Here is a 126,573-nt window from a genome sequence, read left to right as displayed (position 1 = left end):
AAACTGACTTAGGGTTTCAGGATGACAAGATCTCAAAAGAGCCCTCAGACAATGTGGGTCAGCCATGGCAGCCTGAGCTCTTGATGAACGGCTACTTGGGGGAAGGGGGAAGGGGGAAGGGGGAAGGCGAGTCTTCTTTTCTGTCTGTAACTTGCCAGGTGCCACATTTAGTGCTTTACCTACAGGGTGTCATTTGATCCGCCCCGTGGCCCTAAGAGGTATTCATTTAATCTCTGCAGCCGCATGAAGAAGCCCGACCCACAGCTACACAGAGGACTTCCTCAGCTGGTGGTGTTTACTCCCGGAGAGCCCCCACGGGCCACGCAGCCAGGAAGCTGGTGTAGACCTGGAGCTGATCAGCCTGACAGAGTGGACTCGGGCTAGGCAGGCTCCCAGAGGCTATGGGAGGCACCTGAATGCTATCTTTTCACCTGTAGGCAGTGTTGGGTTCAAACGTCGGCGTGGCCAGGCTGCCTAGCTGTTGTCTAAAGGCAGCTGAGGAATGACACCCTACTCAGAGCTGGGGTGACTGGAAGGCCAGGACGGGTAGGACAGGATGGATGGAGGGCGTAGGAGAAACCGCAGGCAAAGGATGAGGACAGAAATAGTCCTAGCTTATTGACTGATGACTGGGAACATCCCCGAGCCCATGATATTTTTATCTTTAGTTGAGGGGGGAGCCTGGAAACCACTGGCTGACTTATTTTAGATCCTGGGATAAGGCTATTTGGAACATGCGGCTTCCTTGGCAGAGGCTTGACATAGCCCTGGGGCCCCCAGGCACGGGGGCCTGCCCCTTTGTTCTGTCTCTATCCTGAACTGCAGGAGTACATGCCCCTAAGGCGGGAGACAGATCTTGTGACAATCTTGTCACCTGGAACAAAGCAGCCCACGGATGGGAGTGGAGATGTCAGGCTTTGCCCTTGAACTGGCCCAGCCCCGGCCCTGCACATTTCCCCAGACCGACTTAGCTTTCTGGAGCATGGGGACCATCAAGCTCAAGCTCTTTGTTTCAGAGCAGAGAGGGTAACTGACTTGTTTAGGGTCCCACAGCCCTTCAGTGAGAGGGGCAGGCTTAAGACAAGGATGCCTGACTGCAGGTCCAGACTCTTTAAATCATAGTGAGCCTTCTCTTAGGCAGTTGGGTCAGATTGCTGGGGGATCTGATGGAAATCTACTTAATGCTGGTTGGGAAGAAGATACAGAGATCTTGGGGCCTGAGACAAACACTGTGGCAAAGGAGGCATGTGCCTTACTGTTGCTTAAAGTCCTAGGGCGGGATCCTAAAACGGGCTTCTTTCTTAAGCCCCACCGACGGGAACAAAACAGTTAGTGGAAAATATCCCTTCGTTCCAGAGTGAGATGCAAAGACGTCTATGCAAGACCTGCAGGGGCGGAAACTGATTGTGCCCCCTGTAGCTCATCCCCTACCTCAAGGAAATAAAGGGTTCAAGTGGAGTTTGAGAGATTGGAGAGAGGATTTCTCTGAAGATAGCAAGCTGTACATCCTCTCTGCCAAAGAGGAGAGAGAGAGAATGAGAATGTATTCTAGGGGGGAAGGTCTCCCCGACCAGGCCGTTGGAGGGACCACTCAAAGACCCGAACCATGACAGTTGCTTGAGAAGCTGCAGTTGAATCAGCTGGAGGCAACAGGACAGAGACGGGGAGGGAGCTTGAGCGAGCTGCACATCCTCCAGTGTGGCCCCACTGGGTGTCACCCAGGAGGACTGCCTGGAGACAGTGGGACAGTCTTTTTTTTTTTTTAATTTTATTATGTTATGTTAGTCACCATACAATACATCATTGGTTTTTGATGTGGTGATCCATGATCCATTGTTTTCATATAGCACCCAGTGCTCCATGCAGTACGTGCCCTCCTTAATACCCATCACCGGGCTAACCAATCCCCCCTCCCCTCTAAAACCCTGTTTGTTTCTCAGGTCCATAGTCTCTCATGGTTCATCTCTCCCTCCAATTCCCCCCCCCCATTTTTCCCTTCCTTCTCCTAATGTCCTCCATGCTATTCCTTATGTTCCACAAATAAGTGAAACCATATGGTAATTGACTTTCTCTGCTTGACTTATTTCACTTAGCATAATCTCCTCCAGTCCCATCCATGTTGATGTCAAAGTTGGGTATTCATCCTTTCTGATGGCTGAGTAATATTCCATTGTATGTACGGACCACATCTTCTTTATCCATTCATCTGTTGAAGGGCATCTCGGCTCTTTCCAGTTTGGCTATAGCGGACATGGCTGCTATGAACATTGGGGTGCATATGGGCCGTCTTTTCACTACATCTGTGTCTTTGGGGTAAATACGACGCTGGGACAGTCTTATGCCCAGGACTCAAAATGGCCTCAGGTGAGCTTTCTCCAGTGTGGCCCATGGGAAATACTCACACCTCATGGCCTGCGTCCTCTGACCCAGCCGGACATCCACCCAGCCGCTCTCTAACACCCCTCGCCCCACCCAGCCCCACCACACACAGACCTTTTGCAGGGAGGAAGGTAGCAGAGCTCTTGCCTGTGCCTCAATGACAGCCTAACACTGAGACCAAGAGTCCCTTTCCTGAACTTGACCCCTGGATGTTGAGAGTAGGGAGCATAAGGAGGCTGGGCCTGGGCCACTCCCATTGTCCTGATGGGCTCCTGGCTCAGATCAGGGAGCAGAGAGCACATTTTTGAGAGTCTGAGCAGCATATATCTCCCTCCCCTGCTTTCCCATCTCCCACACATCCTACCTGGGGTGGAGACCAGGGCCCTTTCCCTGTGCAGCCAATTGTCCCAACCTTTGAACTTTTGACAAATACTGAACTGGCGCATGCATTTCCCTGTGTTCTTCCTCCATGAGGTGGTCCAGGGGTCCTCCTTGCTGCATGACAGCCTTGTGGGGCACTGCCGTTCCTTGCTTCCCGCCTAGGCTGGACTGAGTGCCTACCCTGGGGCGGTGGCAGGCTCCCTGCCTGGGCCCACGCTGGGTTATGTAGGAGCTGAGTATAACACACGGGGGCCAAGACCCTCTGCTTCTCCTCTTCCCTCTTCTCTCTTGGGCAACTCGCTTAGCTGCTCGGAACCTCAGTCTTCCCATCTGTGAAATGGGGATGGATAATCACCTCCTCTGCTGCCAGATGGCTGTGGTCTTAAACCAAGTAAGACCGTTTCATGTCATTATGTTTTGGCACAAATGACAAAGATGATTGATTAGCATGTCTCAGCTTTTCACACCGACGCGACTTTCCCAGCACACTGGCCTGGGGAGGAGAGCTGGCTCTCAGCTCCCCACGGCTAACTAAGAGGTACCCATGAGAGTGGGGGCAGAGCACATCTGGCGTCTCCCCAGGCCTTTACCAAAAGGCTGGAAGGAGACAGTCCTTCACTTCTGTCACCTCAGCCATTTAATCTTGTCTGATAATGACAACTGACATTCTTAAAGAAATTTGCAAGGCACTTGACCTTTTACTGTTTAATGGAACTCTTGCAGTAAACCTATGCAGTGTGTTACAATCATACCCATTTTACCGATGAGGGAGCAGAGGCTCAGGGCAAGAAGGTGGTGGTGCAGTCAAGAGCACTAGCTGTGACCTCCACAGATACGGTCCCATCTTGGGTCTCTCACTTAGTTGCTGTGTGATCTTGAGCAAATTGTTCAAATCTTTGTACTGTACTTTCCCCTCTAATCTGGCAAGTTTAGAGTTGAGAGTAGGGAGCATAAGGAGGCTGGGCCTGGGCCACTCCCATTGTCCTGATGTTTTGCTTTCGGTGTATACCACTGGAGCAATGCCTGTCATTGTCTCAGAGCCCAGGCACATGGGAACATAGAAGGAACCAACAATGGCAAGGCACATAGCCCTGGTCGCTTTTGTGTGGGGCTCATCTGCTATCTGAGGAAAAGAGGAGGATTCAGTGGAACAGTAGAGGAAACTGATGATGCTTTGACCAGAGGACATTTTTGTGAGAATGGGGCAAGCAGTTGGGTTGGGTATTCAACCAGTGCTCACTCCCACCCTGTGCTCACTCCCACCCTGCCCCTGGGGCCCGGGATTGCCACCTCTCTGGGTGATGGGGCTGTGGTCCAGCCGGTGGTGATGTGCGGACCTCAGCTGATGAGGACACTGGCTTGAGAGGAGCTCAGCCCTCATTTGCCGAAATCCCACATGGTCTTCTCATTGCTCAGGGCATGCTCCCTGTGCTGCTTAATGGCCAGGCGCTGGGCTGAGCCCAGGGTTGGAGTGGAAGGAGCATGGGCTGCCCATGAAGCCTCTTCTCTGCTCCGGCAGCATCTGAGCTCTCTTCCCTTGGGTCCGTGACTCACCCTCTGAGCCTCAGTCTCCTCGCTGAGAAAAGCAAAGTGGCAAGACCTGCTGTCCGTATTTTGACACTCAGTGAGGTCAACTGTGAAAGCGCCCAGCACCGCACTTGGCCCCACTTGGCCGCTCCATAAAGTCAACCCGTTGCTGTTGCAAGACGTGCCCAGCCTCTGGACAAAATGTTGTAAGTTTGGTGGCAAACATGTTTATACTGTGTACTTGCAGGAGACACTGTTGGAAATCCTCCTACTGGGCTGCGAGTTACCAGTTTCTCTAAGTGCTGGCTGCTGATGTCTCGTATCTGCTGCCTGTTATCTGGAGAATTGCCTGCAGCTAGAACAGAAGCTCTAGGGAGGTTAGAAGGTTAGAAGCCCTCTGCACCCCTCACCCCTGAGTGCAGCTCATAGACAACGACTGACTGTCAGCAGGTGCAGAAGAATGGGCCCTTGCCTCAAGATTTGTCCACCTGTCCTGGTGGTACGATTTCCGCTGCTGACTGTCTAGGGGACAAGGCTGAAACTAGACTCCCGCTGAGCCCCCAGCGTTGCTTTGCACCTTCCCCTGCCCTGCTCATTCTCTCTGTCCTGAGAGCAGCTCCCCCTCCCCTCCCCAAATCACTGCAGTCAATCTCTTCTAAATCCTGGCTTCTTGGGAACCCACCGTAGGATAGGTCGTAGGCTGTTTTCTACTCGCATCATTTAAAACCACATTACATTCTTGTATCCCTGCCCTCTGGGTACTGTATGGCTAGAAGTCCTCACTGTCTTGTAAGGTAATGTGTGGCTGGGGATTCCCATCTTACTGGGAGTTCAAAGTCAGTCTAATGAGATCAGGTGTGTGTGCTTGGTTGCTCTTGACAGTACCTTGAGTCTCTCCCGAGTCTCCTTCATTACTCGGGGCTGCTTGCCCCATTCTCACAAAAATGTCCTCTGGTCAAAGCATCATCAGTTTCCTCTACTGTTCCACTGAATCCTCCTCTTTTCCTCAGATAGCAGATGAGCCCCACACAAAAGCGACCAGGGCTATGTGCCTTGCCATTGTTGGTTCCTTCTATGTTCCCATGTGCCTGGGCTCTGAGACAATGACAGGCATTGCTCCAGTGGTATACACCGAAAGCAAAACATTTTAGAGCTAGAACAGCTTGGTGGTCCTCAGGTGGGGCCAATTTGTCCCTCAGGGGACATTTGGCAATGTCTGGAGACCTCTTTGGTTGCCACCACTAGGGAGGGGGTGGTGACTCCTGGCATCTGGTGGGTAGAGTCCAAGGATGCCACTAACATCCTGCAATGCCCAGGGCAGCCCCCTGAAGCAGAGAATTACTTGGCCCCAAATGTCAACATTGCTGAAGTTGAGAAACCCTAGTCCATCCGACCACCTTGATATCAGGGAGGTGACTGAGGGCTCCAGAGATGGCAGTGGCAGAATTCGAGCCTGACTTGTTCTTTCTACTGACCTGTTGTCTCTATATGTTATAGCTTCAGTTCTGTGTAGCAAGCGTGTGACAACAATCTCTTGTAGAGATTCCAAACTTGTAGAATGGAAACCTCCTAGTGCAAGAGCACACCCAGAAGTTCTTATTTCTAAATGGACACTCAAGTGGTATCCACTCAGCATGAGGAATTACCCTCCCTGCAAAATATAGATCTATACATAGATTTATATATCATATCTGTCTATCAACTATCTATCTATCATCTATCTATAGATATCTCTATCTCTATCTGATATACATATGTATCTCATATATATCTATTCATATATATATGTGTATATATATATCTATTCATATATATATGTGTGTATATATATATATATATTCCCCAGAAGGGGAATGGGGGAATGTCTGGTCTATTAGTCAAGTTTCAAGTGTTGAATTTTATAACCAGATATACTGTGAATTTGTTTGCTTCTTTATGGTCTATTTTTTTCCTTTAAGAACTTTTTACTTTAATTATAGTATATATCAAACATAAGTAATACAGAGAAAAATCACAGACAAATATATACTTCCCATCTAGTTCCAAAAATGTTTGTCCATATTTGTTTCCTATGTTTAAAAATTAATGTTATAAGAACAGTTGAAACTTTCCAATGTATCTCCCACCCTCAGGTTTTCCTCTCCTGCCTTGAGGTAATCAGTATCCTAAGATGGGTGTCTATCAATTCATGTTTTTATATTTTTACTGTATATAGACATATATCCATGGGCAAGTTACAGTGCTTGTGTGTGAGTGTGTTTTAAAATTCATACCCATTAACCACCAGAATAGCTCACATTTGAAAGACTAAAAACTCAAGTGTAAATAAGATGCAGAGTTACTGGAACTCTCCTATAATGTTAGGGAAGTAAATTGGTAAAACCACTTTGGAGAACTGGGAGTCTGCGGAAGCAGAAAGCACGCATACCCACTGACCCAGCAATTGCTGAGCTATACCAAGGGAAATGCGTGCACATGTGCACCAAAGGAGAAGTCCAAGATTGATCACAGCAGCTCTGCTTGTACAGTCCCAAACTGAAAAACCCCAAGGGTAGATCACTAATGGAGTCCATAAATTAACTGTGGCATATTCATGCAGGGGAACCCGAGCTCACGCAAGAGTGAATAAGGTGTAGCTTCATGCTTCAGCAACGATGCAGCTCACACACATAATATGGAATGAAAGAGGTGAGACAGAAGGTGAGCACAAACTTTTTGTGTGTATGATCCCATGTATATACATTCAAAACCAGGCAAAACTAACCTACGGGGTTACGACAGTAGTTACCTTCGGAGGGGGATAGTACCTGGAGGAAAGTGAAGGGATCTTTCTGGGATGCTTGGGAATGTGCTAGTTCTTAATCTGGGTGCTGGGTACAAGGGCCTGTCACTTTGTGAAAACTCATCGAACTGTCCATTATGATTTGTACACTTTCATATATGTATATTTTTCTTTGATATAAAGTTTCCTTTGAAAAAATCTACGTCCATGATATCATATGGGGATAACTTTCTCCAACTGGAGTTTCTATTCAACATTACCTCATCCCCCTTTTTTAAATTTTTTTTATTTTTTATTTTTTTTAAAGATTTTATTTATTTATTTGAGAGAGAATGAGAGAGAGCGAGTACATGAGAGGGGGGAGGGTCAGAGGGAGAAGCAGACTCCCTGCTGAGCAGGGAGCCCGATGCGGGACTCGATCCAGGGACTCCAGGATCATGACCTGAGCCGAAGGCAGTCGCCCAACCAACTGAGCCACCCAGGTGCCCCCCCCCTTTTTTTTTAAAAGAAAGAGTGTATGTGTGCTTGAGCTTGTGTGGGGGGAGGGGTAAGGGGAGAGGGAGAGAGAGAATCTCAAGAAGAGTCCACGCCCAGCACCGAGCCCCATGCGGGGCTCGATCTCACAACCCTGAGATCATGACCTGAGCTGAAATCAAGAGTCAGCTGGCTTAACCCACTGAGCCACCTAGGCACCCCTCAACATTACTCTTTTGATATGTAGCCATCTTGGCCCATTTGATCTGGTTCAGTCATTTATCGGTTACATTTTGTTTTCTTAAATGTATTTGTCAAAATGTATTTTTTCATCCCTCTGCTAAGGGATGTTCATGCTATTTCCAATCTTTCATGATTACAAATGACACCATTTGATGTTTCTCTACTGACTATGTTCTCTTTTTCTCATGGTCTTCCATTGGCGTCAAGCTTTCTCTTCCCTTCCCTCCCTGTTCTCTCTGCTAGTTTGGCAGTTCTGCATTTTCTTTCTACTCTTTTAAAGATCTTTGGTACATTTTTCACCTGCCCACTGTATTTAGCAAGGCCAGCGCTTATTTAAGATTTACATGCTGTCACCACACGGTGGAAGAGCCTTCGAATGTATTCACTCTGATCTCTCCCTTCCACCGTGCCTCCATCCCTGGGTGCCATGGTCTCACCTGGTTTGGACACTCCCATTAGTCGTCGGTGGTGTGATGCTTGCGCAGTCCTGTGTTTAGTTATACTCATATGTTTACCTTTGTTTTTCTCATCTCTGCTTTTATAACCCACTCCTTCCTTCTGGGTTCAATTTCCTTCTTTCAGAAACACACCTGTTAGCAGTTTTCCAGTCAGAGTTTGTGAATGGTCAGCTCCGTCTTTTGTCAAAACATCTTTATTTTCCCCTCCTCCCCAAATGACGGCTTCTCTGGGCACCGAATGGTAGGTCTCAGCTCTTTCTCCCAGTCCTTGGACCATAGTTTTCTGATGTCAGTCCAACAGCCATTCCTTTGCAGGCAAGATATCTTCTGGCTCACTGCCTGCTTTTCTTCTGTGAAGGTAGTTTATTTTAAGGTATTCTGCTACCTAGGTATGGAGAAACTTTTATTATGCTTGGGGTTCACTCGCTTCTTCATTCCTATGTCGGCATCAGAGGATGCTGGTGGGGGTCCATTCTACACAGTCACTCAGAGACCAAGGATAAGAGGCTCCCTCGTGTAGGAGGAGTCTCACCAATGGGGATAGGAGCTCTTTTGGAGCTTGCGCTCTGGACATTCTTCTTTTCTGGAACATTCTTCTTTTCTGGAACTTGGGAGGTTTCCCTTTCCTTCTTTTGAGTTCAGCTGGGTGTTACATCATTTTGCATGTTCGACAATATTTATACCCATTTGAAGCAGAAGAAGAACATTCATTTAATTAAAACTTCATGGTGCCAGAAGTTGAAATGTTTTAAGAGGTTATATTCTAAAACATTTTCGATCCCAACTTTCAATCCTGTTTATTTTGTGTATGAATTTACATCTCAGAGCCAACTGCCAGGGCGCTCAGATTCCAAGCATCCGAAAATTAGCATATCCTACTTCTGCACATTCTGGTTTTTCTTATGCTGTCAGTTTCCATCATCAGTCAGCTACTCCTTTGTATATTTGCAAATATTTCTAGGGTCCATTGCCACAGCAATTCATTTTATTAAACAGTAACCACCCATATAGGTCATGAGACATCCTTCCAATGAAAATTTAACACTGACTACATATGAGGTGTGTGCTCTGCCCTGGAAGGAAAATGAAGATGAGGAAGCCTCAGTTACTGCCCCGATTAGCACAGTCTGGTGGGAGAAATATACCCCGATACAGGTGGACCATGGTAATGGTTGAATGCTTTGAGAATTCAGAGGGGACCTCACCCATACATGGAGAAATCAGAGAAGGCTTCGTGGAAGTGGCATTTGTACTGGTGCTGAAGGATGGTGTGTTCATTCTCCATTGTTGCTGTAACAAATTACCGCAAGTTTAGTGCATTAGAACAACACCTTGTAAGGTACAGCCTGGGACTATAGGTAGTAATACGGTATTGCCTGTTTGAAAGCTGTTGAGAGTTAGTGTCCCACAGTTCTGTGGGTCTGACGTGTGAGTACAGTGTGGCTCTACTAGGTCCTTTGCTTTGTTTCACAAGGTCAAAATCAGGGTGCTGGCAGGGCTGCATTCCTTTCCAGAGGCTCTGGGGATGAATCTGCCTCCAAGCTCGTTCAAGTTGTTTAGTTCCTTATGGTGGCAGGACTGAGGTCCCGCCTCCCTGCTGGCTGTCAGCTGGGGGCCTGTCTGCTCCCTGAGGCCACCCCACTCCCCTTTATGCTTTACATGCGGTCACCTCCAGCAGTGGGAGGCGAGTCCCTCTCATGCTGTGGATTTTTCTGACTTCCTTTGCCACATCTCTTCTGACCCCAGCTGGAGCACCTTCTCTGCTTTTAAGGGCTCCTGTGATTATATTGGGCCCACCTGGAGAAGCCAGGCTAGTCTCCCTATTTCCGAGTCTGTAACCTGCCCTGCATCTGCAGACTCCCTTTCGCCATGCAAGGTGACATAGTTACAGGATCCAGGGATTAGGGCGTGGACATCTTGGGAGAGCCATTACCCGCCCAGCACCGATGGGTAGAAGGTACCTATGTTAGGCCATGCCAGAGGGCTCTCAGGCTGAGGAGGCAGGAGACCACGTGCATGGAGCCCTGCGAATAGCTGGCTTTGCTTGGGCGTAAGCGGGCCAGTTTCTTGCAAATGATGAGATACGTGTGCAAGCTCTTGGGCAGAGTAAGACCTTCTGAATGAGAGCCGCAGACTCCTGCCCGGGAGCGTGGGGAGTGCAGGGCCTTCCCCTCAGCCCTGGGGGTGAAATTGCTCTTGTAGCATTTCTACGCTTCCTGTGTATGCTTCGTTCCTCGTGATTTAAGAGCGTAAAAGCTGGGCACCTGCAGTAAGTAACTTTTATGTATTATTACATATCCGTTGTACAGAGTACTGGCAAATCAGAAGAAGAATGTGACAAGCACCCGTCACCTGAGCACTCAGACGGAACTGTACATGCTATGTTTTTTGTGAGATGCCTTTAAAAGTTAGCGATAGATGCGCCTGGCTTTCCAGGTCTATTAATAGTCTCCCTCGATGTTATTTTTACTGGCTAGGTGGTTTTCTATTGTATGGGTGGCACCATGGTTTATTTAACGAGTTGCCCGATGTTGACATTTGGCTCGGTGCCGAGGTGTTTCACTATCATAAACAACTCTGAGATGACCACAACAAGGATTGTTTGTACAGGCATGTTGAACAGGATGTCATGAGACCCTCAGCAGGAATGCAGGGGCGGGGGGGGGGGGCCTGGGCGCAGTCCCAGCGGCTAGGGTGCATGGCCCCTTGCCCAGTTTCTTCATCTGGGCCTCTTGGCTGTCCCCAGGTGTGTTGTTTGTTGTTAACTTGATCCGGCTGCACCTGAGGGCTCTGCTGGGGATGCTGGAGCTGTGGCATGAAGAGGGGCCTCAGAGCAGCAGCTGAGGGCTGTGGAGGACTGTGGGAGCTCAGCTGGGTGTGAGCCCCCAGGGTGGGGGGGGCTGAGCAGGCCCTGAGTCCTGGTGAGCGGAACCCCCAGGGAGACGCACCCGAGCTTCCCAGGATGCCTCTTGGAAGTTGTTTCCTTTGGAAGGAAAGGGAAGAACACAGCAAAGACATGTTGCTTTAATAGGCTGAAGGAGGATGGACAAAGAGTTGCTGTGGGCTGTAACTAGGACAGTGACAATATTTGTACTTCCTTGCCTGTATCCAACTCCTGCTACTCTGTTTTCTCCTCCCTTGCTCCCAGCTGCCTGAACAGAATGGAAGATCTGAGAACTAAATGTGTTCCTCTGGCTGGGGGGCGGGGTGGGGGGGTTGGGGGGAATTGACTGGGAAAGAGCACAGGGATCCTTCTGGGGCGAGGAAACATTCTGTATGTTAACTGGGGTGTGGGTTACACATGTATTAAAACCCAGGGACTGTTGCAATTAAGAGCTATGCATTTCACTGTATATAAATGATCCTCAATATTTAACAAAAAAATTTAAGTGTTTTACATTTGCAAACCAACAGGATCTTGCTATTTTTGTGCAAGTTAATATAAATGGGATAAGGTGGAGGAGAAACAGGAAGGAAGGCACAGGAGGGGCTGTCCCGGGGCTGACCTCCTCGGCTCCCCGGGGAGAAGCTCAGCATAGCGGGCTCTGACCCTCAGTCCTCATGTGGGTGAAGGAGACACAGCCCTGCCTTGCAGGCTGGTGCTGTGGTAAGGGGTAAGGGTTTCAGATCCTGTGTATAACAGCCCAGCGTGGTGTCTGCTGAAGGACAGGGCGTCAAGATGTGGGAGTCATCCTGAAACTTTTCCAGGGATATCAGGCAGATGCTGTGCTCTGTAATTTCCTAGGCAGGGTGGGGAAGAGTCACAAGGGGACCCCCAGGAAGAGGAGAACGAAGATAGGGCCTGGGGATGCTTCTAACTGTTACTTCTGAGAAACCCCCACCTAGGACTGCCGCTCAGTGCCTTTCTGGGATAGGTACCAGGGAAAGTGGTCAGTGGAGACAGACTCTGCAGGGGGGTGAGGCAGGGGCTCAGGGGACCTGGCAGTTCCGACCGGAGGAGGCGGCCTGGGGTGCAAAGCAGATAAAAAGGAGCCACATAGCTGCGTGTAACAGAGTGCTGGTCATGTGACTCTGCCTGCAGCCAGCCCACCCCACCCTTTATGCTGCCACATGGAACATGAACTTGGTTACAATAATGAAATACTAAAGTAAATTTTGGAGAGATTACATAAATACACATCGGCTTTAGTTTTAACATTATTCTGATTATTCCTATTTGAACAGCAAGCTGTACGCCTTAAAGTCTAGTTCCTGAGAATGTATGTCTAGGCCACGCTTGCATCATTATCAACCTGCACCCCTACAAACTACAGGGCTCACCATGCAGCCCATAATAAATTAATCAGCAAAGATGAACCAACCAGAAATTATCCTCAAAGACCAAGAAGAGCAGCAATTTAAAGTCATGACCCTCAAGACAACAGTGATCGTCCTCTTATTGCAGCAAATCCTTCTAAACTCACTGGGGACTTGCAGTGACTTTTTTGGACCCATGCCTCATGCAGTCCAGAGGAAGGCCTCGTACAGTGTGGCTGCCTCCTTCCCTGGGAGAGCAGTGAGGTGGGGCTCACTGTAAATCTCAGTAAATTTTTAACATGAGTTTACAAGTCCCAAATACTAGTAATTCACTTAATAACTTACTAGGTAGGTATTTGCTAAGTCATCTTTCGATGTAAAATGAAATTTTATACAAGTTAAAGGGAGGATCGGTGAGTGACTTATCAGATGAATCCTCCCAGCGCTCCATGGGATTAAATATTATACACTGCCAAGACTTGGCCTGCAGCAATAGAGTTGCCTGAGGTGGTTATTGAAAAATGCAGCTTCCAGGGCTCCCCTTGTAGAGATTAGATGAGTCAGGATTGGGACTCAGGAATCTGCATTTTAAACAAGCACTGGAAGGGAAGCTGATGTAGGTGGTTCACAAATAGGAATTAATTGGTATCTAGGCCAGGTGCTGTGTGCACCTGCTATTCTGAGAGCATCTCCAGGATGGATGTGTGCTTTTATGAGTTCTGGGTGGGTGGGGGTCAGGCTGGTTCATATAGCCAAAGGCAGGGAAGGCAGTGAAGAAGGGCCCAAACAAGGTGGGCTCTCTCTGTGGGAGGAATGTTGTGGTTGATCAATGAGTGGTGGCAGCTTGGAAAGAAATAAAGGCCTCCTAGTGAGGGTGGGACTGAGGGATGAGAGACTTAGAGGTCAAGGCCAGAGAGGCCGTGTGAGAGGGAGAGGACCATGGAGAAGACTGGAAGGACATAGGGGAAGTAGTAAAGGAAAAGAAATACACACGGCACTGATTACCCACCTCATTCACTGCTCACCACTGTGCTCTGAGCTGGGCATTAGCATACCTTCATACCAGTGGGGAGACGGTGCTTGGAATGATTAACCAATTGGCCAAAATAAGTATGGAAGTCAGGACTTCATCCCAGGTTCATAGAGTTCCTGAGCTCTTGTTCTTTATCTAGTGCTTTGTCAGGCAAGTAAATGATATGCAACCACTCCATCCAACATTTATTCATTATTTCATTCATTCACTCAGCATGAATGAGCTTCTACTAAGTGTGAAGAGCTGAGATAAGGGTAGGGGATTGATTGGTAAACAAAAACGACACTTTCTGAGACTTTGATAGAAAACACATACATTAGACAACCATGTGTGTACCTATCACTTTGCAAACAGTTGTAAGAACGGAAAAGGAAAACTGCAGGCTTTATAAGAAAGACGGCAGGGGCTCTTCATTTAGACTGAGGGACCAGAAAAGGCCTCTGTGAGAATGTGATATTGAGCTGAGACTTGGAAAATGGGTAGGAATTAGCCTAGCTCGAGTGTGGGGAAGAATGTTCTAGAACTGCACTGTCCAAAGGAACTTTCTGTGAGGATGGAAATATTCCATGTCTGTGCAATCCAACATGGTAGCTACAAGCCACTTGTGACGATGGAGTGCTTGAAATATGTCTAGTGTGGCCAAGGACCCGAATTTCTAATTTTATTTAGTTTTACTTCATTTAAATATAGATATGTAAAGAGCCTCATGTGTCTTGTGGCCATTGTATTGGGCAGCACAATGGGAAAGTTTATGCAAAGCCTCTGAGCTCAGAAAGGGTTTGGTGGCTTCCAGGAGCCTAAGGTGTAGGGTACAATGGGGAGGCGGGAGCCAGATGAGGCCTGTAGGAAATAGCCTTCAGAGTACAGACACCTGCGGGCCTCATGTGGATTTTCAGGTTTACTGCGATGGGGATGTTGAAGGGTTTTGGAGAAGAGGCGTATCTTGGTCAATTTTATGTCTTGAGAATATTGCTCCGGGCTGGGGCAAAATCATCATAGGGGGTGAAAATGGGAGAAGAGAAACGAAGGAGGACAAGATGCTGGTGGTTCAGCTGAAGGTGGAAAATGGGAATGAAGAGAAGTGGGTGGATTTGTGATATAATTTTCAGGTATAATTGACAGAATCCACGGTTTTAAAGACAGAATCAGGCTTCCTAGATCTGTGTTGTCTAATACGGTAGCCACCGCGGCTGCTTAAATTTAAATTAATTAAAATAATTAATTTTACCAATAGTTTTAATAATTTTTAATAATAAATTTTAATAAAATAAATGAAATAATGCTGCTTGCCCGCCTTAGGCACATTTCACGTGCTCAGTGGCCATTTATCGGACAGTGAAGCTTTAGTGAACTTTTCCACCATTGCAGAAACTTCTACTGGACAGTGCTGGGGTCACCTGGAAAAGTATTTAAAATAGGTTCTAGAGGAGATCGAAGAGGTCATCAAGTCCAACACCCTCCTGTTGGAGGCGACGTGCCCGAGGATGCTCTGTAGATGTCACTAGAGTGGTGCCTACGCCAGGCTCTCAGCCGGCAGCCTCCTCCACGTGCCTGCTTTGTAAGCATTGTTGGCAGAAGCGCCAGCTCTCCAAAAGGCTTCGCTTCAAGAACAAGCGCTTCTCACTGTTCCCCAAGGTTTGTCAGTGAGGAGGGGGGCGGGGGCAGGGGAGAAGGGTGTGCGGATGGCCTGATGACCCCGTTGGACAGAAGGCGAAGTAAGGAGCTTCAGGCAGGGGCTGAGTAAGCAAAGCTTCCCGGAAGGCTCAGGCCTGATTCTGACTCAAACCATTTAATAATTCCATGGTAGCCTAGAGAAGGAAGAGTGAGATATAAACAGCAAAGCACAACCAGTTCCAGCTAGCATGGCCCAGCGCCCGAGGCCCAGGGAATGGGGCTCCAGTCCCTTCTGTAGAAAAAAATGCATGGCCTTCTGAAACCACACACCACACAGTGGGGCTCATTTTGTTATTCAGCCCCATGGCCTCACTCCGTGTCTCCAAAGACATCCCAAAGAAGTGCGTTCCAAAGAACTACCACCAGCTCATACTCTGTATATGAGTCTAGACCCCAAGTAGGCCTTGTCTCCAGAGAAGCAAAAAGAAAAACAACAAGAAAAAATCCTGAGCTAGCAAAGCTTCCTGGTGACTTGGTAATTCTGGGAACAATGAAGTGAGTACACAGGAAGTAGGTGAAAAGATAAAACAAAACAAAACAAAAAAAACCCCTTGTTTTTGTCACCTCTGAGCTTCTGGTTATGGTCAGGGCTCAGCTTCAGATGAGTCAAGTGGAGGAAGGGGAGAGCGGGCTTGGGAGGTTGAGGAGGACTCAGTAGAGGACAGCAGATGTCTGAGGGTCCGTGATCCCCGGGGGCTCTGACTTGCTGAACCTGAGAAAGGCAGCTTCCCTGTGACCAGTGATGTGGGTTTATCTCCACCTCCCCTCCCAGCTCAGGCTGCTCAGGCCTGCAGCACTTGGGGTCACAGCCCATAAGAGGCCACCATATTCCCCCTTGATGGAGGGAGTAGTACTCTGCTGGCTTGTCACCGTTCCCTGTTGCCCTGTGCCTTCTTGGACTGTGGACAGATGACCCATGACTATGACACCCTAACGTCCTCTCCTCTGGTCTGCGCTTGGATGCGCATCTCTCATGTTCGTGTTCCCATCAGCGCTTGAGCAGGACAACCTTTAGCTGAGCACTGCCTACGTGCTGGGCACTGTGCTAAATGCTTCTCGCGCATTAGCTCAAAGAAACCTCACAATACCCTGAAGGACTATGTTCTCTCCACTTCACTAGTGAAGAAAATGAGGCTCAGGAAAGTGAGAGCAACCATATGATCCAGCAATGGTGCTCTTCAGTGTTTACTCAAATGAGTGGAAAACTTGTGTCTACACAAAAACTTGCACATGGATGTTTATAGCAGCTTTATTCATAATTGCTCAAACTTGGAAGCAACCAAGATGTCCTTCAGTAGGTGGAAGGATAAATAAACTGTGGTCTCTCTAAACAGTGGATTATTATTCAGTGCTAACAAGAAATGAGTTATCAAGTCATGAAAAGACATGGTGGAATCTTAAATACACATGACTAAGTGAAAAAAGCCAATCTGGTCAGGCTACGTAGGGTATGATTCCAACCATACAACATTGTCGAAAAGGCGAAACAATGGGGAGAATAGAAGACCAGTGGCTGCCAGGGATTCAGGGGAGGGAGGGATGAATAGGTGGAGCTCAGAGGATTTTTAGGGCAGTGTAACCATTCTGTGTGGTACTGTAATGGAGGATACATATCATTATTCATTTGTCAAAACCCATAGAATGTACACCAGAAGTGAACCCTGATGTAAACTCTGGGCTCTGGGTGATGATGTGTCAGTGTAGGTTCACTGATGGTAACAAATGTGCCACTCTGACGGGGTAGGCTGTTCCGGGGGGTAGGGTTGTGGTATATGGAATGCTGTAATTTCCAGTCAACTTTACTGTGACCCTAAGACTGCTCTAAGAAATAGAGTCCGTGTTAAGAGAAAAAAAAAATGTCAGTACCTGTTTAAGGTCCCAGTCTAGTGCACAATGGAACTGGGACCCCAATGAAGGGCTCTTTAATTCCAAATACCCTGTTCTTCACTTTCATGCTGACCTACCCCACTGTAGGCTTTCATACCTTAACTGACAGTGATTCCATCAAGTGGCCATTAATTCTGTTTTCCAGATAAGGAAGTAGGCTCAGAGAGGTTAGTTAACTCACTCGAGTCACCAGCTGGGTGGGTGAGTAGCTGAGTGGGAACTTGAATCTAGGTCAGCTGACTCAAAACTCTGTGTTCTTATCAGGTAATACATTGACCCTCTGATCTAGAAACTCCTTTGGCCTAGAAGCATACAGAGTGGTGTCTCGGCTGGTTGCCTCCACCTACCAGGTACTATATGACTTTCGTTCTGTGTTGAGTTATTCCAGCAGCTGCTGAGTGTGGAGGGAGTCCCGTGAACCCCAGGACTTGGGTCATGTCTTCACCAAGGCAAGACGCACAAAAAACAGCTTTGTCATTGATCCACACCCTGAAGAAAGGGGTGTGTAATAGATGGAGAGAAGAGGCAAGGGAAGTCACTGGGCTTCCCTCACTTCTCACCAGAGAAGGCTCAGCTATTCTTCCCTTGAGGGTATTGGGATTCTGGGCTGGCCGGATCTCCTGGTTGTGGGGGGAAGCTGGCAATAGGGATGGAGAGGCTGTTTAGAAACCCTGGGAAAATTCAAGACTCCTTTCTCTCTCTCTGTCTCCTCTTTTGAGGGAAGTTTGACAATGCCTTCTCCTCCTCTGTGGGCTGGGAATGTACCTGATGTAAATCCTGACCACAGTGGTCTTCCTCTCCTTCTAGTCTTTCTTCCCTTTGCTTGTAGGCCACACCTCCTTCCCTGTTCTCTCAGGAAAGGTGGAGGGTGTTGCCCATGTCTAGCTGGCTGGCAGGCTGGCACCTCTCTTTCCTGGCCAAAATCTACCCTTTAGCCCACTGATCTCACTGCTCTCTGTCAGGGGACAACCTGAATGACAGTAAAATGTTGAGTGCACAGCCACTCTGCTGTAGAAAAGGAGCTCAGAACTTAAGGTGATAACTATCAAGGCTGCCAATGTGGAGTTGGACAGGTTGTGCACTGTCCAAGGGTGGCTGGTGGAGGGGATGAGTGATGAGTGGGGTCTGAGTTGGAGACCTTGCTGTCCTGACCAAGCCAGGTCCCCTCAGCCCAGAGGGGCGTCTCTAATGAACACGGAAGTGCCAGGTGGCCTGAGGTGTTTTCAAAAGCAATGGTGATCACTGTTTATAACCTGCATTACTGTTATTTTTATTCCTAAATACTGCTTGGCATGGCATGGAAAGAGGCTGAGCTTGGGAGTCATGGCCCCCAGGTTCAATCCAACTTAACTTCTCCACCCGTAAGAGGTAAGAACTTTGCAAGTCTCTTGGCCTCAATGGACCCACCTCAAAATGCTTCCAAATACATATTTTCATTGACCCTCATACACACAGAGAAGGAAAAAAGCTCTGTAAGGAGCACAAAGCATGGGTCCCCATTCCTGTTTAACAGAGGAAAAGTTAAGTGATTTTCCCAAAGGGCACTGAGTGGTAAGTGGTAGAGAAAGGACGGAAGTTGGTCTTCTCTCCTGGTTCTGGTGCAGCTCACACTACCCCGACGCGCACACGCGGTGCTTCACACCTGCGGCCGCCAGCCCAGTGTTCAAAGCACTTACGTTCATTATCATCTGTGAGTCTCAAGGTGAACTAGATGAGGAGGATGGTGGGTGCATTTAGGGTGGTCATACAGATGTCTGCTGTTTTTTTTGTGGGGGGGGAAGGTTATTGCATTGAAAGATTTTATTTACTGATTTTGAGAGCGGGAGCGAGAGCAAGAGCAAGCATGAGCAAGCACGTGCACAAGCAGGGGGAGAAGCAGAGGGAGAGAGAGAGAGAGAATCTCAAGCAGACTCCCCGCTGAGTGTGGAGCCTGAGGCAGGGCTTGATCTCACAATGCTGAGATCATGACCTGAGCCGGAGTCCAGAGTCTGAGGCTTAACCGACTGAGCCACCTGGTGCCCCCAGATGTCCATTTGCTCCCACACGGGGGCCTGTGTGTCCAGCAGGCACCCTGAGTCCAGTTAGGGAGCACAGTGCCTCAGCCATTTGCTGAATGATATTCTAGAATTTCTGCATAGCCCTTTGCAGTTTCAAATGCACTTCCAACTATAATATTGCAGAGCTCCCTCGATCTCCAGGACTCAGGGAGGAGGCACAGTTCCCACAGTGGCTGTCTTCCAGGCAGAATGGGCTGGCTGGCCCCCGCTCGCTCTGCCCGAGGGCCAGGAGTGTGGCGTGAGTGGGGCGTTCCCGCACTGCGCCCCCACCTCCCCGGGACACCCTTCTGCGGAGTCCGTGGCTGCCTTCCCGGGTGTCTGTGTACCCCCCACCCTGTCTAGTGGGCTGGGAATGTACCTGATCTCTCTCTCCCTCGATCCCCCTTCATACACACACACACTTCCTCACACATTCTTATGCATTCACACACACACACACACGTCGGCAGTGGGGTGCAGACTCGGACCTGCCCTCAAATACACATCCTAGTGGTGGGGTGTAGACTTCAACCCCCCATACACACACAAACACACACACATCCACACATACACCAGCTGTGGGGTGTAGCCTTGGACCACAGCCTGCTTCCCAGGGTAGAAACTTCCCTTGGCCTCAGCCCCTCTCCAGGGCTGGCTCTCCCCTACACACACAGACCTAGGCCTATCCTCACACTGAAAAGGCAAGGAAGCTCCTGGAAGGTAGAATCGTGGGGAAGAAAATGTACCGACTCCCCCACTTAGTGGTAACACAGGCTTTTCTGTTTCTTACTTCCCTGAACTTTTCAGCTCTGAGGGAAATACACAGACCTTAGTTGGGTTTCTTGCTAAGTAGGAATCAACAGACCTCCTGTATCATTTCTTCTAGGGCCTTGCAGACCCCAGAGACACTTCTGTTTGTGGCCCCTCAGAGCAGAGGCACGCAGGCCCCCCCCCCGGAGATGCCCAGAGGCAGCCTCACTTCCTCTTCTAGGGGCTGCCCTTGGCCTCAGGGTCCTGGCCCCACCGCCGGGCTCTGGTGAGGAAGGTGCCCCTTTAAGGGCTCTGGGTATTTTCAGTCATCGAGTATTTATGTGACCTGGAATGGGGCAGGGCTCAGTGGGGCTGTGTGGGTAATTTTCCTCTTATTCTTGGACAATCAGCGGAGAAGGAATTCCAGGCTGTGTGTATTTAGAGAAGGCCACAGGGATCCTCAGGGAGGAAAGTGACACGCTGACCTCTATTCTGATGAGCCCCTGGGAGCCTAGAGGCTTCTCCTTTCCACTCCTGGTGCTCCGAACCCAGGACCCTGTCCAGGGAGGGAGGAGAACCTGGCAGCAGAGTCTCTCATGGGCCTGCCTTGGGCTCTGGGCTGTCACCCACCTCTGCCCCTGCCCTGTCTGCAAGGTATTTCCAGAATGTCTCCTGTGGGCCTGCTGGGCTCTCCTCTGTCCGGGGAAATCGCTCAACTCTGGGCCACTTAAGGAGGGACCTGAGAGACGGAGATGTCAGCATGGCCTCTGGTGCCTAGGAGCACCCAGTAAATACTCAGGAAGTGGGCGATTATTCCTGGCTGACGCCAGTAGTCTATTGCTGCCTCTGTATGTGAGCCTCTTTCATCCCAGCCCCAGCCACGGCTCCCCCAGGCCACGTGGCAGCCCCCAGGGGAATGTCAGCCCGTTGCTGTTGGTCTTAGAGGCTGGCCTGCACAGGCTGACCACCACCTCCCTCCCCACCAGCCTCAGGCCTTGGCTATTTTCCTAGGGTGCTTACCAGTCTGGGCCGGGCCAAGATCTTCTTTTACCCAGCAACCCAGCTGTGGGCAGACAGGTGTGAGAAGAACAGAAAGCAGACATCACAGTCAGCTGATTTAATTACCACTCTACAGAGCAGCCGCGGTCGGGTCTGGAAAGCTCCTAAAGGCAGGTCTGTGTGCAACAAGAGCAGACACGGTGAGCTTTCAAGAAGCGGTTGACGGGCCACTGCTGACCGTCATATCGGACCAGCCAGTCCGGGCAGACTCCTCAGGCCTCGGCTCCCTTCCTTCCTTGCCTCAGGCGTCAGGCGTGGTGCTTCGCTGAGCTCCCGGGCCTGCCAGGAGGGGCAGAGTGAGGTGGGCCCGCCCCTCAAGGGAAGCTGAGCCTCCATTGCAACGTCCAACCTGTGCTCGTCCTTTTCATCTAGTCAGTCAACAAACATTGATCAATTACCTATCGTTTGTCAATCGCTGTCCTTTCCTGGGGGCCTGAGAGTGAACGGTGAATCTCCGCGGTGAAGGGCCAAATGCCCTGTCTTTATGAAACTTTTTGTTCTCCAGGGCCCTTCAGCTGGTGCTGGGGTCTGGCGGGGAGTTTATGGAGCGAAGGAAGGCTCTATGGCCTCCGTCGTCTAGAGCGTGATGTAGAATGTAGCCTAGGTCTGAGGTGGCTCCGGTGTTGGCCCTGGAAAACCCCAGGGAAGGAGCAGGGTCCTGTTTGCAGCCCTGCAGGCAAATCGTGGCTGCCCAGATGGCCTCCGGGGCCAGTCACAGGGCGACGGCTCATGCTGTCCCAGATGGCCATGACGTGTGTGCGTGCACACGTGTGTATGTGCAGAAGGATAATTGCGCTTGTGTTCAAGCTAGAGGTCAGAGCCTCATTTACTCCACTTGTGGTTTTCTTTTTCCTAAGTTGGGATTATTTTCTTTTTCTTTTTCACACTGGACACCCGAACAGGATCAGACCAGTGATTCCCTCCCAATGTGGTTTTCTCAGTGTACTCTCCCATTTTCTTCTCTCACATGCTTTTATTTGAAGCTACTATTGAGGGCCCACTCCATGTTGGGAGCTGCATTTATATGCATCATTTCATGGAATCTTCAAGACAGTCTTGTGAAGAAGCATCACGAAACCTTAGTATACGGAAGAGGGAACTGAAGTTGTCCAAGGAAGCAAGTGTGCCCAGTACCCCCCAACTTCTTACAGGGTTTGACCCCCATGGTCTGACCTCAGATCTCCTGCCCTAATCACTGCACTATGCAGACCCTTCAGGACAGGTGATGCCCCTGTCATGTGTGTCTCATTCATGGTCAAGGCTAAGGTTTGTCCATGAACCTGTCATTCAAGTACTTCAAGAAGGTGGCTGGTATTTTCTTGTCTCTTGCTTACAAGACCTGAGGCTCCACCTCTCCGAGCTCTTGGGTGAAACCTGCCCAGGCCTATGGCCCACAGATCCCAAGAGAGTCACTTACCTTTTCTAGGTCCCCCATCGTAAATGTCCCCAGAGGGGGGGACCACCCATAGGAGGGGGATGATGCCAAAACTACGCATGAAGTCCTGCTCCAATGCCCATTCTCTGCATGATCTTTAGGCAAGTTCTTAAAGCTTCAGTTTCCTCATCTGTGAAATGGAAGTAAAATGAGAATCTGCCTCATGGTGCTCTTGGTGGGTTATATGAGGTATCTTGCAGAGCTGCATTTAGCAGAGCTGACATAGAATAAGCGTGCAATAGTTACTATCTATTACAGGTCCACGGTCTGCTATCTACAATTCTGAAGTCAGAAAAGCTCTGAAAATTGTATGGTTGGTGTCAAAACTCATTTGGAAGCAAAGCCTATCGTGAAGTGGCACAGAGCTATATTTAGAAACGCTAATGAGGCAGGGCTCTGGAGCCTGCTGGGGCTGTTAACATGATGCATCACACACACGCCATATTACCCGTCTAAAGTCTGAAGCATTCTGAATTCTGCAATGCACCTGGTTCCCAGGGTTTGGGACAAGGGATTGTGAACCTGGGTTACTTCTAAGCGCAGCGTGTCCTCTGACCGACTTTCAATAGCAGTGACTGTCAGGTCTGGAACTCTCAAGAGCCAAAACCCTGGAAGGAATGGAATTAACTCTTTTCTCCTCAAAGAAATTGCAGATTGATATGTAAGGGCGGAAAGCATGAGAAGTAACGAAGACAGCTGAAACAATATATCTCTTGCTGCTTTGCTCTTGTGATCATTGGAGAGTTTCTGTAGGGATCTGGTCCTAGATGAGACTAGCTTTTAAGACGATTTCAGTTCCCAGATCCCAGGGTGTCGTGGTCACTTCCTGCTTGTTCAGCATCTTGCTAGGCAGGACTGGGGAAAGGAGAGCAGACCAGTCATCTCCTCAAGGAATCTATGATTTTTTTTAAAAGAGTTTATTTGTCAGAGAGAGAGAGAGAGAGTGTGTGAGCACAAGCGGGGGGAGCTGCAGGCAGAGGGAGAAGCAGGCTCCCCGTGGAGCAGGGAGCCCGATACGGGACTCGATCCCAGGACCCTGGGATCATGACCTGAGCCGAAGGCAGAAGCTTAACTGACTGAGCCACCTAGGCATTCCAGAATCTATGCTTTTACTGAGGATAAAAGATACACACTCTTGAAACAGGGAGTAGTGCGTTAAAAGATTAGGGTAGATCACAATATATTAGAAGATTAAGAAATCAATGTTCAAGTGAATAACAGAGCTAGTATGTACCATAGGAGTCCAGGAAAGGGACCCCCACCCCCCCTCCAAGGTGGGAGAGCTGATCGAGGGCAAGTTAATTCTCCGAGAGAAAAGTCCAAGGAATGGGTAGGAAAGGAGAAGAGAAGCAGCACTGATGTTGGAAGAGAAAGCAGGGACTTTGGAACTCAGTCTACACTCCGTGGGTACCGGTATGTGGCTCTGGCAATTTGGCCAAAGCTTTCTGAGCGTTGGTTTCCTCACCTCTAATGTGAAGGTAGTTCTATCTCTCTCGAGCTACAATTATTATAAATATTAGGTAAAATCCTATATGTAAAGTGTTGCCAGAACATCTCTTCTTTTGGTGGCCCTGTCCCTGCAATTTGGCTCTCAGAATCTTAGCTCTCTTTGGCTCCATGATGCCTATGTTTGACAAAGACATGTAAGTCAGGAGGAACCAAGCAACCAACCAGCCATTCAGTCAAAACCTCAAACAAATATCCCCCTACCCCCATGGCAGCATTTGACAACTCTCTCCCAGTCAGCCCCTCCTATCACTGTAGTTAAGCCACATTCTCAGTCCGGCAGTGGACAGGGAAGGCCAGCCGGCCCATGGAACTTTGCCCTCTAGGCAGAGATGTTTGTTCTCAGGAGATCTCACTTTATCTTCTTCTTAGGACCTCTTGGCCTGTGAACACACAGCACCACCCCATGAGAAAGTTCCCGATAGATGATGATTGTCCTGAGATCTTGGCTCCAATGTCCTTGTCCTGTTTCAGTAGGTCATAAAAATACCATATACATCATACATATCAACTAGGGGAGAAGTCAAGGGGAAATGTAAAACAAAGAAGAGTAGAGGTTCATGGTCAAAATGCAGGGCGAGAGAAGCCTGCACCAGATCTAATGCAGAAGGAAAAGGGGAAGAAATAGTTGCCAGAGCGGAGTTAACACCAGAGCTTGCCACACAAGCAGGGAGCTCAGGAAGACGGTCTCAGTTCTGAGGGGATGCGTCTGCACCCCAATATCAACACCTAGGAGAGCTGGGACCGAGAAGGCTGTGGACGACCGGAGGTGCTTAGTGGTACAGCCCCAGTAATTGGGTACTGCTGTCATCATTCCATCTTTATGGAGGATGAAAGTCCATGAGGATCTTTTCTCCTGCGGGGGCTGGTTAGGAAGAGCACATGGGCCTCAGGGACCAGTGACAGCGGGGAGAGCAGCCTGGCTAAAGCAGACGGGAATGCTGGGAGGTTTAGATGCAGAGATTGGAGGATTTTGAACACCAGACTGAGCCTTCATCTGTAGTCCCTGGGTGCCATTGGGCGTTGTTGAGAGAGCCAACATGGTGATTAAAAATGGGGTGAAGGGAGGCCTGTGATGACAGGTGAGTGAATGTTTCAACAAGGATGGGAACGAAGGGAAAGGGAGATGAATAGGAATAAAAAGGAAGGGATGGGTCTTGACGATATTTTTTTGTTTTGTTCAAATGAGTTTTATTATTTTATCGACTTAAGTTTTTTAATATGATTTATTGTCATGAAATTCACATAAGATGAATATCTTAGAGTTCCATCTTAGAGTGAACAATTCAGGGGTTTCAGATACTCATAATGTTGTGGAACCACCAACTTTATCAAGGTCCAAACTTTTCCATTACTCCCAAGTAAGATCCTGTATCCATTAAGCAATTTCTCCCCATTTCCTCCTCCTTCCAGTCCCTGCTAACCAGCTGTCTTCTGTCTTTATGGATTTATCTCTCTGGGATATTGCAGAGAAATGGAATCCTACAATATGTGACCTTTGATATCCAGCATCTTTCAATCAGCGTGTTTTTTAGTTTCATCTATACTGGAACATGCATCAGTCCCTCATTCCTTTTAATGGCTGAATAATATTCCATTGTGTGCATAGACCGAATTTGTTTATACATTCATCATTAATGGACATTTGGGCCGTTCCACAATTTGGCGAATAGTCAGTAGGAACATAGCGTACCGTCCTGATGACATTTTGAAGATGACTTTGATGCTGTGTCTTTATGCGTACTTTGCTTGGATGCAGTGACAAGTCAGCCTGTGACATGTATTTCAGAGGTTAGGCGCGCAGTTTCAATCACTGATGAGCCAGGACACAGGCGTCGGTAGGCAGAGGAAGCTAAATGGTGGGTGTCCCCCATCCTGGGGACACAGCTCCAAGTCAGCTCAAGAGGCCTGGGAGAGACTGTGTGGTCCGGGGGAGATCACTCTAGGCTGGGGTCAGAAGGCAGGGTGGTGTTTAAGTGATGGCCCTGCTGTTCCCAAGCTGGGTAGGAAGTAGCTGGGTAGGTCTCTGAAGCTCAACCACCTCCTTTCTCAGGATGTGCTGTGGCCCCTGCAGACCGTCCCACCGTGCCGTGGAAGGCTGCAGGACCTGTATTCCCTGGGAGCGTCTCAAGCAGTGATGGATCACACATTTGTGCTGTAACTGTCATTTCCCTGTTAGAAGACACGCAAGCTGACACTCCTGAGCCACTCTCCGTACACTTGTGTGTTAGTCACAGGGCGTTATTGGCAAGTATTAGAAAATGAAAATCTTCAGAAGGCTCCTGGGGAGCTCACAGAAATTGGAGAAATGAATAATTGGCCTCAAAAGGGCTGGGGGTGCCAGGGATCGGGCCTGACTGCTGGGGCAAAGAAACGACGGTCATTCTTCTTCCTTGCCTGGCTCCACTCAAGGTTCCTGGTCCCAGGAGAGGGGCCGGATGATGGGCCACCAGACTAGGGGAGGGCAAGATGCCCCGAATGGCAGCTCCATCAGGCCTGCACCCTGGGGGGGAGGAGGTGGCTCTCCAATGCCAACAAGGGAGCTGTTAACAGAAGGAAGAGGAAGTGGGTGCTGGGAGGCCCCCGAACCTCAAATGTCTACCAGAGATCAACTCTTTGCACGGGCTGTGCAGAAGGGAGCACAGCAGGAGCTCTGGCATCACAGGCTCTGGGTCTGTCCTAGGAGCAGAGCAGAAGTCTGGGTGACCAGGGATTTGGGGAGAAGGTTAGGGCCTGGCACCTGCCTAGCTCCAGGGAGGTGCCTCCCTTCTGTGCCATGTTCCTTGTGTGAGGTCTGACAGCTCCGCCTGAGAGGTCTGGACCAACTAAAAATACCCTGGCTCCAGGCAATCAGCAGAAAGAGGTCTTCCAAAGCCAGCCAAGGTCCTCAATGTATGTAGGAAACTATTAATCACACCCTGCAATTCTTCTTGGTATGAGTTGTCTTTACACTTTAAAAATAAATAAATGTGAACTGAGGCCCTTTAATCATCCATGTCGGAAGTGGTTGGTAAGATCTGCGGTCCATGCCCCCCAGGATAGGGTGCCCCGCTTCCTGGGAAAACAGGAATTTCTCATCAGATCAACAGGAAATTCTATCCTTATTGATGTTAGAATTAAAAATACCACAGGGAGAGAGGGACACTCTCCTATCCACGCGGGGCACTAGATATACCCCCTCCCCCCCCCAACCAAGGCGCTCCCCTCCAAAACTGTTGCTCCTGGCACTCAGTCCTGGGTTTGCACCCTCCGAGACTGGCCCCAACAGCCTGGTGAGACAAGGAGCTGTGATCTCCCCACTGGGTTTTCTCTCTGATCCCAGGCAGCGGTGTTGTGGCCGTGAGGTCACCCATGACCATGCAGGTCATGGTCAGGCTCGGGGAGCTCCCGCAGAGACACTCAGCTCCAGCTGGCTGCACTCCAAAGCCGCCTCAGAGGTCCTGGCCAAGAGTGGCCCTTCAGTCAGAGGACCCGTTTCCCCCCAGCAGTTAGGAGAATGGCATTGATGGGCTGTGAGAAACCAGCCTTGAGAAGATCAGGGAAGGAAAGCCAACATTTCTTGAGGCCTGACTGTATGCCAGGGACGTACTGGTGGGTGCTAGCGGGGCCGGGCCTTTCGATCTGTCCAGCAGCCATCCAGAGAAAGTAGTGTCAGCATCTTCCCCACTTTACAGAGGAAAGAGCAGACACTCACAGAGGTTCTTGGGGATTGGAACCTGGCTCGACGTGATTCCAGAAGATTCCCTTTTCTCCTTACCCCCAGTACTTTGTTCAACATCTTGCTGCAGGTCTGAAGCAAAGTCCGTGGACCCAGTGGCCACTCGTGTGGGCGCTGCCTGCTGGCTGGCTCGCAGCCCTGCAGGACTCCTTTCTCCTGGAAGGAGCATCGGTCTGTTTTGCAGGGTGGATGCCTTTGCTGGGCTTTCGCTGTAGGACAAGTGACTACCTCATGCAGGGGGGCGGTGAGAAACTCCCTCAATGGCTGCTTGCTCCAACTTGAAAGTCATGGGACTCCTTCTTGTAACCCTGCTAATGTACCCTTAGCCTTTGGTCTGGGATTTGTAGAAGCCAACATCTTATTTGCTTGCTGCGTGGCATTTTTGGTTTGTTCTAGTTTGGTTTATTTTTTAGAGGTGCGGCGGAAAGAACGCTGCGCAACACCTAGGCTTTAGCTCTGCCCCTGAAGCTGGGATCTTGATGGAATTCACTTCTCATCTTGGGGCCTGAGTCTCCTCATCTGTGGTAATAAGAGGCTTGACTAGGACCCGTGTTCTCAATCCAGAGGCCATGAGTCACACGGGAGCACCCTAAACGTGACTCGTCTAAACTGCAACGTGCTGCAAACACAAAATACACCCTGGATTTCGAAGATAACCCTTGGAAAAAATGTCAGCTTTTTATGAATCATAATTATATCGATTACATGTTGAAATGATAGTCGTTCAGGTATAATGGGTTAAACAAAATAGATTGTTAAAATTAATTTCACTGCCTGTTTCTTTGTACTAATATGGCTATCAGAACATTAGAAATATACATGTGATTGGGACTATGTTTCTCACGGACAGGTTGAACTAGACCTTCTGGGTTCCTTTCCAGTTGCGGTCTGGTCAGGTAACTTGTCCAGGGCTAGGTGACTGGGGAGCTTAACAGAGGCTGTTGAGGCTGCAGGAACCCCTTCCTCTGCTGCTCCTCTGTCATCGCTCCGATGTCCTCCATGGCGCTGGCCCACGGAGGTGTCCTTGCGAACTGGTGTCTGTGGCAAAGTGTTTGCCCCGACAGGCCCTGCACCAGCTCATGGCCTGTGCTGTCTGCCCCCCGGTAAGAAGAAGAGGTCACGCGTGCTCTGAGATCCTTCCTGCTCTGGGTTAACCACCCCCTTAGCCAGGCGGGTGGCTAATGGCTGAGGAGCAGCCTCAATTTTTGCTACGATGTCCAGGAGTAGGAGATAGTCTGCCACATTTTGGAACCTTGACAGCTGTCTTAACTTCTCAAGAGTTGGTTCTTGGGGCACCTGGCTCAGTCGGTTAGGTGTCTGCCTTCAGCTCAGGTCATGATCCCAAGGTCCTGGGATGGAGCCCAACATCTGCTCAGTGGGGAGCCTCCCCCCCCCGGCCTCTGACCCTGCTCCCCCCAACTCATCCTCTCTCTCTGTCAAATAAATAAATACAGTCTTAAAAAAATAAAAATAATTGGTTCTTTTCATGCAGAGGCAGCCTAAAGAAAGATCAAAAGACAAAGAAAAAGGAATTAAGAGCTGGTCCTAGACAGAAACCCAATGACCAGGTGAAAAGGCTGAAAGCTCTTAGGATACTCAAGAATAGGGGTGTGAGGAGAAAACAAAAGCAGCGCACCCGGGACAAAGCAAGCCCCCGCCTCTCATTGTAGGCTGCACCTGTCACCAAGGGCCCATACTTCTGTGGCATCAGCTAAGGTCTGTGAGTGTTAATTCAATGAGGGGGCAGCTAAAGGCAGGGTCTGGTAGATGAGACTCAAGCATACCCTCCTCCCTGCAGGCAACCGTATGAGGACCCAGGAGATGGGAAGGGAGATGCGAGAGTGGGTCAGCGCACCTGCCCAGCCTTTGCCCCAGCTGAAGAACACAGTGTTGGTCGTTCCCTCGGGAAAGCTAGGATATGCCTGAGACCACTAGGGATCATCAGCACATCATAAGTGCCTCCTCTGTAGGAGGCATCATAACGAACCCTGTGGGGCAGGTCATGCACACAGAGAGGCACGGAGCAAGACCGCCTTAGCGGGACTTTTGTCCCATATTATCATTCTAGAAGAGGAGAAACGGAGGCCTTTGGCCAGGAGTGACTTAACCTAGGATCGCATAGCTAAGTCAGGGGGGTGGGGTGGAGGCAGGGGCTAGGATCCCAGACCGCTGTTTTAGGTTCTTGTCTCAAGGAGCCTACAGGATGGTGTCCTGAGAGAAGTATTGGACCAGATGTGAAGGGGACTTGGTGCTAGCTCTGAGCCACTACTAATGATGTGACCTTGGGCAGGTCATTTTACTTCCTTCAACCCTTCGTTTCCTTACCTGTGAAGCAGAGGATGGAACCAGATGGCCTGTTAGGTCTCATGTTATAACGATCAGGACAAACTAGATTGTGCTGGGATAATGAACAACCTCCAAATGTCAGTGGCTTAAGAAGAAGGTTTATTTCTCGCTCACATTATATGATCGTGGCAGGTCAGCAGGGACACAGACCGATGGAGGCTACACCTTGACACATGTTTTGTGGGGAAGAAAACGTGGCAAGTACCCCCTGGCTTTTAAAGCTTCTCGCCAAAATTGACACATCACTTTCACTTATATTTTGTCTGCCGGAGCAAGTCGCAGGGTCATCCACCATATGCCAGGAGAGGAGACTAGAAATATTGAAAAGCAGTCCTGCCACCCTTAAGGGTCCTTACTTTGTGACAAAACAATAGAGCTGTGTGGGACAGGTGGGATGGGAGCACCCCCCTGTGGACTTGATGGGAAGGCTTCCTGGAAGAGGCTGTACTCTGAGAGGCAGAGTGTGGAGATCTTTCCAATCTAGAGGGTGTGGCAAAGGGCACAAAGAATGCTAACTTAATGGGGATCTGCCTGGTTTGGCTGAAGGGTGGGTACACCAGGCTGGAATAACCAGAGAGAAATTCGAGACCAGATCACTCAGGGCTTGGAGTGCCAGGAGGAGGGGTGTGTGCCTTATCTGCTAGGCTCTGAAAGTTCTGAGCAGGTCTGTGAACTTATGAAGCAGTGTGGGGATGGTAGTAGCAGCCCCAGGCAGCGGGGGTAAGGATGGCATCGTGGTGGGGGACACCAGGTAGGAGGCCATTGGTATTCTTGGGGCTGGAGGTGATAAGGGGGTGACAGTTGATGGTGTAAAGGGAGGAATAAAAATACGCAGGAGGTTTTGAATTCATACGACTGGAAGGAAGGTGGCATCTGCAGAAAGAAGGAAGTCAGGATGGGGAGCTGGTCTGGAGTGAGGGAGGTGGGGAGCTGTGCTCAGTTCTAGAGATAAACCAGGGGGTCTCTCTTCTCTTCTCCAGGGAAGGCAGAAGGCAAGGGAGCATGCGGAGAGCCCTAGATGGTTGTCAGGTGTGTCAGTGGGCTGGAGCCATCCTCCTGGGTGTGAAATTTCATGTCAGTATTCCCAGGACCCCCAGGGAGGATCCTCTAGCCCTACAGCCTGTGTCGTCTCATCATGTGCAGATGCCCCAAAGGGCACCCGGGGCTTTCCTGAGAGGGGACAGGGGTAACCTGAGGGCTTTCAGGGGTCCCTCCTGAACTCTAAAGTGAGAATCAGGCCAAGGGCACGGACGGTACTCCTGCTTGGTCTGGAGTCCTGGTCAAAGGCCTGGGCGAAGTCCAGGGCTCAGCCCAGGGGAGGTCCGTGTATCAGAGGTCCAGCTCATTCCTGACTTGTCATTTTGTGCATTTTGTCCAGATCTCAACTTGCTGCTTCTAAAGCAATTGTCCTGAGTTAATCTAGAAAAGATATTGACACACCCTCTCAACCCCTGCTGCTCATGATCATCCAAGACTCTGAGTATGATTATTTAAAATAATAATGAAAAGGAAAACAGGAAATTCTTATCCGTTTTGGCAGGAAATTCTTTAGCTGCGTGGAAGGTGCTGTGCTGGGGGTTTGTGCCCTCCAGGAACTGTTTGGAAATGATTTATGGTTCAAGATGGCGCCAGTCCTTCCTCAACCCACTGCGGTAGACAAGGGAGGGATAAGCTGGACCCTGGGAAGCAGGGCCTGCATTATCTCAGAATGTGCATTTCTGTTGATAACATGTTCATTGTCTCCACTAATAAGTTATGGTCCTGTTTTCATCTTGCCCCCGGAATGGGAAGTGCCAAATTTAGGCAAAATAAAGATGTTCCTTTTCAAATTTGAAAAGTTTAATTCCTTAGTATGTATTATTTTATGAGGAATCTGAGATAATATGACTTAGGGGGGAAGGTTTACATTTATTGGGGACATATGAGTTCCAGATATTGTGACAGACCCTTTGTCATGTTATCTTCTCTAACTATGGGGATTATTTTCCCCATCTCACGGATGTGAAAACTGAGGTTCACCGAGGTTAAGTAATCTGGTCTAAGTCACTTAAGTAGGAAAGGTTGGAATGAGAAGAATAATGTTTCCAGTAGACTCTGAATTACCTGAAGGCCCGGGCCAGGTCGGCTTTGCTCACCACTGTGTCCGCAGCACCTGGCACAGTGCCTGGAATATAGTAGCTTCCAGCCCCCAAAATAGTTCTTGAATGGAAGAATTAAGGTGTGAGGGGAATGGCGAGGCTGATTATCTTAGTTTTGCTGTGACATCCTATGCCTAGGCTCCCTCATTCTGTTCCCATAAAGTCTTTTGATTATGTCTAAAGCACCAAAGAAAACACATCTCATTAAAATTTTGAAGGATCATAGCTAGTGTTATGGCCTGACCTGAGTCCCTTCCAAAATTCATATGTTGAAGTACCTCAGAATATGACTGTATTTGGAGATACAGTTTCAAGGAGGTAATTAAGGTTAGATGAGATCATTAGTGTGAGTCCTAATTCAGTGTGACTGGTGTCCTTATAAAAAGAAGCAGTCAGGATGCAGAGACATACAGAGGAAAGATCATATGGAGATGTATGGAGAAGATAAGCCAAGGAGAAAGGTCTCATAAGAAACTATGCCCCCTTGATCTTGGGCTTTTAGCCTCCAGGACTCTGAGGATAGAAATTTCTGTTGTTTAGGCCACCCAGTCTGTGAGCAGTCCATTATGGAAGCCCCAGCAACTGAATCCAGCTGGTCTCTCTCAGTGTCTCATTATGTCCACCTGTCTTGCTCACAGACCCTTCGCTCTCCCCCCCCGTTGTCTGGACAATGCGTTGCTTAAGGTCAGAAGATCTACTTTCCAGTAGCTGGCAGGTTCCACTCTCTCAGCCGATTTCTTCATCCATATTTGTTTGGCTGGCAAAGGTTTTGTTTTTAACTGATTTTTAAATGTCTCCCTTTTAAAGGACACACATTCTCCAGCTCTCCACTAGCCGGTATACCTATGGTCTTATTCCTGTCTGCTTTACCCATCTACACTCAAGTCTGAACCACTTCTGGTTCTACCAGCCTCTGTTATGGGATTCTAGGATGCTTTAGCACACAGCTTACCCTGTGCTTGGCCTCATGCCCAGGAGGCTTGTCACGGCCAGGGCAGGGCCCAGCCCCGCGAGGCCTCCTCTGCGGCCAGGGCTTGGCACCTGTCATCCTGCCACTTTGTCAGTTTTCACACCTCTGACTTAATTTAAATTTCCACCTTCATGAACTTGGGACTACTCACCCTTGTTTTTATACCTACCTCAGCACTGACTGGTATCTAGGTCCTCTGCAGGTCTGACTGACCTCAGCAATTCCAAATTGATCCATGCCTTTAGTCATCCATTCAGTGAATGTTTATTGCTGGTTTTTCAGTATGTCTATTTAACTTGAGTATTACCTTCTGTGCTGTTAGCTTATTTATGGCACGTCTAAGAATTTACGATTCTTTATAGTGTGTATAAGAATTTTATCCCTCTAATTCAATTAGGCTGACCCTGGGAGGTAGGCATTATATACCCATTTTACAGATGTGGGAATGGAGGCTTAGAGATTTTGAATTACTTAACCAGAGTCTGATGTGGCTAATACCCAGAGCCACAGCTATTCCCTGATCTTCTGGCCCATCTTTTCAGGACTCCTGTTTGCTTCTAACTCCTGCCAGATACAAGGGGGAGAGCTTTTTCGGCTTTGGAGAAGTTCCTAAATTCTAAGAGAATATGCCCTAGAGAGGAATTGTGTGTTTAAAGTCTGCTCCCGTGAAGCCACGATTGAAACAAGTGGGCCCAGGATGGGGGAGGCTGGATATGAGACAGTGTCAAAGGGGGATTTGAGAATGTGGGCCAGGTGGGAGGGGAAGAAAGGGGACATTCTAGCAAGCCCACACACCTGCTGCAGGCCTGAGTGCCTCTCACCCATGCAGCATTTGGGAGAGGCCGGGCCTGGGGCCTCAGCTCTCGGGAGCTGTATTTGTCAGGAGCTGAGGACCTAACAGCGAAAGCTTGACTTGGAGATGGAGAGCAGAGAGCTGGAAGGTCAGTGACCAGAAGGCTCTAGATAGCAGAGGGAGCTAAGCCAGAGCATGAAATGAGGACTAGAATGGAGACTGAGACTTTAGCTCTGCACCAAACTCACTGAGCAGCTGAGAATGTGTTTCTATAATCTGCAAACCCAGGTGTTCTTTGTGCACCAAGATACTTCTTGGTAGCATAAAAATTGGTAATATAGAGAGAATTCATTCTCCTTTTCCAGTTAGCCTTTCTGCCTCTTCCAGGCTCTCTCTCCATCCCCCTGATTTTCTCCATCCCCCTGTCTATTTGCATGTTGTAGGATGGCCGACTTGTTCGGGTTTGCCTGGGATCTTACCGGTTTTAGCACTGAAAGTTCCACATCCCAAGAAACCCCTCAGTTCTGGGCAAACCAGGATGGTAGGTCACCCTAAAGATCTTTCCCTCCACTGACTCCTTCCTAATCTGTGGACAGGCCCATGACTCCTCTTCATTAAACAATTCTGCTTCCCCTTAAGCTCCTAGTCCACTCTCTTTCATCTATGGATTGCTAGACTTCTTCTACTTGGAGTCCATCTCAATATGTCTCCTCACCTTCCAGACAACTCCTGAACCTTCCCTATCAAACTTTACCAGCCCTCATTCTTGATAACCACTGGGTTCTGGGATCCCATGTTCTCCCTCTAGCTGTGAAGCAGGTGCCTCTCTGTCCCAGGTCTAGGGCATGAGTGCTACCTCTGTTCTATCTCTCTGCCCATTTGCAACAGACCTCAAGGCTCAGGTCTTGGACTGTGTCCTTACTGATCTGCACAGATGCCTACAAGAGTCAGGCAGGAAAGGCAGTCCATTGGACAGACTGAGTAAGGATGGGAAGAACCAGAAACTATGGGCTCCATTTAGAGAGGTTTTTATTTTGCAGGTTTTCATGACAGTTGGCTACCCTTGGTTTCAGTGCACCACTTTTGAATTTCAGCTGCTACATGAAGTAAGGAGGAGGAGGCTTTATCATCCAACCTGGGACTGGAATATTTCCACCCAAAGGCATAGGAGGAGATCTGGATATATCTTTGGCAAGAATTCTGAGAGTGTTTGGAAATACCCCGTCCTTGACTTGGGAGAAGAATTCTCCTCCTTACAGTGGCATAAGTCTCTCTCTTCACCTGCCTTTGTACCTCCCCCCAACCCTAATCACAAGGCTCTCACAGTGCAGTCAGGACCCTGATAGGGACAGGAGAGAACCAGCTAGTCAAATCCTGGGAGCTCTGTTCAATTCTCCTAGCTGATGAAGGCCTTTTCACTCATCATGGGCTCATTCATTTTTCCACTGGACTTCAGGGGCAGAGCGTGGCCTTCTAGTGAGCAACGATGGTCAGAAACTAATGAGCAGGTAGATCACAAGAAATCACAGATGAGAACCAGGTCAACAACTTGAATGATTAAGCTATTTTTAGTACCAGTGTTACAAGTCTAGGAAGGACTTTGAGGAATAATTTGCCTATTCTTCTTGTCTCTAGTGGAGCTGTATGTAAATAATCTCCGATTTTCTATATTCTAATTCTTATTTCTATGAAGAGTTTGTGCCCTTTGCTTCTTTAAAAAACAACCCCCCCCCCCAACTCCTTCATACTAGGAATTTTTTGTGTGTTTTAAAAAACTATACAGTTGGGGCACCTGGGTGGCTCAGTCAGTTAAGCGACTGCCTTCGGCTCAGGTCATGATCCTGGAGTCCCGGGATCGAGTCCCGCATCGGGCTCCCTGCTCAGCGGGGAGTCTGCTTCTCCCTCTGACCCTCCTCTCTCTCGTGCTCTCTGTCTCTCATTCTCTCTCTCGCAAATAAATAAATAAAATCTTTAAAAAAAAATAAAATAAATAAAAAACTATACAGTTGGATATAAAAGAGGTGGAAGGTATATTTTTTATCCTTGAGAAGTCTCCAATTACAGACGGGAAGACAAGGTATACATAAGATTAACAACCCTTGAAAAGACTTCTTGCTGCTTCTCTTGGCCCTGCCACGTCATGGATGTCAAACTTGGGCAAGTAACTCTGATGTCTCATCTGAGACTTACTCTTTAAGTATCTCGCCCGTCATAACAGAGATTACATTACAGGCTTGTTCTGGGGTCCAGATGAAATGCATGTAAGCAGCCCAGCCCATATACAGTATGGATTAACAAATGTTAGTGATCATTAATAACTTGAATTCTTACAGAAGTTTTGGTGATAGAAGCATTATTACCTTTATTTTATAGGTGAAGAACACTGATATTTAGTTGCTCATGGAAACTAGTTGCTCATGGTGGATTTGGGCTTCCAGCTTGGGCTTCTGACTTCCTAGAATCAGTATTTACACACTATTAAGGTGCAGAGTAATAGTGCCCCCCCCCCCCCATAACACCAAGAGCTTCTAGAAAGTAAAATAGAAGGCTTTGGTGCTCAAGGAGGTGAATTTCACAACTGGTCTGAAAGTGAGTGATGGTTATAGAAGAGGTTCCGTAGGTCTCGGGGTGTCTGGTGGATGTAGGGGAGTCTCCATGAAGAAAGGGAGCTGCCAACATCAGGCATATGCCTGCCTTCCAAGATTTGTCCTTGTCACCATTTGCCTGCCTCAATTGCAGAGGACAGAAGAGTCATGAGCTTTGAGTATGGGAGGGCTGGAGATCTCTCCTCCAGTGGCCCAAACCTCAGGCTCCCAGGGCTGTCGTGTGAGCCCTCCAGGGACTGCATTCACTGGGCCTGGGCCAGTTCGTCTGGCACCGAACACCAGTGGATTGCCCTGCTTAGTCTAGGTGGTTTGGGAGGAAGAACAGGAATAGGAAACCCAAGCCTATCTTCCTGTACCTTGTAGTCTGCTTGGCAGACAAAACAAAGACACTTGAGACCCTTAAGAAGCCGCTCAGTCTTTTGTGATGAGATGCTGACTTCGTGGGTGCTCTCGGAGAGTTACTGTGGACTTGTGACCAGGCTGGAAAGTGGGAAAAGTGGAGACAGCCAGAGTGGGCTCATCCCCTGGCCACTTTCTGTGGAAGCACGTTGGCAGCCAGTGCAAGGAGGACAGGGTCTAGCGACACACGGAGGAGAGCAGGAGAGGGCGATTGGGTCCATTGCTGACAGGGTCCCGTTTTATTCTCATGCCAACCCTGTGACAGTGGGTTTAATTATCTGTGTTTTACAGATGTGGTTCAAAGATGGGTTCAATTATCTGTCCAGATGATATGCTACAGAGGCACTGCTGATGGGCTTCGTGGCCTTGAGAGGTGACTGTTTCATCACATGTAAACCTTGTCCTGGATCTGCAGATTGCTCAGCTGGAGGCACTTTTCAATGTTGTCTTTCCAAAGCCAGAATTACTTAATAGAAACAGGGCAAGAAGGTTCTGGTATGGCGTTTTGCAAAGTTGTTCCCAAGGACTCTCCAAAATTGTTGTATCACTAGAGAAGCAGGATGAGAGGAATGAACAACACACACACACACACACATACACACACAAACACAAATTCACACACAAGGCAGACACACAGACACACAGACTCTCACGCACCCACAAATACACACACACACACACACACACGGATGCTGAAGCCCTGTAGACGCTGCAGTGCTCCCAATACATACTTAGCCAAAAATGTTGGATTAGGGCCAGAAACTACAATAACTGAAATAACTTTGGAAGAAACCCTTGGGGGCAGTGGGAAGAGCCAGGGGAAGGGCATGAGAAGGATTATCTGACTCTTCATGCTTGTTTAATGCTCACAGAGAAAGGGAGCAGACTGAAATTAATCACCCCCCTCCCATCCCAAATCTGCTCTTTTTATTGAAAAAAAACCGACTGTGGTTTGAGACACATGAATGATACATTTGGTTTTCAAAGGAAATTTTATTTTTGTATTGGAAGAAATGTAGTTTTGGTTTTTTTTTTTAAACTTATCTAGAGAGTTGCATTTCCTGAGCTGTAAAGAAAAAAAAATTCTTTCCCTTCTTGAAACTTATCTTCTTTTCTTTCAACAGTAAGTCAACTTGGGTTATTTTTTTTTCCATGCCTAGATCAAATGAGACCAACAACGAAGGGAAGTGACAAGTTGATCTCAAAGCTTAGCCATGGTGGAAGGCAGGCCCTCTAAGAACTGAAGTGGGGTGCCGAGAAGGGGATCTGGGCACAAGGGGATCCCTGTGTGCCCCAGATTAGCTGCCCTTGTAAAGATGAGGACATTGCACATAATTAATTCGACAAGTATCTATTTACATCTTCTTTCTTTTCTAGACCCAAATTCCGCCAACTCAAAACTCAATCCCTCACAATACTTACCAGGCTCCCTGCTCGGCGAGAGCCTGCTTCTCCCTCTCCCTCTCCCCCTGCTTGTGTTCTCTCTCTCTCTCTGTCAAATAAAAAAATAAATAAAATCTTAAAAAAAAAAAAAGAAAGTGCAGAGAGTCCCATCTGCCCTGTCCCCACACAGGCATCCCACACAGTAGGGGTCCACTGTTAGGCTGGAGGAGCCTAGAGAACACATCATTATCATGTGAAGCCCACAGTTTACATTAGGGGCCCCTCTCAGTGTGACATACTCTATGGGTTTTGACAAATGTGTGTTGACCCTACTTTCTTTTCTGATGCGGTTCTGTGTGCATATTTATAAAGCAAAGTATAATAACTAGAGAGTGATTCTGAGAAGATACTGGATTCCGAAGAAATGGGTCCTGACATGTGGGTGGCCAGGGACAGTTGTAAGGAGATAGAACTTGGTGGGTGTCTGGGGCTGGGGGGACATGATGGTTTCTGAGGGCCCATTCAGCTCCAAGACCCGCGCTTCTATAACCTGGCCGTCCACTATGAGGAACACACCCGTGAAGCCGTATCCTGTGGGGGTGCTGCTTCTCCATTCTGCCCACTCCTGCCGATGGGGCTTTAACATAAGGATCAGTCAGGATTCATGGTGTCTGGGCTTCTATTTGTTTGGTAATGTCTCAAGAGGATTGTTTGTCTCCATACTTTTCAAAGATGATAAAATGATTGAGGACATGGAATAAGATCTGTATGGCTTATTAAACTTAATTAACTATGCATATACAATTACATATATATAATATAATTATGTATATAATAAACCAGAGATAATGTACAGTATGGCTCTGGGATTAAATTCGATTCCTCTTCACTGAGGACCTGGGGGCACGTTAGCCTAGGACGAATGTGCCACAGTTCCTCACGTCAGTGGCAGTGAAGACATTGCTGAGCGATCGGGCAGCCACACTGCGACTCAGGTCCTTCCATCGGCGTCCCCACAGCTGCTACCAATCCGTGGCCACTGGACGTGGAAAGCAGCTGAGGGGTTCTGATCCCCATCAGATCTTTTGTTGTACCAGTTCTTTGTCATCCACTGATCTTTCATAGCTTATGAGTCTGGAATTAAAAACAAAAAAACCCAGCTTATCACCAGGGCTTTTATACCAAATGTAGAAACATTTCAGTCTCTGTATGCAGTTGTCTGGGTTGCTGCTTAAGGACAGTGTCTTCCTCACCTTCATTCCTCAGGAAGCCTCCTTCCCTTTAATGCTTACTTCTTCTTCTTCTTCCTTTTTTTAGAGAGGGAGTGGGGAAGGGTAGAAGGAGGGGGAGAGAGAGGATCCCATGCAGACTACAGGCCCAGCACAGGGCCCGACACGAGGCTCGATCTCATGACCCTGAGATCATGACCTGCGCAGAAATCAAGAGTCGGACGCTAAACCGACTGCGCCACCCAGGTGCCCCTCCAATGCTTACTTCCTGAGAAGCCCAGGCTGGAGCCACAGTCCAGGAAAGAATGCTCTCTCCCTCAGCTATCGCTCTCTGTCTCTCTCCACTGTGGCATGTCCCAGAATGCCAGGGACTTTCTGTCGGTAAGAATAGCAGAAATGACAGATTGAGAGTGATTAGCACAATGGTCTCATTCTGCACAGAATAAGGGTTTTGTGGTCCTTCTTATCCTTCACTATGAAACAGCCTTCTGGCCAGAGCTGCCTGAGGTGTGACTCTGGGACCATTTTTGCCTTTTCCCCTGTGTTCCGCGGCTCCAGCTTCTCCCAGTAATTCACAGTGGCCTGCCACGTAGGCCACGGCTCCTGCTTGCGTGGTCAACGGCCTAGTCCCCATGAGGCCATCCTCTGATCGGATTTATCACGGAGGCGTTGGCTGTTCGATGGGATGCCAGCCGGGATTTACTGAGCGGCTCCTACTTGCCAGGACCCCTGTTGGAGGTGGGCTGCCCGGGAAGCTGGCTCTGAGCTGGAGGTTGGCACGCGGGAAGCGTGTTAGTGCTCTTGGGCTCAGCACTGGGGAAGGGGAAGGGAGGGAGGCAGAGTGGGCAGAGGGAGTGGTCAGGCTGCCGTGTGGTCACGGGGGCTCAGCTCCCCCGCCGTGGGGCGGCCCATCAGAACTGTTCCAGCTTGGGACGAGGGGAGCTGGCCTTCTGTTTCCTCACGGACCGCTCAAGGCAGCTGCCTCAGGAAGAGGGTGCGGCGCTGGCGGAAGCAGATTTCTGCAGCCGAGGGCAATTTCTAGAGTCAGCTTGAGGCTGAGGGCTGGCAGCTGTGGGCCAGTAACCACTCAAGGACAATTTTGGTGGCACAGCAAGGCGCCCACGGGACTGTGCTAAGCCCGCTCTATGCCCTTAAGGAGCATAATGTCTGGATGGTGGAATTAAATAAGAATGCGAGTGAACAGAGCTCTAAGGTGGCAGTAGGCAGATGGAGATCCCAGAGCCCTAGGGAGCTGTGGATGGAGGGGTCGATGGGGGACGTAGAAGTGTCGCATTTGCTTGGGGACAGTATTTGAATTGAGTGTTGGAGAATACTTCCTTGAGCAGTTTTGTCACTCTGCAGTCCAGGTAGTCCGGTTGAAATATGCGGTGCACCAAGGGGCGCTTCCCTGACACAGCCCCCCGGGCCTCAGTCAGTCCCTGGGGCTGACGAGGGCCATCTGGTCAAGTGCCGCAGCTCAGAGGCAGTTTGCTTATTCTTGCTTTATCTCAAGAAGTTCCAGGAAATGTAGCTGAAGAGTTCAGGGCTCCAGTTATCTCCAGCCTCACTTCCTGCTGCCACTGGCCACGCCAGGGTAAGAGGACAAGCTGCATCTGGTCTGGGGCCTGGGCAGCTATTCTGCTCGGAGCAGGAGGCACCCGCTGACTTCCCTGCAGCGAATTCTAGCACTTCATTCCCTGCCACGTTCCTGCGGAGTAGGATTTTCTGGAATGAGGGGAGTTACTTCATCCTGCCGAGAAAGCTGTGCAGGCATTTAGGAAGCAGATAAGATCCAGAGGGCCAGGCTGCCTGCATGTGAGCAGGTGCCTGCCTGGTGGCCTGGCCCGACACCTGCCTGACCATGAACCACTCCCCTTCTTCTCTGGCGGGCTACCAGGACCCTCTTCCACAGGGCTTCTGTTTCATTCCTTGCTGTGACTTACCTGTGACCAGAGTCGTGGCAACAGCATCGGATCCCATGGTCACACAAGCAGACTCTTGGTTCCTCAGATCAGCATAGTGAGACCCATCTCCGTGGGATGGGGAGACATGTGTGACGGGAATGGTGTGTGTGTGGGGGTGTGTGTGTGTGTGTTCTTGTATGCTTGTGTGCATGTGTGCATGCGTGCGTGCATCGCTGGTCAGTGGAGTCAGGGGAAGGGAGATCCTCTGGCCTCTGGCCTCCTGGGATGGGGGTGGGAAGGAGAGCAGGAGGAATGGGGATGAAAGAGACAGTGGCCTTGGAGAAAGGAGGCCTGATTTCACCAGGGTCATCACTGTGCCAGCATGTCTGTGATTCTCTCAAAGGTGAACCAAATCCCAGTCCTAAGCCAAGATGGGATCGGGGTGCGGTGAGGCTCATCTCTCTACACTGAGCTGGCTTTTGCTACTCAGACAGGGATTGAGAGATGCTATGACAGACAAGACCCTGGCTGGGAGAAAAGGAGCCTTCACCTTACACAACAGTATGAGTCTGAGACTTTATGGATGAAGATAAACATTTGCCATTTGGGTCATGCTTTCATGACATCGGAGGATCTGCTATTGCCTATGAAAGTCTCAGGTGGTCTGCATTGGACCCAGGCTGTTGTGTAGCCACCCTCCCCCCAAACCCACCCCAATGGGTGCTTCTTGTGGGTTCCAAGTCCGCTGTCAGCACGAGCTCATGGTGGCTGGGAGGCCAGGCAGGGACTCCGGGCTGTGTAGGGGCCACAGTGGGCCAGGGCCTGCAGGTGCCCACAGAGAATACCCCCTGGGCGGGGGTATTCAGGCACGCTTGCTCTTCCTGGATCTTCCACACTCTTTCTTCTGTGCCTTTCCAGGGCTTTCTTTCCTGTAGATTGGATTCTCACCTCTTCCCAGAGCTGAGCCTCTTCTAGCTACCCCAACAGAATTCACATGTGTGGTGTTTATGTTCTTGGTGAACTTTCCCCTCTGTCAGCATCCTCACAAAACTCCAAAAGATGGAGATGACCCCCACTTAGAGGGAAAATAAATGGAGGCCCTGAGGCCACACACCTTGTCCTGAGCTAGAATTCAAGCAGCCAGCATCCCCAGTCAGCTCCAGGCTGACCTGGCCTCAGGCCACAGTTCTACCCCAGGGGACGGGGCAGGGGTGTGGACCTGCCCCTCGTGAAATTCTGAGTGAGGAGACACAACTGCTATTTTTGATGTTTCCTTATTCTATAGTCTCAAGTGTTGTAAGTGCAGACACTCATAGCCTCTGGATGCTTAGAAATGGGATTATTACTTTGAAAGTTCCCCAGCCATCAGTCCTTCTGGGGAGCCCTGCCATACCCTCTCTTCCTCAGTTACCTGGTAAGACCCACTTCAGCACATCCTCGCAACACACACACACACACACACACACACACCCCTCCAGGGAGCCTCCCCTGCTGCAGCCCGGGCCCCCTCTGCACATCACAGTGGTGCTCAGGCAGCATGCTTATGTGGGCAGACACAAGGTGGCACGTGGCCATTTCCCATGCTGCTTCCTGGTGCAGCCCACTGCTCCATCTGACCTCACAAACAAGGCTTCCAGCTTCTTGAGCACAGAAAGTAAGCTGCGAAGCCGGGGAAGCTGTTGTATTAGCTACCGGGTCTGCCTCTGGCATGGTCCGCTTCAGCAAACTCTCCCATGAGTATGTCTGGTTGGCAGGACCTAAAATCACACCCTGAACCTGGTTGCAAGGGGGTCTGGGAATTGCAGTGTTTCTTTGTCCAAGCTGTACCCCATCTGTTCAGCTCTAGGCAGACACATGCTCAGTCAATCCCCGGTATCTGTATCATCACAGGAGAAAAGTAAGTCCCATCCGTATTTGACTCCATTCATGCCAAGTTCCCCAGCCTAAAAAGCCACATGGAAGGGCCATCAGTGATGTTCTGAGATGCTGCAGAACATGGCTCAGACAATGAAGGTCCTTGTGCAAATCTCACATGCCTTCAGCTTCAGGCAACCTTGGTCATTAAGAAGGCAGGAATTCAGTCTCCCAGGCTTTCTTTCCTTTACACCCACTCAGGGGACTCAACTATTGGAAGAACTTTAGTCGTGATAGTATTTTGGTCACGATAGTCTAGGTTATGCTGCAGGATCGATAGCCCACAACTATCAGGGGTTTAGCATTAACACCACCAGGGCTGACACCTGGTTCCTGACACCTGTCCAATGTGGCCTGGATTTCAGAGTGCCCCAGGGCCTTGGGCTGACCACAGCTCTACCTTCACACCTGCTCCCAAATGCATTCTTGGTGAGGCAGGAAAAACAGAGTGTGGCAAACCACACACTCGTTTCTGGCAAGGAAAGGACGAAAGGATTTGCTGACACTCATGTTTCACTAACCAAAGCAAGTCCCCCAGCTCGCCTAGAGTCAAGGGGGCAGAACTGTAGTCATCCCTGTGCTGAAGGGACCAGAGAACCAAAGTGCGGTGAACAGCACTGATTACCTCTGCTGGAAGGTGGAAGGGAGAGCCATGCCCCCTGCACCATACCCCTTACACTGTCCTGGTTCCCTGTCACTCCAGCTGGGGCCACTCAACATTCCCCCATTACCATTTCCCTTCAGGCCCTGACAAGTACAGCTTCAAAGATATGGATACCATTTTTACTTGAAAATGTCCTGTGTCTCCCATCCAAGTACTATCCAGGCCCGGCCCTGCTTAGCTTCCGAGATCAGACGAGATCGGGCGCGTTCAGGGTGGTATGGCCATAGAGATGAACCATGAGAGACTATGGACTCTGAGAAACAAACAGGGTTTTAGAGGGGAGGGGGAGGGGGGATGGGTTAGCCTGGTGATGGGTATTAAAGAAGGCACGTACTGCATGGAGCACTGGGTGTTACACGAAAACAATGGATCGTGGATCACTACATCAAAAACCAATGATGTATTATATGGTGACTAACATAATAAAATTAAAAAAAAAAAAAAAAAAAGAAAATGGCCTGTGAAAAACCAGGCACGGTCCCCAGAGGCAAAATTCTCCTCATGCTTTTCCTCAAATACATCTATGGTTCTCAGTCTGTCATGACTCTGTGGGCTGGGAATGCTGCGTGTTTACTTTTGTATAGAAGCCCTGCTTATCTTTCTTGAATTAGGGAGAGAAGGTGATTGGCACAGGAGGCGTAACCCAGGTGGTTTCTCGGATTCAGCCCGAGTGCCTCACCCAGGCTTGCGCTGACCACCTCCTCCCCAGCTGGAAGCCATCTGCTCTCCTGAGTCCCTACTTTGCCTGTGCCTCCCACACCCCCCATCCTGGCCCGGTCCCTCATTGCATGATCAACCTTTGTATAAATGCCTCACTTCCCCCATTAGCTCTCTGAGAGCCAGAACTTGATTTGATCCATCTCGAATTGTCCCTGCTACACAGATGGCATTTACTAAGTATTTTTGAGTAGGTCAAAGAATGAATCTCTGTCTTTACTTTAGGGCCTTTCCTGAAGGAGTATCTCAGTGTCTTCTGAGTAAAAGAAAGGATGGATGGATGGATGGATGGATGGATGGATGGATGGATGGATGGACGGACAAATGAAAGAATAAAGGATTGAATATGTATAGAGTCAGTTAACCTCTCCTAGGGAAAAGAAGCAAGCCTCGTCTCCCCAGATAGCTCTGCTGATTCTGACCACCCAATGCAGAAATACAGGCTCTTGGAACAGAGGGGACAGATGGAAGTGGGGTGATGCAAGGCAACTTCTCACCACTCTGCCAACTGAGGCCCAGGCCCTGCCGTGGCCAGCTGTGTCCCACCATGTCCCCTGCACCTGTATACAACTAGACTTTGGTCATGGTTTAACTCGAAGGCAGCAGGGCCAAAATTCGCTGGGGTAGGGGTGAAGGGTGTTGCTCTTCTTATCTGATGGTTTCTGTGGCCCAAACTGAGTAGTGTGGGGGAAGGAGCCATAGGACAGTGGAGTCTCTAGGGATTCTTGCCTGTGAAACCGCCCTGCTGGGTCCCTGCTTTCTACACTAGATGTTTTCCAGGCAGGGGCATGATCGACTCCCAGGTCCCCAAAGCCTGTAAGAGGTCAGGAGGCTGAGGTAGCAAGAGCCGGAGGGACAGCCCCAGAGGAAGTGTCCCTCCATGGTTCCCTCACCTGTTGAGAGGAGCCTCAAGCACCACTTCCTCTTCCTCAGGAGATGGGAAAATTGCCAACATACATTCCCATGCCTTGCAGATCTCTCCGGGCTGGAGTCTTGAAGGGGGAGGGAAGAGAGGCAGGGGCATGTGGGGCAGGAAGTGGCACGTGGCACATGTCCAGGCGGTGGTGGCACGAGGGCACCCAACGGACACCCCCTTCTTCTACACTAAAAAGACAGCAACTTCATCCCTCTGCTGTCTCCTTCATCTCAAAGAATGGCATAGAGCTGAGAAACGGTCCCTCTGCTGGACTTAGCACTCAGCTTAGGGGACGTGAGACCTTTTTGCCTTGGTCTTCCCTTGCCCCTTCATTTCATGAGAAAGAGAACTCTGTGGGTGCAGAAGCAAGCCCAGAGGTTTGGGGATCCTCTCCACTCCAGAGTGGTAGGAAGTGGTGGTTCCATGAGGTCAGCCTGGAGAGCTCCTTGGCCTGGAGGCATCAGGCCAATGGGATGCTGTGTATGGACGCTGGTTGTAGGCAGCCCGATCCTCCAAAGATGTCACCAAGAGCCCCAAGTAAGAACCCAGCCTCCTTCCCTCGGCCCCCCTCAGCCTCCTTCGGAATGATGCTCTGTGGCCAAGCAGGTACCAAAGGATAAATGTGCTGTATTAACATGAATCCTAATGACAAATGCACTGCAGTAGTAAGCACATCATAGATACATAGAATATTCTCTATATAGTCTGAACATAGATATAAAATAAGTTATACTTGTTTCTATTTTCCATCACAGTAGGAGTACAGCATACAAAGTGATTGGTTCAGTGGCCACAAAGCAAGCCAAGGGAGAGACCATGAAGGAGGGCGTAGGGCACTGAGAATGGCTGGGGTATGCCAAGGACGCTGCCGAGTCGCCGGGGCTCCTGCCAGGGACCAGACCTCAGACCCCTCACGCTAGCCTTCTGAGAACTGGCACGAGGTCCCACGCGATGAGAGCCAGTGGCTGCATTTGAGCTGGGATGATTCAGGCGCCAAGAGCCTCTGGCAGGCCAGCGCGCTCTCCTGGTGGCGCTGTCGGACTTCTGTGATTTTAGGAACGTGGGCTGCATAGCCAGATGGCACGGTTTGCTTCTGTGATGGGACAGATGGCCAGACTGATGGCGCACCAAGTGCCGGCTGGCCCTCCTCCCTCAGCAGCCTGCCCTGGGAGGCTGAGGTGTGCCCCGCATGCTCAGCTTGTTCCCTGTGGTGCGGCGGTGGCTAGCAATGCTGGGACCCTGCACGCGTGGCCACAGCAGAAGGAAGGGTCTGAGGCTCTGGCTCTGAATCCTCTGTCTACTGCATGTGACCTCTGTGACTTTGGGAAGGTCACCTCAACTCCTCTGAGTCTCAAGCTCATCTGCAAAGTGGGCGGGACTGAGGCTTACCTCCTAGGGGGTTGGTGAGGGCCAAATGGGATAATGTATGTGAAGCGCCCCCCACAGCTCCCGGCACATGGGAGGGGCTGGATCATGGCAGAAGGGTCTGAGCATCAGGGCTGGGTGAGAAAAACATGAACCTCACAAAATCTGTGGAACAAAGCCACTTGGACTGGCTTTGAGTTGAGGATTTCGGGCAATTTCTTTGCCTTCTTCCCTGCTAATTTGTTCTCTTTTCTCTCCGGGTCTGGGATTCTTTGACATGAAGTAGGGGTAGGGTTCAAGGACTGGTCTGTGCTGGCAGACGGAGTCTGAGCCTGGGGAAGCACAGAGCTCAGGGCCATGTCTCTTCAAGTCCGGGACCCGACCAAGGATGCTTCCTTCTACAGCCCCCCACCCCTCCCCCCTGCAGCAGCCCCTTCCCTTGCATCTCTCAGCCCTGGAGCACTGCTTCCCATGGGGAAGCCAGAGGGGGAGACAGCACTGAAAACAATGCAGTGCCGATTAAGCGAGAAGCCTTTTCCCTCTGCTCTGAGCCTAGGAATGTGGAGGCGGGTGGGCCACCCATGGGCGAGCGAACTGCCTCTGTGGGAGAAGGCAGGTCTCCGGGTGGTGGGAGATGGGAAGGAAAGAAGCGTGGAGATCTGGGCTTGAAGCTGGGGCCCTGGAGCGCTCCTCTGCTTCTACCAATACCGAGAACTTGGAGATGTGTCCAAAGACCAGACCGGAAGCCTGGGGGACCCTGCGCCTCTCAGCTGCAGTGCAGTTCTCAAGATCTGCGTGTGCGAGTGTGTGCATGTGTGTGTGTGTGTGTATGTGCGTCTCCTCCTCTCCCATCTCCTTGAACCCCTGCCTGCCCTGAACCTCCTCCGTCTATCACTCAGCCACTTTCCTTTTCGATGGGGGGAGCAGGTGGGCGGGCAGCTCATTCGGCAGCTCGTGCCCCTCCAGCTTGACCTTGATGAGGTGGTTGGCCAGTGCGAACTCCTCGTCATCCAGCATGCCGTCCTTGTCAATGTCAGCCAGCTTCCAGATCTTGCCCAGCACGCTGTTGGGCAGCTTGGAACGCACCATCTCCTTCTTGGCATTGGCACCTGTGATCTTGCCGTCCACTGGCGACAGGGTGTAGAAGATCTCGTCGTACATGGGCTTGTCCCTGGCCACCACCCACTCGGCGTCATCAATGCCCTCCCCGGCACCCTCCCCGTAGCCGTGCCCGAAGGGGCCGTGCAGGGTGCCCTCGAATGCTCCGCCCTTCACCATCTGGATGGGCCGCTGCGTCTCCTCCTGCCGCACCAGCACCATGAGCTGGGCAATGTCGTGGGCCAGCATGTCATCCACCACCTCCAGCAGCTTGCTTTTCAGGGGCTGGAATTTGCTAAAGTCCTGGGCCTGCAGCTGGTCCTGGGGAGAGGGAGAGAAAAGAAAGTGGGGGTAGAAGACCAGGGAAGGAGAGCCTTCCCCTTGCTGGGGACGCTGCCTTCTGTGAATGCTGGAATGTTCCCAGCTCTGGAGGCTAAAAAGCTGATCACAAAATAATGAAATACTGGAAGATGTGAGAGAGGAGGAGAAAAAAAGGCACACTGGCTCTGGGTGGAATTTTGCAGGAGAGAACAGGTGCAGGGGCTGGGGAAGAAAAGGAAATTGAACAAATACTGGTTTGCTCCATTTATCTGGATTCCCTTTAATGTTCTAGAAAATAATTAAATGTCTCTTTAGCTAGTTTTGGCTACTGAAGGGTGGTTCCTGAATGCTTTGTTCTCTGAGACCAGGACTTGTGCGTTTCTCTGCTTTATCCAGGGTGGTTCCTGGGCACAGGAGAAGCCTCAGGGACAAGCACATCGAGTTCACTGCAGAAAAATTCAGAAAACACCCACAGCTGAATTTCAAGAGCGAGTGTTAGCTTCTGCATTTCTCACCTCCCTTCCAAGGCAGGGCCGATCCTGGGAGGGGAATGGGGGCTGGAGGGTGGGGGTGTGCAGGGCAGGAGCAGAAAAGCCCTTCCTCCTGCCCTCTGGGCATAACCTCCCAAGGTCCCAGCCCGTCCACAGCTAGATGTGTTTGGTGGGCTCCCAAACAGGCATCCTAATGTCTTCCAGGGGGCGCAGTGAGTAACCCCATCACCCCACACATGCCCCGCCAGGACGGCCATTTACGTGACTGGTTCAGCGTCCCTAACAACAGATCCTAACGTGGGACTGGCAAACAGATGAGAAGGTGAAATCATTTATGATGCGAAAGGATTCCTTCCTCACATTAGAAATGGGGTCGGATGGGCCCTTTCTTTTTTTTTTTTTACTTTTATTATTTTGGGGTTTTTTTAATGTTTTTATTTATTTATTCATGAGAGTCAGAGAGAGAGAGAGAGACAGAGGCAGAGGGAGAAGCAGACTCCCCGCCTAGCAGGGAGCCTGATGCGGGACTCGATCCCAGGACCCTGGGATCATGACCTGAGCCGAAGGCAGACGCTTAACCATCTGAGCCACCCAGGTGCCCTGGATGGGCCCTTTCAAATGTTATCTTCTCAAATGCTGGCTTGCAGATCATGACACTCTTAACAGGAAGAGAGGCTAAAAGTGGGAAATACTGTAAACCACAGCTGAGGGGCAAACCTGAATTATGTTCAAGTGATTCTGAAATCAGTAACTGGCTCCTGGTAAGTGGTTACGGGAATCAATGGATACATGGACAAATGTGTACTTTGAACGCCTATTTGTTTTCTCTTTCTTTTAGCACATAGGAAACTAAAAAGGGCTATTTGCAAGTACACTGACGTTCTGAACCCCCAGTCTTACACTGAGAAACAAGTTCCCAAGCCCAAGATCAAAATCAGCAGCAGGAGCACAAACAATATTACTACTACATCTGTTGCTATTCTTAAAAAATTCCCTACTTCTTAGAAACTTTTTCTTTTTAAATAATTATAGAACCATGAGATATTGCAAAGATTGTGCACACAGGTAGGTCCCTGGTGTTCATCAGTCAGCTTCCCCCAGGGGTGACGTCTTACCTAACTGGACGCTGCATTTTAAGAGCATAGTCCGTGCCAGGCTCTGTGCTAAGCACCTTGCAAACATTATCGCATGGATGCTCATAACATCTATAAAGCTGGGTGCTTCTGGAGCCTCAGACTACAGAAGAAGAGACAGAGGTTCAGAGAGGATCTAGTTAGTATGGTGTGGTGGTTTTCTGCTTGGACTGTGGGGACAGCCGGGAGGCTCTTCTACTAGCAGCCTGTGTGAACACCACTCTCAGAAAACTGCCAGCAATTAATTACAAAGGTTAATTACCTTTGTAAACCTCAGTTTGCTCATCTGTAAAAGGAGGATGAAAAGGTCTCCCTCAGAGGACTGCTTTGGGGAATAACATGAGAAACCAGGCGTTACAGCCCCTGGCCCAAGACAGAGGCCCATGGTGTATCCCTAAGATGACAAGCTCCTGTGCAGACTTCTGCTTCTCTGTGGCTTGTGTCCCAGATTGCTCCCAAGTGGGAGCTCAGGAGTAGACGTAAGCACTTGAGGGTCTGGAGACCGTCCCATTTCACATGGCCTCCTGGGGACTCCAAGCCTGTGGTGGCCATGATGGGGGAGAGGTCCTACACTGGAGGTATCAGGCCCCAAACATCATGGATGCCCCTCTCTCACTGGGAGCACTGGGGCTTTGTGTTCTCCCCGGGCCCAGATATGACACCTGCTGGGATACTGGCCGTCCAGCAGGGAGGGCAGACCTGGGGCCATCTCCTTGCCTTCGAATTCTGGGTCAGCTTCTATCTGGGGCAGCCAAGACTGGCCTTCTCCATTGTCAGGCCGCTCGGCCAGCTCGCATGACATTGTCCCTTGCCCTGGAGCCCCAGAGCCCCAGTTACCTGCATCCTCTTCAGGTTGGGAAAGTCCCCAGGGGAGATCTGGTGCTCCCGCTCGATGCGGCCATAAATCTCAGCCAGGTTGTTCACCAGCTCCTTCTTCTTATTCTCTTTTCCGAACACCGATGGCATCTCCTTCTTCAGGGAGCTGATGATGTACGCGTGAACCTGACACACAGGGGCAGAGAGAAAACTTCGGATCCATTCCTTCCCTCCAGGGTGTGGCTCTCACCCATCTCTTCCCACGAATCCCTCCTGCTGTTACTTCTGCAGTCATTCCTATTTCACCCCCTCACCCTCGCTTGTCGCTTCCAGCGGGGAGTTGTTTTCCTAGATCACAAGGGAAGAGCGAGATTACGGGGAGGTTAAGGTAAAAGGCAGTACTAGGAATGGTAATACTGCTGATGGGGTTGGTGAGGAGGAAGATGACGACGACAGCTAACATTTCCAGAGCACTCTGAGGATGCCAGGCACTGTGATGGAGGCTGCTCCTTTCCTTATTTTACTCTGTCCTCCCACCCTTTCATTGTAGAGCCATGGAGACAGGCACAGAGAGACCTCCCAGGGCCGGGATCCACAGTTCGAGAACGGTGGAAGAGGGCTCCAACCTGGCCACCTGACACCAGGGCCTGTGACCATAACCACCAGGCTATCCTGCCCCCAGCTGCCCAAGTGGGCACAGCTCGTGCCCACGAAGCAGGGGCTTGAGGACGTTGTCAGGCAGGCAGGCGATGGCTCAGGGTTGCGGGTGGCGGCCCCCCACTCTCGCAGCTGACCCTCCCACCCCCAACCTGCACATCTCCCGGGGGGACAGCCTCACCTTGGCCAGCCTGGCTCTCTTGATGAGGTCGTTGAGCTTGCGCAGGGCAGCATTTCGGGGCAGACTCTGAATATCTCTGAACAGGTCCTGCTCCTCCGCCTCGAAGAGCTTCCGGTTGTCGGGGATGAGAAGGGGGTGGGACCAGAAGGAGCCGATGTAGACCCGGATCACCTCCGGGGTGTTCACAATCTTGCCCAGGGACCACATGAGGGCGCCATACACCCGCATCAGCTGCTGCGTCTCGATCTGGTCCGCCTTGTTCAGCACCACCCGCATCTTGTCCTCGTGGTTCTTGAGGGCCTTGATGACCTCAGAGAACTCGTCAGAGATGTCCAGCTTGTGGGCGTCGAAGAGCAGGATGATGCGGTCCACCCGCTCGGCGAACCACTCCAGGACAGCCGCGAAGTCGTACCCTGTGGCAGAGGGACGGTCAGGAGGGGGCGGAGGGGCTCGGGGCACAGGGAGGGGTTCGGGCAGAGGCAGCCAGGCGCGGTGCACAGAACACGGTCTTGGGAGTCAGAGCTGGGTTCCAGTCCCCGCGCCTCCACATGCTTGCTATTTGACCTTGAACATGTTACTCAGTGTCTCTGAGCCAGTGGTCCCTCACCTATGGATGGGCACACTAACAGCGCCTAATTCATGGAATTCTAAGGACCAGATACACTCGGAGCCCAGCACGTAGTTGCTCTTCACATCATTGTTCCCGTGCAGTCTTCTTCTTCAGGCGGAGGGGCCCTCACCATTCAGGGACGGGGCTCAGCAAAGTGCTTCAGGGCCAGGCTGTGCCCAGCAACGAGGTAGGGGCTGGGTCAGTGCCACCGAGAGACTGTGGCACCGTGACTCAGCCAAGACCACCCTGCTTATAGGAGGCAGCCGCTGGAGCACGGTACCCAGCTCTCCAACCCCAAGTTCAGTGCTTGCTCCGGCTGGCAAGACGTTCACCCCCACAGCCCCCTGTGAGATAGGCAGGGTGAGGAGTGCCACTCCCACTTTCCGGAGGAGGAAACAGCTTCAGAGATGAGGTGACAGTCAAATAGCCACTGAGGGGCAGGGGCCAGGACTGGACGGGGCCACCTGGGCCCTGGGCTCCCTGCAGGCCGGAGGGCAGCTGTCTTGCACCTGGCCACCTCCCTGCCTCCCTGCCCTGCCCTGCCCTGCCCTCCCCTCGGCCCAGGCCCAGCTAGCCTCTCCCAGAGTCCAGGAGGCCTGTGCCTTCCTGCTTCAGGTGAGCCTGCTGCCTGCACCCCCTTCCCTGCTCCCCTCTGCCCCTCCCTCCCAGGCCTGGCTATTTTACTCTTCCCTTCAGCCCAGCCAGGTGGAGGGCTGCTCTCACCTCCCCAAGGCAGTCCCTCAGAGCTGTGGGCAGGAGTGGGGCCAGAGGGCTCAGAGGCCCAGGTCAACCCGATCCCCTTGCCCCAAGCCCCACCCTGGGAAGCAGGCCACAGCTTCGCTACTCTGGAGCCCAGACCCAGCAGGCCTGCCCTCCTCGGTAGCTGGGGAGGGCAGCAGGGCTCATTCCCCAGTCTGGCGTGCCAGGACTGTGGCTGTGGTGTGCAGGCCGCCGGTGGGGCGGCCCCGAGAGCATGCTGCTGCCCCTGTAAGCAGCCCAGAGCAGCCCGTCCTAACCGGCTGGGCGGCTGGAGCCTGGCACTTTACCAACAAGGAAGGGGAGGCTCAGAGAGTGCACATGGCTGTGTGGCGGGAGGGGGCAGAACCAGGATCACAGCTCATGTCCCCCCCATCCCGAGTCAGGCCCTCTTACCACCCCTCCACGGGCTCAGGAAAGCAAAGAGGCCAGAGAAGCTGTGGAGAAAAGAGGCTCCCCCCAACCCCAACTCTCTCCACTCCCTGATGGCACCAGCCATGCAAGAAGGGGCTCAGCCGCCAAGGCTTGAGGGGGAGTGGGGGCAATTCGGGGTGGGAGGGGCAAAAGCAGCACCGCCCCCTGCCCTTTCCTGTCCCCTTGCCTGGGGGAGGTGCTCCTCGGTGTACTCAGGATGTGCTCTGAAGTGGTCACCTGAGGAGCACTGGCCTGGGAAGCCCACTTTGGGTTTCTGGTCGGCCATTAACTAGCTGTGTGTTATTGGGCAAATAGCCTTCTGTCTCTGGTCCTTGGTCTCTTTGCCTGTCAAAGCAGGGGGGTTGGACTGGAAGATCTCTGAGCTTCTCTTCTCCCTGCTTCTAAGACTAGAGGTGGAGGGCGGAAAGCACAGCAGGATGGAAGTTGGGGACACACAAGGAAGCCATTGCAGGACAGGGAGAAAGGAGGCTGGGGGTGGGCCTCTGTCTTCACCTTGGGGTGCCTGTGTGAAGTCTGCTCTGGGGACTGAGGACAGGCGGACAATTCTGGGAAGATTTTCGGGGATTTTATAAGCCCAGAGGCCTCCCATTCACCTTCCCGCTTTTGTGAATTTTGCGTGCTCTGACAGGTGCTATCCAATCACGAAGTTAGCAGCGCCAGGCGCCTTCTCCCCAGGTTTGGCTGTGAGGACCCTGAGGACCGAGCAGTGGGGGCGTGGCCTTTCTGTGGAGCTCAGCCTCCTGCGCCCAGCTGTTCAGAACCTAGCATCCTCCAGGACAGGTCACTGTCTCGGGACTGGGCTTATGCACAACCAGGAATGGGAGCATCTGAAAGGCCCGGGCTGGAAAAGGGCATGGGACTAGGTCTCTCATTTACTCTCTGTGTGGCCTTAGCAAATCTGAACCTTGGTTTTCTCAGCTGTAAAATGGGGAGAATAACACCTGACCAACAAGGGGTCAGTGGTAGAGCCCATGGCAATAGGATCTAAGAGTAGAGGGAGGGCTTGGATCAGTCTGGAGGCTCTGCCCTAACTTCCAGGGTGCCAGGCCCCCTTCCCTGACATGGTCTCCGGAATGGCTCTGAGACCCCCCAGCAGGAGCTCCTGAGCACCTGCAGCAGCACAAGGGCCCATGACATATGAACTCGTAGCTGGAGGGAGACAGACTCAAGCCCTAAGAGAATGAGCGGCGAAGCTGGCCGTCCCGGAATCCCTGGGTCCCTGGGCTGATGGGTAGCCAGTCTGCTAGCGCCCAGAGATCTGATCTGCAGGCATCAGGCCCAGAGACCAGGCAGACTGCGGGATCTGAGGCTCTCCCCACTAACCCCCAGGGTCCAGAGGACGGGAAAGAAAGCATTTCTAAGTCATGCCAGGCAGGAGGAAATCAATGAGACAAGCACAATAAGCAAGGCAACTCCTCAATCAGCCACGGGCTTCCTGCAGTCTGCAGTGAAATACAAGAGAGCTGACAGCATATTTCTTTGTATGTTCAGCCACACCATCCATTTGAGCCTCCTAAGTGTCCGCCTGCCAGGAGGTACACGGGGCACACACATCTTACAGGGCAGGGAGGAGACAGAGAGCTTCGGGGCTGGCCAAGCTCACACGGGCGGGACTGGAACCCAGGCCCTTGCCTCCTGTCCACACTCCCTTCTTAGACAGAGCCACGTGTGAGGCTGGAGCTCAGAGGACTGAGCGCATGAAAGGTCCCATCTCGTCCCCAAAGATCTCTTTTGAGATTTAAAGACACCTTAGCAAAAGAGAAATAGGAGTGCTCCAATTTTCAAAACGTGGGAAGGATTCAGATGACAAGGAGGAATAGATGTCACACTGTGTGCCTCCTAGAGGTAACCTTGAAAGCGGCCGGGCAGACTCCGCACAGGCCTCCGAGGACCACGAGGCTGCCGGCGAGCCCTTGTGACGGGTGTCAGGACTCGGCTGCTCGGCCCCCCACGATGCCCCCCACAGAGCCACATGTGGGCAGTGTAACTCTGGGGCCCAGACGTCCCTAAGTGCGGGCCCTGCTCTGGTCAGAGTCCAAGGACAGACCAGGGACATGAGGCTGTAAGGACCAGCCCAGACCCTCCGAGGTCCCCCCAGGGGAACTGCAGATGAGAGTCTGCCCCCTTTCCACTCCCTGCGCTCTTCCTGGGCAGGAGATGATAATATGCTCAAAAGCCGCTACACTGGGAATCAGGAGACCTGAGTTCCCATTCCAGCTTTTTGGCCTGGGCGTGGGTTTTACCTGCTGTGGCCCCGCTGAGCTCACCTGTACAGGAAGGGGTCCCCTTGGAGGGATGTGAGCTCCATGCCCAAGGGGTGGCTTTTCTAGGTGAGGCCCTTGGGGATTTCCAGCTGAGAAGGAGCCAGGAAATGTGGTTCCCAAGTGTGAGGACACTCAGGCTTCCGGAGCCCTCCCACTTCGGCTGCATCCTTGCTTCTTCCCAGTAATGAGGCCGGGGCTGGGCACATCCTGTCACTTCCAGGAACTGGCTCCCTGCCCCTCTGCTGCCCGTCCCAGTGCATCTTTATCCAGAGACATGTGCTGGCCTGGGACCTCCTGGACTCAGGTTCCCGGATGTCCCCTGCTTCCTCTCTCCCCCTAACCCCCCCTCCCCCCAGGCCTGGGCAGAGAGGCCACACCCTGAGAAAGGACCACACTTTTTCCAGCTCTAGCCCAGGGCTGGAGGGCTCCTTCCCATGAAGCCTGAGGCCTGGGGAGCCCTTGGGAACAGCTCACTTTCCAGCATGTGGCACCCTGGGCCCACCAGGCCAGAGAAGGCTCTGTGCAGATTTGATAATGCGGCCCCTTTTCGCTGGTGACACAGCACTATACCTGGTGTGAAGCTCAGTGGATGGAGCGTGGGCTGGATTTCAGGCTCTCCGCGCCTCTCCGCCTGGTGATCTTGTGCAGTGCCCAGTCTGCCGGACTCCCCACGGGGCCCTGTCCTGTCCTGAGCTGGCTGGGGGGGGGGGGGGGGGGGGGGGGGGGGGGGAGAAGAAGCACCATATCTGTGGTGCAGCCAAACCCAGAGCTTGGAGGGCCCCAGGCAAGAAGCCATACGGAGAGCGTTTGCTTCCGTGCACTCGCTTGTGTGTGTGTGGTGGGGTCGGAGGGGGTGTGGGTGTGTGTAGATGAGAAGGTATACATGTGTGTAGGCAGAAACTGGAACTACTAGGTCCTATGGCTGATTGTGAGCAAGGATGGGAGAGGCTCTGCACACTGGAAACTTTCCTGATATCTGAGGGTGTCCGATGCCCTCCCATTCCTAGGCTCCTTGGAGTGCGGAGGGCAGCACTGCCCCAGGCTGGCGATACGGTGCCAGTGCCCAGCTCCCCGCTCTGGTTTTCATCACAGGCGGCTTTTGTCAGCAGCTGCATTTATAGCACAAACTCAGGAAGGCAGAGAACAAACTGGCTTATGTAACCATTCATGGGGCCATCACTTCTAGAGGTCAGTGTGGGGTAGGAAGGGATAGGAAGGACAGGCAAGAAAACCAAGCAACCAACTTTGCCAAGGGCAGCCCCCGAGGTCCAAAGCAGGAGAGAACATACAAGAATAGGAAAAGAATGGAACGGCACAGGAGCTGAGGAGGGCAGATGTCCCTGGAAGCAGGGCTGCCACATACAGCTGCACAGGTCGTGCACTGTACAACCGCAAGGGAGGCCATTCACATAGATCACCCCGGCAGTGTTTAACAGGCAGCCCTGGCTGGCAGATAATGGGAAAAGAAGGGAGCTCACTGTGATCCAGGCCCAGAGCTGATGTCTGTGTTTTCATTACCATCTGTAAACCTCATGAGGTCATGTGATGGGTATCATTAACCCTTGTCACACAAGGGGACACAGGCTCAGGAAGAAAATGTGACCTGTTAGGACCCATCCTAGTTCTAAAATACCCTAGAGGCCGGAGTCCTCTCTGGACACACTTGTAAGGCTGCATGGCCTTGCATGATGTGACCCCCACCCCTGGCTCCTTCCTGACCCCCAGGCGGTTCAGACTGAGAAGCTGTGGCTCTCCTGAGCCTTCCTTGAGGAGACCCAGGCCACCAGTGTGAAACACTGAAGCTCCTTCAGGCCTAAACTCAGGGGAACCCCCGATGAAACTGGGGTGGTGGCGGGGAGGGGCTGGTAAGGAGGGAGGGAGTGTTTAGGGAAACACATAGAAGCCAGACAGAGAGCCGCCCAAGCCTCCTCTCCACAGGGCTCGGACCGAGCACCGCGGGGCTCACAAAGGCCCGGAGGAGAGGGCAGGCAAGCCTCTCTTCCCAGGGCCGTGGGTTCTAGGTCTTCAGACAAGCTCCTCCTCAGCCCCTGCACTGCCAGACAGCCCAGAGGTAGGGAGCCTGAGCCCAGGCTCCCCAGACTCCCTCCATCGATATCTGCTGATTACATGGTGTGGTAATACGGGCCCCTCCTGCCTGGCTGCCTTTGTTCCCCACCTTGTCCCAAGTGTCACCTCCTCAGTGAAATGGGGGGCGCGGGGGAGGCAGGGCTTTCCTACTGGGGCCTCGGCCCGGCCCTCGGCCCTCCTGCTGCTGAATGAGGTCCTGAGGCACCAGCTCTGTCTTTGCTGCAGGACAGACCAGGGTCTTCAGGCCCTGGAGCGGGCTGCAGACCTGAGGGCCTCTCCCGCTGTCTTCCCCATCTACCCGCTGCCAGACCTGGCTGCGCCCACTCACACGGCCATGGTGGCCCCCACAGAGCTGAGCTCGGTACACAAGGAGGCACATGGGCTTTCCTCCCTGGGGCCCAGGAGCCTGGGATTCAGCAGGTGCCGGCCCATGCGGGTCATGCCCTTGGAGGAGGGGGCTTCCGGGCCCCATCACGCTGGCCCAGACATGCCGCAGGACAGATCTGGGCTGGCTGCAGAGCGCAGCGGGCCAAGGCCCATGCGGGAGGGCAGTAGACAGTCGTCACCTAAGGCCACTGCCTAGAGAAGCCTGCCAGTCCCAAGCCCTTCATTCCCGGAGGCTGCCTTCTGCATGCAGACTTGGCTCCAGCCCAGCTCTTAGCTCCAGGACTGGGGCGGGAGCGGCTTCCCTGCTTTGCTTGCCGGAGACACAGAAAGGGCAGGGGGCTACCCAGGGCACACGGCAGGTGTGGCAGGAGAGGCTGGGGTGGGCGGCCAGGAGCCGACGTGAGTTATGGACAGCATCATTGAGCATTCTAGAGCTAGGAAAGACCAGTGACGATGATCTGTTTACTCAGGTTTACTGAGCACTCGCTCTGTGCCCAGCAGAGCTTGCCGTGTACCTGTATTTAATCCTCAAACAACCCTAGAAGGTAGATAGAATCAATTCCCCCTATTTTACGGGTGCATAACTGAAGTAAAGAACCCTGCCCGAGCTCGCTCAGCTAGGACGTGGCAGAGGCAGGCTTAGCTCGCTGGCCATCTGGCACGCGTGTTCTGTCTCCTCGCTGCCGTGCCCAGCGACCTCCCGGTGAGCAGTCGCCCCATATCTGTCCGGGGTGAACAGTTTTCAAAGTGCTGTTACATACCCAGCTCCCTACTCTCCCACCCCAGAGCGTGCTCCCATCCTCAGGTTCCCGGGCTGAAGCTCTCTGCAGGCATTCACCCTCCCTGCAGACGGCAAGCTCCCCAGGCCAGGGACTATGGGAACTTCAGAAGCAAACCAGGGTCTGGCCCACAGTCGTGCCTCTTGCAGAATGAATAAACCCAATGAAGTAAGCCAGATGTTGATGTCTCCTTTTACAGATGAGAAGACTGAGGCCAGCTATCTCCTAAGCGAGGCCCGAACTGTCCTCTGCCCCCTGCCTAGGATTGTTCCACATAGCACACGAAGCAGTGCCAGCTCATCAAGGTACAGCAAGGACTGGGGGTCTATCTCATAGGCTGGAAGCAAGGGAACATACCAGAAAGAACATAGCACAGGGCCAGAGCCAATCCTAGCCGGTGCCTCGCTTACCTCGGCTGATCCTCTGCTTCTCCCCAGAGAGGATGCCCGGAGTGTCGATGACGCTGATGCTCTCCAGCACGGGATTGGGCAGCTGGGCACACACGAACCTGCATGGGGCGACAGCAAGCCTGCGCTGTCCTCTCATTGGCTCTCACGCACCCTCTCACGTCCCAGCCCTGGGGCGGAGGTGCAGAAGCCTGGCTGCCTTCTCATGCAGACTCCCAGGCTCCGGGCCAGACTCAGCCCCAGCACTAGGCCCAGGAGCTGTATTTTGAGGAAGCTCCCTGGGTGATCCCGAGGCAGCTGCAGTCCTCCACTTGTGAACCCCTGCTGTCAGGGACCCTAACATGTCCAAACCTCAATCTCCACCCCCAAGGAGCACAGCCTCATGGGGAGAGGAGGTGTGGCCCGGGCAACCACAGTATGGGGTGAAATGGGGCCAGTGGTCTGAGGGAGGTCAGGGGAAGGGCTCGGGAAATCCAAGGTGGAGAGATGGCTTCCAGGCATGGCTTCCTGGAGGAGGCACGGGAGCTGGCCTTCACGAATGGCTCGTGCCACCTAGGAACATTTATTTGGGCTTCCAGATGCCCTGCTATCAAGATAGCGGTCAAGCCTTGTTAAAGGAAATATTTCTAGGATTGCATCCTGAAGTCTCAAAATACAAATTGGTAAACCTAACTTAGGTCCTTCTTACTTCAAGCCTTCTCTCTTAGATGCTAGTTTTGGTGGAAACTCATAAGGTGTCTTATTCTCTCCGGTACACTGGGCCCCGCTGCCCAGTGAGGTGGCAGCAGAGATGCAGGGGAGGGGAGCAGGCCAGAGATGCAAGGAAGAGGGAATCAGGGGAGGCTGCCCACAGGAGGCTGGAGTGGCCAGGGTAGGGCTGGGTAGGGAGGCGGAGGCCCCTCCAGCCTCCTCATGAGGGCCTTGAGAGATTCGGATTTTATACTGAGGGCAACAGAAACCCATTTATGCTGAGGAACATTTTAAGCAAAAGAGTGACTCAGTCAGATAGGATGGTTGTCAGCAAGCCCGGTTCGGTTCATCAAGTATGTGTGGAGGGCTTGCCCCGTGCCTGGCGCTGGACTAGGTTATGGGGTGGGAAAGTCCATGACAAAGCCCCTGTCCTATTGAGGCCCATGGCTTCCATTATTCCCAAGGCCCAGCCTCATTCTGATCCTTAGGCTCTATGGCCCATTCAAATAGTCTACGAAAAATTCCTCATTTTGCTGAAGCTGGCGTGACCTGGGTTTTGGACACTTGGTGACCAGGTGGTCAGGTGCACGGGGCTGGTGTCTGGGGCAGGGGCTGTGGCGGAGGCTTCCCCCAGGCTGAGCTCCTGGAGTAACAGGGGCAGGGGGCTGAGGGTGGGCCCCACTGAGGGGGACACCAGGGCACGGGAGCCAGAGAGAAAGGGGACAGAGCAGACTGGAGAGGGCCTGGCCAGGGAGGCAGGAGGAGGGCCAGGGAGCTGAGAGGGAACAGGGGTCAAGAGGGACTGATAGCCAAGAGAGGCGGGGTAAGGAAAGGGAGGGAAGTGTCCACAGCCCCTGATCACTGAGAGGTCAGGGTGACCTTCCCATGGGTGCTGTGATGGGGAAACAGGGAGAAGTGAGGAGGTGAAGTCTGGAAACTTGGCTGTGAAGGGAAGTGAGAACGGGGAAGAGCTGGTAGGGTCCGCTCAGCTCCTGTGCCTCTGGAGAAAAGCTCAAGCCTCATAGCGCCCTGTCTTCTGGTCCCAGGGCTCCTGCAGCAAGCCGTATTCTTTCCTTCCTCTCTGCTTGTTGGGTTTTTGTCCCCCCCACTTTTCTCTACATAAAATGTCCTTTTCCCCTACCCTTTCAGCATCATTTCACTCATCATTGAACACCCACGTCCAATGCCAACTTTTCCACAGAGGCTTCATCAGTCCTCTTGCCTTGGAGAAGGATATTTCTCTTACCCTATTTCACAGATGGGAGAAGTGAGGCACAGAGACATTAGATAATCTAAGATCCATGGTGCTCTTTGGTAGGACTTTGACCCAGGACCGTCTGAGGCAGAGCCCATCGCCCTTGCTTTCACTCTAAATACCTCCTATTAGAGACAGTAGGTCACACTGTTTAGGTGCAATGCGCACGCAAACTTGTGGCGTGCATCTGTAGCAGTAGGTGATCAGGGTCAGCATGCATCCTGGTGAGGCAGAATAATGACGGGAAGGCAGGATCAGCTTGCCACGCACCCCCTACAGCTTTCATTCCTCAAACGGACCCAACGACCCTGGTGTCTGCAGGCTTACACTTGTCCCAGGGGAGGAGAGGTGACCTGACCAAGTCACACAGTGAGTTTAGTAGGAGAGGCAATACTCACACTCAGCGCTCCCACCTTCACCCCCGGGTTCCTTCCATCCAGTAAAGACAATGTCCAGGAACAGAGAGGAACCTTCCTCTACCTCCTTCCAATTAGATGCAAATCCCCTCTGTAGTACAGTTGACCCCCGAACAATAAGGGGTGAGGGGTGTCCATCCCCCCAACCTACACCGCACAGTGGAAAATTCGCATGTAAATGGACCCACGCGGTTCACATCCGTGTTGTTCAACGGTCAACTGGATACAAGAGAGCTGGGACCGACACAGTACAGCCCTCTCTGCTTTTATTGGAGGGAGGTGCAGATTAGGGGGATCTGATTTAACTGGTGTATCCTTCCCAGCTCACGATCAGGAGGAATTAGCCCAGATTCCTACATCCCTAATCAGTGGTGACTGACTCAGTTACATTCCCAGCAAGAAAGGGACAATCAAGAGACAGTGGTTATGGAGAAGGCACTGAGGCTCCCAAGACGCCGTCCCTTCCTTCTCAAACTGCAAGAAGAAGAGAAGAGAACGCTTAGGATGAGTGTTTTCGGAGCACGCACCTGTTCAAGAAGGCATTGCCAAAGGCGTTCAGCTTCCTGAAAGGCTTCTTAGGATCCACCACCAGCGCGTTCCCAGGGATGATCCCCTCCACCTGTCCGTGCATCACAGCGATGAAGGAGTCAGTGGTCGGCTCGGGCCCAATCCTCATGCCGGGGAAGTCCTGTTCCAGGAGGTACCTGGCGGAAGGGACACAGCCATCAGGCAGGGGTTCCGTTCGCAGAGCAAAGCCGGACCTCTGCCACGGGCAGGTGGTGATGTGAGTCACGGCAGAGGGCAGGTGAACAGCAATGACATTTCATGGCAGGGACAGATTTCCACGGATGGGGAATCCAAAGACCTCTGTGGAGGAAGTGGGATATTAGCTGAATTTAAAATATCTAATCTGTGCTTCTTGGTTTTTATCTTTTTCCCTCCCCGAAATCAGTAATTGGGGCGGGGCAGGAAGAACCAGGATTTGGATTCAGCAACAAGCACGGGTTGAGACTGAATCCTGCAGAGTACAGTGGACTTTGCAATGAAGGTCCCTTGCTCAAGTACCTACACAAAGTCAAGGTCAGAATGAGACCATCCATAGACTCTGATGGCTTTCCATAGGTCCGTATTTCTTTATCTGGTTAGTCAGTCATTTGATATAAAATATAAAAACACCTCCCACATCATACAGTGTGAAGGGCCCACTGTGAAAAGTCGGTCTCCATCCCATCTAAGACTGTTGGTCTCGCCCTCTAGCGTCAGGACTAGGCTGTGGCTGGAGGTGGCAGGTGTCTCTTTCTGCTCTTCTCCAGGTCTGGGAAGGGAGAGCCCAAGGCCCCTGCTCCTCTCCACAGCCCCTTTTAGAAGTCAAGAGCAAACATGGTGAGCCCAAGAATGAAGAGAAAGAAGGTGGACGCCTCCTGGACCAGTGGTCCTCAGCCCTGGTGGTGCATTTGAGCTACCGTCCAGCTCCAGCTAATGGTGCCCAGGCCCCACCCCCAAGGTCCTGCTCTGCTGCCTGGGGGGAGAGGGGGGACGCCTGGCCACTGGTCCTTTCTAGGAACTCCCTTGTTGATTCTAAGATGCAGCCTGGGTTGACAACCTGCTCTAGACCAACCTTCCCATTTCACTGATACAACCACTGACACTCAGTAGCATTTCCACCTGCCAGACATCACACTGGTCACTAGGAGAACATTCTCTTCTTCGGGTTTCACATCGGCCCTACAGGCAGGTACTGAGGGAACTGAGACTTAGCAGGGTTATGTGGCGGTCTCCAAGTTAAACAGCCAGTACCCAGGAGGTCACCCCTGGCCGCACTGGAGGGTCTTCAGTTGCCCTGGGAAGCCCCTCATCTTCCTCCAAGACAGCCCAAGAATCCAGGTGTGAGGGCAGGATCTTCTCCTATCAGAGGACCATTTTGAGAGTTGGCCCTTGGGTTGTGATGAAAATAAATGACAACAGGTGCACATTTGGACAGCATGTCTGGCTTCCTCAAACACACCTTCTTCAGGGCCTCAGTGGCGAGGCAGGGAATCTCAGCAGCCCGGGGCCAGCGAGCTGTTTCTCTAACCATGAGGGATATGCCCTTCAGAAGGGAAACTCACCCCCTTCCTCCATGACATGGGAGATTACAGTTCCGATTTATTAAGCACCTGCGATGTGCCAGACGCCGTTCTAGACTTTCCAGGGATTATCTCATTTCATCTTCGTATCTCGGATGTGAGCACTATGATTCTTCTCATCAAATGGGTCTAATAAGAAAACCCACCTCATGGGGTGTTCCGAGGGTCATGTCAGCTACAGAACTTAAGCACTTAAACTACCGGCACCGAGATTCCCAGTCATTGTGAAAAGGAGGAGACAGAGGGCAAACAATGTGCCCCAGGATATGTAGTCAGTGAAGAGCAGAGCTAGGATTTGAACCTCAGCACTCGGACTTGAGAATTCATGCTCCTAACCACTACATGCACAGTCTCCTTTCCTGCCTTAGGTCCCTGGACCAGGAAACGGGAAAGGGCTGAGCCCCACAGGGGACCAGAAGGAGGAGTGGGACAGGAAGGCCTCAGAGGAGGAGTATGGTTTGGCAGGAGGCTGGCCAGGGGCCAGGCCTTGGGGGAAAGTTAGGCTTCGGTGCCCACAAACGCAGGAATGTATTCATCTCCATAAACACCCACCGCTGGGGTTCACAGCTCAGTCTCCACGAGTGGGATGCGGCACCCAGAAGTGGTTGCTGTGGGTGACCAGAGCAGGTCCAGGCCCACTGGCTCTCCAAGGCCCTTCTTGGAACCTGAAGCTGCCTTATGAGAGTCACAGCTCTGCCCGGGAAGCCCCATGCATTCTTGCCTGTGATGGTGGGGGAGGGGAGGCACCTGTCCCGCGTGTGCTTGGGTGAGAAGCCTTAGCAGGGCCCTCCCAGCAGAGCGTGTGGCGGTTGTGAGTCTGAGCCTGGAGCAGGGTGCTGGATGTCATCAAAAGCCCCGGGGACAGCTGACACACAGACGGGTGGAAAGAAACAGGCTCGAGACACACAGGAATGCCCAGCCTGCAGAGGGCCAAATGCTGTGATGAAGTATCTTCCAGACATGGGCGCCTCAGATTCCAGCCCCAGGAGAGATGCGGTGTACCAGCCGACGAAAAAAGGGTGACACTTCCCAGCACAACAGGGGCCACTTCCCAGGATGTTCCAGAGCCACAGCCTCAGGCGGCCAAGCAAGGGCCTGGTGGCTGGGCCTGCTGTCCTGCTCTCTCAGCTAAACCCACGTGACCCCCAATTTGCTGACCACACATGGGCCTGGAGAAACACAGAATCCAGTGAAGCCACCAGCAGGTCCGGGGACACAGTCGGGCTGGGCAGAGAACCCAGGGCTGGGTAAATTCTCAGGGACATTTGGGTAGGGCTTGCAGCACCGAGTGCCCCCTTAACAAAGCCACCACTGTGTCCAGAAAGGAAAAAGCTATTGAGGGATCTCATGGCTGCTTCTCTCTGTTCCAGGCGAAAGCATTCCCACAGCAGTGTAAAAAAAGAAAAGTTAATTCAAGCCTGGGTGGGAGTGGCTGAGATGGGGCCACACAAGAATACAGAGGGACGGGCAGGCCGAGCACCAGTGGTGTGGCAGGTGTCCTTCAGGGACCTTCCCCCGAATGCCCTCACTTCATCGGCCCCGGAAGTGCCGTGGGATGGCGGCCTTACTCCGTGCTGCAGGTGAGCGAACTGAGAGAGAGGCGGCCCCCCTCTGGGGCCAAAGAACAATATTCAGAGGGGCTAGGAGTGGAAAAGATTTTGGTACAGCTCCCCCGCCGCCCCCTGGCCATTCAATGCAAAATTAATAAATACTACACTGTAAGAGAGGTGCCAGGAAGTCCCAAGCAATTCTGATTTTTCCCATGAGGACAATTTTTCTTCACATCTTTTAAAGCAAATTATTTTCTAGCATTTCCCTCATTTTTTGTGTGTGTCCTGCTTGGCTGGCAATCTAAGCATGTGGCCTGCTTTACTGGTGACCTAAGCATCCAGGGTAAAGGCAGGGAGCCAAGAATCTTAACCCAGTCTGCCTCCAAAGTATCCATGTCCACAACAGCTGGGCCAGACCTCGGGCTGTGGCTCTTACTTTGCGTATCTTTAGACTCTAAATGCACAGGTCACTTTCTGCTCTGTGTTACAGGTATTTGTGTTGTATACCTGTATCTTTGGTCTCTCCAAGCCTTGGGTTCTTAGCTTTGAAACAGGGTCAAAACAGTAATACTGGGGCGTCTGGGTGGCTCAGTCGGTTGAGTGTCTGACTCTTGATTTCGGCTCAGGTCATGATCTCAGGGTCTTGGGATTGAGCCCATGTTGAGCTCCCTGCTCAGTGGGGAATCTGCTTGAGATTCCTTCACCGTCTCCCTCGGCCCCTCCCCCTGCTCCTGCACATGCGTGCTCTCTCTCTCTCTCTCAAATCAAATCTTAAAAACAAAAACAGTAATACTCTGTTGGGTAATACTTGTTTCAGGAGGTTTTAGGGACACCGGAAAGCACCTCATAATCACAAAGTGACATAGGAGATGGGAGACTCTTGATGGCCATGCTGTGGGCTGAATCAGCTCTGCCATGGGACAAAGGGACCTCAGCACAGAGGAGCCCCGTGGCCCACTAGGCTCCCTTTCTTGTGCCCACCCTGTGACAGGCCGCCCGCCCAGTCCACAACCGACCCAGCACCGCCCACAGTCCCCTTCCCCACTCCTCTTCAGCCCTTGGAGGTAGAGGCAAGATCCTCCACTCCCTCACTTCCCTCCCCTTTCCCTCCCCCAACTGTGGGTGGAGCTGGGCAAGAGCTCCCCCCACCCTCCTGAGGGCCAGCCTCTAAGCCTCTGCTTAGAGAATCAGCTAGAAAGAGGAGAGGGAAGGATAAAGCCCCAAGCGCAGTGTCAGCATTATAATTGGGGCTACATTGGTTCTTTCCCTTCCTAATCGGGAGAGAGACCCTACAAGGTGGTTGCTGCTAGTCTCACGTCAGAGATGAGGAGGCTGGCGTGTGGACAGTTTAGGCCTTCCTGACGAGGTCTCTTGGCCAGTACTGGAGGGCCTGGATTCAGCTAAGCCAGGCTGTGTCCTTTCCATGGCCTTACCCCACTGTCAATGGGAATGGGATGGAGGCCTTTCTCCAGAGGTCCCCTCCTGCCAGTAAATGCTTCTCCTGATGACCTCCAGACACCGGAGGTTCAAGGCAGATCTGAAGCCAGACCTGAGGCAGGTGGACTCATTCCTCTGGCCTAGGGCTGTCTGCTCCCTTGAGTAACACTCAGGTCTTGTAAGAGGTGGGCAGAGTCCCACCCACCCCCACTTAGGGACCAGTAGAACACAGCCCCGACAGAAGGGCGTCCACTGACCACAGTGGGAGGACAGGAGTGAGATGTTACAGGGACTGTGGCTGGCAGGACAGACCCGGCAGAGGTCAGGGGGTCTACCTGGAACGGTGGCCCCTTTCCCTAGTCCTTTGGCTTTCTGGAGGATCATCTTTCACATGGTGAGATGCTGTAAAGCCAGGGATGAGGCCTGGGCAGTGGGGACGTCGGGGTTGTGAGGAAAGATGGCATAACCCAGCTAAATGCTGAGTCACCTTCGTGGGAGGACGCAGAGAGCTCCCTGAGGAGTGTGGGAGGTCCAAGGGCCCACTGAGGAGCCCCCCCACCTCAGCCCGTGCTCATACTTGAGAGTCCGAGTCCCATTGTAGAAGGGCCTCAGGTCCTCACGACCAGCCCAGACCTCCCTGTAGAGGCCCAGGCAGCTTCGCTCTGGTAGCCTCAGGCCGCACACTCCATCCCCTGGTCCTCTACTTGAGCTCTGCCACGGCCGGGCCTCCCTCCCAGCCCACCAGAGCGCTTGGGCCAGTCCCGGGCTCTGGGACCGCCCGCCATGCACCTTGGTGACCAGGGGGCCGCGTGTGCAAGGGAGCGGGGAGGGGGTGGTGGGAGGCTGTGGGCCAGGGAGAGGAAGAATGAAGGGGGCACCCAGCAGAGGCTGAGGAGGGCTGCCAGGGCTAGAGGGACACAGAGCTATTGTACACGAAGAGGCAGTCTGTGTGGAGGCAGCAGCCAGCAGGCCAATTTAGTGTTTAGTGTTATTACTCCGGGTTGCCGGGCCTCAGGCCAGGGAAGTTATTTCAGGCAGAGATCAGAGCACATTAATTAGTTATTAGAAGAATGTCCCTTTCTGCATGTTCTTCCTGAGACGAGAAATAGACGCTGTGGTAAGTACCTATAACTGAAAGTGGATGGGCAGTCGGGAGGCAAAGGGCCAAGGGCCAGGAAATGAAGAGGCAGGTCTTTGTTTCCGAGGGAAACGTCCCTCACAGGTTTAGTCCAGGGACAGGAGTTGCTGCGAATCACTGTGCTCAAAGCAAGCAGCAGGGGCGGGAGAGGGCGGGGGGCACTCTGGGCTACCCCAAGGGGGGGCCTTCTTCGCTCTGGGGAAGGGGTGTTGCATCAGCTCACTCTCTTGGAAAGCAACTCAGAAATAGGATTCTTAACATCCAAATGAAAAAGCAGAAGAATTTAAAAACACAATGAAACAGTACAACCTTTGGCCCAGTGATTTCACTTCTGGGAATCTCTGAGAAAACAGTCCAATGTGTGGAAAAATATGCATAGAGGTATTCAGAGTGATTCTGCAATAGCAAAAAATTAGAGATGACCTAAAGCATCCAAAACAAGTGGGCTGGTTAATGAATAATTGCATACACATACAGCGAAATATCATGCGGCTCTTAAAAATAATGCTTACCAAGATTTTTAAAGTTACAGGAAAAAATGCTCCTTTTCTAAGTGAAATAAATTAGCACACAGAATTACATTACGGCATGCTCTCAATTGTGTTATAAGATAGCTAAAAACACTGGAAAGATAGATATATAAATATCTATATCTATCTATATACATGATATTTAAAATGGTTTCCCCTGAGTCATGGGCTTTTGGGTGATTTTTTTTTTTTTCTTCCTCCTCAAATTTATTCTTGTCTACATTTTCCAGTGGGAGGAAAAATAGCTGTTTAGCGGGTTTAATGAAAAGGAGGAATATATGTAATTTGGTTTTGGAGGACTTCCCCATGCTCCAACCCCTCCTACCCTGCTGGTGGACTCTCCCTCGAGGGGGGGATGGCTTTTGATGCTGGAGCTAAATTCAGTTACTACATGAGTGGGGAGGGAGAACCCTTGTACTTGGAGGATAAGAAAGCGAGGGATCTGCCTCTCCCGGCCTTCCTGTCTCCCTCAGATAAGGAAAAATCTATGGCAACTCGACTCTGCCACTCCCTTCAACCCAGTTAACAGCCAGCATGACTCAGGCAAAGCCAGGAGAGTGTCTCAGGCAAGAGGTACTTAAGTCTGCCTCTCCAGGATCCTGCCTCCCGGAGACACTCGCCTTTCCCCATCTTCCCTCCCATTCTGTAAACATTTCCTGGGAGCCTCCAGGAGCTTCCACCCCAGGCGAGGCCCCAGGGAGCTAAGGCACAGTTGTAAGATCTGGTGCTACCGAAGGAGAAGCTCTACGTCATGTCCTGGGAGTTATAACCCAGGTGTGTCCAGAGGGCTAGGGAGGGCTCCTGCAAGGGCAATGAGCCATCCGTGAAGGGCCTGCGCTTCCCGTGGGGCACAAACCAGGCCAGCTGGAGGACAGGGATCACAAAGGAAACCTGGTACAGAACCTAGGGAGCTCCGGAAGTGCCTCTGGCAGCAGAGGCTGCTTCATGAACCAAGGGAAATGGATTCGATCAGGAGTTCTCGCTCTGAGATTCTATGTCAATTTGTGCATTTTTGTGTACATGGATGTGCATTTTCCTAAAGACAGGGCCACAGCTTTCGACAGATTTTCAAAGGATATATTAACCTTTTAAAAAGTTAAGAAAGCAATGGATCAGATCCATTGCTAAGAGCCCTTGTCTTTCTAACAACATAAGATATCCAAAGCCGGTAGCTTCCCACCCCCCACCCCCGGAACCTAACTTCTTTAGAAATCACTCAGCCCCTCAAAGCCGCTGAGCCCAAGGCTGTCCACCCCACAAAGGCAACGCCGATCTGGTGTTCTGTTCAGACATGACGTGTTAGCATGGTGCAAGCCCTGCTCCCAGAATGCTTGGGTACAAGCTTGGTGTCAGAGAAAATTAGTATCTAGAAAATTAGTAACCAGACTGTTAACTTTTCTGCTCTCCTTGCCGAACAAAGCACAGTGCTTTGCATGTTGCAGGTGCTCAGCTAACTGGAATGGAAACAAGATTTGATCTGAATGGAAACAAGAGCACCCTGCTTTGAAACCTCCTGCAGGAGATGAGCACCACTGATTTTGGGGGCCGCTGCCCCCATGGCCACACTACAGGAGTCTGACTCAACAGAGGGCCACAAAGCACCTGCAACAGCTTGGCAATGACTGTAAATGAGGCCAAAGGAAACCGCCTGGCCTTGGGGGTTGTGTGGACTGAGGACTGGAGAGAAGCCTGTCCTGGAAAGATAGGAAAGATGGTCGTCACTCTGGTGGACAATGTACAGACCTCTCTGAGTGCAGGGTGGACAAGCTGACTCCTTGAGTTTCCCTCTGGCCCTAGGATTCTGTAATTCAAGGGAATAGATGACTCACTCTCAGCGCCACGGGCATTTAGCCAAGCATCTCCTCCCATGCATCTCAGCATCCCAGGTGGGCCTCCTACTCAGTTACACGGCTTTGGACGGTCACTTAACCCCTCTACACCTGCCAAGTCAAGGGGCTGGATGAGACCCACCCGCCCACGTCCCTTGCACCTCTAAAAGACGTTAATGTTATTACTGAGTCATTAAGATCAAACAAGGGAAAAGAAAAAAACATGCTTCTGACACTGCTTCTGTCCAGTCTCCAAGAGATCTATGTGGGAACTCTGCTCGGAGAAGGAAACTGATAAAAAGAAGGACCAGTGGCACCGCCCCAGCAGGGGCCACAGAGTCCCAGGCCACCTCCTCAGCTGCAAAACCCCCACGTGAGTGGCTGAGCCCTTAAGAAGGCAAGGGAGGTGGTCCTGGCCATGAAGGGCTTGCCCCTAAAAAGTGAGGGTGTGAGGCACCCCCAACCAGCATAAGGTGCTCTTGTGACCAGGAGTTTTCTCACTGGGCCTCCTGGGCCTCAGTTTCATCATCCACAAAATGGGGAGAATACGGATGGCCCTGAACTTCTTCAAGCCGACCTCTGGAGCCAAGGGCTAAGTCCAGCAGCGAGGCACTAGGTAGGAAGGGGTGCGGGACCAGCAGTGAAATGAGGGGTGGGGGGAGGTAAGCTTTGGACACACACACAGCAGAATGTCTTCAGCGCCCTCCACGGAAGGCTTCCCGCTTGTCCCCAGGCAGGAGGGGCCCCCGGGAGTGAACGGAGGCCGCAGGCGCTGGGCGGCGGGGTGGGCTGCCAGGGCCCCGGGGCCGGCTCACCTGATGAAGGTGGTCTTCCCAGTGGAGTACTGGCCCACCAGCAGGACCATGGGCTTGTTGTCGAAATCGGCATCCTCCAGGGCAGGCGAGTGAAACTCGTGGAAGCGGTAATGCTCTTCCAGGGGCAGCAGCTTGGTCTTGTAGAGTTTCTTGAGCCCCTCGCTCACCGTCTGGAAGACCTCGGGGTCCTTCCGCCGGCGGTCATCGGAGCCCAGCCAGCTGAACATCGCGGCCGCCGCTCGCCCCCCGCGCGCAGCCCCGCGGCCGGCGCCCTTGGCTCCCGGGGCTTAGAGGCCGCTCCGAGCCGCGCCGCCGCCTCACGCGAGCGCCGGGCTCGGCCGCACCATGGCCGGACGCGCGGCGCGGGGAGGGGGGGCGGTCCCTGGGGCGGCGGGAACGCACCCGGCCCGAGCTCCTGGGGCCCAGCCCAGCGCCAGCCGCCAGCCGCCAGCCGCGGCCAAGGCGGGGTGGGGAGGAGAAATAATCAGAGCGGGGCAGAAAGGCTGCGATCTCGGAAATTAAAGTCAAACCTGCAAAGAAACTGCCAGATGCCGGGGTGCGATGCCGGGTCCCCGGCCTTCCCCCCCTCTCCCCCGACCTCTCCAGCCCTGGCCCCGGTGCGGCGAGCGGATGCTGCGGCTCGGCTCCTGCGCGCCCGGCCGGCTCAGGAGGGGCGGCGGCGTGGCCCAGCCCGCGGACAGCTCAGCAGCCGCAGCCGCAGCCCGCGGCCCCGGGCGCCGGTTTAAATGCCAGCCGTGCAGGAAGCGGGCTCGCGGAGGAAGTCCCCGAGTACTGGCAAGGCCAGCCGGGCCCGGCGCCGAGAAGCTGAGCAGGGCGCCGCCATGTGTGTGGGCAGGCGCTCCGCGCGGGGGACCGGCGACCGCAGCCTGGGGAGGGAGGGATGCTGAGTCCTGTGGGAACGCTCCGGTATTTCGGTCCGGGCCTCTGGAGGTTTGATTTGGGAACAGCGCCCTCTCAGGGACAGCTGTGAAGACAGAGCTGACCCGCTCCACCCTCTCCTTGCTTTTGAATAGCCTAGCCTTTCCTTTAGTTACCGAGGCCAATGCCTTAGGAAGACAGGTACTCTAGCACCTGGGAACATTTTCCTTGGGGCGTGGAAAGAAGAATCCGATATCAGGTTACACAAAATGACCACAACTGTCAATACCCCAACTTTTTGCTAGATCTAGGGTGAAGTCAAAACCATTCCCATTCATTCATTCATTCATTCATTTGTCCATTCCTTCCAGTAAAACAAAACCAAACAAGCAAAACTCCCACAGGTGGTGAGTGGGTCTTATGGGGCAGACACAATTATGGTGACTGTGGATACACAGTTAATCACAAAGATGAGCACACACAGACTCTCCCTCGCAGGAGCTCCTTTCGGGGTGAGCTGTAAGGAGGAGCCATGAGCAGAGGGCCATGGGTGCGCAGGGGGAGGAGGCATTCTTTTTGTCTGTGTGATCTGAGGAAGGCTTCCCAGAAAGCATGACCATGTCCTGGATCCTAAATGATGACTCCTCAGAGAAGCAGAGAAGACATCCCAGACCGTGTACAGGGCTTTGCAAAGGCTTGGGAAGATGGAAGAAGTCAGAGTAAACAGTTTCTATATCTAGAGCATAGGAGGGTGGAAGGGAGTGAGCGAGGCCAGTGCAAAAGGCTTTGCTTGCCAGAGCAGGAATCATATAGGAAATAGGGACCCAATAGTACTGCTTAACTGTTAACATTAACTAAGCGCTCAGAATGTGAAAGGGGCTGGGCTAAGCTCTCATCGAGCATGTTCCATTCACCCTTCACGGCAGCTCTGGGCAGAACATATTCTTTCCAGGGCTGCACCAAGGACAACAGGGTGGTACATGTTGGCCACGTTAGGCAAAAGGGGTGGCATTGTCTGTAGGGAATTTAAACACAATAAAACAACCAACTCAAAGTCAATCTGCTTTATATTAGCACCATTCTAAACCATGCCAGTGATAAACTCCTCCCCACCAAGGTGGATGGTGCCTTCCACAGATGAAGACACAGTATGCAAATGGTCCAGGCGGGACTGCTGATGCTGGGAGCAGTCAGGGAGGGGCTGGAGAGGCAAAAGAGCCTGGCGGCCAAAAGAGGCAATAGTTTCCGATGAGGAAACACTATTCAAAAATTTACAAGACAGTGGCAATTAGGATGGGGAAAAGGTGGTATTCAAGAGACTTTTTATGGCATAGAATTGACAGATCCTGGTAAGCAATAAAAAAGAAGAAATGAAGGTAAGGCAGAGTCTGGGATGATTCTGAATTTTCTACTGTAGGAGACAAGATGGTTGGAGACACTGGTCTACCAGTCAGAGGAGTCAGGAAGAGGGCAGATTTAGCATTTAAAGATGAGGTGTTCAGTTACTGGATCATAGGGTATTTCTATTTTTAATTTTTTGAGGACCCACCATACTGTTTTCCACAGTGGCTGCTCCAGTTTGCATTCCCACCGACGGTGCTCGAGGGTTCCCTTTTCTCCACATCCTCTCCAACACTTGTTATTTCTTGTCTTTTTGATTCTTGCCATTCTGACAGGTGTAAGGTGGTAGCTCATTGTGGTTTTGATTTGCATTTCTCCGTGACTAGTGATGTTGAGCATCTTTTCATGTGACTATACTTCTCATGGTGAGCACTGGGTAATCTGTAGAATTGTTGAATCATTATATTGTATACCTGAAACTACTATAACTCTGTATGTTAATTATACTTCCACAACAAAAGAATAACAATGAAAATAAATGTAGATGATGTGTTCAGTCTGAAACATGTGGTGGTGGAGAGAGGTGTGGGAGCTCCACGTGGAAGAGTATGGTGAAGCTGCAGGGATTTGGGTAGGGATTATCAGAGGTGGGTGCTGGCTAGAATCTCCTCACTTACAGCTCAAATCTCCTGATTCCCTCCTTGAACCCCAGAGCTGATTGCTTCTTTCTGAGCTCTTTGTACCCCTGTTGGAGTAACCACTTGGATTAATATTCACCCTTGGTATTGGGGCACCTGGGTGACTCATTTAAGTGCCCAACTCTTGGTTTCAGCTCAGGTCATGATCTCAGGGTCCTGAGATCGAGCCCCGTGTCGGGCTCTGCACTGGGCATGGAGCCTGCTTGAGATTCTCTCTCTCCCTCTCCCTCTGTCCCCCTCCCCCACCGTGCGGAAAAAAATATGTATATATATATATATATTTCACCCTTGGTGTTTATGTGCTGGGTGTAGAGATACAAAAGGGAGTGAAAAGATATTACAGTACATAAAACCAATAAAACAGCCTCCAAAATACATAATTAATGCCTGTACATCTATAAGAAAAAGGAAAACATTCCAATAGAAAAACCGATAGAAAAAAATGTCAGAAGACACAAAAATTCCTCTTACAAAAGTGTTGACATGAATGTCCTATAGACATAAGAAAAGATGTTAGACCTCAGTAGTAGTATCTGGAACTTGGGGAGGTCTGGGTCTGTCCAGGGGGAGAGGCCAGCAGCCAGAGTGTCAAGGAAGAAGTCAGGGGATTCCATTGTGGAAATATTTCAATATTTTAGTAACTAGTACAACCATGGTGTTATGTACCACTGAATGTCAGCCCTGAGTGTCTAATTTGTGGAGTACCTGTTGACACATCTAACTCTAGTTCTCAGTCCTGAAGAGTTCTTTGGAAAGGAACCGAATAATAGTTCAGCATTCCTACATACTAGCAATAGTTATAAAAAAGAATTTTTTTTAAAGATATGGTTTATGAAAAAAAAAAAAAAAAAAACCCTAGGGAGAAATCTAACAAAAGATGCTCAAGAAAATGATAAAACTTAATGGAAAGACATTAAAGAAGTGCTAAATAAATGGGAGAGTCACACCATGTTTAATTCTAGAAAGATTCCAGGTCTCAAAGATGAGAATTTTTTACAACATTATTGCTAGATTCAATAATTGATAGGATTTAAATTAAAATCCGAATAGGGTTTTCCCTGGAAGTCAACAAGGTGATTCTAACAATACTCCAAGAATAACTAAGATATTGAAGAAGAAGGAAGAGGAGAAGGAGGAACTGGGGGAGAAGGAGGAAAAGGAGGAGGGAGAAGGAGAAGACAGTAACACCAATAGAAATAACTAGGTGAAGGGAACTTGCCCTAGGGGACGTCATTACCAAGTTGCAATGGTTAAGATGGCATGGTTTTGGTGCAGAGATAGAAAAATAGGACAATGACACAGTAAAAGAGCCAGTCAATGTGGAAACCTGATATACAGAAAAATTGCAATAGATATCACATATATACTGCTACAAGGTCAGGAAGAACGTTTTCAACAAAACACCGAAAGCATAAGCTGCAAATGAAAAGATTAATAAATTTGGCATTGGTAAACGTAAGCAGTGGTGCTCAACTGAATAGACAAAGAGAGTGAAAAGATATTTACAATATATACAACCTTATTAGTAGTTAGAGAAGCACCACACCACCATGAGATAACACTTCACACCCACCAACGTGGCCAAAAATAAAAAACGGTGGACAATACCGAGTGGTAGCAAGGATGTGGCACAGTGGGTACTTCCACATACTGTGTGATGTGTAGATTGGCACAAACACTTTGGGAAGCCATTTGGCATTATCTGGCAAAGCCAAAAACATGCACGACCTCCACTCTGCAACTCCGATGCTAGGTGTGATCTAGAGAAGCTCCGTACACGCGCCCGGAGAGATCAGGGTCGGAATGTTCGTGGTAGCTCTGTGTGAGGCAGCCAAATATTATAAACAGCTACATTTCCCTGACCAAGAAGGTGGATAAATACATTTTGCCGTGTTCATGTCATAAAATAAATTTCTTACAAAATAATCTTCATATAATAAAATAAATACGATGCAAAAGAGAAAATGAGGGGACTAGAGCAACTGAGGACAAAACAGCGCTGAATAAATAAAGCCAGTGGGGAGCTGTGATGTGTAGCCTAGCGCCACTTCTCTCCATGTTGAGATCTTGCAAAAACCACAGTGCATTGTTGGTGGATGCGTAGGAGCTTCTGAAAAGAGAAGTGAGGGAATACAAAACAATCAGGAAAGCGGTGTCCTCTGGGGATGAGGAAGGGAAATGAAACTGGAGATAGGTCACACCGGGGGCTCCAACTGTATTTATGATTTCTTTTTCTTAAGTTTGAAAACGGATACTTGGCTGTTCATTTATAATTCCCCCTATCCTTTGAAAAAAAAAAATCTGGTCCTTCGATGTTCAAAATTAGATTTTTTTCATAATCCATGGTTCAAGATGAACTTTTTGTATCTGGATTTTTTTTTTTTTTTAAAGTAGGCTCTGTGCCCAGTGTGGACCCTGAGATCGAGACCTGAGCTGAGACCAAGAGTCAGATGCCTCATCGACTGAGCCATCCTGGTGCCCCTGTGTCTGGCTTTTTCATTGCATTTTTTCTTTCTTTTTCTTAACGCATTTTAAAATGATATAATGGAGCACCTGGTGAACCCATCAATCCAAGGACTAGAAAAATAAGCAATAATTTACATCTACCTATGTGTTCCTCCCCTATCCTGCTCCTACCCCACCTGGAATTTAGTGTGCTCTATTCCCTTGCTTTTTAAATTAATGTTAGCACATATGTATGGAAGCCTGAACAACATATTGTGGATGCCCAGGGCTTCGGGACTTGATAAACAGCATACCGGCAGCACGCATCTCCTCGAAGTCTGTTTTTTCCTACTCGACATGGTGTCAGCAGCATTGCTTTTCAGCCCTCTCCAGCTCCTGAGCGCCTCTCTCCTGCCAAGTGCCTCTCCCGAACTCAGCATCTGGCTCCTATATTCTGTCACCCTGCTGGCTCACGGAGAGTCCCAGTCAGACAGCCTGCAACACAGAGTCCTGGTCCCCCAACATCCTGGCTGTGTGTTCTTGGGGAGGTGGCTTCACTCTCCAAGCCCCAGCTCCCTGGTCTCTGGAATGGAGAGAGTAACAGGATCGCTCGGGATTAAAAGAGAAAGTGTGCTGTGCTTAGGGCAGTGCCTGGTCTATTGAGAGTGCTCAATATACACTGTTAACTCTGCATATGATGATCACCATGACTTTCAGTCACTGCATGTGCGCTGCCCCATGATCTGGATCTATTTAGTAAGCTAGTGCGTAAGTCAGGGAGTAGCTCTTTCGGTTCTTTTGTATCTTAACTGAAGAGGGCTCCCTGACTCGAAAGAATATAATTGCTAATAGAATTTGTGGCATTTGCTATAGGCTCTTGGGGGTGACACTATGAAATAGGGGACTTTCCCTTCTCTTCCCCTTTCTCTGTCCTTTCCCACCAAGATCACCAAGGTCTGGCCAGAAGTAGAGGGAGAGAGATGGACACTGCAGAGGCAACTTGGAATAAAAGCTTGAGCCCTGGTTCAGGGAGGCTGGAGGAGTCAGGAGAGTTCAGTGGGGACCCTGTGTGTGCAACCCCAGAACCCAGGCCCCTCTCAGCCTGGCCCCTGTGTAAACCATGGTTTACTCATTTTGTTGGCCTCCATTGGAGAGGTAAGTGCATCAAGTCAGCCAATATCTATCATTGAGAAATAGGCTAAACTATTTAACCACCTTTTGACAACATCCTCATCCGTGACACCAGACCTAAGAATGACACTTACAATGCTATTGTGGGAATAGAATAAAACAGCGTTGGTCGGGGACCTAATACAGTGTTATGTATTTACATCTTTCTAGCTAGCTAGCTAGTGATATAATTATAGACTAGATCTATAGCACTCTGTAAATAATAGTTCACTTCCCCTTGAATGAATGACAACTGAATGCACATAAGGACAGGGAAGTCTGGAATAAAAATAAGGAGATGAGCAAATTGTGCTCCAGAAGTGCACAAAGAGGAAAGGGGATGAAGAAACAGGGTCAGGCTAGGTTCAGTTGTCCAGTTGTCTAGGAACTGCTTTCCCCAGTCATGCCGTTACTACCACATCTACGTAATTGCTGGGACATGTGTCTGTTGTGCATGCCAGCTCACATGGGCAGGAACCTAGTTTCATCCCGTGGTGTACCAGGAGCAGAGCTAACCTGGCAAGTCCACCATCACAAAGAAGAAAGCCCACACCATGAAGGCAGTGGTATGTGTCTGGTTTTATTAACATGCCTGTTTGATGAGCCTCCATGGCTCAGTTTTCTAAGACCCTCATCTCCCAAAGGCAAGACATATATAACTTGCAAGATGTGAGCTGTAGTTAGAAAACCTCCCCACCAGTACCTTCAACCTCAGACTCTGATTCTGGGGGAGGAGGAGTGGGGGAGGGAGCGGGGCAGGAGGGGGCATTACTCTTGCAGCATCCGTCCTTACAGCAATCTTGGAAGTGAAGATAGGGATGCTTCCCGGGGAGGAACAGAGAGGCTGAAAGCTTTGCCCACCGAGGCATCTTCTATGGAGCTAGCTATCACCCTACTTTCCTACTTTCCCCTCAGTCCATAAAAGCTGTGAGGCAGCTTACCCAAATCTCCAGAATTCTAAAAAATAGTTTAACCCTTGAGGCAGTAGATAGGAGGGGAATGGGCAGGTAGGTGGGTGGTGCAGTGAGAAGGTCAGAGCAGATGAGTTCACCTGGGACTCCTTGGAGGCGAGCAACACAGGTAGCTCTAAGCTTCTTGATCAAAGCAAAACAGAAACAAGTTCTTGGTCCCTACCCAGATAGATCGATCTTTCCCTGCCAGAAGTATTGGATCACACCATTCTGCTAGACAACCTCCCTTGGGTGAGAAATGTGACAAAACAGTGAAACTCTAAAAGCACAAGAATCCAGAGCTGGAAGGAGTCTGGTACTTAGCAGTGAGTCCAAGCATCTTTCCCAGGTAGTAAGTTTTGTCGGTCTGCCCACCCGGGGGAGCTACAGGAAGCTCCTGGAGGAGGAAGGCTGGGCTTTCATCTCTCCTAAAACCTAGCTCAGGGGCACTTGGCTGGTTCAGTCCTTAAAGCATGCAACTTTGATCTCAGGGTTGTGAGTTCAAGACCCATGTTGGGCATAGAGACTAATTAAAAGGGAAAAAAAATTCCTAGCTCAGGGCTAGTGCCGGCCCCCAAACTTCACTTATGGCTGAAGTGATTCTTGATGAGCAGAGACTGGAAATGTGAATTTCCTACAGCTGGCCAATGGTTATAAGACAAGAAGGCCATGACTATCCCAAAAGGTGCATGGACAGAGGGAACCTGATAAGGCAGAGGATTTTTTTTTTAAACACAGAAGCAGACAACAGTGGAAGTTACAGACTGCTCACGTCTTTTAAAAGTCAGCTACTCAGCAGCTACCTCTTGCTTTGTCTCCATTTTGAAATTGTATCTCTTTTAATTTTACTTATTTTGCATTTTGCTTTCTAATTCTGATTATAGATTTTTTTTTACTTACTGAAGTTTAACACTTTTATAGTAAAAGCTATTGATTTTATTCTTTTTTTTTTTTAAGATTTTATTTATTTATTTGAAGAGAGAGACATAGCGAGAGAGGGAACACAAGCAGGGGGAGTGGGAGAGGGAGGAGCAGGCCTCCTGCTGAGCAGGGAGCCTGATGCAGGGGCCCGATCCCAGGACCCTCGGATCATGACCTGAGCCGAAGGCAGATGCTTAACGACTGAGCCACCCAGGCGCCCCCCATTGATTTTATTCTTTGTGATTCCTTCTCTTACTACACTAAACTTAGAATTCCTCTGCTCAGATACTTGAGAATTTTTTTCTCGAAATTGTCCTGTTGTTTGACATTTTTATATATAACTTTTTAATTCATCATTATCTTTGTTGTTATTGTTGTTGTAAAAGTTATGGGGTGGTTCCAGGTGCTTGAGCAGTTCTCTGTTAAATAATCTTACGTTCTCTTTTCCATGGCAGGTCTTCTTAAAGATAAATTAGTACAAATGATTGAAGAACATAAAGCCTATTTCAGAATTATCTGTTCTGTTGCAGTGATTTGTCTATTTTTAGTAACATGCCATTAAAATCACTGTGATCTTATGATACATTTTAATATCTGGTATGAATATCCCCCCTTACTTATGTGATTTTAAAATTTCTTAGATATTCTCTTTCCTCTTGTCCTCATTGTCTTCTTTCTCTCACTCTCTCTTTTGTTTCTTCTAACTGAAAAGTCATTGTGCAAAGTAACTATGCCATTGGCCCCAGGCCACAAAATACCATGAGTATTTCACATATCCTAGAAAGCTAGCCAAATGATTGAATTGGAATGAATGCTAATATTCAACTACATGGAAATTTCATTAATTGAATTAGCCATAGTCAATGGTGGACATAGAAGTTGTTTTGCAGAATTATTGTCAATAATAATAAAAGCTCTATTTCAAAGTTATCTGTTCTGTTTTAGTGATCATCGATGAAAGATGAGTATTTTTGTATATATGTCTTCATCCATGGCTTTATTTATGTAATATATTTTATATAAATGGAATTTTGGGGAACATTATTAATGCTTTTGGTACTTATCACCAAATTGCTTTCCAAAAGAGGTACATCAATTTATCCCTATCACAATGATACCAGAGTTCCAAGGTTTTTTTTTTTCCCCTTTAGCACTGTATGTTATTAATTAAAAATATTCACCAATGTGGGAAGTTGGCAATGATATCTCTTTTTTAAAATTAGTAAATGTGTCATTACAAAAATGTTTGAAATTTTTCTTGTGTTTATTCACCATGTAAATTTCTTCCATGATTGTCTGTTTTTGTTTATCCTTCATTTTTCTAAAAACGTTTAATGTTTTTCTCATTGTTTTGAAAAGAACTCCTTATTTACAATAAGGACATTAATCTCTTGTGTGTTTATTCATCCAGATTAATTTTAAAGAAATTTTGTCAATTACCTCTCTGTCTCTTCACTCCTCTGAAAAATGGAATCATTGGGATTTTTTTTGTCAGAATCTCATTAAAGCTATAAATTAACTTTAAGAGGATGAACGTAGTCTTAATATTTATTCCTTCCATCCAAGATGTCATGACTTCCCATTTATTCATATATCTTCTACATCTTTATAAACTGTAGTTCCCATCAAACAGGTCAAAACATTTCCTTTAAGATTATTCTGTTATTTTATATTTTTATTGTTACTCTGGATGAGATATTTCTATTATGATAACTTCTAACTGCTTATTGTTATATACAGGAATGCCATTACTTTAAAAAAATTTGTCTTAAGTTTGTTTTACTCAATATTCATTAATATAATTTCTAGTTTATTCTTAGGTTTTCTAGTTATATAAGGACCATCAGCTAGAGTTTTTCCTCTTCATTAATACTATTTTGATTTATAATTATATTTCATATTTTGGATTTTCAGAACAATGTTGAAATTTTTAAAAAAGGAGCATTCTTGTTTTGTTCCCAGTTCCTAGATACCTATCTAGATTCTTCTTTCTTTGCTCCCTTGGCTTGGGAGTTGTGACCTCTATCAACCCTTTTCTCTTTTTTGTCAGATAAAAAATATTCTACTAAAACAGAACATCTAGTATACAGCATCTTCTCAAATTTAACATACATATATTTGTGTGTATGTAGAATCCTACATACCTAATTACATATATGTTATATACTCGAGTCTTCTTTTTTATTTTATTTTATTTTTTAAAGATTTTATTTATTTATTTGACAGAGAGAGACACAGTGAGAGAGGGGACACAAGCAGAGGGAGTGGGAGAGGGAGAAGCAGGCCTCCCGCTGAGCAGGGAGCCCAATGCGGGGCTCGATCCCAGGACCCTGGGATCATGACCTGAGCCAAAGGCAGATGCCCAACCGACTGAGCCACCCAGGCACCCTGAGTCTTCTTTTTTAGAAGTCTGGGTAGCTGGTGGTGCATTAGTAGAAATGAGACCACAGGAGGCACTTGGGGAGATATCTAGTGATAGTCACCAGAATACTGAAGCACTTCTCAGTATCTTCTCAAAGGGTTGTCCTTTACAGGATGGGACAGAATTCACATGTTAAAGAGACACGAGATCTAATTTATGGAAAACTCAATGTGAGTCAACACTTAGATGTAGTTGCCAAAAATAACTATAAACTTCTAGCTCCCTGAAGACAAACATAGGAAATGATGATGATCGGCGTTGGCCAAGAGCCTGATACATAGCAGGCATGATGCTAGGTGTTCTCACACAGATTACTCACGTCTATTTTCACGAGGACAGTTGAAAGTGTCAAGAGAGAAACTGAAGCTAAGTCCCTAAAATGAAGCAGAGCAGGGGATATGCTATAGTTTTTATGAAGTGTAGGGTCTTGAATTGAAACAGTATACCCCAGATCTGGCCTGATGTGTCACGTTTAACAGTGACAGAGCCAGTCCCTACATTGTATTGTAAAGAATTTAAGGAACTAAAAATTTTAAAGTTATACTTGAGGGGCTATCACATGGGAGGGCAAACACTATGGATATAGGGTGAGCCCAAAACAATCAATCTACTACTGTGACATCGCCTGCTTGCAGATTTCAATTACTAACTACCTGCATGCCAATAATCGTGAACGTTCCTATCTCCAGCCCAGGCATTCCCTGGGTGTCCCATAGGCAGCACACACTCAGTCCTGGGGGTTAAGGGGTCCTCAAAGACCTCTCTGTGAGCACTGAATCCAATCATAAGGAATAATCATAATCATTATTTTAACAAAATGTTTTGAGTGCTGATTATGTACTGGCCCCTGAACTAAATATATTGTATTTGTTGAACACAATATTAGTTGAATTCTCCCACTAATCTTCCCAGTATGTATGATTACTATGTTGTAGATGATTAGAGTGAGACTCTCAGAGGTTAGTTATCCACCTGAAACCAGTATCCAAAGGGTTTATGGGACTAATAAGCACAGCCGCAACTTTTTACCCAGGCCTTCTCATTTGCTTTTAAAGTTGCCTGACTCTCCTTGGGGAGGCAGATTTGGGACGTTGTCCTTCTGTCTCCGAGTTTGGCTGCCTCTCGAATAATCTCTTTCCTTTCTGCGTGATCCAGGTCCCAGTGATTGTTTCTACTCTGTATCCGGCAGATGAACTTGGGTTCGGTTACACAACCCGTTAAGTGGTGGAGTCTGGTTCAAGCTTCCAGGTTCGTCTGACTCTCAAGGTAAGCTCTTTCTAGGACACAAATGCCACATTTCCAGAGCAGGCAGATCAAGGTGGAAGGCACCATGCATTGGGGAGGCCCAGACATGAGGGCCCTCCCGGTGACTGATGTTTTCATGGCTACCGCCTCATTCCAGAAGCCTATCAGAATTATGCTTTTCAGTTAAAGACATGTTCGGGTTTTTGTTTGTTTGTTTGTTTGTTTGTTTTTATGTTTTGAAAGGCACACACAAACCCTTCCATGGAACTGTGGGAGGACAACATGTTTCAACAGAAATCCCTGCCATGTTTCCATTGAAGACTTTTGCCCACACAACTCTATAAAAGCCTGGTGTTTCCTGGATGTAGAGAAATCCCTTATTTTCAGAGAATGCAAGGTTGAGGATGGCTAACAGACATACTTGTTAAGGTTAGGAATTCCTTCGATTGCAGAGCAGGCAGCCTGCATGCTAGAGACACCACTTTAGATGGTTCTGGAGGACAAAACTCTCAGGAATGGGAGCTGCCATATTGGCAACTCTGCAGGCATCATCACCTAACTGGGATGCTGTTGACTTCAGGATGCTCTTCCCCTCCTTTCTTGGATCTCCTGGGCATTGGGCACCTGTCTTACTCATTTCTGTACCCCTGGGATTAGTCATGGTTTATTTACCATTGGGACTTCTTTCCTAACAGAAACTTTGCCACCACCTCTTGGAAGGAAATATGGAAATTGTGCTGTTTTCCCCAGCAGTCAATTTTCCCTGTTATGATCATCATAATGGCAAACAAACTTTCTGCCAAGAAAGATAGGCTAGGTCACAAGTCAAAAGGAAAATAAACCAACCAAAACAAATATATAAGTAGAGGTAAAATTGTAAGACACTCAGGGGAAAAGGATGTCAGGAACAAAGTAAGGGTCAGAAAGAAGAATGGTTAGAAATACATTCCATAGTTGTGTATTGATTTGGACAAGTTTAATAATGCCAAGAACACAATTAAGAATAGAGGCAGAAAACAAGGTGTACACAATGAGACATTGAAAGAAAAAGTCTAGGCAACATTTTTATCTGTTAGGGAACCAGACTAAGAGCTAAAAAAGAAATGAAAACAAATCATGCTGTAGACCTTTTTAAATTTCTGTCTTGGGGGTGCATGGATGGCTCAGTCAGTTAAGGGTCTGCCTTCAGCTCAGGTCATGATCTCAGGGTCCAGGAATCAAGTGCTGCATCGGGCTCCCTGCTCAGCGGGGAGTCTGCTTCTCCCTCTCCCTCTGCATGCCTCTCCCCCTGCTTGTGCTCTCTCTCTCTCTCTGTGTGTCAAATAAATAAATAAATAAATAAATAAATAAATAAATAAATAAAATTTTCTGTCTTTGGATAGTCTTTCTTTGAAGGAATAGTTAATAGTTTCATAATTGTGTGATTTCTGGGTATGCTAGGAAGGCCCATCATGAGAAAAGGATCTGTCCCAATGGCTTATTGTTCATAGATGAAGGTCTATGCTTCAAGGTCTATATTTTGTGTTTATTTTTATTTATTTGTTTATTTATTTTAAAGATTTTATTTATTTATTTGACAGAGAGAGGTACAGCGAGAGAGGGAACACAAGCAGGGGGAGTGGGAGAAGGAGAAGCAGGCTTCCCGCTCAGCAGGGAACCTGATGAGGGGCTTGATCCCAGGACCTTGAGGATCATGACCTGAGATGAAGGCAGAGGCTTAATGACTGAGCCACCCAGGCCCTCTTGTGTTTATTTTTTTTTAATTAATTTATTTATTTGAGAGAGAGAAAGCATGTGAGTATTGAAGGGGGAGGGGAAGAGGAACAGGGAGAGAAAAAGTCTTAAGCAGACTCTGCTCTGAGTGCAGAGCCCAACACAGGGCTCGATCTCACGACCCTGAGATTACCTCCTGAGCCGAAACCAAGAGTCAGATGCTTAACCGACTGTGCCACCCAGGCACCCCAATCAAGGTCTATATTTTATAATTGAAACATTGGCACTTGACAATTCAACTACTATTAGCCATGAGCATCTTTTCATGAATTAGGTTATCAGATTCTTTCCAGTGGTCGTGGGAGAAAACATGTAAAAAAAAAAAAAAAAGGGGGCGCCTGGGTGGCTCAGTTGGTTAAGCAACTGCCTTCGGCTCAGGTCATGATCCTGGAGTCCCGGGATCGAGTCCCGCATCGGGCTCCCTGCTCGGCGGGGGGTCTGCTTCTCCCTCTGCCCTCTTCCCTCTCGTGCTCTCTGTCTCTCATTCTCTCTCAAATAAATAAATAAAATCTTTAAAAAAAAGAAAAAAAAGAAAAAAGAAAGAGGCAGGAGTGCTGGATGAATGGACGTTTCACGAATTTGCTACAGAAATGCCAACATGTACTACCCATCTGAGTGAAAAGTTAGGTCATATATGGGTCTCAAGTATTGCCCCAGTATGACTTCAAGTGCTGTACAAACCTGCTCCCCTGGACCCATGCTAAATTAGAGAAGCGGGGGGTAGAGAAGACATAACCAGAATGGAGGCTGATGGAGGAGGGCTCTTGCTTCTGCTTCCAGTTAGCTGCTTTCCACCCAAGATTTACTGACCAATTCTGCCCCAAGACTGGGGAAATAGCTAGGTCCCAACTCAGATTTTGTGGGGTCTTGAAGTCAACAATGTCTCTGGTTTGCCTTTCTAGGATCAAGCAATTTCCTTGCATCCTAATACCATGAAGGTGCTCGCTGCCCAGGACCTGCTTTCCAATTAGATATCAGACGTGTTTCTGCCCCCCTTTCTAGGAATCCAGTTGTGCTCTGTGGCCAGGTCACCATTGCTATTTTGGACCATCTCTGATGCTGCCTGCCTGCCTGGTGTGTAATCTAGTGTATTTCTACATTTCTTCACCCTCTCCGATCCCAGACCATCATGCCCTGCCTCCCTGATCTGCATGGCTCCCAGTGCACCCCCAAGCCCTTCCCAGGTACAGCAAATCTTGTCAATTCAAGTTTGCTTGGGTTATGAGTTAGAAATAAGTGTCCTTAAAATTCTGGTGAGCTCTCTGATAATTTAGGAAAACACTCTCTTATTGAAAACAAACAAACTTGTTTGTTTTTATTTCCAAACTTTGTAGTGAATTTCTTAAAAGATACTTTCCTATGACATTCTGAAAATATTTTGAGGATAAAGAAATTAATAATTTTGGTCTTAGAATTTATGCTGGAATCTTGGGATGAGTTAGCCCACAAGGTCTCTTTTTATAATCGTGGTTTTTGGATAAATTTCTAATGCTTAAGAGTTATATATGGAATCACCAATTTTTCCTTTCATTCTTCTGAACTTGATGTGGTCCTTTCTCCCACTCACAAATCAAATCCCTTCTCTTTACCTTATTTGATCCTAATTTTGAAAACCTGTAACCAGTTGAAAAAAATCAAGCAAGAAAAACATCAGAGAATAGTACAGCCTGTCAATTGATTTCATGAAGCTTTGGTGCGGCCATAACTACCAAGACTTTGAATTCTTATCTAGAGGGCTGCTAGTAGTAACCTTTGCCAGAGCCGTGATGCCTCATGATTTTCTTGTTTTACTCTTGTATCTGCACAGAGGGAATCAATGCAAGAAATAGTTAGAGCTTGTCCGTAAGTATTTTAGTAGTTTTCCCCATTTATAGTTGTGTTGGACACATTATAGTTTTAACTTGTTTTTTAGTGTGAGTTGAATTAAGCAACAGAAGTGACCCATGTGAGCCTGCATGAACACTTGTGAGCAGTTATATTTACTGTACTTAGTGCCTTAACTTCATCCTCAACCAGACTTCTGCACGTAATATATCACTACCTGAAATTCCAGCAATCAGGAATTTGTCTGGATAAGGAACTCCCTATTTTTAAAAAAAATGCAAATCCTTATAGCAAGGTTAAGGGGGTATGAGCTCTTCACACATTTATGAGGACTAGTTCCATCAGATTGTTCTCTGGTGCCCTGAAGGAACGAGAATTTTGCTTGGAGGAAAAGGAAGGAACCACTTTGGAGAGAGTACTTAGTTAGGTTTGTGTAGGGCACTTGGAGAGTCTGTGGAGTGGGGTAAGAGGATGCCAGAGACAAACTTGTTTTCCTTTGAATGTTTGCTCAAGGCAGGTCCCAAGCAGAGTCATAGAATGTTATAACAAAAAGCTGAGAGTTGATAGAGTACCACTTCCTTGTTTTATGTAACTTAAGTCCCAGAGAGAGGAGGTGACCTGCCCAGCTTCAGAGTCAGTGGTAGAACTTGGACCTGAATCCACTCTCATGTCAGTGCTCCTTCTCTAATATTCTGCCACCTAGCACAGGTAAGGAGGCATTCCTTTCCCCCTTGGATTTTCTGCTAGGACCCAGAACTCGGCAAGCACTCAGGTCCTGCTGCTCTGGAGCTTACGGAGGCCACCAGAGCCCTCCTGTGGACTTTACCACTCCTCAAGCCTTGTTTCTACTGGAAAATGAACTCCTGGTCATAAATCACAAATTTGCTAACCTGCTTTTGGTCCACAGCCCACTCCTGGGTCAAGGAGAGCCCAGGCCGTGCAAAGATAGGACTCATCCCCAGATGAGGAGGGGACATCTGACTTCTGAATGACTGTAAGTCACAGGGCTCATGTGAGAGGCCAGTGAGCCTCCTTGGACTTGTTTCTTTTACCCCAAACAATAATTCACAGGAGGATCAAAGGAGGAAATGGCCACTGGGCCTTGCCCTCTTCCACACAGTTTATGACAAGCCCAATGACGACCTGACAAAAACAGCTCTGACAGAGAGTGAGTCCCAGCCCTGCTCTAGGTGTGGAGCGGGGACCTAGGGTTGAGAAGCAGCCCCAGCCAGAAGTTCCTGAAACAATGGCCAATATGAGAGGGAAGATCAGTGCCAGGGTGAGGGGATAAAAATGAAGAAGTTCTGTCTGAGACACAACTTGGAGATCAGTTGTAACAGCAGTCCTCTCTATACGCATAGATCCCTGTGGTGTTTAGAAAACATTTTCACATTTGTGACTTGATGTATTATTAATAGAGATGAATTATGCTGATTTCTCAGAAGAGAATATTGAAGTTTTCTTAACCAAACAGGATCTTCTCCCCTGTCTTTTGATTCCTAAATCCACTACTCCTGCTATCCACCCAACACCCTCAGACCAAATAGGGTAAGGAAGGCTGGCCATTTAAACACGAGGTGGGGCAAGGATTCAAAGAGCTTTGAACTCAGGAGGAAAGCTTTGGATTTGACTTACCAGTGACAGAAAGACATGGTTTCTTGATTGATATGATGAAAAGCTAGTGGAATATGATGCATCTGGGACTGAGTTCCATCTCTGCTGCTTACTAGCTGTGGGTGCTTCAGTGGGGTTACTGCTCTGTGCCTCAGCTTCATTTTTGTGAAATGCGGAAAATAGTACCACCTCACTGAGTTGAGAAGATTCAGTGAGATTCTGCATGCAGTGTATTGAGCATTGTACCTGGCATGTCACAAGGGCCCAATAAATGTTGGAATCTTGGCTATTGTCTTAGTCTGCTCAGAATGCCTTAAGAAAGGCATTCAGTTCATCACAGCTATTACTACTGGTATTATTTTCCTTATCAGTGCTAATGAAATGAGTGAGGTGATAGATAGTTGCACAAAAAGATCAAGATGTGAGAGGTCAGAGTCAGAGCAAAGGCCCCTGCAGAGAAGCCCGTAGGAAGGAAGAGGAGGATGAAGTTCTAGAAGTAAGGAACTTGTTCATTCCACTGACAGTATTAGGCAATTAAGGCATTGCTCCATGTCCTGGGGACCCAAGGATTGCAAGCATGGAGTCAGGCAAGTGAGGGCTGACTTAGTCGCTGTGCTGAGCTCTGCACAAGCCGTACCGGGCGCCTAGCACAAAGGTCCTGGGAGAGCCAAGAACACCTACCAAAGAGCCACCATGTGAGTGCCAGGAAAGGCTTTAAGGGAAGAAGAGCCAGTGTGGAACACAAGGAAACAATCAATAGAGGTTGTTTCTAGCCATGAGTGGCCAAAGACAAGAAGACAAATGAACCAAAATGGGGGATTTCAGGAAGTAGGGTTGGGAAAGAAAAGGGAGATCTCTCAACGGCACCCGGGAATCGCTGGGTTCCTTCTCAGCAGAGAACATCCCTGAGGGCTTCATCAAACTCCAGAGACCACAAAAGAACATAAACATTGCATTAGTTCCTGTAATGAAACAATGTTCTAAGTCATATCTCCAAATACCCTCCCTTATCTGGAAGTGAGAAGATGACTAACTCTTGTCAAGGCATTACTGAAACAAATTCTGTCTGCCTGGTTTTCTAAGAAAATAATTGTATTCGTGCAATACCATCAGAAAGCCCTGGGTGCTCCCCTCCCTTCCAGAGAACATACAGTGAGGCGGAGCCAAGGCTCTGGGAGCCAGGAACCCAGACTCCCAGCCAAGCACATGTGCTGAGAAAGGCTCATATATAAGGTTGGTCTCAGGCAGCAGGTTTCTGATTGCACTGGGACTAGAGCCTGTAAAGAAACAAGATCTTCAGTGCAGGTAAATTTCTTTAGCTCCAAGGGTGGGATCAGTTTAGCCCAGAGCCCCCAGGGGCCTCTGGGGTCTCTGGGTTCAGACGATGAGAAAGAGGTAGTTGCTTCTCCTGGTTTGAACTTTGCAGGTCAGAGTGTATATGGGAAAGAGCCCTGGAGTCTGGAGACCTGAATTTTGTTCTCAACTTTGTTGTCCCTAATCTGCGTAACCTTAAAGAACAGACTTCAGCCCTTTGGCCTCAGTCTCATCATTAAAATCAAGGGTCTTTGGGCGCAGGGGATCTCTGAGGTTCCTCCAGCTTTGACTGTTATCAGTGGTTATTTTGTGGAGTAACTGAGGTCACTAGGTGCTGTCATTTCCCAGGGCTCAGACCATTCCAGCGGTTTTCTGAGCCTCCTTGATTTTGGAAGGGGTCTGGAGGTGGCTGGTTCTTGTCTGGAGCCTTTTGTGGGGTCCTGATGTTCTGGGAGGCAGGCTGTTCTCTGGGCGCTGATAGACAGTGAGGCTGGTTTGACTTCTGTGAAATCAGATGTGAAGAAGACGCCAGTGATGATGCTCACATTCTGTAAGACAGAAATAGTTCCTGAAGAAAACCAGAATACGTCACGCCAAAATATGCCTCTTTGATATAAAAATAATTTTGAACTGTAGGCACTTGAGAAGTGGTAAACACAGAAAAAAGTTCCCTCTTTTCTGCCTAAAGGCAGGAAATAAATTCTCCTTTTATTGGAGACATACTCTTAATAGGCTCTGCAAACAAACCTGCATAGAGGAATCTGCAAACAAACCTAGTAAAAATAACCCTTATCTTCCTTGTTCTTGTCCTAGTTAAGGAAATTCTTTTCTTAGTTAAGGAAGATAAAGACTGCTTAGTTCTAGTTGGGCCTAGCCCAAATTCCTTTGTCATGTCAATTATTCACAGATTTATTTGTTTCTTTGTCTAAAAGGTATGGGAGCATCCTGCTCTGGCCACTTTGGGTCTTCATCCTCTTATAAAGGCTCCCGTGTTTATGTAAAAATTCAATAAAATTTGTGTGCTTTTCTCTTGTTAATCTGTCTTGGTCAGTTTAATTTTCTGACCCAGCCAGGACCCTAAAAGGATTGAGGAGAAATTTTCCTCCCCTCCATCTCTCATATAGTAGTTATCAGTATGACACTAGGGCTCATTTAGACTAGAAATCTGGAAATCACCATGGTTGGAGCCATTTGCTGGCCTCTGGACATGAGAAGTCACTAACTGGGGCTCTGGATGATTCTGGAAGAAGGCAGGCAGCTCTCAGCTCAGCTCATAATCCTTTTTGTGATTTGGGTGGGAGGTAGCCTGGATATGGGTTAAACATTGTTGTTCCAGAAATGCCAGGTATCGTCTATGGGCGCTCAGGGCTGGAATAGTGATCCTAACCTTGAACTGGTGAAGTAGACCTAGGTTTTTAGATCTGGGGACTCTCCCTGACCAGACAGGGCGAGAAGGTGTCTTTGACTTTTAGAATGAGGATTCTTAGACTGGTGGGTGCCGACCATTACACGGAGTGAGCACCTTGCAGCGAAGAGAAGAAGGCCCTCTCTAGAGTGGGAGCCTGGCTACTGGTCCGTGATTTCCTTGTGGGCAGAAACTAATTCATCCTGTACTCCTATCATCAAGGGTGATGCCTGGCCCATGGGGAGGCACTCAATAAAGCCTTGTTTATGTAGTTGAATTTACCACTTTCCAATCTCCCTATAAATCTCTCTCCTGACCATCAAAACAATCAATAGAAAGGAGTAGAATAGACTCATATATTAGTGGTTTAATTGGCTTTGTGATAAATGTGTCCACTCCAAGGGTAACCAATAAACCGATTTCTAACACATAGATTGGTTTTGCCCTTTTTTTTTGAAAGTTACATACGTTGTCAGAGGTTCTCTGTGCCTGGATATTTTTCACTCAGTACTGGTGTTTGTGAATTCCATCCGTATTGTAGCAAGTGGTTCTTGTTTGTTCAGTCTCAGTGCTGTGTAGTATTCTGTTGTGTGAATATAGCCCAATACTATTTATCCATGTTCATGCGCATGTGGGTCGTTCTCAGTCCAGGCCTAGTTTGAATAACGCTGTCATGAATACTGTTGTATATGTCTTTTGGAGGACAAATTTAAGCATTTTTGTTGGGTAATGCCCAGGGATTGTTGTATCGTAGGGTGTATATATGTTTAGCCTTAGTATTCGCGACCAAGTCGTTTTCCTAAAAGATGTTTTTGATTAACTTACTTTCCCCAAAGTTTTGCCTTAATTTCTAACTGCACAGCTTGGCATTTAAGTAGTGTAAATCATAACCTAAGATGCAAAGCCATCATTCCTCAAGTCCAGGACTGAGCCTTGCGGCGGGCAGGGGATGCTCTTACCCAGCAACCTCCTACCCAGTGTGCACGCTTGAACAATGGGCAAGCAAGCATTAAGTCGTAACAGATTCACGGTTGTTCTTTCTGGGCAGCTCCTATTACAGTGGTCTCTGCCTGTCACACAAGATCGGAGACCCTTAGAATACCTTTCCTAAGGTGAAAACATCGATACATCAGTGAGGCAACTCAGCTGTGAGGAGAAGATCAGATGTGCTGGGGGTGCAGAGAGGACTCTGGGGAGGAAGGGAAATCTGAGCTGAACTTTGAAGGATGGATGCATTTGAAACAAAGAGAGCAAGAAACACCTTTTAGTTGTGTGCCCATAAAAAGAAAAGTTGGATAGAGAAGAGGAGTGTGCTGTAGATTATTTACACAGAAAGGGGCCAAAACACCAAGAGCCTGACTATTTGGTTTGAGGCCATGGGCTGTGTGGATCCGAGGGGAGTGGTGTGAAATGGCCGCTCGGAAGGTAAATGCAGGGTCAGTCGGAAGAAAATGTAGGCAATGTAGCACTAAGTCTGTGACTCTTTAAGATGTAAATACTCCTAAAAAAAAATAAGAGTAACTAACTTAAATCTGTTTTAAAACTCATTCCTATTCAAATGTGTTTTTGAAATGTTCAGAAGAGAGAAAAATTGAAAGGATTTGTCCATTAGAAGTGTGGAAGGTGGTGGAGAAATAGGAGCAGGGACTGACCTGAGGCTAGTGGATGAGAGCTATAAGACCAGAAGTGGGCTTGAGGGAACAGAATGACCCCAGTGGGATTCTGGATGAGGGGCTCAGCCCCACGAGGTTGAGCAGGCTGAGAGCCCATTGGTCCTCCTCAGAAGTCTCACCTGCACACAGGGGTGCTGAATGGGGTGACCACCAAATTCCTTCTAGCCTGATATTTGGTTCATATATAGTGAGTGACATCTTCCACACAGGCTAAGTGAATATTCCTAAGCCCAAGGAAAGTTATCTCTATGGGGGTGTCTGCACTTCTACAAAGCCACAGATCCGTGGCTGTTCAGTGTCCCATGGAGTCAGATGAAAGATGGGGCAGTTGCGAGTGGGTAGAGAGTGCCACAAAATTTTAACATCTCCAAATAAACATACAGTGAGCCCATAGGAACCCCTAGCATCACCAGCTAAGGCAGGGCGCTTCCTGCCCCTCCGCCCCCCAATCTACTCCCAAGGTATATGTTCCCTTTGGAGACTCTTTCCTCCTTGAAGGTTGACCTTGATTTTACTTTGTTGCCCAGGGTGCTTTGCCCTGGAAACTGCATAATTCCCCAGGAAGTAACCCCAAAGCCAGCAAGGATTGGAAGGGAAGGCTGTTAATGAGGCTCCTGAAAGCAAACCTCAACTTAAAACAGTTCTCGGGGATGTGAACAGAAAAACAGAAGAGCAGCCGAATGATTGACAGCTCACAAAAAATATTTCATATCCTGTATCTCATTTCATCTTCATATCAGGAGGGGTGGAGAGGGCAGGCTTTATCATTCTTTACATTTTGCAAATGAAGAACCATCTATTTGTTCATTTAGTCAGCCTGTCAGCGAGCATTTATCAAGCATCTGTTTATTCATGATGTATTGCCTGGCTCTGTGAATCCAGAAAAAAATATATGCCATTCTTATCTTCTATAGCTCATGGCTGGGCCGCATTCTTCATTGTCTCCTCAAAGACAAATGTCTGCCCTAATAAGTAAAGGAGTGCTTGGGGTCTTCTGTTACAAACTATATCTAAATTAGACAAACCTAAATAGTAAAAACTTTCATGATCCTTTCAAACCATTAATTTTGTTGTCGGGAAGAAAAATTTTACTTTACCCTTCCAGCTTCTTTTGGCTGGTCTAAGAATTAAATTGACATGAAGCAGATTAACGGGGGAAAATCAAATTTAATTATGTAAGCAAGAGAGCTCCATAAGAAAATGAGGCCCACAGGCAGTGGGGCAGGCAATTGAGGCCTATATGCCATCCAGAACTAATGAAAAGGATGCAGGGGTCTAGGTCTTGAAAGGAAAGGAAAACAATCCACCCGAAGATGAAAAAGAGTAAAAGAGTAAACAAATGTTTGCTGGGTCCATAGCAACAATGGGAGATAGAGAGGAATTTTAACCAACAGACTTTTCTAGGTCCCACCCTGTCTATCACACCTAGTTCATATTGTACTGTAGTTATCTATGGTAATAGTTCCTTTTCTGAAATAAGTCCTCTATCTAAACTTTCTTAGGTAGTTAGGAGGGAGGCAAAAAAGAAAAACTTCTTGAGTCTTCTGTTTTTTAAAAACAAACAGCCTAAAATAATCCACATGCCAAAGAGACACACTTTGGGGTGGCAAATTTTGCTCCCCTACATTGCGAAATAACTTCCTCTTTTACAAACAGGTCATGATCTATACATAGAGATGTGGGTTTTCCTATTCATAATCAGTAACCACAAAGCCACCTGAAAACTTCTCAGGAATGTCTGATGTCATCACATCTAAAAAATGAATTAGAGACAAGACTTTAGCAGAGAGAAATGGCAGGCCACATCTTCAAGTCTTTTTGAGACATAAATGTAACTGTAAATGTTGAGTCTATAAAAAATTAATGAATCAATTAGAGATAAAATTCTGTTGCATTAACATAAGTTCTTTTTTTTTTTTAAAGATTTTATTTATTTATTTGAGAGAGAGACACAGCGAGAGAGGGAACACAAGCAGGGGGAGTGGGAGAGGGAGAAGCAGGCTTCCCGCTGAGCAGGGAGCCCGATGCGGGGCTCGATCCCAGGACCCTGGGATCATGACCTGAGCCGAAGGCAGATGCTTAACGACTGAGCCACCCAGGCGCCCCGCATTAACATAAGTTCTTAATGATGGACCCAGTTAATCACATTTTATTCTCTGAATTCCTATTTGGAGACTACCATTGTGTCTAGCATTGTGCCATAACAATTTATGTCAGTTAGACCATGATTTAAGCCAGTTTGTCCGTAAAGGGCCAGCCAATAAATATTTCAGGCTTGTTGGCCATATGATGTCTGTTGCAACTACCCAACTCTGCTGTTGTAATGTATGTTGTAGATACAGCCATAGACAATACATAAACAGGTAGTGTAGCTGGGTTTCAGTGAACTCTATTTACAAAAACCAGCAATGGGCCAGATTTGGCCCATGGGCCATGGTTTGCTAACTCCTGACTTAGACTCAAGTTTTTTCAAACTCCTTTATATCATTAGCTCTTTTGAGGCCTGAGAGTGTATACAATATGTGTCATCTCCATTTTACAGGTAAGGAAACCAGCTCAGAGAGGGTAAGGGATCTGCCCATGGTCACACAGTAGGAGGGGACAAACCCAGCCACCTCCTGGGTTTCCTAATTCCAAATCTAGTGCTCCACGACCACTGCACACTGTCTATGACACCAAAGAAGTACAGTCCCTGCCCAAGATAAATCAGGCAGTGCCGACAGTTAGTCTTGTTCTTTTGTTCCAGCTGTCGAGAGCCTGGAATTGATCATGTTTCCAATCCAATGCTCTTTATCATGCAGACAGACCATTGTGCAAGAAGTCTAGGTTTCTCTTCTAATTTTACCTCTGACAGCTTGGTGGGTTATGGCAGGATGCCAGAGTTCTCTGGAAATCAATCATTCCCTGGGAGGATTCTACAGGTCCGTAGCACCTGTGGATGAGAATATGGTTCTTATTTCTTTTGTTTCCTTTCTGGCGCCCCAACTCTACCCTTATGTGTGTATGTTTAGCATGGGTACAGTGTCTGGAGCATAGTAGGTGCTCAGGACACATGTGAATTAGCCGAATATCAGGGCAGGGACTCCAGGCATGGAACACTCACGTGTCCCACCTGGTAATGTCCCTCAGTGGTCACCAGCCAGTTAGCACCAAAAGGCTTCATGTGGATTCGGAGCACCAGGGACACCCCTCACCATCACAGAGCTCCACCTTGCACCTAACGTCTATAGAGAAGGCGAGTAGAGCCAAGTAGAAAAGTGAAATGGAGGCTCTGACTACTTATTTGCCGAGTACAAATGAATCCTGACATGAAGAACGTGACAGAGGAGTCTAACAATCTCTGGGGAGCCAAGGAAAGGACGCTCAGGCAGAGGCAGTGTGCCTTTAGGTTGCATACTCAAATATCATGTGCCTCAGTCAGCTTTTCCCTATTCATTTGCATAGTCGTATGTTATGGGCCTGCTCTGACACTGCTTACTTACAATAGTTAATAGGAGTTTCCAAATACAACCAAGATACACCTGGCCCTTTGCAGAGCGCTGTGGCAATCTGAGAAAGAGCCAATTTCAGCCACAGGTTATAACATACAGAAGACATGTAAGACCTGCGAACTGCCCACATCTGGGTCTAGACTCTCCTTAAGGTGCCTTAGGAGTACTTATTTAAAGACAAGATATTTATGCGTTTGGCCTCATTCTGAAATTTGGAGGGTGAAAGCATCTTGTGATGGGCATTTTGTCCTCTCAGCCCGACAAGGCACCAAGGCTTGTCATGAGATGCAATGTTTTCAGGCACGGAGAGGAATCTGAATGGCCTTGTGTTTGTTTACAGATGTAAATGTGGTTGGAAGAAGGAGTCAGGGTGGAGGAAGCTTTGCCTGATAGCCCATATCAGGAAGAAACTCAGGGGAAAACACAAGGCCCCAATAATAGCGTTTGGATCCCTGTAACCCAGGTTAGGAGTCGTCCCCCAGGAAGTATGAATGCACTTGTGACAAATGAGAACGGCCGGGAATCAGATTGTCCTCACCTCAGAGAGAGGTTAAGGGTGTGAGACAAACAGCATTCCATCGGTGTTAATCCTGTGGGGGGAAAAACCGGTATTAGGCAGAGGAGGTTTCCGTGTGTGTGAATCACTCAGAGCAGAGCCCACAATGGGATCCAAGAACAAGATCGTTTCATGAACTGATCACTAGCGGTGCATGAGAGGCTGAACTAAAGGTAAGTGTTTAGAAACTTACTTTATAGTAATTGATCAAATAATTTTACTTATGTTGAATCTGAAAAAAAATTTTTAAAGGAGGGCTTGTATTTTCTATATCTTATTTAAATTTCATTTTTCTATTAATTTATTTTCATTGATTTCTGTGACAAGCTGAAAATAAAAAAATACAGCTGCTTCACTGGTGATAATTTGAGAAGCACCAGTTAGAAGGTGGTAGGGTGTCCTAGGTGGTAGACAGTGGGTCAGTAGACCTTCAGAATGAGGGGAACTCAGTGAAGACCAGACACACAAGGAAGGTTTCCTGGTGGAGAGGATAAAGTTGGACTTTGGAGGATAGGCAGGATCTTGACGGATGAAGAGGCCCCTCAGATCGCTCCTACAGCTGGGAGGGAGTACTCATGCTTGGCATAGGCTTGTTTGCAGGCTGCTTCAGTGCATATACATTCTGTCCCAGGCACTGTACTGGCACAAATGGGAGCTGTTGCCATGGAGGGCTGAGCATGGTTATGGGAGCCAGGGCCCTGGGTTCTGGATAGGGCTCTGATGAATTTTCCCTGGGCAGCCCTGGGAAGATCACTTGACCCCTACTAGGCTGGAAAAGCCATGAGGGCAGGGACTATCTCTGATGAATGGTGCTTAGCTCAAGCCTGGCAGATAAAAATTCCCAATAAAATTTTTGGTGAGCCAATGGATGAATGGGTTTCAGTTTTAACACTTGAAAAATGAGAGGGGCTAGGTAAGATTGGTGGTTTTCTTTCTTTTTTTTTTTTTTAAAGATTTTATTTATTTATTTGACAGAGAGAGAGTGAGCGAGAGCAGGAACACAAGCAGGGGGAGTGGGAGAGGGAGAAGCAGGCTTCCCGCCGAGCAGGGAGCCCGATGCAGGGCTCGATCCCAGGACCCTGGGATCATGACCTGAGCCGAAGGCAGATGCTTAACGACTGAGCCACCCAGGCACCCCAAGATTGGTGGTTTTCAAACCATAGAATGAGAAACCTTACAAAGCTGCACTGTGGTCCAACCTGTAAAATCAAGCCTCTACCCTTGAGTTTCTATAGGATTTCATTTGAAGAAGGAACTCCACTGCTAAAATAATTTTGGGGAAATACTGGATTTGATGATTTCTAAGGCATATGCTAACTCTGACATTTTCAGATTCTAAGTAGATAGGAATGCAAATCATAGAGGCCATAAAATCATTGACTTAATGAATCACTACTGTGCAAAAATAGACATAGGAGATATAAGGATGTGCTAGAATATTGGGGTTGGTGGGGTCCAATTGGCTGGCAGAGCTCTTAATGTGAAGCTTGTTGAAAAGCTTCAGAAGAAGGATCCATTTATATCCCAAAAGAGTATGTAAAATTTTCCGTGCCATTGAGTATCACTTGCGAGTGCTATGGTTGCATGTAACAGAGACACATAACACTGGCTAACACAGAGAACACTGCCGAGTCTGGCCACTACCATGGCTTAAGTAAGCAAATGGTTTGTCCTTCCCATGTAATAAGTCTAGAGGCAAGCCACCGAGGCTGGACCATTTGTTCAAGGAAGTCATCAAGATCCAGACTCCTTCTAGCATGTGGCTTTTTTCTAGTGGTCCCTCTCTAGGGGTGACATCTACTTTCCAGGAATGGGAAGTGGGGAAGTCAAAAGTAGTGCCACCTGGGAAAATTGGGAAAGTCGCAGCTTTTCCGAAAGCCCCACCTTGTAGACTGCCACCTTCATCTCATTGGCCAAACTGTCCTGCAAGAAGCTCTGGGAAATCAAGTTTTATTGAGTGATCAAAGCTGCGATCCTATTAATAAGGTGAAGGAGGGAATGGGTAGATACAGACAACTGTCAGTATTTACCATAATATGTATGTGATTTTTTTTTTTTTTTACATTGCCCAAAATGTCTTTAAGGAAGGAGTTAATTTGAAGAATATGTAGAAGGAGGGACGCCTGGGTGGCTCAGTCGGTTAAGTGGCTGCCTTCGGCCCAGGTCATGATCCCAGGGTCCTGGGATGGAGTCCCACATCGGGCTCCTTGCTCAGCAGGGAACCTGCTTCTCCCTCTCTCTCCCTCTGCTTGTGCTCTCTCCATCAAATAAATAAAATCTTAAAAAAAAAAAAAAGAATATGTAGGAGGAAAGTGAGAGACACGGTTTTGTAGGGAAGATGGAGAAGGACATTAGAGCAGGCAGGAGGACGTGAATGAGCTTGGGGGTGACAGCCCTGTGAGGGAGGACAGAAGGGGCATCCACTGCTCCTTCCTTGTCTGGCACAGGGACCCTCAATCCCTATGAACTGAACTTTAGCTTCCTGCTGCTCTCCTCCCCCCCTGCCCCTGCCACCCAAACAGAAGTGTCCCTGTGACATGGTCAGGGGCCCAGGACCCAGCCCTGAGGCTGGAGAGAGCCCTCCTTTTCCTCAGGCCTTGGCTGCAGGAGCCCAGAACCGCAACACGTGCTCAAGGAACCCCACTCTCTAGGATGAGAATCAGACCAGGTGCTGCCGCCCGTCTCACCTCTTCGTCCTCCTCCTCCTCGCTGGGGGAATGGCAGAGTGTCAACCGGCAGTGAGTAACCTGAACATGGGCTCTCCATTCCAGGAGCAACAGAGACTATCCGGGAAGACCCACTCCGAGCCATGTCTCTGAGGCTACCTTTCCAAGGCAGATGGAAGCTGGGGCGGAAGAACTCACTGGGGGGTTCCTCGCAGCTCCCCAAGCAGGACTATGAGGCCCTGAGGGAAAGGTGCCTGATGGAAGGCCGCCTCTTTGAAGATGACAGCTTCCCAGCCAGCCTGAGCTCCGTGGGCAGCGGGCCCCTGCTGCGGAAGCTGCCGCCTGGCCTGCAGTGGAGGAGGCCTCCGGTAAGCGAGGAGGGTGCTTCCCCACAACACACACACACACACACACACACACAGGTCAACCCAGACCTTCCTTTGGGGTGCTCCAGATGCCAGGTCTTACTCACTGCCATTGATCCCCACGTGAGGGGAATGTGTGAGTGCCCACATTCCTATTCTCCAGATGGAGAAAACCAGTGGTGGCTCTGAGGTGGTCTCCTTCAGCCCCTACCCAGAAATATGCTGGGCAGCCACAGCCAAAGTCCTGTTGGGCCTCATCCAAGATGGCAGGGCATCCTGAGCCGCTGCCGATGCCATCGGCCAGGGAGACACTTCTCACATACCTTCACTCCCAACCCCCAAATCAGGCCCACAAAACACATAAATTTAGAAGCTATTGGGCGCCTGGGTGGCTCAGTCGTTAAGCGTCTGCCTTCGGCTCAGGTCATGATCCCAGGGTCCTGGGATCGAGCCCCACATCGGGCTCCCTGCTCGGCGGGAGGCCTGCTTCTCCCTCTCTCGCTCCTCCTGCTTGTGTTCCCTCTCTCGCTGTCTCTCTCTGTCAAATAAATAAATAAAATCTTTAAAAAAAAAAAGCTATTAATTACTTTATAACAATGTTCTTCACTTTCTAAAGTGCTTTGACAATTCCTTTTTTTTTTTTCTAAAGATTTTATTTATTTATTTGAGACAGAGAGAATGAGAGACAGAGAGCATGAGAGGGAGGAGGGTCAGAGGGAGAAGCAGGCTCCCTGCCGAGCAGGGAGCCCGATGCGGGACTCGATCCCGGGACTCCAGGATCATGACCTGAGCCGAAGGCAGTCGCTTAACCAACTGAGCCACCCAGGCGCCTGACAATTCCTTTAAAAGGCAACTTAATGTTTTCAAAGGCAATCCAGCCCCCACCAAACTTGATTTACACAATAGATTTCCCAAATATGGCTGGTGAACAAAGTGGAGTCAGCCTGTGCTACAGATTCTCTGCCCTTCTAGGCCCTGTTCAGCCTGCCCATCAAAGCGTATGGCCCCAGACTAAGTCCCTTCTGTGTGCAAAATTCTCAAGAGGGCCTCCCAAACTAGATAGTAGTCAAGATTCTACTTTTCTCAGAAAATTCGGGAACTGCTGACATAGAGTCCGTCACACACCTGACCTTGGGTGAGCTGTGCCAATGCAGAACATGAGGGCTTTAGTGCTCACCATGGGGCAGAGACCACCTGCCCCATCTCCCACTGCATCTCAGTGTGGAAGGGCAAAGAGGCCATTATGTTGGGGGATGGGGTGGGAAGGAGCAGTAGGAGGAGAACAAGGACAATGGGAAGATCTCTAGGAAAAATATGAACACCCTCTAAAAGACATACTTCCATTTTAACAGAAACTCCAAGCAAAGGCATTTTGGTACAAGTGCTATTTCTCAGTATCCACACAGAGTTCTCCCGGACTCTGGCTTACATGGGCTGCAAGAAGAAATGAGAAATGCGACAGGCTGAATCCATATGCCAGCTTGTCTGGGACAGCCCTGATTTCACATATATTCTATATCTATGTCCCCGTAAGTCCAGTCTTGGGGCATGGGAAACTACGGTCACTGTAGCTCAAGGAGCTTCTTCTTGGTCAAAAGGGCAATTCCATCTGTCCCCCATAGGAGCTACACAGCAATCCCCAGTTCTATTCTGCCAATGCCAAAAGACTGGACCTGTGCCAGGGAGTGGTAGGTAAGTCTGTACAGCCCCTGGACACACAGGCCTGGCAGCTGCTAAGGCTGAGCGGGGTGGGGAAGAGGGGAACTGAGAGATTCCCAATGGGGGAAATGGCCACCCTGAACTCCACCTTGTAGTCTGTGTCCTTTGCCGGGAAAATGGTAACAACTGGTCCTCTGAGGATGTATGGGAATGCCAAAACTTGCCCAAGGATAATCCTCATTACCAGTTTACAGGTCTAAGTTTTGTCTTGGGGGAATGTGCTCACTGTGCTCTAGACCCCATAATGAGTCCTTTTGGGCACACCAGTCACTAGATGCCCCAGCTAGAGTCTAAGCATGCCTGTCCTCATCCCAACTTCCTTTTTAGGGGAATAGAAAAAACCCTTGGCCACAAAGGGGAGGCACAAATGTAGAGACACTTGTTCCATAGACAGGGATCATGGAGCCCAGAAGCGTTGAGGCTTCCCCAGAAGAGCATAGATCAGTTACTTTCTAAAGTGCTTTGACAATTCCTTTAAAAGGCAATCCAGCCCCCGCCAAACTTGAAGGCAGGACTTTAAGAAAAGTTTGGTTGTGTTTGGGTCCAAGTTCCTGAGGATGTGGCATTCAGGAAGCTAAAATCTGGTCCAGGAATATGGCTTAATTCTTGGTGTCAAGTTGAGATCCCAGCCAATGCTCCTCCCCTCCTTCTGCTCACTCACTGTCTTCCTCCTCAGTTTTTCTTTCCCTTCTGCTAAACGGGGCTACAAGCCCAGAGAGGAAAGCAGCTGGGACTAGGCATTTCTTGCATGTAATGTCTTCAATAGATTCACGCAGACACTTGCAGAACGTAGGAAGTACACCCATGCAGACGCTATGCGCTCTCTGGCTTAGGTGATTGCTGGTTCTTGGCCGCTTTGCAAGCCCTGACTTTGCACCAGGACATCCTGAGCCGTGTCGTTCCCCTGAATCAGAATTTCACTGAGAAGTATGCCGGCATTTTCCAGTTCTGGGTGAGTAACCTCCTGGTGCCCCAGCCTGGAGGAAGCCATAGGAAAGAGGGTTCTTGGAAGAGTCATATTTTTGCCTCCTGGGCTGACCATCTTCCACGGCAATCTTCTCTCACCGGTGGGCACTTTCTCCTTCCAGTTCTGGCACTTTGGGAAGTGGGTGCCTGTGGTGATAGATGACCGACTCCCTGTGAATGCAGCTGGCCAGCTGGTGTTTGTCTCTTCCACCGACAAACACTTGTTCTGGGGAGCTCTTCTGGAAAAGGCCTATGCTAAGTAAGACAATCACCAGAAATATTTTCCCTCCTCTCCCCTTCCCCTCCCTTCCCCTCCCCTTCCCCTCCCTTCTCCTCCCCTCCCCTCCCCTTTCCCTTCCCTTCTCCTTCCCCTTTCCCTTCCCTTCCCTTTCCTTCCCTTCCCCTTCCTTTCCCTTCCCCTTCCCTTCCCTTCCTTCCCCTTCCCCTTCCCTTCCCTTCCCTTCCCTCCCCTCCCCTCCCCTCCCCTCCCCTCCCCTCCCCTTCCCCTTCCATTCCCTCCCCCGTCTCTGTCTTTCTGTCTCACTCCCATCAATGCTGGGAGAGCACAAGAGGAGGCAGGTAAATTTTATGAAGTGAAACGCTGAGGCATGGCTCAGTGAATATAGAAGTGATGTATTCAGAGACTCTTATGTAGAGTTTACCCCATCTGAACGAGCATTTGGGAATTTTGCCTTTCCCTAATGGATGGAGTTGTTTAACAAGGATAGGAACTCAGCGTATACGCTTTCTCCTTTGCCCCTGGGATGGAAGGAAGGAGTAGCGGGCACATGCCCAGGGAAGAACCAAGCAGGGGGGTCACTAGACTCATTTGGACCATCCCAGGCTCCAGGATAAATGGCTTCTACTCCAGGATAAATTCCCTTCTACTCCCATGCGTACTCCTTCCCTGGGCAGGCTCTCTGGCTCCTACGAAGACTTGCAGCATGGACAGGTGTCTGAAGCACTCGTGGACTTCACTGGAGGGGTGACGATGACCATCAAACCTGCAGAAGCCCCCGGCAACCTCTGGGACATCCTAACCCGAGCCACCTACAGCAGAACCCTCATTGGCTGCCAGACCCACTCAGGGGTGCGACTGGGCTCTGTACCAGCAGTGTGTCCTCCCTGCTCCCGTCCCCTTCCTCCACCAGCTTCTGCTCTCACCTCGGGGCGGGCCCCCAGACCCCCCTCTAGATCCTGCTCCTAGAGTCCTGCTGCTCAAACCCGAGCAGCCAAGCTGAGCCCTGGGGGCCGGCGAGGCCACAGTCGAATGCAGATGGTGTGCAGACAAGCGAGCTAACAGTGACTAAGTGTCAACCAGGTGCAAGGTGCTTTACTAGCACAACTTGTCTTTACTGCCTAATTTAGTAACAACCAAGAACGTGGGACTAGAGTAGGGAGCCCTGGGCTCAGCCCTGCCTCTGCGAGCGACCACCACGTCATCCCATGTGATGGTTTAGCAGCTCCGAATCTGAGTTTGTCCTCTGTCCAATGGGACGGGAATCCCTGCAGAACGGCATCCTGACTTAGAGGCTCCAATGAGACTGTGGATGCTGAAGAGCTTTGACAACTGTGAGGGCATAGCTGGGTCTCTCCCAGCCCTTCCCATAAGCCCTTGCTCCAGCCACGCAGGTCCCCGTGCCCCCCCCCCCCCCCCCCCCCGCCGCCCTCAATAAGCTGTATACAGCAGTGGGCTGACAGGAGCTCTCTTGTCTCCACAGAAGGAAAGGGTGCTGGAGAATGGGCTGGTGGGCGGCCATGCCTATACCCTCACAGGAATCAGGAAGGTGGGTGGAACCAGCCCCTCTGTTTCCTGTTGGGCTCCTCCTTCTCTCTCAGGGCTTCTCCCAAGGCTTGGGTGAACACTACTTGCTGGGCCCAGTCTAGGGGGCAAATTCTTTGCCGGGTTTTATAGGTCCTGCCAAAGCAGGTGGTGGGTTCCTGCACCAGTACACCTGTGTTCTGGAGTGATGTGGTGGGTCCAGCCTAGCCTGGGCCACCTGCAGGGCACCATCCCAGCCCCTCCTGCCCTGGGGCAGCCCTGCCAATCAGCCACCCAGCCTGCTGGGCCTCACCGCCCTTCCTCGAGGCCCCCTTTGCTCGGGGCTGCCACTGCCCATGGCCTTCACATCTGGGGCTTCCTGCCCAAATTCCCACTTCTTTCTCACACACTCCTTTCCATCAGCCTCCCGGGTTCTTTCCATGGCTCTTCATCTTTTGAGCTGTGCTAAGCATTGAAGGAAAGATGAATCAGACAGGGACCCTGCCTACACAGAGTTCACAGTCAGGGATGGAGAACCATAGGTAAGAATGGTAAGGAAGCAAGGTAGAAAGCGGAGAGAAGAAAAAATAGATGAAAGGCTTTAGGGGCTCAGAGGTAGGAGAGAACACATTTGCCTGATTGGGTTGGGGAAAGTCAGGAAAGGCTTTGTAGAGGAGGTGGCATTGAGCTGGCCCTGGAAATGTCAGTAGATGTGTCTGAGGGAAAGGGGCACTCCTGGTGGACGGGGCTGCACGGAGAAGCATGGGTCCATCTTACAGAGCCTCCGATGTCCTCTAGACAGGCTGATGTGCCCAAGTCCTCCAATTCCCTTTTACTCTTTCAGATTTCTTGACCTCAGCTCCCACCTGACTTCCTCCTCCTCCTCCCAGATCTACATCAGTCATGTTTGTGTGTGTGTCAAGAGCTTTTCATGAATTCTCATATTTCTTTAACAAAACTTAGATTTTATTAATAGAGTCACATGTTTATGTCCATATTTGTTGTATATTTATTTAACATAATTAGCACTTACTGTGTGCTAAGTCTTGTTCCAACTTCTTCACAAATGTTAACTCAATCCTCAACACACCCCTGTGAGGGGGCGTATTAGCGTCCTGTCGTAACAAATTACCACAAACTGCAGGGCTTCAGACAACGGGAATTTATTCTTTCACAGTTCCAGAGGCCAGAAATCTGAAATCAAGCTGTCATGACGGTCTCTGCAGGTTCTGGGGGGGATCCTTCACTGCCTCTTCCAGCTTATGGCGGCTCCCAGCATTCCTTAGCTAGGGATGGAGAGCTCCAATCTCTTCCTCCATCTCCGCATGGCCTTCGCCCTCCCTTCCTTTCCCTTCTCTTATCACTGGGTTTAGGACCCACCCTAATCCAGGGTGATTTCTTTTCTTTTTAAGATTTTATTTATTTATTTGAGAGAGAGGAGAGAGTGAGCCAGAGAGCTCAAGCAGCCGGGTCAGGGTGGGGGTGGGGGGTTGCGGCAGAGGGAGAGTGAGAAGCAGGCTCCCTGCTGAGCAGGGAGCTCGACCATGGGGCTCGATCCCAGGACCTGAGCCAAAGGCAGACGCTGAACCGACTGAACCACCCAGGCACCCCTTCAGGGTGATTTCATCTCAAGTTCCTTAATTTTATTATACCTGCAAAGACCCTTTTAATAAGTAGGATCACACTGGGGCACCTGGGTGGCACAGTTGGTTAAACATCTGACTCTTGGTTTCAGCTCAGGCCGTGATCTCAGGGTCGTGGGATCGAGCCCCGTGTCGAGCTCTATACTCAGCTGGGAGTCTGCTTGGGTCTCTCTCTCCCTCTCCCTCTGCCCCTCCCCGCTGTGCTCTCTTTCTCTCTCTCTCTCTCACTGAAATAAATAAATCAATCTTTAAAAATAAATAAATAAATAGAGAATCACATTGACAGATTTTGGGTAGATCTATCTTTGGGGGGCCACCCTTCAACCTGTTACAGCAGATGTAGCTATTAACTTCACTTTCCAGATGAGGAAACAGACCCAGAGAAGGGAAGTAAGTTGTGCTAGGTCTCAGCAGCTCTAAGAGGCAGAACCACTTTCTCTTCTCCCCACGCTCAGGGCCTTTGGTCTTCCACTTCAAGGTCTCATCTGGCAGGCACGGATCTCACCCAGATGGCTGCAACATTTGCATCTGGCACTCAGCCCAGCCACCTAAATTGCTTCTCGTTTTGCGCAGGTGACCTGCAAACATGGACCAGAATATCTAGTCAAGCTGCGGAACCCCTGGGGCAAAGTGGAATGGAAAGGAGACTGGAGTGACAGGTGAATGCCCGGAACGGGCTGGCAGGGGTGAGGACGGGACAGGGCAAGCCTGTGAAGGAGGCTGCTGTCTGCACACAAATTCAAAAGTGTTCTTTGGTCTCCAGCTGGATCGGGAGAGTGTTCTGGTTGTGAAGGTCAATTGCTCACATTTATGTGATGCTTAATGACATATAGACGGTTTTCTCATTCATTATAATAATTGAGCTAATGTTTATTGAGAGCTTGCCAGCACTGTGCTAAGCATTTTGAATTTATTTTTCCTGCCCTTATTTATTTAAAAGTAAAAATTACCTTGACTTCAAATGTGCAGAGACCTTCCTTAGGAGCAGTCTGGCATATTTCCTTCAAGCACTTCGAATATTTATTATCTCTAATCCTCTGAACAGTGCTCTTACTAGGTAGGGAGTTTTATCTCCATTTTACTGATGAAGAAACTGATACTTAGTAAGCAAATTACTTAAAGGTCTTTGGAGTCGAATCCAGTGTTCTTTCCCGGGCATGGTTCAGTGTGCTCTTGGGCCCATTGAGTCAGAGGTAGACAGATCCAGATTGGCCCCGACCTTCTGGTTCCATGTCGTGACCTCTGGGAACTCTGCTGAGATCAGAATACGATTCCCTGGGTCACCTTCCAGGGATTTAGTTTCGGGCAGGAGTCTGGGCGACGTGAGGGCTCACCTCGTTTGCTCCTCCCAAAGGCGCCCGGGTCATAACCCTGAGCTGCCTGCTGTCTAGCATCTGAAAACAATTGTTTTTTATATTTTTAGTTGTTTATGGTGGAGAAGTAATGCAGGAAAGCCTTACTCCCTCGTGGTCCGACATAGAAGTTCAAAATGACAGGCTTGAAAATACATAGTACCGACGTAGGTTCAGATGCACTCGGACATTTCATAACTTTGTGACTTCAGGACAGTGACTTAGTCTCTTTTAACCTCTGTTTCCCAATCTCTAAAATGGCAACAAAAATCTCTGCTTTGCAAAATTGTTGTTAGCCTTAGGTGAGATCAAGTATGTGAGGGGCCTGGCCCAGAGCTTGGCGCCCAGTGAGGGATGAGTTACTGTCACATGTTGTTTTTTGGAGATGGAATGTGAGATTTAGTTGTTTGCAAAGCAGCATGAAGAGGAGAGAAATAATGACACTCTCGAGCATTTACCCCATATCCTCTACAATCCTTCATTCCCCACGGAAACACCCCCTTTTCTGTTTTCAGCTCAAGTATGTGGGAGCTACTGAGCCCCAAGGAGAAGATTCTACTGCTGAGAAAAAGTGATGATGGAGAATTCTGGTATCTGACCTGGGGACTCGGGAAAAATGCCCTGGCTTACATTTGGACAACCAGCCTGCAAATATTTACTGGGAGCCACACATATGCCAGGCACCTCGTGTGCAGAGATCGTGAAACCCTGATAGGGGCCCACAGCCCCTGCAAACAGTCATGGTCCCTATGATGAGTGCGGTGATTGCTGGCAGAGCGTGGGGGTGGCCGCCTCCTTCTCCCTGACTTCCTCCCGGTCTCTTGTATCACTCAAAACACTCAAACCCAAGGTTTTGTCTTTCCTGGCCTGAAAGGGAGATGAGGAAAGAAGCCATAACTATAAACTATAAGCCACCTCAGAGCAACATGGCATGACTCCCACCCACCCCAAAGCCACTCACCCCTTTTATGAAAAGCCACCAAGACGCCTTGAGCTGATGCTGTTTCTGGGTGTCTCAGGCGAGCCCCATCTGCTCCCCTTTCCCTTCGCTTTTGGTCCTTACTATTAACCTCCACCCTTGTTCCCATGGGCCACTCTTCCCCCATTCTGTACTCTTTCTAGACTGCTGTGACCCCTCTCTCTTTGGAAGTGGGGTCCGGCACTGAACTCAACAGCCTGAAACTACTATTAATTTCCACTTTACAGATAAGTAAACTGAGCATCAGCCAGTGCAGATAGCATGCCTTGGGTCGCAAAGTGAGCAGGGGCTAAGACTTTTATCAATGAATAGTTGAGAACTGACTTGTGCAATTATTCTTGAACATTTATATCTCAATTGGCTAGCTAGGAATGCCTCAGTTCAGCTTTATCATCGCAATCAGCAAAGCAAGAACATTTTCCCCAGGCACGCTTTGCAGGAAGCTGCTTCCAGTGACGGGCTGGGGGTGGGGTGGGGTTTCTCGATGGCCCACCTCCCCTGATGCCTCCTCACACTCATCTAGCCAGCCCCACTCTCCCGTGTCCCAGGCCAGCTCAGCGGGACAGAAGGGCGAGGTCATGGGGCTGGGGCTGGTGGGGCTAGTGGGGCTGCTTGATTCCAGCCCCCACTTTAGTCCTGATGAGTAGACATTGTGCTGTGCCCCCTTCCTCTCCACAGGATGACACTGAGGGACTTTAAAACACATTTCATGCTTCTGGTCATTTGTAAACTGATCCCCGGCCTGCTGAATCAGGAGGTGGGCCGGAGGTGGGCATGCACCATGCAAGAGGGGAAGTGGGAGAAGGGGAGCACGGCTGGTGGCCGGATGAAGTCGCCCCGAGGTAAGCACGTGCACAGGAACTGGGGCTCTTGGGGCTAGAGTAGCAGCTTTGCCAGCAAGGGTGGGGATGCGGGCACCCTGTGGGTGGTGGTGGGGCCTGCGCCCTGCACGGGGCATCTGGCTGAGTGTGAGGGATTTTGCTGGTTGAGCCGTGTGCTCTGGCCCTGGGCCGTGTCCTCCTCAGCCCCAAGAAGCCACAGGCACACATGCATGGTAGAAGTGGGGGTTCAGTCTTTGGTTTTAGGACAAGGCCATTTCTATGCTGAAATAACCACCCCTTAAAGGCAGGCTTGAAATAGTCATTTTATCCTATGTATCAGGCCCTCCTTGCCTGGAGGTCGGTGGTGAAACAAAATCAAGGATTCTCAGCTCACCACTTACAGGAGACAAATGTGTCTGAATTCTCAAAATGGAGAGATTTGGTCACTGTGTCCCTTTCTCCGCAATGGAGGTGCTGAGCCATCTCTCTGGAAGGAAAGACCTGTAGGATATGATCTCAGTGGGCCAGGTGCCCTTGGCTCTGGCTTCCCCCTCTCACCACAGAGGTTCCCCCAGAGGCTGAAGCTTGGTCCCTGTTAAAATGCAAACCTCCCTGGGATCATGGACCTGTTCTCCTCGGTTAGTTAATACAGTTCCTTACTCAGGCAGTCAGTGCTTATGGGGCACAAAGTCTGTGCCAGGAACCATGCTGCACAAAGGGGCTACAGTGATGAGAAGAGCTTTCAGTCTATGTGTCTGTAGGACACGGGGTGGAAGGGGTGGGATTGGAGGGGGGAGAGAGGGGAGGCTGAGAACCTCACTCTGTCCAGATGGACCTTGGGGTGGGAATCTCAGGGCAGGTGCCCTGCGTCTGTGGGAGTGTAAAGTTAAGGACCTGGGGGCCTGGCTCACCTCACTTTGCTCTGCTCCAGACACATTCTGGAAGAACCCACAGTTTCTGCTGTGTGTCTGGAGCCCTCAGGAGGGCAGGAGTTTCCCGATGCCCTGCAGCGTGCTGGTGTCCCTGCTCCAGAAGCCCAGGCACAGGCACCGCAACCGGAAGCCTCACCTCGCCATCGGCTTCTACCTCTTTAGGGTGAGTGGGCCTCCAGGGCCTGCGGCCTCGTGGGGCATCTCCCACCACTGGGCATCCTTCCTCCCTGTTTCCAGTCCTCTTCACCATCTGTCTCTGTCTACACGCAGATTTGGGTGCAGACCTTGGCTCTGTCCCTTGGGAATATGTGATCTAGAACACATCACCTGCTGGCCCTTGAGCATCAGCTTCCTCATCTGTAGAGTGGGGACACTGATATTTATGCAAAGGGTAGACCAGAAGGCCACCGCATGCCAGTGCTCCTCATAGGGCCCGGCACGCAGTTCATACAATCAAGACCGCTGTTCTTTTCCTCTCCCAAAAAGTCAAGATTGCCTTCCATCATCCTTTTCCAGAATTCCTGATGATGAGTTAAAATGTCACTGACTAGAACAGCAAGTCTTATGGGAGAGACGGGGGCCCTTGGGGGAGCCTTCTTACATATCAGCCTCCGTTCGTTTGTGCTTATGGAAGAGTTGCATTCCCTGCCTAATGAGGCCTCTCTTTTTTCTTCTTTTCAGTTGAGCAAGGTGAGTGCCACACTTGACCAGCTGGCCCTGGTTTGGAGTGATGTCACATGTGAGGTTCAGCTTGACTGTAGCAGCCTTACGTGAGGAATCGTGAGCATGTCCGGCAACAGTGCCGAAGGGATGGGCACTTGCCGTTCTTTTTACCCAAGGACCCTGAGAAATCCTTCTGCCTCTTTGGGGGGTCTCTGAGCCTGGTGTAGAACCAATACATGTTAGAATTTATTAAATCCCTGTGTGAATACCTAGCACTGATATTGAGGACCATCCTGGCGTCCAAAGAACGGTAAATCACAGTCTTAGAGCCTGAGTTATGAAGCCCATAGTAAAACAGATCTGTAACATATGGGACATGAGGAGACCATGCAGCCCCCCTCCTTAGGGACAAGGGACAAAGGCTTGGGAAAATGGGACAGAAACACAGGCAGGGGACAGGAGCAAGTGTGGCTCTCATGTGCAGTGGGAGCCTAGAAGAGCAGCTGAGAAGGCTGGAGGGACCCCAACCTCTGCGAGCGTGGAGGCTATTATTTTGTTTGCCAAAGTAAACAGAAGTGGAAAACTGAATTTTCTCAAATTAGACTGAATCGAGTAAAAGGGTTTTTGTAAAAGAAACTATTTCTGTATTAGGTGCCTTGGGTCAGTTTTGGATTTTTTTCCTCCTGTAGGAACACTGAAGGCTCCCAAAGTTTCCCATAATTTTTTTTAAGTTATTTATATCATGCATATTTCTAAATAGAATTTGGGTCAGCCTACAATAAAACTGTAAACAGAACAAAACTATAAGCCAGTTAAAAATTTAAATGGCAAGAAAAAAGTCATATATGGATAAGGTAAGCAGTTGAGTCTACAGGGAACGCTAAACCTAGGACAGCTAATATGGCTGATTATAAAATTTAGTTCTGAGATTCCCAGTAGCCAAGGCAAAAATGGCAACAGGATGAGTCTCTAGTTCTTATTGTCTGATAAAAGAAAGCATGCATCATCAGGAGATACATTTTATTTCCTTAGCCTTGAGTGGAACCTGCGAAATGTTTTTATGTAAATGGGTAATGTCTTTGTTATCTATATATAAACTGGAGTGAAGAACCAGCACATGGTCCTCTTCTCCATCTACAACCCTTGAGTGAGAGCAAAGGGGAAAGGCAGCAAGAGAGAAAGATAGGGAAATAAAGGAGGGAGAAAGGAGAGAGAGAAAGAGAGAAAATAAGAGAGGGGGGGAGAGAGAGAGAGAGAGAGAATATGAGATAAAACAAAAACACATGCCCAGGCAATGTGAGAAGTAGAGCCTGATTCAGGTCTTCTGAACTTTTGTCCAGTTCTCTTTCCCCTTCACTGAGATGATGTAGAATGTCCAGTTTATCTGTACGTAGCTGTTTTACTGTAGGTGGGGAGAGGTTTGGTGGTCCACCAGTATCTGTGACCATAGTCATGTCATAATCAACCTTGAAATTGCATCACGTACATGGAGGCAGCATCAGGGAGTGTAAAAGACATGGACTTTGGAGCTCAGCTGCCCTGCATTCCAACGCTGGCTGGGACTCTTACCAGCTAGGTGACCTTGGGCACATGACCTAACTTGTCTGAGCCTCAGACCCTTAACCGTAAAATGGAAAGTGCGGACACAGTGACATTTCTCACGTCGTTTGTATACAGCATTGTTTTTAATGTAAAGTTAAATGGATTGACATGTGGTTCATCAGCCCCACTTAGGATTCCAGCAGTGGTGCTCATTCCTGACATGTTGTGTTTTATCCTCTCCACTCCTCACCCCTTTATCCTTCCACTGGAGCAGGTTGGGTTTGGCTAATCAGAGACCACCTTCATCCTGTCTCCTGGCCAAGGACCCCAGGGCTGGCTACAAGCCCTGGGTATCATCTTAACTGGGGCTCTTCCATCCTCCACCCACAGTACTATGGTGACCAGAGGAGACTGCCTCCTGAGTTCTTCTGGAAAAATGCTCCCCTAAGTTGGCCTGAAGCATTTCTCACAGAGAAAGAAGTGAGTCGGGAGCTGCAGCTGGAGCCAGGGACATACCTCATTGTGCCCTGCACCTCTGAGGCTGGCCGGGAGTCAGAGTTTCTCCTGAGGGTCTTCTCTAGGAAGCACATCTTTCAGTAAGGACACAGGACTCCCCTGGAGGTTGGGGTCCCCTCGGGCCAGGGGAGGTATGGAGGAGGAGGTGGAAATGGCAGAGGATGGGGTCTGTGTGGCCAACACAGGAGAGGGGTAGGGAGAGCAGGGAGCTCCCTGCATGGAGAGCACCCTTCCTTTCTTCCTCCCCACTCTGCTAAGAAATGAACAGTCTGCTAGACATTCAAGAGAAAAAACTAGACTAGGCCTGGCCCCTGCCCTCCAGAAGCTCAAGGCCTGGAAAGGACAGGGACGTATGAGCAGTGATTTATGCTATACTATGTCCAGTGCAAGCATTTATCTACACAGGGTGTTAGCAGAACATCGAGGAGGAGCATCTGAGCCAACCTCCCATGGTCCTGGGGGAAGCAGGGGTGGCTCTGGGGAGGTGTTAATTTCTAGGAGCTGCATAGGGATTGTGCACATGAGGGGAGGCTGTCATCAATGAGCAGGCTCAGATCCATAAGTGTGTGCAAGTGAATCAATAGACATACATCCCAGCCCAACTTCTTCTGCTGCTTAGGATTGTTTTGACACGACAGTCCTTCAGTGCTTAGAACCCAGTTCTCTTTCTTTTTTATTTCATGGTTTGGCCCTATGCAGTCTGACTTGGCCTCGAGCCTCACTGCCTGTCCGTGCTGATAGTATATATGAGTAGGAGTCATTTGGTGTAGGTGGGGACAGTGAAAGGCATGCCCGGCGTGGAGATGAGCAACAGCCTGGGGGCATGTGGGGAGCAGTGTGTGGGGCCACGTGGCTGGACTGTCCATTCCAAGGAGAAGTGGGGGGAAAGGCGTGAGAGTGGGGCGAGCCCACATGACAAATCAGCTAAAGGACTTGGAAGATGTGTTCCCAGGGGAGGGGGAATATTGGCCAAAATGCTCTCAGGAAGTAATTCTGCCTTTTGTTTTCCCTCAGTGAAATTGGCTGCAGCATCAGTGCTGTCTTCTCTAAGGTGCGTAGGCAGGTGGCATTCCACGCGCTGGGACCGTTTCCAAAGGACGGTGGGCTTCTCCCTCGCGTTCATGTGTCGGGGGAAAAAGTCTGCAGATCCTGAGGACCCTACTCTATGGCACCCATACTCTGTTTTCTTTTGTGCCCTACGAGTCCCTAGTTCTGCTGTTTTTACACCAGGAGAACTGCCTTTCTGGTCAGGTCCTTGTCATGGAGGGCCCAGAGTGCCCGGTACATGAGTTATACATCGACTTGCTTCTGCTTCTTTCTACCTGGTGTTTCTTTTACCCATTGCACTGTTTGCTACTTCTCCAAAGCCAGTGAGAATTGGAGAAACAAAAGATGTGTGAATGCTGTGGTAGAAAACTTAAGACGGTGCTCAAGGTGCAACTTACAGATTTCTGGGGCTTGGGGGTCATGAGACATTAGTGTGTGCCTGAGCATCCGTTCATCCAGGTGAATGATGAGGTCTTTCCATGTGTCTGTTCCTCTAGGAAATAGTGGACCAAAATGAAGGGCAGGATGAATTCTTCACTAAACTCTTTGAGAAGGTAAGTTGGCCAGGGGTGGTGGCGAGCAGAGGGCAAAGTGGGGGACAAAGTGGAGCATAGAATTCCATGGAGGATGTGTTTGCAGCTCCCTGACCCTGGTACAAAGTGTGATGTAAGGCTCCTGTTCCCCAAACTGCCACTTTATATTCAAGTCCTCAGGTTTTTAGACAAGTAAGTGGAAGTGGATTGTCTCCAGAAGGCTCCTGTAAAATGCATATCTGTTCTTGAAAGTGACTTTGATTAGTTGTAGGAGAAACAGCTTTAATCTTTGATCCCTGAGAAAATGGAATATAGAGTTTAGAATCCGTGTTGGCAGTGGGTGCAGAGCATGGTAATGACAAGCCCCAGGGGCCTGGGGGAGACCAAGGAGGAAGACCCCTTGGGTGGTCACCTAGAGAAGGGATAGGGCTGGGAAGAGGGCATTAGGGAAGAGGAGGGCCTGGGGCTGCATACCTGGTCCCCTTGTGGCCTTTCCTTAAGCTGACCCAGATCAGGAGGCCAGTGGTGTGAGGTAGGGCTCTGGAGGCCACTCTGTCCCTAAGCTGCAGGACCCTAGATCCGTTGAGGAATAAGACACAAATACACTAGAAATCTGGCATCTGACAGCTTAGTGATGTCATTAAAACTACAAGGGATGAGCTCCTTGTGTTGGCAACTCTCTGGATTTAATTCACAATGTGCCTGCCCCCCAGTCTTCTCTCATATTCACCCCTGGCATTTTGCCTAATGTAGCCAGAGAGGATAGTCAGAATCTTACCTGTGTTGTTCATAAATGTTTTCCTCCATACCAGGGGTTTCCAAACAGTTTCTGTTGCAGTCCTTTTATCAAATGGAATCTCATTGAGAACCCCAATATATATAAAACAGATAAAAATGATATATTATGAATACATATCTGTTTTATAAGCTCACATTGATGATACTTACATTTCATTTATATTTTTTAAGGTTAAATTTTTTTTTTTAAGATTTTATTTATTTGAGAGAGAGTAAGCACAAGCAGGGGGAGCAGCAGAGGGAGAGGGAGAAGCCGGCTCCCTGCTGAGCAGAGAGCCTGATACGGGGCTCAATCCCAGGACCCCAGGATCACGACCTGAGCCGAAGGCAGACGATTAACCAACTGAGCCCCCCAGGTGCCCCTTTAAAGTTAAATGTTAATGTAAAGGGTTGCTTCTGATAAACTCTAAAATTAAAACTTGGAGCCTTGGCTGAAGATCGCTTATTAAGAATAAAATTCAAACCAAATTGTTTGCTGAACTCCTGAAGCATCTTGATGAAACTCAGTTTGACGAACACCATTATTAGACTGTTTCTTATGAGTCCTGTCCTTCTGGGGTTCCCTGGACTTGACACCCGGGCTCACCTACTCTGCCCAGAAGTGGCGTATGTTCCGTGCTGAGCAGGTGTGGGGGTGACTTCCCAGCTCTCTTCTCCCGCAGCCCCTCTGCATCTAATGAACCTTCGGTAATGATAATTTTCTCCTGCTACTCTGCTCCCACTTCAGTATCCAGAAATAAATGCAGTGCAGCTGCAGAAGATCCTGAACCACATGACCTGGTCAAGTGAGTATTTCAGAGTCATCCTGTAGGACTCAAGGGGCACGGCTCTTCTAAACTCCGGGTCTACTCTCTTTCCCCTGTGGGACACATGAATTCCTACACGAGGGTCCCCTAAGCAGCGGTGTCTTACACCAGGGTGGGTCATATAGTAGTAAAGAAATTTATATAGCTTGGAAAATAGATTTTTTGTTTTTGGGGGGTTTTTTTGTTTGTTTGTTTTGTTTTTGCTTTGCTTTGCTTTGCTTTGCTTAGTTTGGGTGTGTAGAGATACATGGCTGTGAAAATAAAGATTTCTGATGTTTTGCTAGTTTGGGAAGAATATCTGAGTGTTTCTTTCTTGGCATATAAATTCCATGTGGAAGAACTGTACCCAGCCTGGCATATAAATATTGTATTTATGTATAATGTAAGTGTTGACTAGCCCTCCCAGGGAGCTTTCTAATGAACTCGTATTTAAGTTGACCAACCTTCAAAAATTTGAAGGAGGGGAGCACATCCCCTCAGAGGGCTGCAAATGGCCAGTGTGGATGCCCTCATATGAAACTTGAGATAAATTATTACGAAAGCTTAAAGTCCATGGAAAATTTTTATATGTATATTTCAAGTGGAAAGATTTCTCCAGGGAGGAGAATGAATTTCAAAACAAAGAAAGTAAACCAAACAATTAACAGGTATTTGCCACCTAACATATGTGATTGATTCTCCTTTATATGAAGCCAAGACTTCAAACCCAAACAAATTATAGTCTAGGGTGTTGTATAACTCAGGGCTTGAAATAATTTCCAGATGGTTCCTCAAAGCCAAATTCAGGTATTATAAAAGAGCCAGAAGGAGAGATTCTAGAAATTATAGAATATAAGAATCCCCCCCCACTGACACACACACCCTGGAAAATAAATTCTAGGGAAATTATCTAGAAGAGAAAGTTTGAGCACATTTATAATTTTTTAAATGTTTTGATCACAAGTATGCAAAGTGGTTTTCCAAAGAATGTGTGGACAGATTGCTTTCATTTAGTCGTATGAGAGAATTTTTGGATTGACAGATCAGAGAACTACTGTGGTTTTGGGCAAAATACTTGGTAAAGTATCTGATGGTAAATGATGACATGTGGGTTGGGAAGTAGCAATATGAGATGTATTCACAAGTCTGATTACCATTCCCAAGAGTTATATAAATGTGAAACCAGAGGGATAAATCTATGTCATAGATGAGAGTCTAAGTATAGATGAGAGTCCCTGGTTTCTACCCTTGGTCCCCTTCACTTCCTCAGGTTTTATCAATGACTTAGAAGAGGACATGGGAGGTGGGCTTATCAGATTTGCAGATGGCACAAAGCTGGAAGGAATCATTAATATAATAGATAGCCGAATTGAAATTCACAATGCTCATAAGCTGTACCCAAACCAAAAAATGAAACAGAGTCAGGATGATAATTAAAAACTGTCACTTCATTATTTTTTAAAAATTGATTGCCTAAGTTCCTGGCAGACAAGATCTCAGTTTTGTGGCAGTTTATATGAAAGATATCTGGTTAATATAGTTGACCTGGAGCTTAACACGGACTCACAGTTTCAAGTTGCTGCTAAATAAGCTCATCTAAATTCAGGCTATATTTAATGAAAATGTTTAGATTTGTATTTTTGAAACTGCATTCCAAGGAGTATTAGACACTATGAAGTTTTAGGAAATGTTCCATGAAATAAAAGGGATTAGACTCTGTGGTCAATTGTGCTCGGGGAATTCTGCATTAAACAAAAACAAAATTTCGATGCTGGCTTCTCGGTACCATTATATGCTAAGATGCATGGTGAATGGATAAAAGGGTCTATAAATACAAAATATTTCAAATATAGTTGAACTCAAAACCCCTTCTCTGCAGAACATCATCACTGGAACATAATTTGGGAAATACAGCTTGAAAATTTGGGAAGTCATAGTCCCCTTGTACTCTGCTTCATTAAACTGCAGTTCAAGGAGTGCATTCCGGTCTTGGTACCACATTTAGAGAGAAGATGGCAAAGCATAGGGTCTAGAAGAAGGCAAAGAGAGTTTAGAAGCCACATTTAGTATGGAGAGGAGACGTTGAAGAGCAGACATATGCCTGTCTATGCCTTTCTGGAGGCAGAAGTTGGACCAGGGACTGAACTTTGCAGGAGGTTCCTTTGGAAGTAACATAGATTTCTCCTGACTGGAGCTATGCATCCATGTGAAAAAGCAAACACCCATAACCGAGAGACTGTCCACCGAACATCTGAGGAAAGGATCCCCCAGTTTAGGTGGAACTCGGACAGATTGATCTCTCAGCTCTCTTTCGGATTTGGGAGTCCATGACTCAGCGCCTATGTCCTAGGTACCTGGGGCTACGTTCACCTGCCTATGGTGGAAGCAAAGCCAGGCTGTAACCGGCTCATCTCTGCAGGGCTTTATGGTGCTCTTTGGGTGTAGGAACCACCACTGAGCCTTCTCTCTGCTGCCCTCTTGTCCTTACTCCCCACTACCCCCAATAAATGATGGTCATTGGAACCTACAGGTGGCCTAGACAGCTCAGCCTCTTCCCAGCTGTGCCGTCCTAGGGCCACCCCCATGCACACTCTTTCTGTCCCTCTGCAGGTCTGGGGAGCGCCCAGCCTCTCTTCAGCCTGGACGCCTGTCAAGGGATCCTGGCCCTGCTGGATGTATCTTTTCAGGTTTGTGGCAGGAGGCATGGTGCTGCTGGTGCAGAGCCTCGCACTGGGCCGTGCTGCCTGGGTTTGAATCCCAACCCAAGCGCTTCGTAGTCGTGTGATCTCAGACAAGTCACGTAGCCTGGTTGTGCCTTCAGGCCCTCATGTGCAGCGTGGAGATGCTATTAAAAGCTACTCTGTAGTATCAGTGGGAGAATGCACAGAGCAGTGACTATTAGCTATGAATAATAAGAATCTTATTTGCCGACAGTGAGGATGAGGCGGCTGCAGGGGGTGGTGGTTAGGAGCAATCCTCTGGGTAACAAGAAGCTGTTCCAGGAGCCTCAGGCTCCCGACTTTTGCAATTGGTGACCAGGCAGTGGCTGCTCCCATTTACAGAGCAGGAAATCAGAGGTCAGTAAGCTCAGTGGCATGCCACAGACTCTGCTTTCCTGGCTCTCAGCCCTGTGATGTTTCTAGCAAACCCTCTGCCTTTCTAAGTGGACAACTTAATCACAGTTTAATTATCCACGGTACAGAGGGGCACGTAGAATGGAGAGTGTGAGGTGGGGGTTGCAAATATAAAAGCTGTCTTTGAAGAAACGTTGCAGAAGACAGCGTGCGGCAGTGGGCAGGTGTGCCGGCATCGGAGGAGGTCCCAACCTTACCACCGGCTGCATGAACTTCAACAGGAGCATCCTCTCTGAGCCCCCATTTTATCATCCATTACAGGGGGAGAGTGAATACCTACCTCACCTAGGAAGTGAAAATGAAGTGATGTAGGACAAGTGTATAACTCGGGCTCAAAGAGAGGTGTGTGTGGTGGTATGTTGACCTGGTCTCCCTGATGCAGAGGTGTTTGGACAATCATTAAGCTTTTAACTTTTTATAAAATGACTAAATATGGGCGCCTGGGTGGCTCAGTTGGTTAAGCGACTGCCTTCGGCTCAGGTCATGATCCTGGAGTCCCGGGATCGAGTCCCACATCGGGCTCCCTGCTCAGCGAGGAGTCTGCTTCTCCCTCTGACCCTCCCCCCTCTCATGTACTCTCTCTCATTCTCACTCTCTCAAATAAATAAAATCTTTAAAAAAAAAAAAGAAAGAAAGAAATACAGAACCTCGGGGTGCCTGGGTGGCTCAGTCGGTTAAGCGTCTGCCTTCAGCTCAGGTCATGATCCCGGAGTCCCAGGATCGAGTCCCGCATCAGGCTCCCTGCTCGGCAGGGAGTCTGCTTCTCCCTCTGACCCTCCTCCCTCTCATGCTCTCTGTCTCTCATTCTCTCTGTCTCAAATAAATAAATAAAATCTTTAAAAAAAATGACTAAATATGAGAGCCACCCTGTGACAGACTCCTTCCAGAAGTTGGTTTTAACAATAATGGGGAGAAAAAGTTACTGTTTTTTACTTAAATCACATCAAATTGGCTGTGTCAAAATATCCTTTCTCACTGAATGTTAGCTGTTGTTGTCACCAACATCCCCTCCATCATCAATCTTCTCCCAGTGCAGCTGTGTTTCTGGCTCCTTCTGTCCCTTCCTAGCAAGGGTGAGGGAGCCCTGGGCTGGACTGACCAGCCAGCAGAGGCCAAGCAGGGCTATCAGACGGGGAGCAGGGCTGTCCACAAATTACACTCTGTTGTGCGGAGGGCCAGTTGCTGCTCCCAGAGGTGTGAATGCAACTCCCCTAGAGGCTTTGACCTTAACCCTCTATCAGCTTAATGCATCCGGTACTGTGAGCATCCAGGAGTTCAGAGACCTGTGGAAGCAGCTGATGCTCTATCAGGTAAGAACAAATCTTAACCATACCTCCTTGCGGGGGTGGGGGGCAGAGATGGCAGTTCTGCGAAACTGTGTAAGGCACCACACCTCTTTCAGCCCCGTGTACCCCACTGTTCACCCAGCTGTTCTACCCTCCCTTCAGTGCGCCTGCCTTCCCTCTCTCCCAAACCCAGCCTGTTGCAACGGCCTCCTGGATTTCTAAAGTGCATGTCTGATGATGTCATTTCTTACTGAAAGCTTTTTAAGACTCCCCATGGTCGTCAGATAAGGTTTGAACTCTTTAGCATGGCAATTAAAGTCCTGCATCAGTTGGCTTCTTTCTATTTTTCCAGTTCTTACTCACCACTATCCATAGCCCTTGTATCCTGAGTCCAAAAGCTGGCAGCCCTTCAAGGTTTGGAGAATGTGCCTAAGTCAAGTACATTTGGCTATACCCAGGCTGTCTATCCACATGACAAAAAACCACTCCATATCTCAGAAGCCCGGACCCTCTGCCTATTCTTGTCCTGGCAGCAGGCCCTGCTGGCGGGGTCTCACGCTGGCAAGGGTCCACTGCTGCATGGACGCTGGGGCACGGAGGGGCTCTCAGGTGGTGCTTGGACACGCCTGGTTCCTGAGCCTTTGGTGTGGGTTCTTCACAGGAGGTTTTCCACAAGCACAACAGTAACCAGTCGGGATACCTGAACAGGACTCAGCTGCGGGCCGCCATGAGGGACGCAGGTAGGCACAGGCTGAACAGGGGCTGCCAGCCGCACCCTCGCCAGGCTGGGAGGGCAGGGGGTGCATCACTTCTGAAGTAATTCTAATGTGTGGAGTTGCTCCCAGAGGCCCGAAGATGTAGATCTGCAAATCACAGAAACATTTATTATCACTCTCACTGTGGTCACAGCCAACATTATTGAGGGCTGGAGCATCCATGCTCTCGTTTAATCACCCACGCCGAGTGATAATCCCCACTTTACAGAGAAGTTACAGCTCAGAGAAGTTAGGTAACTTGTCTGGAGCCTGAATCCAGGACTACCAGGCCCCAAAGTGGATGTTCTTGACCACTCTTGAGCAGACTGCCTCCTGCCTTGAAGGTCAGGATCCCAGTCGATAAAAAGATCCTCATGCTGGTGGCCTAAGGGGCAAGAATGGGGAGTCGAGATGGAGATAAAGTTAATGGACTAAATAATTAAACAACCCATACTGAACCCCATAAAAGAAGACCCCTGTGTTATCAGGATTCAGGTCCTGCAAGGGGAGAGAGCTGAAGGGGCCTCAGGTGGCGGGGAGGGGGCATGAGGTCCCCAGCACCCACGGCCGGAGTCTGTGTTCCATGCAGGAGTCATGCTCAGTGATGAGGTCTGCCTGCTGATGCTTATCCGGTACGGCGGCCCCAACCTCCAGATAGACTTCGTCAGCTTCGTCCACTTGATGCTGCGCGTGGAGAACATGGAGGGTGAGCTGGTGGGAAGGACGCAGGGCCAGAGGTCCCTCCGCACTCCTTGTGGATTGCCCACCTGTCCCCAGTCAAGCAGGAGGGAGGACAGCAGCCGGCCAGGAGTTATGGGGCATGCTGGCTCTGTGCCTGAGAAACCCGGCTGCATCGCTCCAAGCTCATGTACACCCTGCCTGTCCCAGGGGCAAAGGCCTGAGGCAGCTCGCTTACCCTTGTAAAGTGTGGCCACCTGGGGCTGAAACCAGGTTCCCAGGCGCGGGGACGGAGGGGAGGAACTGGTCGTAATGTTTCCAGCACACGTTAGCTGTGTTCCTTTCTGCTGCATTTTTACAGATGCCTTCCAGAACTTAACCCAAGATGGCAAAGGGATATACCTCCAGAAGCCAGAGGTAAGCCTTTGTCCATGGGGTGGACTCACATCATCTTAGGCAGAGGGGGCCACGGCAGGTCCAGGCTCTTGTGAAGGAGCAGGGTTCTGGGGCCTTCATTCTACTGAGTTGGGGATGTAGACCTGCATTCACTGCACTCATCCGTTCATTCGTCCACTCTTTACTGAGCACTCAGTCTGTGCTGGGTGCATAGGCAGGGACCTAGACCCTGACTCAGGGGACCCAATCACTGTGACCACAATAATGCCATGGAACAAATCCACCCAACTTCAGCTGTGACAACAATACTCACTGAGTTCCCCAGTTACATGTTTGGGAGTGAGTGTGTCTCCGCTGGCTGGCTTGTGATTGGTGGGTGAACTGGGAGCTTTGCTGGAGTACCTTCATTGAGGAAGCTCTGGCTAGGCTGGTCTCATTGTCTCCGGGCAATGGCAGAAGTACAAGGGAGCGAGCTTACACATGCAGGGCCTCCCAGATCAGGCACTTCGTACTCTGCCACTCATTCTGTTGTCTGAAGCAAGTCGCATGGCCAAGCCCACTTCCGACACTTGGGGAAATAGGCACCTCGAAGTCACTTGCAGAGGGCATGGACACAGATTGGGTGAAGACCCAGGCCAGCAATGAACTCCAGCACAGACAGTAATAGGGGACCTGGTCTGAATAGGGCATTTCACAGAGGCATTTCTGGAGGAGGTGACATCAAAGTTGAAACCTTGATGATCAGAAGGAGCCAAGGAGGCAGAGTGGAGAGTAGGAAAGGCTCAGGCTAGAGGGAACAGTGTGTGCGGTCCTGGCTAGAGTAGAGAGAATGACAAAACTGGCTCAAGGTGAGTGAAAAGATCAGGGTCAGATCTTTCTCAGGAGCTGGCCTAGCCTTTCCCCTATGGCCTGGGATTCTGATCTTGTGTGGGTAGCCTCTTCTTGAACCTCATATAGTGGTTCACATGTAATAGGAGCTTGACAAATGTTTGTTGAGTGAATGAGATGATATGCTGATAAGACAAATCTGTGCCTGACACTGATGGTCTTCCCCGATGATTCAAACCCCGGGAATTTACTGAGCACCTACTATATGTCAGATGTGGCACTAGGTAGAGTTTGCTGCAAAGACGTTGGAGTCTGGAATTAAATTGTCTGTTCTTTCTTCGTAAAAATACATCCTCTGTTTGGGCTGCTTAAAAAGGGTCTAGTAAAAGCTGAGGTTTCTTCACTGACCTCAAATGTCCATTTTATGTAATATCTTTCCAAGATATTGGGATCCTCAGTATGTGTCTTGCCTCAATCACAGTCATATTTGAATGTGAAGACAGGATTCACCTGGAGGGAAAAAGGTTAGAATCTTCTGAGCCCATTTCCATCTCAAATCCCCAAGCTCACGTGCTGATTCCAAGCAGTCCCTCCATAGTGCAGTCTCAGAGCTGGGAGAGCAGGACAACATGAACGTGCAGTTGAAACAGGGCAGCCCACAGCCCGAGCAGGCTGCAGCACTGCAGTGTGCCATCATGGGACGAGAACTGGACTGAGACCCGAGTTGAATCCGCAGCACTGCTTGTAACTAGCTGTGGGACCCTAGGCGACTCAACTTCAATATATCTGGGCCTCAGCTTCCCCACATGTGAAATGAGTGAGCTGGTTCTCTAAGATCCTCTTCAGCTCTGACCATCTCTGGCTCCATGAGAAGGAGATCCTCAGGGCCATCCAAGGAAGTTTGTAGGGAGTGGCAGCCAACTTGTTGGAATTTCACGCTGGTTTTCTCTGATGCCATTGGTAACTCCATCATTGTCATCTTCATCACCAACATCAGCAGCAGCAACATTCTGATGTAATTGGCCTGAGGAGTGGTTTCTCCAGAGGTCCCCTCTATTCGAGTCAGAGGGTCTGTTCATCACACCCACATAAAGCTGTCAGACAAATGGGCCCATAAATGTAAACACGTAGAATATGCTCTAATGGATTTCTGCTACCCAGTTGGTCCACACACCTGCACACTGATGTCATGAGAATGCCAAATTGAATTCATGGCAGAAAATTGCATTGATTGTTGAATACAGAATCAGCCAGTATCTTGGGTATCATCATTCACCGGCACCATGAGAAGTCAAGGTTGATTATATTTCAGGTTGATTTATACTTACTACCAGATGGTGTGGTCCCTCTGGCTAAACCATCCATTACTGTCCTGTCTCCATGGCTTCCCAGGAACGAGGGGGAGGAGGTCCCAAGTCCTGTGTCAGGCTCCAGGGTCTAGTGACCAAAAAATGAATCACCCCTTAGCTGGATGTCAGAGGTCTGCCTGAACTGACCGTAATTTGCTTCCCCATTATGTCCAGTGGCTGATGATGACTCTGTACTCCTGAGAAGGCTGGGGCCCTGTCTGCCTTCACCGAGGATGCTGCATATGGCTCAAAGGTAGCCTTCGGCTGAGACCAATCCACACTCAACCCATTTACCGTTCTACAGGACCATGTCTCCAGTCATCATCATCTCAGCTGGGAAGTTTTCTTTTCTGCAGATCTCCCCTTCAGATAGGCAGTGTGCAAAAAGGGACAGGAATTAGCAGAGACTGCCTTGGACTTGTAAAGACCAACTGTCATTCTCAGGGCACAACCTTTTCACAAGCAGAGATGTTACCTGATGTGACCTAAGCAATCTGACTCCAGAATTGGTGTCTTAACCTTTAACAATACTGCCTCCATGGCTGTCCAACTTAAATGACCTTAGTCAAATGTTATCCCATTTGGGGTAAGAGTCTAGGTTTTAAGATCTGAAGAGGGACTAGTATGTCCTTAAACAACTGCATCAGCTTCTAGAAATTGGTGGATTCAGGCTAAATTTCAACTGTGTGGAGGTGGGGTGGGGCTATATTGAGCTTTCAAGAACACAGAAAATGAGAGGATTGGCAGAGTCCAGGTGGGTTGGGCTGGCTCTGGCATTTGAGGTCACTGGATGGTCTTCTGCTACAGTATCTCCAGATGGTTGAATTTGGGGCCGGAACCAGTGGATTTAAAACACTTGAATTCTCCAAGAGCTTCCTGCATATAATAGGTGCCAATCTGTTTACTTGACCTATGGACTATCAGATCCATTTCAAATCAGTCCCCAAAGCCTCTGTGTGCCAACTTTAAAGAAGAACAACCAATCCATGCTATATCATAGAGCTAAGCAGTAGATGGTTGGTATCTCTGATTTTTTGAACTACCATGCTGCCTCAGTTTCACAGCATCCCTCTCAACCCAGAGCCTGGAGGAAAACCAGGGTGAAGACCATCTCCCAAAGTCCATACATTTTATTCACAGGTTAGCAACTCAGAGCCATTTGTTAAAATTCTATTTATTCTTGATTTCCAAACTGTTCTAATAGACATGACTGTCTGGTTTCCAAACCCATAAAAGACTAAAGGAGGAAGCTGAATGATGGGATAAAAGGGTGTCCATTGGCAGAACAAAAGGAAATTTGACAGTCCGATAAATGGGCACTGAAGAAGGAACAAACATTTTCTAAGCATGGCTTAAGGAAGTAGAAAAGTATTTACTTAGAAAAAACTTTATTGATTCCAAATAATGAAATGTAAAATGGTTTTCCATAAAGTTCCAGGCACATAAGGTATTACTGTTTTTATAAATGATGATTATCTGTTATAGGCAAGATTTTTATGTCTATTTATTTGTCAGTATCTCTGTTTTTAGATTCTGCCATTGTAAATATTTGTTTTAATTAAATAGCTATTGCTTTGGTCCCACGAAGGCAATTTGGAAGATTTTTGGGGGTGGGAAGGTGATTCCATCATCTGGTTCATGACACTTGGACTACAGTGTAATAGTTTTGGTTGGTGCCGATGACATTTATATCGAGGTTAATTAAGTCTGATAGAACCTCCCTTCTAGCTTCTCAATCGTCTGAACTGCCCTCCTATGTCACTCATGTGTTACCCTCACTCGCCTGAGTCTATCACTGTGGTAACTCAGATGCCCCACGCCATGCTGACCTCCTCCTCCATTCCTTCCAATGCCCCCCAATGCTGAGTCCTGGAGACCAGGGGCAGAGCTGTTTTCCCACCCAAATATCCCTTCCCCATCCTCTGTCACTCCAGGCAGTGTGAGGCAAGTAAAGATCTGGGACAGGATGGACCGCACAAGGGCCAGAGTGAGGTCAGGCTGAAGGTCTGAGAGGTGGACATCTGCATTTCCTGGAAGTTAAAAGCCAAAAGTTGGATCCTGACCGAGACAAGCAGAAAGTGTGCAAACCCAGTGAAGGATTAGCAAGGAATCGGTCCTCAGGTGCCAAAATAGGTGAGGTCAGGGAGTCCGGGAGGTTGGGTTGTCCACCCATCCAGCGTAAGCA

The 126,573-nt window shown here is 49.4% G+C and overlaps 2 protein-coding genes across 2 annotated transcripts; one reads left to right on the top strand and one right to left on the bottom strand.

Annotated features, from left to right (window-relative positions):
* Window positions 1-46,185: 46,185 nt before the first annotated feature.
* EHD3 (EH domain containing 3) lies at window positions 46,186-71,968 on the bottom strand. The gene is made up of 6 exons (XM_045884352.2): window positions 71,153-71,968; window positions 62,255-62,431; window positions 59,370-59,467; window positions 51,641-52,053; window positions 50,824-50,988; window positions 46,186-48,362 (listed from the first exon to the last, which is right to left on the bottom strand). Exons 1-6 carry the CDS (start codon window positions 71,377-71,379, stop codon window positions 47,835-47,837), a joined length of 1,608 nt encoding a protein of 535 aa, XP_045740308.1. The 5' UTR covers window positions 71,380-71,968; the 3' UTR covers window positions 46,186-47,834.
* Window positions 67,703-125,964, top strand: CAPN14 (calpain 14). Its single transcript, XM_045884354.3, has 24 exons — window positions 67,703-67,957; window positions 69,929-70,953; window positions 83,134-83,244; window positions 99,645-99,907; window positions 101,527-101,596; window positions 102,457-102,575; window positions 102,712-102,848; window positions 103,505-103,679; window positions 104,311-104,376; window positions 106,568-106,653; window positions 107,862-107,936; window positions 109,004-109,167; window positions 110,078-110,241; window positions 110,760-110,768; window positions 112,674-112,879; window positions 113,814-113,850; window positions 114,344-114,400; window positions 115,905-115,962; window positions 118,573-118,637; window positions 120,338-120,406; window positions 121,044-121,122; window positions 121,727-121,843; window positions 122,177-122,232; window positions 124,563-125,964. Exons 4-24 carry the CDS (start codon window positions 99,683-99,685, stop codon window positions 124,587-124,589), a joined length of 2,061 nt encoding a protein of 686 aa, XP_045740310.1. The 5' UTR covers window positions 67,703-67,957; window positions 69,929-70,953; window positions 83,134-83,244; window positions 99,645-99,682; the 3' UTR covers window positions 124,590-125,964.
* The last annotated feature ends 609 nt before the right edge of the window (window positions 125,965-126,573 follow it).

The sequence above is a fragment of the Mirounga angustirostris genome, unplaced genomic scaffold, assembly GCF_029215605.1.
Source record: "Mirounga angustirostris isolate CCGP_5_RB_7025 unplaced genomic scaffold, mMirAng1.0.hap1 SCAF_10, whole genome shotgun sequence".
In the NCBI taxonomy this organism is placed as follows: Eukaryota; Metazoa; Chordata; class Mammalia; order Carnivora; family Phocidae; genus Mirounga; species Mirounga angustirostris.
The sequence above is the reverse complement of the archived record's forward strand: the minus strand, read 5'-3'. Positions and strand labels throughout refer to the sequence as shown.

Excerpts from the sequence above, each read along its gene's own strand:
- EHD3 (XM_045884352.2), bottom strand. The coding sequence starts at position 71,379 with ATGTTCAGCTGGCTGGGCTCCGATGACCGCCGGCGGAAGGACCCCGAG. Across the intron at positions 59,468-62,254 it reads GGCAATGCCTTCTTGAACAG|GTTCGTGTGTGCCCAGCTGC; the intron begins GTGCGTGCTCCG and ends CGCCCCATGCAG. Across the intron at positions 50,989-51,640 it reads AGAGAGCCAGGCTGGCCAAG|GTTCACGCGTACATCATCAG; the intron begins GTGAGGCTGTCC and ends CCTGTGTGTCAG.
- CAPN14 (XM_045884354.3), top strand. The coding sequence starts at position 99,683 with ATGTCTCTGAGGCTACCTTTCCAAGGCAGATGGAAGCTGGGGCGGAAG. Across the intron at positions 109,168-110,077 it reads CCGGATGAAGTCGCCCCGAG|ACACATTCTGGAAGAACCCA; the intron begins GTAAGCACGTGC and ends GCTCTGCTCCAG. Across the intron at positions 118,638-120,337 it reads GGATCCTGGCCCTGCTGGAT|CTTAATGCATCCGGTACTGT; the intron begins GTATCTTTTCAG and ends ACCCTCTATCAG.